Below are 142,060 nucleotides of genomic sequence, written 5' to 3' on the forward strand. Positions count from 1 at the left end.
TGTTACTATATCAGTCATATAAACTCACTCACAGTTACTATATCATAGTCATATAAACTCACATACTGTTACTATGTCATAGTCATATTAACTCACACGCTGTTACTATATCATAGTCATATTAACTCACATGCTGTTACTATATCATAGTCATATTAACTCACATACTGTTACTATATCATAGTCATATTAACTCACATGCTGTTACTATATCATAGTCATATTAACTCACATACTGTTACTATATCATAGTCACAAACTCACATACTGTTACTATATCATAGTCATATTAACTCACATACTGTTACTATATCATAGTCACAAACTCACATACTGTTACTATATCATAGTCATATAAACTCACATACTGTTACTATATCATAGTCATATTAACTCACATACTGTTACTATATCAGTCATATAAACTCACATTCTGTTACTATATCATAGTCATATAAACTCACATACTGTTACTATATCATAGTCATATTAACTCACATACTGTTACTATATCATAGTCATATTAACTCACATACTGTTACTATATCATAGTCATATTAACTCACATACTGTTACTATATCATAGTCATATTAACTCACATACTGTTACGATATCATAGTCATATTAACTCACATACTGTTACTATATCATAGTCACAAACTCACATACTGTTACTATATCATAGTCATATTAACTCACATACTGTTACTATATCATAGTCACAAACTCACATACTGTTACTATATCATAGTCATATTAACTCACATACTGTTACTATATCATAGTCAAAAACTCACATACTGTTACTATATCATAGTCATATAAACTCACATACTGTTACTATATCATAGTCAAAAACTCACATACTGTTACTATATCATAGTCATATTAACTCACATACTGTTACTATATCATAGTCATATAAACTCACATACTGTTACTATATCATAGTCACATAAACTCACATACTGTTACTATATCATAGTCATATAAACTCACTCACTGTTACTATATCAGTCATATAAACTCACTCACTGTTACTATATCAGTCATATAAACTCACTCACAGTTACTATATCATAGTCATATAAACTCACATACTGTTACTATGTCATAGTCATATTAACTCACACGCTGTTACTATATCATAGTCATATTAACTCACATGCTGTTACTATATCATAGTCATATTAACTCACATACTGTTACTATATCATAGTCATATTAACTCACATGCTGTTACTATATCATAGTCATATTAACTCACATACTGTTACTATATCATAGTCACAAACTCACATACTGTTACTATATCATAGTCATATTAACTCACATACTGTTACTATATCATAGTCACAAACTCACATACTGTTACTATATCATAGTCATATTAACTCACATACTGTTACTATATCATAGTCATATAAACTCACATACTGTTACTATATCATAGTCATATAAACTCACATACTGTTACTATATCATAGTCATATAAACTCACATACTGTTACTATATCATAGTCACAAACTCACATACTGTTACTATATCATAGTCATATTAACTCACATACTGTTATTATATCAGTCCTATAAACTCACTCTGTTACTATATCATAGTCATATAAACTCACATACTGTTACTATATCATAGTCATATAAACTCACATACTGTCACTATATCATAGTCATATAAACTCACATACTGTTACTATATCATAGTCATATTAACTCACATACTGTTACTATATCAGTCATATAAACTCACATACTGTTACTATATCATAGTCATATAAACTCACATACTGTTACAATATCATAGTCATATTAACTCACATACTGTTACTATATCATAGTCATATTAACTCACATACTGTTACTATATCATAGTCATTTTAACTCACATGCTGTTTCTATATCATAGTCAAATTAACTCACATTCTGTTACTATATCATATTCATATAAACTCACATACTGTTACTATATCATAGTCATATAAACTCACATACTGTTACTATATCATAGTCAAAAACTCACATACTGTTACTATATCATAGTCATATTAACTCACATACTGTTACTATATCATAGTCATATTAACTCACATACTGTTACTATATCATAGTCACAAACTCACATACTGTTACTATATCATAGTCATATAAACTCACATACTGTTACTATATCATAGTCATATAAACTCACATACTGTTACTATATCATAGTCATATAAACTCACATACTGTTACTATATCATAGTCATATTAACTCACATACTGTTACTATATCAGTCATATAAACTCACATACTGTTACTATATCATAGTCATATAAACTCACATACTGTTACTATATCATAGTCATATTAACTCACATACTGTTACTATATCATAGTCATATTAACTCACATACTGTTACTATATCATAGTCATATTAACTCACATACTGTTACGATATCATAGTCATATTAACTCACATACTGTTACTATATCATAGTCACAAACTCACATACTGTTACTATATCATAGTCATATTAACTCACATACTGTTACTATATCATAGTCACATAACTCACATACTGTTACTATATCATAGTCATATTAACTCACATACTGTTACTATATCATAGTCATATAAACTCACATACTGTTACTATATCATAGTCATATAAACTCACATACTGTTACTATATCATAGTCATATAAACTCACACACTGTTACTATATCATAGTCATATAAACTCACACACTGTTACTATATCATAGTCATATAAACTCACATACTGTTACTATATCATAGTCATATAAACTCACATACTGTTACTATATCATAGTCATATTAACTCACATACTGTTACTATATCATAGTCATATAAACTCACATACTGTTACTATATCATAGTCATATAAACTCACATACTGTTACTATATCATAGTCATATTAACTCACATACTGTTACTATATCATAGTCATATTAACTCACATACTGTTACTATATCATAGTCATATTAAACTCACATACTGTTACTATATCATAGTCATATTAACTCACATACTGTTACTATATCATAGTCATATTAACTCACATACTGTTACTATATCATAGTCATATTAACTCACATACTGTTACTATATCATAGTCATATAAACTCACATACTGTTACTATATCATAGTCATATTAACTCACATACTGTTACTATATCATAGTCATATAAACTCACATACTGTTACTATATCATAGTCATATAAACTCACATACTGTTACTATATCATAGTCATATTAACTCACATACTGTTACTATATCATAGTCATATTAACTCACATACTGTTACTATATCATAGTCATATAAACTCACATACTGTTACTATATCATAGTCATATAAACTCACATTCTGTTACTATATCATAGTCATATAAACTCACATACTGTTACTATATCATAGTCATATAAACTCACATACTGTTACTATATCATAGTCATATTAACTCACATACTGTTACTATATCATAGTCATATAAACTCACATACTGTTACTATATCATAGTCATATAAACTCACATACTGTTACTATATCATAGTCATATAAACTCACATACTGTTACTATATCATAGTCACATAAACTCACATACTGTTACTATATCATAGTCATATTAACTCACATACTGTTACTATATCATAGTCATATAAACTCACATACTGTTACTATATCATAGTCATATAAACTCACATACTGTTACTATATCATAGTCATATAAACTCACATACTGTTACTATATCATAGTCATATTAACTCACATACTGTTACTATATCATAGTCATATTAACTCACATACTGTTACTATATCATAGTCATATAAACTCACATACTGTTACTATATCATAGTCATATAAACTCACATACTGTTACTATATCATAGTCATATAAACTCACATACTGTTACTATATCATAGTAACATAAACTCACATACTGTTACTATATCATAGTCATATAAACTCACTCACTGTTACTATATCAGTCATATAAACTCACTCACTGTTACTATATCATAGTCATATAAACTCACTCAGTGTTACTATATCATGTCATATAAACTCACATACTGTTACTATGTCATAGTCATATAAACTCACTCAGTGTTACTATATCAGTCATATAAACTCACTCAGTGTTACTATATCAGTCATATAAACTCACTCACAGTTACTATATCATAGTCATATAAACTCACATACTGTTACTATGTCATAGTCATATTAACTCACACGCTGTTACTATATCATAGTCATATTAACTCACATGCTGTTACTATATCATAGTCATATTAACTCACATACTGTTACTATATCATAGTCATATTAACTCACACGCTGTTACTATATCATAGTCATATTAACTCACATACTGTTACTATATCATAGTCATATTAACTCACATACTGTTACTATATTATAGTCATATTAACTCACATACTGTTACTATATCATAGTCACAAACTCACATACTGTTACTATATCATAGTCATATAAACTCACATACTGTTACTATATCATAGTCATATAAACTCACATACTGTTACTATATCATAGTCATATAAACTCACATACTGTTACTATATCATAGTCATATTAACTCACATACTGTTACTATATCAGTCATATAAACTCACATACTGTTACTATATCATAGTCATATAAACTCACATACTGTTACTATATCATAGTCATATTAACTCACATACTGTTACTATATCATAGTTATTTTAACTCACATGCTGTTTCTATATCATAGTCAAATTAACTCACATTCTGTTACTATATCATAGTCATATAAATTCACATACTGTTACTATATCATAGTCATATAAACTCACATACTGTTACTATATCATAGTCAAAAACTCACATACTGTTACTATATCATAGTCACAAACTCACATACTGTTACTATATCATAGTCATATTAACTCACATACTGTTATTATATCAGTCCTATAAACTCACTCTGTTAATTTACCATAGTCATATAAACTCACATACTGTTACTATATCATAGTCATATAAACTCACATACTGTTACTATATCATAGTCACAAACTCACATACTGTTACTATATCATAGTCATATTAACTCACATACTGTTATTATATCAGTCCTATAAACTCACTCTGTTACTATATCATAGTCATATAAACTCACATACTGTTACTATATCATAGTCATATAAACTCACATACTGTCACTATATCATAGTCATATAAACTCACATACTGTTACTATATCATAGTCATATTAACTCACATACTGTTACTATATCAGTCATATAAACTCACATACTGTTACTATATCATAGTCATATAAACTCACATACTGTTACTATATCATAGTCATATTTACTCACATACTGTTACTATATCATAGTCATATTAACTCACATACTGTTACTATATCATAGTTATTTTAACTCACATGCTGTTTCTATATCATAGTCAAATTAACTCACATTCTGTTACTATATCATAGTCATATAAACTCACATACTGTTACTATATCATAGTCATATAAACTCACATACTGTTACTATATCATAGTCAAAAACTCACATGCTGTTACTATATCATAGTCATATTAACTCACATACTGTTACTATATCATAGTCATATAAACTCACATACTGTTACTATATCATAGTCACATAAACTCACATACTGTTACTATATCATAGTCATATAAACTCACATACTGTTACTATATCATAGTCATATTAACTCACATACTGTTACTATATCAGTCATATAAACTCACATACTGTTACTATATCATAGTCATATAAACTCACATACTGTTACTATATCATAGTCATATTAACTCACATACTGTTACTATATCATAGTTATTTTAACTCACATGCTGTTTCTATATCATAGTCAAATTAACTCACATTCTGTTACTATATCATAGTCATATAAATTCACATACTGTTACTATATCATAGTCATATAAACTCACATACTGTTACTATATCATAGTCAAAAACTCACATACTGTTACTATATCATAGTCACAAACTCACATACTGTTACTATATCATAGTCATATTAACTCACATACTGTTATTATATCAGTCCTATAAACTCACTCTGTTACTATATCATAGTCATATAAACTCACATACTGTTACTATATCATAGTCATATAAACTCACATACTGTTACTATATCATAGTCACAAACTCACATACTGTTACTATATCATAGTCATATTAACTCACATACTGTTATTATATCAGTCCTATAAACTCACTCTGTTACTATATCATAGTCATATAAACTCACATACTGTTACTATATCATAGTCATATAAACTCACATACTGTCACTATATCATAGTCATATAAACTCACATACTGTTACTATATCATAGTCATATTAACTCACATACTGTTACTATATCAGTCATATAAACTCACATACTGTTACTATATCATAGTCATATAAACTCACATACTGTTACTATATCATAGTCATATTTACTCACATACTGTTACTATATCATAGTCATATTAACTCACATACTGTTACTATATCATAGTTATTTTAACTCACATGCTGTTTCTATATCATAGTCAAATTAACTCACATTCTGTTACTATATCATAGTCATATAAACTCACATACTGTTACTATATCATAGTCATATAAACTCACATACTGTTACTATATCATAGTCAAAAACTCACATGCTGTTACTATATCATAGTCATATTAACTCACATACTGTTACTATATCATAGTCATATAAACTCACATACTGTTACTATATCATAGTCACATAAACTCACATACTGTTACTATATCATAGTCATATAAACTCACTCACTGTTACTATATCAGTCATATAAACTCACTCACTGTTACTATATCAGTCATATAAACTCACTCACAGTTACTATATCATAGTCATATAAACTCACATACTGTTACTATGTCATAGTCATATTAACTCACACGCTGTTACTATATCATAGTCATATTAACTCACATGCTGTTACTATATCATAGTCATATTAACTCACTTACTGTTACTATATCATAGTCATATTAACTCACATGCTGTTACTATATCATAGTCATATTAACTCACATACTGTTACTATATCATAGTCATATTAACTCACATACTGTTACTATATCATAGTCACAAACTCACATACTGTTACTATATCATAGTCATATTAACTCACATACTGTTACTATATCATAGTTATTTTAACTCACATGCTGTTTCTATATCATAGTCAAATTAACTCACATTCTGTTACTATATCATAGTCATATAAATTCACATACTGTTACTATATCATAGTCATATAAACTCACATACTGTTACTATATCATAGTCAAAAACTCACATACTGTTACTATATCATAGTCACAAACTCACATACTGTTACTATATCATAGTCATATTAACTCACATACTGTTATTATATCAGTCCTATAAACTCACTCTGTTACTATATCATAGTCATATAAACTCACATACTGTTACTATATCATAGTCATATAAACTCACATACTGTTACTATATCATAGTCACAAACTCACATACTGTTACTATATCATAGTCATATTAACTCACATACTGTTATTATATCAGTCCTATAAACTCACTCTGTTACTATATCATAGTCATATAAACTCACATACTGTTACTATATCATAGTCATATAAACTCACATACTGTCACTATATCATAGTCATATAAACTCACATACTGTTACTATATCATAGTCATATTAACTCACATACTGTTACTATATCAGTCATATAAACTCACATACTGTTACTATATCATAGTCATATAAACTCACATACTGTTACTATATCATAGTCATATTTACTCACATACTGTTACTATATCATAGTCATATTAACTCACATACTGTTACTATATCATAGTTATTTTAACTCACATGCTGTTTCTATATCATAGTCAAATTAACTCACATTCTGTTACTATATCATAGTCATATAAACTCACATACTGTTACTATATCATAGTCATATAAACTCACATACTGTTACTATATCATAGTCAAAAACTCACATGCTGTTACTATATCATAGTCATATTAACTCACATACTGTTACTATATCATAGTCATATAAACTCACATACTGTTACTATATCATAGTCACATAAACTCACATACTGTTACTATATCATAGTCATATAAACTCACTCACTGTTACTATATCAGTCATATAAACTCACTCACTGTTACTATATCAGTCATATAAACTCACTCACAGTTACTATATCATAGTCATATAAACTCACATACTGTTACTATGTCATAGTCATATTAACTCACACGCTGTTACTATATCATAGTCATATTAACTCACATGCTGTTACTATATCATAGTCATATTAACTCACTTACTGTTACTATATCATAGTCATATTAACTCACATGCTGTTACTATATCATAGTCATATTAACTCACATACTGTTACTATATCATAGTCATATTAACTCACATACTGTTACTATATCATAGTCACAAACTCACATACTGTTACTATATCATAGTCATATTAACTCACATACTGTTACTATATCATAGTCACAAACTCACATACTGTTACTATATCATAGTCATATTAACTCACATACTGTTACTATATCATAGTCATATAAACTCACATACTGTTACTATATCATAGTCATATAAACTCACATACTGTTACTATATCATAGTCATATAAACTCACATACTGTTACTATATCATAGTCACAAACTCACATACTGTTACTATATCATAGTCATATTAACTCACATACTGTTATTATATCAGTCCTATAAACTCACTCTGTTACTATATCATAGTCATATAAACTCACATACTGTTACTATATCATAGTCACATAAACTCACATACTGTTACTATATCATAGTCATATAAACTCACATACTGTTACTATATCATAGTCATATTAACTCACATACTGTTACTATATCAGTCATATAAACTCACATACTGTTACTATATCATAGTCATATAAACTCACATACTGTTACTATATCATAGTCATATTAACTCACATACTGTTACTATATCATAGTCATATTAACTCACATACTGTTACTATATTATAGTCATATTAACTCACATACTGTTACTATATCATAGTCACAAACTCACATACTGTTACTATATCATAGTCATATAAACTCACATACTGTTACTATATCATAGTCATATAAACTCACATACTGTTACTATATCAGTCATATAAACTCACATACTGTTACTATATCATAGTCATATTAACTCACATACTGTTACTATATCAGTCATATAAACTCACATACTGTTACTATATCATAGTCATATAAACTCACATACTGTTACTATATCATAGTCATATTAACTCACATACTGTTACTATATCATAGTCATATTAACTCACATACTGTTACTATATCATAGTTATTTTAACTCACATGCTGTTTCTATATCATAGTCAAATTAACTCACATTCTGTTACTATATCATAGTCATATAAATTCACATACTGTTACTATATCATAGTCATATAAACTCACATACTGTTACTATATCATAGTCAAAAACTCACATACTGTTACTATATCATAGTCATATAAACTCACACGCTGTTACTATATCATAGTCATATTAACTCACATGCTGTTACTATATCATAGTCATATTAACTCACATACTGTTACTATATCATAGTCATATTAACTCACACGCTGTTACTATATCATAGTCATATTAACTCACATACTGTTACTATATCATAGTCATATTAACTCACATACTGTTACTATATTATAGTCATATTAACTCACATACTGTTACTATATCATAGTCACAAACTCACATACTGTTACTATATCATAGTCATATAAACTCACATACTGTTACTATATCATAGTCATATAAACTCACATACTGTTACTATATCATAGTCATATTAACTCACATACTGTTACTATATCATAGTCATATTAACTCACATACTGTTACTATATCAGTCATATAAACTCACATACTGTTACTATATCATAGTCATATAAACTCACATACTGTTACTATATCATAGTCATATTAACTCACATACTGTTACTATATCATAGTCATATAAAGACACATACTGTTACTATATCATAGTCATATTTACTCACATACTGTTACTATATCATAGTCATATTAACTCACATACTGTTACTATATCATAGTTATTTTAACTCACATGCTGTTTCTATATCATAGTCAAATTAACTCACATTCTGTTACTATATCATAGTCATATAAATTCACATACTGTTACTATATCATAGTCATATAAACTCACATACTGTTACTATATCATAGTCAAAAACTCACATGCTGTTACTATATCATAGTCATATAAACTCACATACTGTTACTATATCATAGTCATATTAACTCACATACTGTTACTATATCATAGTCATATAAACTCACATACTGTTACTATGTCATAGTCACATAAACTCACATACTGTTACTATATCATAGTCATATAAACTCACTCACTGTTACTATATCAGTCATATAAACTCACTCACTGTTACTATATCAGTCATATAAACTCACTCACAGTTACTATATCATAGTCATATAAACTCACATACTGTTACTATGTCATAGTCATATTAACTCACACGCTGTTACTATATCATAGTCATATTAACTCACATGCTGTTACTATATCATAGTCATATTAACTCACATACTGTTACTATATCATAGTCATATTAACTCACATGCTGTTACTATATCATAGTCATATTAACTCACATACTGTTACTATATCATAGTCATATTAACTCACATACTGTTACTATATCATAGTCACAAACTCACATACTGTTACTATATCATAGTCATATTAACTCACATACTGTTACTATATCATAGTCACAAACTCACATACTGTTACTATATCATAGTCATATTAACTCACATACTGTTACTATATCATAGTCATATAAACTCACATACTGTTACTATATCATAGTCATATAAACTCACATACTGTTACTATATCATAGTCATATAAACTCACATACTGTTACTATATCATAGTCATATTAACTCACATACTGTTACTATATCATAGTCCTATAAACTCACTCATGGTTACTATATCATAGTCATATTAAATCACATACTGTTACTATATCATAGTCATATAAACTCACATACTGTTACTATATCATAGTCATATTAACTCACATACTGTTACTATATCATAGTCATATAAACTCACATACTGTTACTATATCATAGTGTCACGTCCTGACCAGTATAGAGGATATTGTGTTATTGTAGTTTGGTCAGGACGTGGCAGAGGGTTGTTGATTCATGTATTACGGGGTTTGTTGGTCACTGGTTTATGTTTGTATTTCTATGGGTATGTTCTAGGTTATTTTTTCTATGTGTAGGTTGGGTGCTGGACTCTCAATTGTAGGCAGGTGTTTCTAGTTGCCTCTGATTGGGAGTCCTATAAGTAGGTGTGTGTTTTGTTTGTCACTTGTGGGTAGTTATTTGTTAGCACTGCTTTTGTTGAGCCTGCTACTCTGTTCCTGTTGTTAGTTTGTTTATTGTTTTTTCGTGGTGTTCTCATACTTATAATAAAGATGTTGAGCACGCAACCCGCTGCGCCTTGGTCCCATTCTATCTTCCACGACAGCTGTGACACAGTCATATAAACTCACTCACTGTTACTATATCATAGTCATATAAACTCACGTACTGTTACTATATCATAGTCATATTAACTCACATACTGTTACTATATCATAGTCACAAACTCACATACTGTTACTATATCATTGTCATATAAACTCACATACTGTTACTATATCATAGTCATATAAACTCACATACTGTTACTATATCAGTCATATAAACTCACATACTGTTACTATATCATAGTCATATTAACTCACATACTGTTACTATATCATAGTCATATAAACTCACATACTGTTACTATATCATAGTCATATAAACTCACATACTGTTACTATATCATAGTCACAAACTCACATACTGTTGCTATATCATAGTCATATTAACTCACATACTGTTACTATATCATAGTCATATTAACTCACATACTGTTACGATATCATAGTCATATTAACTCACATACTGTTACTATATCATAGTCACAAACTCACATACTGTTACTATATCATAGTCATATTAACTCACATACTGTTACTATATCATAGTCACAAACTCACATACTGTTACTATATCATAGTCATATTAACTCACATACTGTTATTATATCATAGTCATATAAACTCACATACTGTTACTATATCATAGTCATATTAACTCACATACTGTTACTATATCATAGTCACAAACTCACATACTGTTACTATATCATAGTCATATTAACTCACATACTGTTACTATATCATAGTCACAAACTCACATACTGTTACTATATCATAGTCATATTAACTCACATACTGTTATTATATCATAGTCATATAAACTCACATACTGTTACTATATCATAGTCATATTAACTCACATACTGTTACTATATCATAGTCATATTAACTCACATACTGTTACTATATCAGTCATATACACTCACATACTGTTACTATATCATAGTCATATTAACTCACATACTGTTACTATATCATAGTCATATTAACTCACATACTGTTACTATATCATAGTCATATTAACTCACATACTGTTACTATATCAGTCATATAAACTCACATACTGTTACTATATCATAGTCATATTAACTCACATACTGTTACTATATCATAGTCATATAAACTCACACTGACACACAGTCATCAGGGTGCTAAGAAGAGGAATGGTGAGTGGTAAAGTAATCATGACACACACACACACACACACACACACACACACACACACACACACACACACACACACACACACACACACACACACACACACACACACACACACACACACACACACACACACACACAGAGACACACGACTTTTACACTAACTGTACAGAACATTAAGAACACCTTCCTTATATTGAGTTGCACCCCCTTTTGCCCTCAGAACAGCCTCAATTCGTTGGGGCATGGACTCTACAAGGTGTTGAAAGCGTTCCACAGGGATGCTGGCCCATGTTGACCCCAATGCTTCCCACAGTTGTGTCAAGTTGGTTGGATGTCCTTTGGGGGCTGGGCCATTCTTGATACACACGGGAAACTGTTGAGTGGCAGGTAGCCTAGCGTTTAGGGCGTTGGGCCGGTAACCGAAAGGTCACTGGTTTGAATCCCCAAGACAACTAGGTTAAGAATTTGTCTGTGCCCTTGAGCAAGGCACCTAACCCTAACTGCTCCTGTAAGTCACTCTGGAGAAGAGCATCTACTAAACTAATAAAATGTTCAGCGTGAAAAACCCAGCAGTGTTGCAGTTCTTGACACACTCAAGCCTGGCACCTACTACCATACCCTGTTCCAAGGCACTTCAATATTTTGTCTTGTCCGTTCACCCTCTGAATGGCACACATACACAATGCATGTATCAATTGTCTCAAGGCTTAAAAATCCTTCTTTAACCTGTCTCCTCCCCTTCATCTACACTGATTGAAGTGGGTTTAACAAGTGACATCAATAAGGGATCATAGCTTCCACCTGGATTCACCTGGTCAGTCTGTCATGGAAAGAGCAGGTGTTCTTAATGTTTTGTACACTCAGTGTATATCACAGCATGCATAATCCTTTTATATTATCCATGAAAAGAAGGGCAGGGTGGGCGGTGTAATAATGATGCACATCACATCCTGATGCGTACATCATCCCCTCCCTCACCCCAGAGATGAGACCACGCGTCACTGCAGATCTTAATATAGCCGTCGGCTGGCTGGGAGATAAAACACGTCACTGTCCATGCCTCTCCGTAGTATTACAACTGTACTTCACATCATAGTGTACATCTGAAATGACACCATATTCCCTATATAGTCCAACACGTGTCACACTCGTCGATAAAGACGGACCAAGGCGCAGCGTGTGTTGAGGTCCACATCTTTTATTTTCAATGAAACTTCCAAAAAAAACTATAAACCAACAAGGAACCGTGAAAGCAGTGGTGCAACATGCACAACACAAAAACAATATCCCACAACCCAGGTGGGAACAATGGAGAACTTAAGTATGGTCCCCAATTAGAGACAACGACAATCAGCTGCCTCTAATTGGGAACCATACAACAAAAAACAAACCTAGATATAGGAAAACTAGAACACCCCCCTAGTCACACCCTGACCTACAACACAATAGAGAACCCAGAGGGCTCTCTATGGTCAGGGCGTGACAACATGCTGATGTGGCTATAGTAGGCTTACATATTGTATAAGGATTTCAACCCATCCGTCATGGTAGTAAGGCCTACTGATCTATAGAGATAAATAGGACATAGGCTCTAAAGAGTGCATTTTGTCAATGCACTGCGAGTTAGTTGGTCATGATGAATGATGATTCAGGATTGTTACACAATTTAGAGCCCTTGAGCAAACCAAATGAACGGCTCCAGCTATTTATATATTACATAACTCCCATTAAACCTCATGTAACTGTCAATTAATGTTATGAGAGGAAGTGAATCAGAAATATGTCACAATCAACCGGATATTGGTGTGTGTGTGTGTGTGTGTGTGTGTGTGTGTGTGTGTGTGTGTGTGTGTGTGTGTGTGTGTGTGTGTGTGTGTGTGTGTGTGTGTGTGTGTGTGTGTGTGTGTGTGGCAGCGGCTCTACCTACTCGTATTATAACCATTTGAGCCTGAGGAGTATTGCCTAATGCGGACCTGGACCACATATTGGGAAATATCTGTGTGGTTCTGTGTTATCTATCAGCTAACTCTATTTGCCCTAGATAAATGAGACCTGTCTGTGTGCAAGCTTTTCAATACTATTAGGTGAGAGAGAAATAGAAAACCAGATCAACAACTAAATACATTTTTTGAATGTTTATTACAACTCTGATATAGATTTGAGGTCATAGTAAAAAAAATAAAAGAATCTAGATATAAAAATAGCTTATTTCACAGTTCATACAACATTTAATGTAGGCTACTTCTCTGTAGTTATTATCACATTTGCATTGTCAGTGCAGTATATTGAACAGGGGAGACTGGTGTCACTACTAAACATTGTTTATATGTTACATATGCCATTTGACAATGTGACACTGTATGTTGAGCACCATTTCAGTACAGTCTCTGGCACAATCCCATTCATAGTCATTGATCAAAGTCCAGTGGGTGAATGTGTGTCCTCCCCTTTTGTTTTTATAGTTTTACCCAGCAGAGTGGGTTATTTCCCGGTGTGTCTCTGTGTGTTGACCGTTGACACGTCAACTTTAAACATCTGTTATCAGTGTCGTGCTTTATGAGTCATCCCTCCATGAGCTATGCATCAGGAACTAACTGCCCTGGAACTTTTCCACTGAAACACTTTTTCTGTCTCTGAGTTTCACCACTTCCTCAAACTTTCCAAACACAGTCACTGAGATCTGCTCGAGTCTGGTCTCGTTCTAGTTTGTGAGTTGATCTTGCTCTCTCTCTGTTTCTTCTTTCTCTTGTTCTCGTCGAGCCACGGCTGAGACAGAGTTCTAGGGTGTAGCCTAACCTGGTCGCCGTGAGGCCGGAGACATCGCACCCTGGCCCCGATAATCCCATTGTCCCGCGGGCTCGCCAATGTAGGTCAACTTCCTCCTGACCCGTCACGTCCTTTAAACCTGGATTTAAACCGGCCTCTCCACCGGTTACCGGAGGTTAAGATCAGTTAGATCATAGCCTACCAACAACAAAGCTCCATTCAGAGCCGTTCTCACAGTTCAGAATGCTGCAATGGCCCGGTTTGAGTTTAGGGACAGGGTGGTGAAAGCGTCCCCGGCGCGGCAGCAGGTCCTTCGGCCGATTCTAGGCACCCTCTCCTCCCCCAGCTCCAGTGAAAGTCTCGCCCTCTTGCTGGGGAGGAAATCGGGCGCGACGGACGCCTTCCCCCGGCGTTTCCTGGAATGCCTGTCCGGGCTCACAGGGCTCCGGTTCTCTTTGTCCTCTACCGTCTTCTTCCCAATAAATGTCCTGGTCTTGCATGCGCCCTGAGCGGCCTCGGAGTCACTAGACATGGGCTCCTGGATAGTTGGGGTCAGCGGCGACTCAGGCTCTGGCTCGACCTGTGACACCTCCACCTCGACTTGTTCCTCACCGGCAGTAGTATCCATCACATCGTCCTCTGGTGTGACCGGGACCAGGTGTGCGGTTCCCAGCTCCTCTCTCTCCTTGGCCAGGCAGGCGGAGTGGTACAGGTCCCGGGCGGAGCGCATGACCACAGAGAGCAGCAGGCTCCGGTGTAGCCTCATACCTCCTCGCTGTGCTCGGGAGGCGTACAGTTTACTAATGGACACTGCCATGATGCGTCTGGCTTCAGCGCTCACGTCCATAGTTCCTCTTCTTGGTAGATAACCGTCAATTACGCACTGTTCGGTTAACGCTTGGAACAATAACTTAGAGCGTCAAGCTTTAGAATACTAGTCGATACTATTCATACAATAGTATTCTATCTATAAATGAATCTGTACTTGTGTGTTGAGTTCTTCCTTAGTTTACAACTGTCACCAGCTGGTGTACAACAAGATAATGAGAAGTCCAGAGTAACAGGGCGGTGTTATATTTCCACTCTGACGTCATGAGGCTCGAGCTGCTTCATTCCTCCTTGGTGACAGGATAAACACGCCCTGCCCAGACCTTCCTGCTCAAGCTCAGTTTCCTGCAGTAGATACCATATGGCTGTCTACCTTACAGCATTACATGTATGTAACCTAGGCTACCTCCTATTGTAGCAACCGGTTATAAGTAAGCGTTTCCCGGTATAGTCTACACCTGTTGTATTCGGCGCATGTGACAAATAACATTTGATTCGATGTTGTACCTGTGTTGTTGGAAACGCAGAGATCAATATGCTGTTTGGGATTTCAAGAAACTCAATAAAAATAACAAGATGTTATTCTAGTAAATTCATTGTAATAATAACATAATAGACTACCTGTGTTGTTGGAAACACAGCTCGCCTATGTCATCACCAATATGCTGCGTGAGACTTCAAGCAACTCAAAATCAAAGTAAATAACATATAACCTGTCTATTCATCTAGAATACGATTTTATTATAGTCAATTTATATGAAGCTGACATAGAATTGAATAGACTTCATTAATTGTTGTCAGTGCAGCGACATAAAAACAGATAGTGATCCTACAGTAGAAAACAACACCATGAAATGTCCCTAATAGTCCAAACATTTTGCTCTGTTCCCGTTTAGAGGACTATTGTGGTGTTGTTGTTTTCTATCAAACCCTGCAATATGAATCAAGGTTCAGTTCCACTATAATTAGCAATTCTCAGAAGTCTGTGGGTGGTAAAATATGTAGCTGTCTCCGTGTTTGCAGGGAGTTTCTGTTAGAGTTTTTTTTCTCCCTCTCTATATTTTTTCTATCAACGTCACCCTCAAACATCCATATATGGCCCATCCGCCCTGGCTGTGAGTTCCCCAGGGGCGCGCAGTGGAAAAGCCATGACGTGAACGCGCAGCCACGTAACCGCAGCGCACAGCGGCACTTCCCCCATCTAGCCCCAGCGTTCATCAACGCACAGCGGCAGCATCGCAGCCGTATCGTCATCGCCACAGCTTCCAAATATGGAGTTGTTACCGGTACAACAGCACAGCGCCAGTACCTTGCGCGTCGGGGCTGCAGATGTGCTTGGTTTACTAAGAAGAGGCACGATTGAGGTTAAACAGCAGCTGCCGGTCTAGTTTCTAGAGCTGCGATAAGAGGTCATAACGTCTATAAATAGAACTCGGGGAAATCTGTGACTCAGTAAACTCCAATCTATTATTTGTTCTCTGACTGTTGACTGTCTGTGTGACTGTTCCTTTGTTCTCCTATTGCTTTCATTCTTCTAATTGGATTCAAGTACTAATGTGGGCTGTGTGGGATAGTCTTGTGACCTTCTGAACAGTGATACGACTCACTGTACACTTAATAGAATTACACATCTCTATGGCACACACATTCTATTATACTCCGAGGTGGAAATGGAAAAAAGTAACTCTGGGAACCCACCAATGTAGCCTAGTAAAATCCTTGAATGCACCTGAAAAAGCTCATTTCACATGTTAGAATGGTTTCGCTCCCAGACCTGGTTCGGGTTTCCCCACCCCTGATTGTAGGTAGGCCTGTAGATGTGTAATAATATATTATAGACATAGTCTGTTCCACTAAAGACTTGTTCTAACTTGTCATTCCCCAAAACAAAACATCTTGATCATCCAGTGAGTCAGTCAGTGTTCATGTCAAGTGATTGCCTTCCCTGTAGCTCAGTTGGTAGAGCATGGTGTTTGCAACACCAGGGTTGTGGGTTCGATTCCCACGGGGGGCCAGCACAGAAAAAAAAAAAAAAAAAAAATGTATGAAATGTATGCATTCACTACTGTAAGTCGCTCTGGATAAGAGCGTCTGCTAAATGACTCAAATGTAAATGTAAGTGATGATTTCTCCATTGGACTTGGATCCAGCAAGGTGCCAGCCCAGAAGTGTGTGTGTGTGTCTAGTGGACTTGGATCCAGCAAGGTGCCAGTCCAGAAGACCAAGAATAAACATTTGTCGGAATAACCATTTAACTGTGTCAAGATTTCCATCCCACTGCATGTAAAAATAGTCTGCTATGTGTGCGTTGTGAATGGCACCCTATTCCCTATAGTGCACTACTATAGGTCCTGATCAAAAGTAGTGCACATTATAGGGATTAGGGCGCAATTTGAGACACAGACATTTATCGTTTTCCGGCCTTAGTGCATTCCATCCACTGAGTGAGTGATGGCTTATGTTTGACGTGCAATGTGTGTGCGTGTGTGTGATGTTTGAGATCTGTGAATTTTCACAGTGTAAAAGGGGGAGGAAAGGGGAGGAGGGGGGAGAAAGGGAGGAAACAGGACAGAGACAGAAAGGAAGGGAGGGAACGGGGTGTGGGAGAGGAAGAGAAAATATAATGGACAGGGCAAAGGGGAGGAGTCAGAACAGAGGGCAAAAAGGGGAAGGGGAGGAGACAGAACAAAGGGTATGAGAGACAGACCCTGAGGAAAGGGACGGATAGGTAGAGAGAGAGAGAGAGAGAGAGAGAGAGAGAGAGAGAGAGAGAGAGAGAGAGATGTATGATCATATGTATGACCATATGGCAAATGAATGACCATATTAGAGTAACATATTTTCCTCAGATTACACAGACCCACAAAGAATTTGAAAAAACAAATCCAATTTTGATAAACTCCCACAGCTATTAGGTGAAATACCACAGTGTGTCATCACAACAGCAATATAGAAAAGCGATACCAGTGAAGAACAAACACCATTGTAAATACAACTCATATTTATGTTTATTTATTTTTCTTGTTGTACTCTAACTATTTGTACATCATTACAACACCGTGCATAGCCATATTCCTTTGAGACTCTTGTGAGTGTAATGTTTACTGTTAATTTCTGATTGTTTATTTCTATTTTGTTTTATCTATTTCACTTGCTTTGGCAATGTCAACATATGTTTCCTATGCCAATAAAGCCCTTTGAATTAAATTGAGAAAGAGAGAGCTGGAACGATTTTATGTGGGGGAAGAGGTGTTGGACTCAACACATTTTGGCTCAGTCAGAGATCTTGGTTCTTTCATAGACAAGTCTGTCATTGGCCAATTCTTGCACAATGTCCCTCCTGTCAGCAATACAATTTGCTTTAATTTCAATAAACTTAAAGGTCCAATGCAGCCGTTTTTATCTCAATATCAAATCATCTCTGGTTAACGAGTCAGTACCTTACTGTGAATATTTTCAATTAAAATGGTCAAAAACAAACAAAAATAGCTTCTTAGCAAATATCAATTTCTCAAGCAAGAATTTTGCTAGGACTGTCTGGGAGTGGTCTGAGTGGGGAAGGGGTAACTGAAAATTAGCTGTTATTGGCAGAGAGCTTTGGAACTGTTTGTTATTAGTCTATTAACTCATTTACCGCATGGTGATGTCACCAGGTAGGCCATAACTCCATCCCACCAAAACAGGCTGACATTTCAGGCAGTCTTTTCAAACAGCTCTTACTCTAAAAGGGCATTATCACAATTTTCACAGTATTATTACAACCACATATTGCGAAAATATATATAAAACACAGTAAAATCACGTTTTTGACTGCACTGGGCCTTTAAATGAAATAAAAGTATGTTAGTGTTAGGATACCACTATTCCTGAAAGAATGTGTTTCCTCATAAAGCAATTGTTAATTCTATATGATGAGGTGGACTAGCATAGAGCAGGGCATGCATGAATGACAAGCTAATGTTTCTCTGATCTTGTGATTATTCATTTAATATTGCTGTTTTGTTCAATATGTATAAATACTACAGTACTGTACTACACTTTTTGGAGCAGGTGTATACATGCAACTGTAAAGGGCATGCATCCCTTATTCAGGGGATGCCTGGATTTAGCCTTCCCTGTGGCTCAGTTGGTAGAGCATGGTGTTTGTGTGCAACGCCAGGGTTGTGGGTTCGATTCCCACGGGGGGCCAGTACAAAAAAAAAAGAAAGAAATGTATGCATTCACTACTGTAAATCGCTCTGGATAAGAGCGTCTGCTAAATTACTAAAATGTAAAATGTAAAATTTAGGAGCACTTAACCAATAAGTCATGCTGTTCTATTCTATTCTAAATGAATATATAATATGCATTTACATCTCTGTTATATCATTACAAAAGCAGATATGTACAATCCTGACTGTCTAGCTTTGACACAGTACCAAATGACAGTACGGTCCATGGCCACGTGACAGCGGAGCTACGTAGAGGCGCATTGTACTGGCGTCGTGCTTCGGGCCCTCAGTGCGCATGTGTCAGGTCTTGCGTTGAGGTATCCAATATGTCGCTGGAAGATCCGTTCTTCGTAGTCAAGGGGTAAGGAAGGGTTTCTAAATAAACTGTCAACCAACTTCTCTACCGTTTACTTACAGTACAAGTTGGATGTATATGACGTTTGGGGTAGTTTCGTTTGATAACGTGGCGTTTAGAAGTTATCACCCTGTCTGTGGCAAGCTAATGCTACAAGCTAGATTCGCAATCAACTTGCGGGTTAATGTTGACATTAAGGTAGCGACTTCGCGTTGAGGTGTCGTTGAAATCTAGTCTTCCTGTCAAAAAGGATTCCTTGAAAGTTGGGTTACCAGTTTGGGTCTATTGCAACAGGGCAGTTGACGGGGTGTTGTGAAATTGACAGGGATGTGCGGAGTGTCCACACAGATTTGTTTGGGTCTAGCTAGGGCGTTACTTCTCCGCGTTACCTAGAAATGTAGGCTAACGTTACATGCCGTGTTAGAAGCTTTGATGGCACGTGTATTTCTTTGTGTTTTTGTGTGAGCGAGAGAGAGATTGTGTCTGGAGTAGAGGGCATGCAGCTTCGCCAGCTTGTGACATTTGTATCATCAACCACATAGCTAAAATGGGATCAGTGAATAGATACATTTCAGTATCCAATTGTATTAGTCACATGGGCAGCATACCACCCTGCATCCCACTGCTGGCTTACTTCTGAAGCTAAGCAGGATTGGTCCTGGTCAGTCCCTGTATGGGAGACCAGATGCTGCTGGAAGTGGTGTTGGAGGGCCAGTAGGAGGCACTCTTTCCTCTGGTCTAAAGAATATCCCAATGCCCCAGGGCTGTGATTGGGGACACTGGCCTGTGTAGTGTGCCGTCTTTCGGATGGGATGTTAAATGGTTGTCCTGACTCTCTGAGGTCATTAAAGATCCCGTTGCACTTATCGTAAGAGTAGGGGTGTTAACCCCGGTGTCCTGGCTAAATTCCTAGTCTGGCCCTCATACCATCATTGCCACCTAATCATCCCCAGCTTACATTTGGCTCATTCATCCCCCTCCTCTCCCCTGAAACTATTCCCCAGGTCGTTGCTGTAAATGAGAATGTGTTCTCAGTCAACTTACCTGGTAAAATAACGGTAATAAAATAAATATACAAAAGGTGTAGACCTTACAGTGAATACTTACTTACGAGCCCCTAACCAACAATTCAGTTTAAAAAAAAATACCAGTAAGAAATAAAAGTAGCAAGTAATTAAAGAACAGCAGTAAAATAACAATAGTGAGACTATACACACGGGGGTACTGGTACAATGTGCGGGAGCACCGGTTAGTTGAGGTAATATGTACATGTAGGTAGGGTTTTTAAAGTGACTATGCATAGATGATAACATCAGAGAGTATCAGCGGTGTAAATGGGGGGGGGGGGGTATCCATTTGGTTAGATGTTCAGGAGTCTTATGGCTTGAGGATAGAAGCTGTTTAGAAGCCTCTTGGACCTAGACTTGGCGCTCTGGTATTGCTTGCCGTGCGGTAGCAGAGAGAACCATCTATGACTAGGGAATAGGTTTTGTCGTGCCCTCTCCACTACTGTCTTGGTGTGCTAAGACCATGTTAGTTTGTTGTTTATGTGGACACCAAGGAACTTGAAGCTCTCAACCTGCTCCACTACAGCCCCGTCGATGAGAATGGGGGCGTGCTCTGTCCTCTTTTTCCTGTAGTCCACAATCATCTCCTTAGCCTTGATCACATTGAGGGAGTGGTTGTTGTCCTGGCGCCACACTGCCAGGTCTCTGACCTCTTCCCTATAGGCGGTCTTGTCGGTGATCAGGCCTACCACTGTTGTGTCATCAGAAAACTTAATGATGGTGTTGGAGTCGTGCCTGGCCGTGCAGTCATGAGTGAACAGGGAGTGCAGGAGGGGACTGAGCACGCATCCCTGAGATGCCCCTGTGTTGAGGATCAGCATGGCGGATTTGTTGTTACCTACCCTTACCACCTGGGGGCGGCCCATCAGGATGTCCAGGATCCAGTTTCAGAGGGAGGTGTTTAGTCTCAGGGTCCTTAGCTTAGTGATGAGCTTCGTGGGCACTATGGTGTTGAACGCTAAAGCTGTAGTCAATGAACAGCATTCTCACATAGGTGTTCCTTTTGTCCAGGTGGGAAAGGGCAGTGTGGAGTGCAATAGAGATTGCATAATCTCTGGATCTGTTTGGGCAGTATGCAAATTGGAGTGGTTCTAGGGTTTCTGGGATAATGGTGTTGATGTGAGCCATGACCAGCCTTTCAAAGCATTTCATGGCTACAGACGTGAGTGCTACGGGTCGGTAGTCATTTAGGCAGGTTACCTTAGTGTTCTTGGGCAGAGGGACTATGGTGGTCTGCTTGAAACATGTTGGTATTAAAGACTCGGACAGGGAGCGGTTGCTACATTGTTTTAGCTAACATCGTTAAATATAACATAGCATTTTTCACTGTCTCTTTAACAAGGACTTGTTTAAAGTATGTGTCAAGGAAATGCAGAAAGGTCTTGTTAAAAGTGTGTGATGTGTGTTTTTATGATGTGTATCTAACCCAGGGCTCTCCAACTCTGTTCCTGTAGAGCTACCATCCTGTAAATGATCATTCCAAGCCTAATCTAGCACACCTCATTCTAATAAGTAGCTCGTTTATAAGATGAATCAGGTTAGTTACAACTGGGATTGGAGTGAAAACCTACAGGAGGGTAGCTCTCCAGGAACAGGGTTAGGGTGAAAACCTACAGGAGGGTAGCTCTCCAGGAACAGGGTTGGAGTGAAAACCTACAGGAGGGTAGCTCTCCAGGAACAGGGTTGGAGTGAAAACCTACAGGAGGGTGGCTCTCCAGGAACAGGGTTGGAGTGAAAACCTACAGGAGGGTAGCTCTCCAGGAACAGGGTTGGAGAGCCCTGATCTTTTTATATGTATTTATTTAACCTTTATTTAACTAAGCAAGTCAGTTAAGAACAAATTCTTATTTACAATGATGGCCAAACCCGGATGACGCTGGGCCACTTGTGCGCCACCCTATGGGACTCCAGATCACGGCCGGTTGTGATACAGCCTGATCTAACCGTTGTGTGTTGTCTCAGGGAGGTCCAGAAGGCGTTGTCTCGTGCCAGGAGCCTTTACGAACGCTGGGAGGAGCTTCTGGAGGATGGCACTCAGGTACACACACACACACACTGGACACACACGCCTCTTAACTGCATTTCTACTGTGCAGCCACAGCGTGTAAAACAACAGCTTGGAATGTGTGCAGCCACAGCATGTAAAACAACAGCTTGGAATGTGTGCAGCCACAGCGTGTAAAACAACAGCTTGGAATGTGTGCAGCCACAGCGTGTAAAACAACAGCTTGGAATGTGTGCAGCCACAGCGTGTATAACAACAGCTTGGAATGTGTGCAGCCACAGCGTGTATAACAACAGCTTGGAATGTGTGCAGCCACAGCATGTAAACAACAGCTTGGAATGTGTGCAGCCACAGCATGTAAAACAGCAGCTTGGAATGTGTGCAGCCACAGCATGTATAACAACAGCTTGGAATGTGTGCAGCCACAGCATGTAAAACAACAGCTTGGAATGTGTGCAGCCACAGCGTGTATAACAACAGTTTGGAATGTGTGCAGCCACAGTGTGTATAACAACAGTTTGGAATATGTGCAGCCACAGCGTGTATAACAACAGCTTGGAATGTGTGCAGCCACAGCATGTAAAACAACAGCTTGGAATGTGTGCGGCCACAGCATGTAAAACAACAGCTTGGAATGTGTGCAGCCACAGCGTGTAAAACAACAGCTTGGAATGTGTGCGGCCACAGCGTGTATAACAACAGCTTGGAATGTGTGCGGCCACAGCGTGTATAACAACAGCTTGGAATGTGTGCAGCCACAGCGTGTAAAACAACAGCTTGGAATGTGTGCAGCCACAGCGTGTATAACAACAGCTTGGAATGTGTGCAGCCACAGCATGTATAACAATGGCTTGTCATCATCAATCTCTGACTTACTAGTGTAGCCTGTTCAGTCCCTACCTACCTGATATATACTCTTACTGTTATCTGTAACTGTACTCTAATGTACAGGTGAGCATTGACTTTTCACTGTGTTCGGTCTCATGTTTGACATGCCTAAATGTTTTTTTGTTTGTTGTGCAGGTGAGCAAAGATGAGCTGGACTGGAGCACCAATGAACTGAGGAACTGTCTCAGAGCCATAGACTGGGACCTGGAGGACCTGAGTGAAACCATCAGTATCTTTTTCTGTCTTTATAAACACAATGCTTACACACACAGAGAGAACGAGGGAAATAATGGAAGATGACAGAGTATGCTAGATGAGGGCACTTCCATGTAAAAGGACCAATGAGCACCAACGTCAACTTCATAGGATCACATCGAATGTTATTTGTCACATGTGCTGAGTCCAACAGGTGTAGACCTTACCGTGAAATGCTTACTACAAGCCCTTAACCAACAATGCAGTTCAAGAAATGGAGTTAAGAAAATATTTACTAAATAAACAAACAAAAAATAATACAAATTAACACAATAAAATAACAATAATGAGGCTATATACAGGGGGTACCGGTACCGAGTCAATGTGTGTAGGGTACAGGTTAGTTGTAAGTAATTTATACAAGACTTGATTCTTCGGTACCGCTGCCGTGTGGTAGCAGAGAGAACAGTCTACGACTTCGGTGACAATTATTTGGGCCTTCCTCTGACACCGTATATAGGTCCTGGATGGCAGGGGGCATATCAAATTGGGTGTAAAATTAAAGCTAATAGTCTATATTTTGGGGAAATGAAGGCATCTATACATCTTTTACCCATTTTTCATCTTAGAGCGGAGATCCCGCTAGTGGTGAAATCGGAGCGCGCCAAATTCAAAATACAAAATCGTAATATTAAACATTCATGAAAATACAACTGTCACACATGATTCTTTAGCTTAGAATCTTGGTAATCGAACTCCGTTATCAGATTTCAAAAAGGCTTTACGGCGGTAGCATAGCATTCGATTGTCTGAGTACAGCGTCCCACAACAACATCCTTTTCAAACCAGCACAGGTGACACAAAATCACAAAATGGTGATAAAATAAATCACTTTTGAAGATCTTCCTCTGTTTGCAATCCCAAGGGTCCCAGCTACATAATGAATGGTCGTTTTGTTCGATAAAGTCCTTCTTTATATCCCAAAAACTTGGTTTAGGTGGTGCCATTGAATTCAATAATCCAGTCCTTCAACATACATACAAAGGATTCCAAAAAGTTACCAGCAAAGTTCGTCCAAACGAGTCAAACAATGTTTTTTATTAATCCTCAGGTTGTCTAATAGCTAAATAAACAATAATATTTCAGATCGCTATGTTCAAAGAAAAAGAACTAAGAGCGCATTCACGCACGCAAAAAGACTACTTTTGCCCTGGCGCTCAACTTGGAACGACTACAAATACTTCTTCATATCCTAGCTGAGTAACAGGCAGTTTACTTTGGGCACGTCAGAAAGGCGGATATTCAGGAAACTAGCCTTACTCGCAGAGGTTAAAAATGTTGCATAATTAAAGGCTTTGATTTCTGTATAAACAGATGGAAAAGCGGTCTTTAGAAAACATCTACCTGAAAAAGTCTTAAAGGTATCAGAAATGCATCAAAACACAGTAATGTTAATGTAAAGACCACTGCCAACCCATATCAACACATATATTTAATTTAGGAGAAATTCTTTGCCCTATGTACATTTAAGGTTATTGCCTTGTGCCTTGTAATTCCGTTACCAAAAACCTACATACAGCGCCTTAGGAAAGTATTGAGGCCCCTTGACTTTCTTTACATTTTGTTACAGCCTTATTTTAAAATGGATTAAATAAAACTATTTCCTCAGCAATCTACACACAATACCCCATAATGACAAAGTGAAAACATTTTCTTTTTTTAAAGGTTAGCAAATGTATTAAAAACAAACTGAAATATCTTATTTACATAAGTATTTAGACCTGTTGCTATGAGACTTGAAATTGAGCTCAGGTGCATCCTGTTAACATTGATCATCATTGAGATGTTTCTACAACTTGATTGGAGTCCACCTGTACTAAATTCAATTGATTGGACATGATTTGGAAAGGCACACACCTATCTATATCAGAGCAAAATCCAAGCCATGAGGTCGAAGGAATTGTCTGTAGAGCTCTGAGACAAGATTGTTGGCACAGATCTGGGGAAGGGTACCAAACAATTAATGCAGCATTGAAGGTCCCCAAGAACACAGTGGCCTCCATCATTCTTAAATGGAAGAAGTTTGGAACCACCAAGACTCTTCCTAGAGCTGGCCGCCCGACGGGGGGAGAAGGGCCTTGGAAAATCGGGTGATCAGGCCTTTATGGTAGAGTGGCCAGGCGGAAGCCTCTCCTCAGTAAAACGCACATGACAGCCCGCTATGAGTTTGCTAAAAGGCACCTAAAGGACTCAGACCATGAGAAACAACATTTTTGCGTCTCATGAAACCAAGATTGAACTCTTTGGCCTGAATGCCAAGTGTCACGTCTGGAGGAAACCTGACACCATCCCTACGGTGAAGCATGGTGGTGGCAGCATCATGCTGTGGGGATGATTTTCAGCGGCAGGGACTAGTCAGGATCGAGGCAAAGATGAACGGATCAAAGTACATGGAGATCCTTAATATAAATCTGCTCCAGAGCGCTCAGAACCTCAGACTGGGGCGAAGGTTCACCTTCCAACAGCACAATGAGCCTAAGCACACAGCCAAGCTTTGAGACAAGTCTCTGAATGTCCTTGAGTGGCCCAGCCAGAGCCTGGACTTGAACCCGATCGAACATCTCTGGAGAGACCTGACAATAGCTGTGCAGCGACACTCCCCATCCAACCTGACAGAGCTTGAGGGGATCTGCAGAGAAAAACGGGAGAAACTCCCCAAATACAGGTGTGCCAAGCTTGTAGCGTCATACCCAAGAAGACTTGAGGCTGTAATCACTATCAAAGGTGCTTCAACAAAGTACTGAGTAAAGGGTCTGAATAGTTATGTAAATGTGATATTCCAGTTTATTTTTAATAAATGTGCAAACATAACAAACAAAAAAACGGTTTTTGCTTTGTCATTATGGGGTATTGTTTGTAGATAGATGAGGGGAAACATTTTTTTTCATCCATTTTAGAATAAGGCTGTAACCTAACGAAAATGTGGAAAAAGTCAAGGGGTCTGAATACCATCCGAAGGCACTGTATCTTTTAAGATATTTCCTCACTTCCTCATGAGGAGGGAGGATGATGAAAGTTCACAGAAGTAACAAGTAAAGGTAGACCTACCAATTTAGTTAGTGATTTTACTGATATCAGTTTTGTTTTGGAATTGTTATGTGATTAAAACTCGTTATTCCGTTACCAAATTCGTAACGGAATTGCTGCAACTGAATTGTCTAAAATGGGAAATTATAATAGTCACAAACCACAGTTGGGTCTCCTGTTACTGTCCTCTCTTCCACTGACATACTGTTATGTTCAGCTCATAGTGTCTCCTGTTACTGTCCTCTCTTCCACTGACATACTGTTATGTTCAGCTCATAGTGTCTCCTGTTACTGTCCTCTCTTCCACTGACATACTGTTATGTTCAGCTCATAGTCTCCTGTTACTGTCCTCCTTTCCACTGACATACTGTTATGTTCAGCTGATAGTGTCTCCTGTTACTGTCCTCTCTTCCACTGGCATACTGTTATGTTCAGCTGATAGTCTCCTGTTACTGTCCTCTCTTCCACTGACATACTGTTATGTTCAGCTCATAGTCTCCTGTTACTGTCCTCCTTTCCACTGACATACTGTTATGTTCAGCTGATAGTCTCCTGTTACTGTCCTCCCTTGCCCAGGCGTTGTAGGGAGGTCATACAGGCACGTGGAGGCCACACACACTACTGAGCCTCATTTTGACTTGTTTTAAGGACATTACATCAAAGTTGGATCAGCCTGTAGTGTGGTTTTCCACTTTAATTTTGAGTGTGACTCCAAATCCAGACCTCCATGGGTTGATAAATTGGATTTCCATGGATTATTTTTGTGTGATTTTGTTGTCAGCACATTCAACTATGTAAAGAAAAAAGTATTTAATAAGATTATTTCTTTCATTCAGATCTAGGATGTGTTGTTTAAGTGTTCCCTTTATTTTTTGTTCCCTTTATTTTTTTGAGCATATATATATATATATGGTCAGTCCTTCCTTATAGAAAGGAGAGTTATATAGTTTGTCCTTCCTTATAGAAAGGAGAGTTATATAGTTTGTCCTTCCTTATAGAAAGAGGGGAGATATATAGTTTGTCCTTCCTTATAGAAAGAGGGGGAGATATATAGTCTGTCCTTCCTTATAGAAAGAGGGGGAGATATATAGTCTGTCCTTCCTTATAGAAAGAGGGGGAGATATATAGTCTGTCCTTCCTTATAGAAAGAGGGGGAGATATATAGTCTGTCCTTCCTTATAGAAAGGGGGAGTTATATAGTCTGTCCTTCCTTATAGAAAGAGGAGGAGATATATAGTCTGTCCTTCCTTATAGAAAGAGGGGGAGATATATAGTCTGTCCTTCCTTATAGAAAGAGGGGGAGATATATAGTCTGTCCTTCCTTATAGAAAGAGGGGGAGATATATAGTCAGTCCTTCCTTATAGAAAGGAGAGTTATATAGTCTGTCCTTCCTTATAGAAAGAGGGGGAGATATATAGTCTGTCCTTCCTTATAGAAAGAGGGGGAGATATATAGTCTGTCCTTCCTTATAGAAAGAGGGGGAGATATATAGTCAGTCCTTCCTTATAGAAAGAGGGGGAGATATATAGTCTGTCCTTCCTTATAGAAAGAGGGGGAGATATATAGTCAGTCCTTCCTTATAGAAAGAGGGGGAGATATATAGTCTGTCCTTCCTTATAGAAAGAGGGGGAGATATATAGTCTGTCCTTCCTTATAGAAAGAGGGGGAGATATATAGTCTGTCCTTCCTTATAGAAAGAGGGGGAGATATATAGTCTGTCCTTCCTTATAGAAAGAGGGGGAGATATATAGTCAGTCCTTCCTTATAGAAAGAGGGGGAGATATATAGTCTGTCCTTCCTTATAGAAAGAGGGGGAGATGTATATGTGTGTATAGAGCGTAGGCCTGTGTGTGTATAGAGCGTAGGCCTGTGTGTGTGTGTGTGTGTGTGTGTGTGTGTGTGTGTGTGTGTGTGTGTGTGTGTGTTGTAGTTACAGGTGTTCAAAAACAAATCTCTTGAGTCCAAAGGGGGGGCACTGTTCCCCTCCCCGCCGTACTCGGCAGAACCACATTCCTAACAATTCCTGAGGAGAACCCCGAGATCTGTGTCTGTTGAGCCTTGACCCTCTCCCAGGTATCGTTGAGTCCAACCCGGGGAAGTTCCGCCTGGGGGAGAATGAGCTGCAGGAGAGGAGAGACTTTGTGGAGCGGACACGGCAGGCCGTACAGGTAACACGGTGTAATATCACTACTTGTCTATCACCGCCAGGTAGCCTAGTGGTTAGAGCATTGGGCCAGTAACTGAAAGGTTGCTGGATTGAATCCCCGAGCTGACAAGGTAAAAATCTGTCCTGCCCCTGAGCAAGGCAGTTAACCCATTGTTCCCTGGGCGCGTGGATGTGGATTAAGGCAGCCCCCTGTACCTCTCTGATTCAGAGGGGTTGGGTTAAATGTGGAAGACACATTTCAGTTGAAGTTGTACAACTGACTAGGTATCGCCCTTTCCCTACCTCTATAACTGAAAAGAAAAGGGGATTTCTGCAGCTACATTTGATTGGATTAAATCTACGGTGTTGTAGCTACTGTATCTGACACTGTGTGTTGTTGTCGCTGCTGTAGCTGACACTGTGTTGTTGTCGCTGCTGTAGCTGACACTGTGTGTTGTATCTGCTGTAGCTGACACTGTGTGTTGCTGTATCTGACACTGTGTGTTGTTGTATCTGCTGTAGCTGACACTGTGTGTTGCTGTATCTGACACTGTGTGTTGTATCTGCTGTAGCTGACACTGTGTGTTGTTGTCGCTGCTGTAGCTGACACTGTGTTGTTGTCGCTGCTGTAGCTGACACTGTGTGTTGTTGTCGCTGCTGTAGCTGACACTGTGTGTTGTATCTGCTGTAGCTGACACTGTGTGTTGCTGTATCTGACACTGTGTGTTGTTGTATCTGCTGTAGCTGACACTGTGTGTTGCTGTATCTGACACTGTGTGTTGTATCTGCTGTAGCTGACACTGTGTGTTGTTGTCGCTGCTGTAGCTGACACTGTGTTGTTGTAGCTGCAGTAGCTAACACTGTGTTGTTGTCGCTGCTGTAGCTGACACTGTGTGTTGTTGTCGCTGCTGTAGCTGACACTGTGTGTTGTATCTGCTGTAGCTGACACTGTGTGTTGTATCTGCTGTAGCTGACACTGTGTGTTGCTGTATCTGACACTGTGTGTTGTATCTGCTGTAGCTGACACTGTGTGTTGCTGTATCTGACACTGTGTGTTGTTGTATCTGCTGTAGCTGACACTGTGTTGCTGTATCTGACACTATGTTGCTGTATCTGACACTGTGTGTTGTTGTATCTGCTGTAGCTGACACTGTGTGTTGCTGTAGCTAACACTGTGTGTTGTTGTCGCTGCTGTAGCTGACACTGTGTTGCTGTAGCTGACACTGTGTGTTGTTGTATCTGCTGTAGCTGACACTGTGTGTTGTTGTAGCTGCTGTAGCTGACACTGTGTGTTGTTGTATCTGCTGTAGCTGCTGTAGCTGACACTGTGTGTTGCTGTATCTGACACTGTGTGTTGTTGTATCTGCTGTAGCTGACACTGTGTGTTGTTGTAGCTGCTGTAGCTGACACTGTGTGTTGTTGTAGCTGCTGTAGCTGCTGTAGCTGACACTGTGTGTTGTTGTAGCTGCTGTAGCTGACACTGTGTGTTGTTGTAGCTGCTGTAGCTGACACTGTGTGTTGTTGTAGCTGCTGTAGCTGACACTGTGTGTTGTTGTAGCTGCTGTAGCTGACACTGTGTGTTGTTGTAGCTGCTGTAGCTGACACTGTGTGTTGCTGTAGCTGACACTGTGTTGCTGTAGCTGACACTGTGTGTTGCTGTAGCTGACACTGTGTGTTGCTGTAGCTGACACTGTGTGTTGCTGTAGCTGACACTGTGTGTTGCTGTAGCTGACACTGTGTGTTGCTGTAGCTGACACTGTGTGTTGCTGTAGCTGCTGTATCTGACACTGTGTGTTGTTGTATCTGCTGTAGCTGACACTGTGTGTTGTTGTATCTGCTGTAGCTGACACTGTGTGTTGTTGTATCTGCTGTGCTGACACTGTGTTGTTGTAGCTGCTGTAGCTGACACTGTGTGTTGTTGTATCTGCTGTAGCTGCTGTAGCTGACACTGTGTGTTGCTGTAGCTGACACTGTGTGTTGTTGTATCTGCTGTAGCTGACACTGTGTGTTGTTGTAGCTGCTGTAGCTGACACTGTGTGTTGTATCTGTTGTAGCTGCTGTAGCTAACACTGTGTGTTGTTGTAGCTGCTGTATCTGACACTGTGTTGTTGTATCTGCTGTAGCTGACACTGTGTGTTGTTGTAGCTGCTGTAGCTAACACTGTCAGTTCTGTGTAGGAGATGAAGGATCAACTCTCCAGTCCCTCTGTTGTGGCCCAGGCAGAGAAGAAGAATAGACAGGTTGGTTTGCCTGTCTACACACTATTTCTCTCTCTCTCTCTCTCTCTCTCTCACATTACACACCTTTATTTTGATACACGTTGACTTATGCAGGCATCTCCTCTGTCTCACACGTTGTAACATCAGTTGGTCTCTGTCTATCTCAGGCTCTGATGGGTACGTCTGGGCAGGACAGGTCTGATGGTCTGGAGTCTCACCTGGTGTCAGCCAACTCCAGATACATCCAGGATCAACAGGAACAACAGCAGGTAGGGTGGAGGGAGGGAAGAAGGTTAGCGTGAAGGTTTCTGTGTCTGGTTGATATTTAAGGAACAAGATGATGGTTGATGTGATGATGGGTCAGGGCTGAGCTGCGGTTTGGACGTGAAGCTACGGTTGGTGTTAGGAGGAGGATGATGATGATGATGATGATGATGATGGTGTTCTCCACAGTTGATCATGCAGGACCAGGATGAGCAGTTGGAGCTGGTGACAGGAAGCATCAGAGTACTGAAAGACATGTCAGGACGCATCGGCGATGAACTAGACCAGCAGGCTGTGTGAGTGTACACACACACACACACACACACACACACACACACACACACACACACACACACACACACACACACACACACACACACACACACACACACACACATTTGGCGGTGAGGGTCAAGGGGAGAAATGGGAAGGGAATAGAGTTTGGAACCTCTCTACCTGCTGCCCTTAAATGATCACACCTCCCTCCCTCTTCCACTAGTTATTCTGACTTAAATAGCCGCCTCATATGTGCGTGTGTGTAAGGAAAGGAGATACCTAGTCAGTTGTACAACTGAATACATTCAACTGAAATGTGTCTTCCGCATTTAACCCAACCCCTCTGAAATCAGAGAGATGCTGCCTTTAATCCACGTCATCGGCGCCCGGGCAGCAGTTGTTGTTGAGCGTTAACTGCCTTGCTCAAGTGTGTGTGCGTGGTTTTAAAGGGTTCAAGGAGCCTCTGTGTGTACTGAACGTTTACATGGGAATTCCATTGTTGTCATGTAATCTCCCAGTATACTTCCCATGCTGAGACGTGTGTGTTTGAAGGGTTCAGTGAGTGTGTACTGAACGTGTGTTCATTGTTTGATTCTCCTGTATGTTCCAGTATTTTAGGGGTGTTTTAGACAGTTTACTGTGTGTGTGTGTGTGTGTGTGTGTGTGTGTGTGTGTGTGTGTGTGTGTGTGTGTGTGTGTGTGTGTGTGTGTGTGTGCAAGCAAGCAGCAGGTAGCCTAGTGGTTACGAGCGTTGGGTCAGTGGTTTGAATCCCTGAGCCGACTAGGTGAAACATCTGTTTGTGCCCTTGAGCAAGGCACTCAAATGTGTGTGCCTAACACCTATTTTGTCCGGTATGTTCCAGTATGCTAGGAGAGTTTGGAGAGGAGATGGACCAGACGGGTTCTAGGATGGACTCTGTCCTCAAGAAGATGGAGAAAGTCTCCCACATGACCAGCAGTGAGTTAACACACACACATCTGTCAGTTGTTCTCGCTCACACACATAGATAACAGGTACAACACCAAGTCACCCTCCCTCTCTTTACCTCAATATCTCTCTCTCTCTCTCTCTCTCTCTCTCTCTCTCTCTCTCTCTCTCTCTCTCTCTTCCCCCTCCTGTCTCCCTCTCTTTACCTTAATATCATTCTCTCTCTTCCTCTCCCTTTCTCTCTCTCGCTCCCTCTCTCTCCCCCTCTCTCCCTCTCTTTACCTCAATATCTCTCTCTCGCTCCCTCTCTCTCCCCCTCTCTCCTTCTCTTTACCTCAATATCTCTCTCTCTCTTCCTCTCCCTTTCTCTCTCCCCCTCTCTCTCCCCCCTCTCTCTCTCTCCCCCTCTCTCTCCCTCTCTTTACCTCAATATCTCTCTCTTCCCCTGTCTCCCTCTCTTTACCTCAATATCACTCTTCCCCTGTCTCTCTCTCTTTCTCTCTCTCTCTCTCTCTCTTTACCTGAATATCACTCTCTCTCTCTCTTCCTCTGTCTCCCTCTCTCCCTCTCCCTCTCTTTCTGTCTTCCTCTCTCTCTCTCTCTCTCTCTCTCTCTCTCTCTCTCTCTCTCTCTCTTCTTCCTCTCTCTGTCTCTCTCTCTCTTAGTCAAGTTTCACATTCAAACTCAAGCTGCTTTATTGACATGAAAAACAATGCGTCTATATTGCCGAAGCAACAATGTATACAATATACAGTGTAATAAAATAATGAATAATAATAATAAAATGGTAGTAAATAATACAAATAAAGAAAATAATACCATGGTAACAGTCAATAGTAGAAATCTAATAAATATAAAAGGCTAAACATGGAAAATGAAACGATAACTAACTTATAACTGTCATCCTCACCATTACATCAGTACTACAACTACCACCATCATTACTACTACCACCATCACTAAACTGATATCATTACCATCACCCTACTACCACCATCATTACTACTACCACCATCACTAAACTGCTGTCATTACCATCACCCCTACTACCACCATCATTACTACTACCACCATCACTAAACTGATATCATTACCATCACCCCTACTACCACCATCATTACTACTACCACCATCACTAAACTGATATCATTACCATCACCCCTACTACCACCATCATTACTACTACCACCATCACTAAACTGATATCATTACCATCACCCTACTACCACCATCATTACTACCACCATCACTAAACTGATATCATTACCATCACCCCTACTACCATCATCATTACTACTACCACCATCACTAAACTGATATCATTACCATCACCCTACTACCACCATCATTACTACTACCACCATCACTAAACTGATATCATTACCATCACCCCTACTACCATCATCATTACTACCACCATCACTAAACTGATATCATTACCATCACCCTACTACCACCATCATTACTACTACCACCATCACTAAACTGATATCATTACCATCACCCTACTACCACCATCATTACTACTACCACCATCACTAAACTGATATCATTACCATCACCCTACTACCACCATCATTACTACTACCACCATCACTAAACTGATATCATTACCATCACCCTACTACCACCATCATTACTACTACCACCATCACTAAACTGATATCATTACCATCACCCTACTACCACCATCATTACTACTACCACCATCACTAAACTGATATCATTACCATCACCCTACTACCACCATCATTACTACTACCACCATCACTAAACTGATATCATTACCATCAACCCTACTACCACCATCATTACTACTACCACCATCACTAAACTGATATCATTACCATCACCCTACTACCATCATCATTACTACTACCACCATCACTAAACTGATATCATTACCATCACCCTACTACCACCATCATTACTACTACCACCATCACTAAACTGATATCATTACCATCACCCTACTACCACCATCATTACTACTACCACCATCACTAAACTGATATCATTACCATCACCCTACTACCACCATCATTACTACTACCACCATCACTAAACTGATATCATTACCATCACCCTACTACCATCATCATTACTACTACCACCATCACTAAACTGATATCATTACCATCACCCTACTACCACCATCATTACTACTACCACCATCACTAAACTGATATCATTACCATCACCCTACTACCACCATCATTACTACTACCACCATCACTAAACTGATATCATTACCATCACCCTACTACCACCATCATTACTACTACCACCATCACTAAACTGATATCATTACCATCACCCTACTACCACCATCATTACTACTACCACCATCACTAAACTGATATCATTACCATCACCCTACTACCACCATCATTACTACTACCACCATCACTAAACTGATATCATTACCATCACCCTACTACCACCATCATTACTACTACCACCATCACTAAACTGATATCATTACCATCACCCTACTACCACCATCATTACTACTACCACCATCACTAAACTGATATCATTACCATCACCCCTACTACCACCATCATTACTACTACCACCATCACTAAACTGATATCATTACCATCATCCTACTACCATCAGCATTACTACTACCACCATCATTACTACCACCATCACTAAACTGATATCATTACCATCATCCTACTACCATCAGCATTACTACTACCACCATCATTACTACCACCATCACTAAACTGATATAATTACCATCACCCCCACTACCACCATCATTACTACCACCATCACTAAACTGATATCATTACCATCACCCCTACTACCACCATCATTACTACCACCATCACTAAACTGATATCATTACCATCACCCTACTACCACCATCATTACTACCACCATCACTAAACTGATATCATTGCCATCACCCTACTACCATCATCATTACTACTACCATCACCCCTACTACATCATCATTACTACTACCACCATCACTAAACTGATATCATTACCATCACCCTACTACCATCATCATTACTACTACCACCATCACTAAACTGATATCATTACCATCACCCTACTACCACCATCATTACTACTACCACCATCACTAAACTGATATCATTAACATCACCCCTACTACCACCATCATTACTACCACCATCACTAAACTGATATCGTGACCTTCACCCTACTACTATCATCATTACTACTACCACCATCACTAAAATGATATCATTACCATCACCCCTACTACCATCATCATTACTACTACCACCATCACTAAACTGATATCATTACCATCACCCCTACTACCACCATCATTACTACTACCACCATCACTAAACTGATATCATTACCATCACCCTACTACCACCACCATCACTAAACTGATATCATTACCATCTCCCTACTACCATCATCATTACTACTACCACATCACTAAACTGATATTATTACCATCACCCCTACTACCATCATCATTACTACTACCACCATCACTAAACTGATATCATTACCATCACCCTACTACCACCACCATCACTATCACCATCACTAAAATGATATCATTTCCATCACCCTACTACCATCATCATTACTACTACCACCTTCACTGAACTGATATGATTGCATCATCATTACTAACACCATCATCATTACTACCACCATCACTAAACGGCTATCATTACCATCACCCTACTACCATCATCATTACTACCACCATCACTAAACTGCTATCATTACCATCACCCTACTACCATCATCATTACTACTACCACCATCACTAAACTGATATCATTACCATCACCCTACTACCATCATCATTACTAATACCACCGTCACTAAACTGATATCATTACCATCACCGTACTACCATCATCATTACTACTACCACCGTCACTAAACTGATATCATTACCATCACCCTACTACCACCATCATTACTACTACCACCATCACTAAACTGATATCATTACCATCACCCTACTACCACCATCATTACTACTACCACCATCACTAAACTGATATCATTACCATCACCCCTACTACCACCATGTTTACTACTACCACCATCACTAAACTGATATCATTACCATCACCCTACTACCATCATCATTACTACTACCACCATCACTAAACTGATATCATTACCATCACCCTACTACCATCATCATTACTACTACCACCATCACTAAACTGATATCATTACCATCACCCCTACTACCATCATCATTACTACTACCACCATCACTAAACTGATATCATTACCATCACCCCTACTACCATCATCATTACTACTACCATCACTAAACTGATATCATTACCATCACCCTACTACCACCATCATTACTACTACCACATCACTAAACTGATATCATTACCATCACCCTACTACCATCATCATTACTACTACCACCATCACTAAACTGATATCATTACCATCATTACTACCACCATCACTAAACTGATATCATTACCATCACCCTACTACCATCATCATCATTACTACCACCATCACTAAACTGATATCATTACCAACACCCCTACTACCATCATCATTACTACTACCACCATCACTAAACTGCTATCATTACCATCACCCTACTTCCACCATCATTACTACTACCACCATCACTAAACTGATATCATTACCATCACCCCTACTACCACCATCATTACTACCACCATCATTACTACCACCATCACTAAACTGCTATCATTACCATCACCCTACTACCACCATCACTAAACTGCTATCATTACCATCACCCTACTACCATCATCGTTACTACTACCACCATCACTAAACTGATATCATTACCATCACCCCTACTACAATCATCATTACTACTACCACCATCATTACTACTACCATCACCCCTACTACCACCATCATTACTACTACCACCATCACTAAACTGATATCATTACCATCACCCCTACTACCACCATCATTACTACTACCACCATCACTAAACTGATATCATTACCATCACCCTACTACCACCATCATTACTACTACCACCATCACTAAACTGATATCATTACCATCACCCTACTACCATCATCATTACTACTACCACCATCACTAAACTGATATCATTACCATCACCCTACTACCACCATCATTACTACTACCACCATCACTAAACTGATATTACTACCACCATCACTAAACTGATATCATTACCATCACCCTACTACCACCATCATTACTACTACCACCATCACTAAACTGATATCATTACCATCACCCTACTACCATCATCATTACTACCACCATCACTAAACTGATATCATTACCATCACCCTACTACCACCATCATTACTACTACCACATCACTAAACTGATATCATTACCATCACCCTACTACCATCATCATTACTACTCCACCATCACTAAACTGATATCATTACCATCACCCTACTACCACCATCATTACTACTACCACCATCACTAAACTGATATCATTACCATCACCCTACTACCATCATCATTACTACCACCATCACTAAACTGATATCATTACCATCACCCTACTACCATCATCATTACTACCACCATCACTAAACTGATATCATTACCATCACCCTACTACCATCATCATTACTACTACCATCACTAAACTGATATCATTACCATCACCCTACTACCACCATCATTACTACTACCACCATCACTAAACTGATATCATTACCATCACCCCTACTACCATCATCATTACTACTACCATCACTAAACTGATATCATTACCATCACCCTACTACCACCATCATTACTACTACCACCAACACTAAACTGATATCATTACCATCACCCTACTACCACCATCATTACTACTACCACCATCACTAAACTGATATCATTATCATCACCCTACTACCATCATCATTACTACCACCACCATCACTAAACTGATATCATTACCATCATTACTACCACCATCACTAAACTGCTATCATTACCATCACCCTACTACCACCATCACTAAACTGCTATCATTACCATCACCCTACTACCATCATCGTTACTACTACCACCATCACTAAACTGATATCATTACCATCACCCCTACTACAATCATCATTACTACTACCACCATCATTACTACTACCATCACCCTACTACCACCATCATTACTACCACCATCACTAAACTGATATCATTATCATCACCCTACTACCACCATCATTACTACTACCACCATCACTAAACTGATATCATTACCATCACCCCTACTACCACCATCATTACTACTACCACCATCACTAAACTGATATCATTACCATCACCCCTACTACCACCATCATTACTACTACCACCATCACTAAACTGCTGTCATTACCATCACCCTACTACCATCATCATTACTACTACCATCACTAAACTGATATCATTACCATCACCCCTACTACCATCATCAATACTACTACCACCATCACTAAACTGATATCATTACCATCACCCCTACTACCACCATGTTTACTACTACCACCATCACTAAACTGATATCATTACCATCACCCTACTACCATCATCATTACTACTACCACCATCACTAAACTGATATCATTACCATCACCCTACTACCATCATCATTACTACCACCATCACTAAACTGATATCATTACCATCACCCCTACTACCACCATCATTACTACCACCATCACTAAACTGATATCATTACCATCACCCCTACTACCACCATCATTACTACTACCACCATCACTAAACTGATATCATTACCATCACCCTACTACCACCATCATTACTACTACCACCATCACTAAACTGATATCATTACCATCACCCCTACTACCATCATCATTACTACTACCACCATCACTAAACTGATATCATTACCATCACCCTACTACCCATACCACTACTATTTGGAGGGATATTAAGTAAGTTACTGCTTACTATGCAGATGTTATTATTCAGTGGCCTTCAGGCTATGGCAGGCAAGTACATATTAGCATCTCTAGCCTATACACTGGTGATTTTGACGTGTGTGTGTTCTCTCAGGTAGGAGACAGTGGTGTGCCATCGGAGTACTGGTGATTTTGACGTGTGTGTGTGTGTGTGTGTGTGTGTGTGTGTTCTCTCAGGTAGGAGACAGTGGTGTGCCATCGGAGTACTGGTGATTTTGACGTGTGTGTGTGTGTGTGTGTGTGTGTGTGTGTGTGTGTGTGTGTGTTCTCTCAGGTAGGAGACAGTGGTGTGCCATCGGAGGACTGGTGATTTTGACGTGTGTGTGTGTGTGTGTGTGTGTGTGTGTGTGTGTGTGTGTTCTCTCAGGTAGGAGACAGTGGTGTGCCATCGGAGTACTGGTGGTCATCATGGTAGTTGTTCTCATCCTCTTCTTCACCCTCTGAGTACGGACCTCTCTTCACTACACCACACTACTACTCACCCACTCCTTCCTGGGGATGAACGATGGACGATGAAATGGATGAAGGGATGGATGAAGGCAGCGATTAAGGAAACAGGCAATCCAATCCAACCCTCGTCTTTCCTTTCTCACAGAGGGAAATTCAGTCTCTCTTTCTATTACTCGTCACTTTATCTCTCACTGTGTCTCTCTGTGTTTCTATCTATCCCCGTTTCCCTCCTCTTTCCCACCTCTCACCACCCATATCAGAGGAGTGAACAGCAGTGAGATGACGGTTACATTATATTATATATTCAGGCAAAGCTAAGATGTCTCTTTTATGTGTGTGAATTATGGTACAGACTTGGAATGATGGGGATGAGGGAGATGTCAATGTAGCCTTATCTATTTTTATACGTCTATGAGATGGTCTTCATCCCAAATAGAACCCTATTCCCTACATAGTGCACTACTTAGGATTGGTGAAATCACCTAGATCCTAGATCAGTTGTTAGGTCAACTTCTACCTTGTTCCAAATCATCTGTCCTGTTGGAATAGCTTTATCATAGGAGGTAGAAGTTACCCCTAGACACGTTTTATGTAGTTTCCCCTTATGGATAAAGGATTTGAGGCTAGTGATCTGATCCCAGATCAAGTTCAAGCCTATGGTGATAGCTTTACCACAGTAACAGTTGGAGTTCTGGGTTGCTGGGCAGGAAATTAGCAGAACAACAAGTTAATTTGAAGCTCTTTCGCCCCCTAGCGGACATTTATGGCCATGTCCACATTTCATAATGTGAGATACCACACTGACATGTGATGGCCCGGTTTCAGTGTTTTGGGGGAGTGCTGATATAGGATCAGTTTTTCCTCCTACTCTGAGACGCTTTATGAATATGTCCCTGAGATGCATTTTATAATAATGTGTAAATAAATATAAATGTAATGCAGACTTATTTAGCCTTTCTCAAGACACATCTCTCTATGTGAGAGTTTCCTGCCAGGTGTCTTTTGGTTGGCACTGCCACCTTGGTCCCAATGGTCCCCGTTTGTGTGGGATCGTTGGTTTAATCTGTTCATTTGCGAATTTAGGGCTCTCGAGTGTCACTACAGACCCTGGTTCGATTCCAGGCTGTATCATAACCCGCCCTGATTGCGAGTCCCATAGGGCGGCGCACAATTGGCCCAGCGTCGTCCGGGTTTGGCCGTCATTGTAAATAAGAATTTGTTAACTGACTTGCCTAGTTAAATGTATTTACATTGTACTGATTGAACCACTCAAGTATTTTTTCGTGATCAGTTTGAAAGGTTGTAGCTGTTCTACTGAAAACTGTCTGTACTGGTTTCCCTCTATCACATTCTTCAATGATTTAGATTTATTAGGAACTCTCTCAGGGTGCATTGACTGGTACAATAGGCCCTGTTTTGATACCTTCTTAATGCCTCCACCTATTCCTCGAGGAAATCACCACTGATCTAACAATCTGGTTGGTCAAAGGACGCAGTGGAAAGTAGCCTAAATTCCACCTATCCAACTTTGTCAGATCAGTGATTGTGCACAAACAAGGTTGCATTAGAAGGGTTTGAACAGGGCCTGATTCTTCCAAGCCAAAAAAGTCAAAGTTAGCTAGCGTTTATCCACTTCAATGAAGAACTATTCATTTCACCAGTGCCAATTCTCATGCTATGGAAATGACTTACCATTCAGGAGTTATTGCTAGATGCCTCGTGGGAAGAATGTATTGTGTAAATATCATACAAAATGGCCACCTTCCTGCTTTTGTTTGCTTGCAGTGCACACATTTCCATGTTGTAGAATGGGAGTTTAGAACTGTACTGTTTTGTGAGCACAGTAAACATTAGTGAAAGGTTGGTTTCATTGAATTAGTGACCTCACTCATCTCTTTAGTTCAAGCTCTACTGTTGCAATGTTTTCCAAAGTCTATCAATTCTATTTGCCTCTTAACCCAAATAATATCAAGTAAACACTCCTTTTTTTTTTTGTTTCTTGGTGAAAATCAACACTTGTTCTTAATAAATCATATGCTTTTAAAGTGTTTGACTCTTAGTTCTGAAGGGATAATGTGTTGAGGTAGTTCAGTGAGCAACCTTGGCCGGGATTCAAGCCCATCGGCTCTTTTGAAGGCAATGTTCCCTCATATTACGCTGATCTGATTGAATGGGAGACAGGCTTTGGATTCAAACCTAGGGGTGGTGCATTTCAGTTGAAGACCTTACACGGGAATGAGCTACCCTATATTCCAGAATACTTTCCATGCCATAAAGAGAGCTGTCCTGAGTAGTGTAGCGCTGGAAAAAGCGTGTGTGAAATGTTTGCGTCAAGCATACCAGAAACAAATAGCTATAAACAGTACAGCCACAGCACAACGAGACATACGTGAAGCATCCAACAGGCTGTGGTATATCTTTGGTACAGCCGTTGGAGGTCTGTTCATATCAAAGTAGTGATACATTTTACAAAGACGAGTACAACCAGAGATGGGTGGCTTTGGTACAAGTACATAAGCCACCAAGACGACAGCCCGACTAAAAACCACACGTATTTGTTACAAACCTTTTATTAAGATATTCAGATTGTTTTTCATAATTTGTATTTTTTTACAGTAGTTAATGTGCAATGATCTTTATTACTGGGTCACAGTTAGGATTTCACAAAGTTATTGGCACTTGGAACAGGGAAACAACACTGGCATGTACATGGGTAGGGATCAGGAAGAGGGGGGGTAACATGGGATAGGGTCGTCGGGAGGTGCATCATCAGTAGTATATCTTTGACAACACTACTGCATTAGGTTGTATTTTATATCCAAAACTGCTTTTTCTTTTTAATATTTTAGTCTGGGTTTAAAAAAAATCATAACTCATGCTGCATGTGAACAACTAACAATCAAACTTCAATAGTGCTTCTATGTATTGTAAGAATGTACTGTTTAATATAGTGTGAGAAGAAAGATCTGCAACGGGGACAGACCTCGACGGCACCAGAGACAGTCATTCTCGGTTGCTGTCATATCGCTATGTAACTGAGGTAATAACTTTCACAAAGCATCCCACTTCACAGCCAATACCTTGACTTGAGCTATTTTAATTGTTCTGGTCTGTCTGTACCTGAACTAACTGTATGTAGCCTTAACGTCTCCTGGGTCGTATTCATTAGGGCGCACCGTAGCGAAACGTTTTGCAACGGGGAAAAAAACCCATGAGTGTCTCAGACAAGTTCATGCAGTCCCTCCCGGTTTTCAGTCCGTTCTGTGCCTACTGAACACGACCCCGGTACTTATGAGGTTAGTAACGGTCTGAGGCTATGGCTGACGGCATAGGAGGTAAACTGTATGTGTGGTTGTAAACACATTGAAACGGGACACTTTCAGTGAGCAGCCATGCTGTGTGTGTGTATATCTCTGGTGCGTCAGGGTCCTTATAAGGAGCGGTAATACTAGTAAATGTATCTCTGGAATAGACGTTTAGAAGATTGCTGTCAGTCAGCGGTTGCAGAGAAAAGCACAGATTGGAGCCAGACCTGGGATCAAATACTTCACCTGGGATTGATAGAGCTCACCTGGCTTAATGGACCCAATAGAATTGTCCTAAAACGGCATACCCGGCCCATCGGATTCTCCAGGAGGGCTAGAGCTCCAGAGTATTTTAAAGATTTAAAATACTTGAACCCAGGTCTGATTTTAACTACAAGGATTGGCAGGCCACAATGCAAGCAGAAATGGCCTTGTCCCTTACCACCGGTCTAAGGTCAGATCTTGTTTATCCCCATCATGTTTAAAATTAGCGATGGGTAATCTGGTTCTAGAGCTGTGGTAAAGGGGTTCACTTCTACCTATAGCCTGCCATGCAGAGAGGGGAGGGAGGGGCTACCATAGTAATAGAATGGCTTCCTCCTCCCTCTGCAGAGAAAAGATGTACAGTCTTGGTCACTAGGACCCAGGGTGTGACCTGACCAGGGGGATAACCTCCCTCCGCATTGGTTGGTTGGTCACCACCCCCCAGAACCTGCCGGGAGGGGAGGGGGGGGAGGGGAACAGCAACAACAAATTAACACCAAATGAAAAGGAATAATAGAAAATAAAAAGGAAACTACAAAAAAAATCATCCACAAAGAGTTGATTCCCCCCATTCATTCCCACACCGATTCATTAGTAGACAGCGTAGCAAATCATTTTGCAACAAAAACTAGAGCTTCCTATTGGACAAATTCGGGTAGTCCCTCCACGCTTGTCAGTTTTCCACCGTTTGGTGCCTAATGAACACAACCCTGGATCCTTCGAAATAGAACGGGCTTGGAACCTCTAACCCCCTCAAACTCAACTCTGGACCTGGAAGCCAGTTCCACTGAATGTTTTCATTGTTCCCCTCTAAAACCAGGGACTGATTTAGACCTGGGACACCAGGTGTGTGCAATTAATTATTAGGTAGAACAGAAAACCAGCAGGCTCGGGACCGCGTAGGGTAAGAGTCGAGTACGCCTGCCTAACCCATTATGCCATCATTGACTTGAATGGGGAGGTCCGTTCTATAGATTCTATTTCTATGCCTGGATCACACTTCTGCCACCAAATACCACTCCACAGACCGTTCTAGAGGGACTAAATAGAGAACGTGTTGACAAGGTGCCGAGGCGTTGGCTAGCGGTCTCTACTATACCGGACCGTTAGCGCTCACCCAAAGGTGCTTTATTAAAGATTATTTCACCCTCTCCATTTCCCTTTTATTCGTCTGTGGTGCAGAGTGTAACCAGGTAGCGACAAGAAGCAACCCAGTGAACACAAGACATTGAAATTGCGTATTATAAACATCATTTCAACCTCTTTTGCTAATGGGAAGACAGACGGGTAGATACATGGAGCATGACGAAGAAGAGAAGCATTGTATTCCTGTCAGGATATAGGCTATGAATAAGTATTTACTTGTCGCTGTGTATTGCATACGTTAGCTATGGGGATCAACTGACAAAATATTTGGTCTTGAACACAATGGGGACTCCATCCCCAAAGCAAATACTGACATGTCTTTTTGAATGTAGAATTAAAGAATACAAGACAAGTCGAGACAGAAAGCAACGCTCAACCACTGATGTAACATTATGCTGCCCTCTATCGGTAGGATGGTGGTAATACCAGGCAGCACAAGAAGTCCCCCCCTCTGAGTTGTAGTACCAACACCAGGTGGGCGAGCACTTTATGAGCATCACAATCCAGCTATTCTCTTGTGGACAGACAATTTTCGGCAATAATGTTACTTCTGGGTAACCGAGATTACAATCCAACCACCATTTCCCTGGCTGGCACAGTTGTCATTATAAACCATTTAGCAGATGCTTTTATCCAAAGCGATTTACAGTCATGCGTGCATACACTTTACGTATGGGTGATCCCGGGAATTGAACCCACTATCCTGGCATTGCAAGCGCCATGCTCTAACAACTGAGCTGGACCACAAGAGCCAAGCACGGTCAAGTCAAGGCAGAAGCTAATTTAACTTCCAGGGAAATGTACAAGAACATTAAAAAAAAAATGTCTGATGGATATTATAAATGGTTATTCCTAGTAAGGAATTTACAAGATATAGTCCCTTAGGAGAGACTGGCATACCAGCTAATGGTGCTCCCACAGTCCATCATCCGTCTGTCTGTCTGTAAACCAACCAACCCTGTCTCCCTCCCCTTCATTACAGCACAATGCAGTTTCAGTACGGTATTCACCCCTTCTCGTGTCCAGCATCAAAACTGCCCCCTCCCCTTCCATTACAGCACAATGCAAAAATATGTGGATCTCTTTCCCTAGCTATTTTACACTTTCAGAGTTCGACCTCTTAATGACAGAACACTTGGCAAGTTTCTAAAACGTGTTAGTTAATGTTTGAATTAGTAATCAGGACCTAAAACACTACAGTACATAGCAACACTAGTATTTACACACTAGCGTTGCTAGGAATTTGCTTGCAAAAAAATGGAATAGTCAGCCGGAAGGACTCTGCCGATTGTCTGTAGAGTTGGTCCTTATGCAGGGGGGGAAATTAAGCAAAAAACATTTAGTAGAACATAACTTAAACCCTGTCCAAACATGGGTCTGTCGTCCCACTTCCTCTCTGCTTACCTCACGTCAAAATAAAAGTCTGGCACGTGCGCCATACCTGCACAAAAAAAAAGCAAGCACTTGTGAGGGACTTTTATTTTGACATGAGGTAAACAGAGAGGACCTGAGGAACTGCATGGGGTCTACAAACAGACCTTTAATTATAGGTTCCATTTCCCCCCTGCATAAAGACCAACTCTACAGACAAAGTTGAAATTGACTTGACTTCTGGCTTCCGGTGGACTCTTCCATTTTTTTTGCAAGCTAATTCCTAGCAACGTTAGTATGTAAATACTAGCGTTGGTAAAAGCAGCTATACAGTACACTATTTAAATCTGTAGAAATAAAAACATTGGTAAGTATAAACAGAAAAACAGCAACGTAATAATAACATTTCCTACAAAGCTCTTTTCTAAAATATGGTCTCTAGTATTTTTTAAATGTCATTTCTGGCCCCGTGAAAACAACTTCCAGCCGCATTTAGAAATGGTGTGCTTGGCCAGTGTTTCTACATGATTCCTCACTCACTCGTCCTCCTTTTCCTCGTCCCCCCTCTCAGTAGCATTGGACTTGATAAAAGTCATTTAAAAACAGACAAACATGGTTGCCTCCCAAATGGCATCCTATTCCCTATTTAGTGCACTACTTTTGACTAGGGCCCATATGGTTCATAGGACTCTGGCCAAAAGTAGTGCACTATATTAGGGAATTGGGTGCCATTTTGGGATTTAGACTTGATTTCCGGGCCCGGGGTGTCTGGATCGTCTAAATCCCAAATAGCACCCAATTCCCTAAAGATATTGCACTACTTTTGACCAGAGCCCTATGACCCTGGTCAAAAGTAGCACAGGGAATAGGGGATTGATTTCAGCTCTGCTATAATGAAACAGTCTGGATTTCCAGGCTGTCTGCCTGACGACTCACTACATACCTCAGTCAGACAGCCATCGCTGAAGTCGGTTGTGGTGACATCACAATGAGGGGTGTTGTACAAAACAAAGTCATTACCGATTGGAGCATCTCAAAGCCAATGACACATTTTGAAAACGCAGCTTTACCCACGTGTGTTCTGGCTCTGTCCCAACCCATCGGTTTCTGGGACCAATCAGAACTGTTTGAATGTGTTTGCGTTCTAGAAATCGTCAGATTCATGGCGTAGCGTTTGGCCGGAGCAAGGAGTCTGGGTAGCCAGGAAAAGGCTACGTCACCCCGCCCCTTACATAAAGAAACAAAATATTTATCTTTGTTGCAAAAAGGCCATGGGACAAGGATCTTCTCCCTCTCTTCAGTTGTCCTGACTGCAGTTAAGTACCAGAGGCCTGCCACAATGGCTCCTACGTCCTCAGACTTTAAACAAGCAGGAAGAAAGAAAAGCACCCTTCCCTCCATCCACAAGAGGTAGGGTAACAACCATGTATCTAGAAACGTATAGAACAGCACCCCTCTCTCTCTCCTTCCCTCCCAACTCCCACCCATCTTCCCGCTCAAGTCTAGGGATTTCACATAAAAAATAAAGTCAGTTAACTTGGAATAACAACAATCTTATTAGTATAAACATCTAAAATGGACTGTCTCTCTGTATTAATATTTAGAGAGACTATCGACAGGGAAATGTAGACCATCTTCAACATCATCCTAGTCATCACTGCACTTTTAGAAACAGACACATTGTCAGCCTGCAGTCTCCTAAAGGGAATGGACGCCTGGTTGGTTGGTTAGACACATGCCCGATGCAGAGACATATATACAGTACCAGTCAAAAGTTTGGACACACCTACTCATTCAAGATTGTTGGAAAAACATTCCAGGTGAAGCTGGTTGAGAGAATGCCAAGAGTGTGCAAAGCTGTCATCAAGGCAAAGGGTGGCTATTTGAAGAATCTCAAATATATTTTGATTTGTTTAACACTTTTTTGGTTACTACATGATTCCATGTGTTATTCTGATGTCTTCACTATTATTCTACAAATAAGGAAAAGCCCTGGAATGAGTAGGAGTCCAAACTTTTGACTGGTACTGTACACACACACACACCAGCTAACATGCTTGGTCATCCATACATGACTGTCACGCCATCACACAGGCAAGAAAGGACACACCTGGACCGACACACACACACCAAGTCATCCTATCAGGCAGTCCCATCTGTTGTTTAGACAGTTACCACACCAAAACACCCCCCTCCTCCTGCCAAACAAACATTCACACACACACACACGCGAGTCATTCACATACACAACACGAACACCATTTGCAGACATTTAGCTTACATCCTAAACGGCACCCTATTACCTACATAGTGCACTACTTCCTTTGGGACAGAGCCATAGACCTGGGTCATAAAGTGGAGGCTGAATTGAATCAGAATAAAGTGAAGCAGTGAAGCTGAATGAGATCAGGACTCTGAATGGGATGTAATGGTTTGTTTAGTGAACAGTTGATGCCTCCCTCCCTCCCTCCCTCCCTCCCTCCCGAGCCAGCCAGCCAGCCAGCCAGCCAGCCAGCCAGCCAGTGTTTAATCTATATTCATTTAGCTGCGGTGGCCCACCACTCCTACATTATTGCCACAGAGGCAAAATACGTAATTATTATTTTTATTTTATTTTATTTGATAGATATATATATTCCTGCAAGACACGCTTTTAAATGGACAGTTGTTGGCTCAATGACTGGAAGTCTATGGGAACAGCTAGCATGTCATTGTGCTAACACCAGTAGCAATGCTGTGTGCATGTGTCTATAGGCTTCCTTCCTCTCCAGACTAGTACTGTATGTCTCTCCTACTGAGTCAGACAAACAGTCTCCTCTCATTCTCTACCGCCGCACATACCACACAAACACACACTGCTGGCAGAGCCGCGTACCCAAACCACCCACACACACCAACAGGACATGCGCATTCACCACTCCAAAACCCAGACACACACACACCGTATGCAGCACATAGAACCAGACGCAGACTCACTCACCCTGGCAGACATGCGCATTCCACACACACACACACACACACACACACACACACACACACACACACACACACACAAAGGCGTTAGCGTGAAGAGCTAGAACTTAACACGCATGACTCCATATATGGCAGCAGAGAGAAATGGGGAGAAACTGCACACACACACACACACACACCAGTACGCATGCATGCTTTTATACAGAGCCAACCAAGCGTCCCATCCTCCCTCCCTCTAGAGACAGACTGTCCTCCTCTGTGTCTCTCTGTTCTGTCAGCCACTCACTCTTTTTTCCCGTTAAGGCAGCGCTTGACAAATGCATAAAAATAAAAAAAAGTGCAAATTTCTCATCCTACTCACTTCTCTCTTTCTCTCTGTCAGTGATAGAACTTGAAGTCCCCAAGGATCATACCATGTGGTTAACAAAAGGAGGGGTGGGCTCCAGACCCGCCCAGGCCAAATGGAATAGGTCCACTGGAAGCTCTAGTAGTGCATTCCCATTACACTTTTAAACCCTGGGCTCTTCTTTGACAGTTAGCCTTTTATAGAAACACTCCAAAACCTCTCTATATATATATATATATATATACACACACACACACACACACACACATCTTAAAAAAACTACAAACGTAAACAACAAATGGCCTGTTTTAAAAGCCAGGCCTAAAAGCAGATAGCTCTGATCTAAAATAACAATGGTCGTTTCCAGATATATAAACAACTCCATGGCTTTCTTTTGGTTGGTTGGTTGAAAGGGGGAGTTACAATGACAATGTTAAGCCTATATTTTACCCAGGTTTATTTTATAGTTGTTTGTTCTATACTCTGTTTAGGTTCACAGTCAGAGTGTGGGGGAAGTGTTACGATTGATTAACCCTCAACTCCAAAGCAGTGTGTGTGTGTGTGTGTGTTTTAGTGTGCGTTTCTACCCCAAACACACAGCAGACCACCTCAGTAACACACAACAGACCAAGCCTGACAATCACAACAGAACCCACCGCCGGCGCTGACACCAACTGCATTACAAGGTGCTTCACTAACCCAGCCTGGGTGCCAGTCTGTTTCTACTCCCTCGTCAACTCCTTATGGAATTATCACGCAATGAGTTACAAGGTGGCGGCAAGATCCTACAAAACAGATCTGGGACCAGGCTATCACTAACAACTGTTTCTATAGCAGTAGCATGTCTATCCTCACTTCTGCTCAGAGTACAAACCCCTTGAGCACTGATCTAGGATCAGCTTGCCCTCCCCAAACCCTAACCTTGACAACTAGCGGGAAAACGCAAACATGACCATAGATCAGTGTTTAGGGGCAACGGGTTCTTCCTCCTTGACACACCATGATTCTACTGTATGATGGGATACTGGCGGTGGCGTCATTGGCTCCCTACTGGTACTGTGATAGATGGGAACTGCCACAGTCATCTTTCATCCAATCACTGATGAGCTGTAGCTAGAATGACAGTTGGTCGTTATTCATGGGTTGTCACGGTCCATCTCCTCTCTGTAGTTTCTCACAAGGTGTGTTCAACAGAGCTTTACAGGGATGTTTATAGGCTGGCAGTGTGCTGCTGCTGGATCAGTCTGGGTGCACCGGAGTGTGTGTGTGTGTGTGTGTGTGTGTGTGAGAGAGATGCAGCATCACACACACACACACAGCAGTGATGGATGAATGAGTCAGCCAAGCGTGTGTGAGCACACTCCGTCTGGGTTCTCACTCTCTGCCGCATGTGACAACACACACTTCTGTCACCATCCACACACACTGACACACAGTGTGTGTGTGTGTGTGTGTGTGTGTGTGTGTCGTATTACTTTAATTGGCACCATTGTATCCGCCCAGGATGCATAGGGATTAGTCCTCCAGGGTACTTTAATCCGTGTGTGTGTGTGTCATGAATGCCTCTTAGCAGGATACACCAACCCTCCCTCAGTCCATAACGAAACCAAATACAGAATAGGTCCACCCTGTGTACACTACACACATCTAACATAATGCCTCTACAACCCAGCCCCTACACCCTAGCCCACAGCTTCATGCTTGGTCAAATGGAGACGATTCTAGTATTTGGATAAGACTTGTATTATAGTATTATAGTGCAAGACAAGTACATTATTCAGCTATTACTTGCTTAATAGTGCGAGACAACAAATATCACTTTCCTTCGAAATGTGAATGTGGGCGTGAGCTGACGTGATTTTAACACGGTCCCTTACTCCTCTCTCTCTACACAGAATTCAGTAGACGTATAGGAAGTCATACCGTATCATCGACATGGATACCAGATCAGAGCATCTTCTTCCTCGTCCAGTCACCAACTGTTCAACCATCTTTCAGTAACACGTCTCCTCTGCTTTTCAGGGAGTCTTGGCAACAAGTCAAAGGTCACACACACGGAGAGAAAAACTATGAGACGAGAGTCACAAATTAAAAGTGAAAAAGTAGGAATGAAAACAGCCCTCTAAAATGGGGGGGGGGGGGTCCAAAAGTCCTGCCAATATACAGAATACATATACCTATTTCAACCATTAAGCCTTTACGTAACCCCCCACAAATATCAACCCCCTCCCCATAAAATAGCCTTCAGTAGGACTTCCAGAGTCTCTATAGAAACTGATGAATACAATCTAATCAATCAATCGATCGAATACAATCTACTGTCCACAGACAATACATACAGGTGACTTGACAACGCTTCACGACCGATACATTCATTATCAAAACAGTGTTATTAGACCGTCAAAACCAGCCATTACTACCCCACTCAACCCCGACCGCCATCCACCCCAAAAGGTCCCTCCTCCTAGGGAATGTGTTTCAGCGATATGGAAAGGAGAAAGGACCTTTGCCAACCAAAAAAACAAACATTAAAACAAGAAAAGATTCTACAATGGGGATCAGGGAATATTCCTAGGTTAAGCCCCCCCCTTACATTACAAACCTCCCCCGTCTTTCTTTCTGCACCTCTATCCCTCCATCTTTTCATCTCTCTCCCGCCCAAAAGGGGGCAGACACTATGTACATGGGTCCGGGACGGCGAGAGAGAGAGAGAACAAGGGATGGAACAGATGGATATAATAAATGAAATTCCAAGTATTAAGGGAAGAGATTAAGATATGGAAAAGTGACATTAAAAAACAAACTAAAACTGAGGGAGGAAGTATCGCCGAGAGCAATGATCAAAGACCATCGACCAATAAGATCACAATAAGCCCACTCACTTTAAAACAAAGTGCTGCCGTCTCCGCCCACAACGCCTTGTAACCCCTCCCCCGAAGAAGGTCCCGCATCGCTATTGGCTGCCGCCGCCGCCTCCTCTGCCAGGGAGTTGGGGTCGAACCCATGCTCCGCCCCCAGGGCGTCGGCCTCCATCTTGACGGCGTCTGATTGGAGGAAAGCGGAGTAGGCGTCACCCTCGGCCATGAGGAGCTTGAGCTTCGGGATCCAGGACTTTCTGACGACCCGGCGGGCATTAGTGCACATGTCAGCCGCGATGGCGTTCATCTCGCTCTCCTTGAAGCTTGGCGCAAAGTTCTGGCAGTAAACTGTTGAGGGGAGAGAGAGTTAGGTGCTGCGGACAATATAGATGCACTGGAATGATGTGAAGAAATGCAGGTATATGACTACAACACGGTGTAGCACTGAGTGTGTGAGGCTTGTCCGGTGTGTGTGAAAGCAAAGCTGTGCACTGAGTGTGTGACACTCACACTTGACGGCGTGCAGTACTCTGCTGTCCAGGGGCTTGCGGCTGGGGTCGTTTGTAGAAGAGCGGATCCCCGTCCCACAGCTGTTAGCTAGAGTACTCCTGAGAGGGGATGGAAAAGATACACAGTATCACTTACTGTATGTCAGAACAAACAAATATTATGCTGCCTAAAGCGCATGCACCGATGCACAAACGCAAGCACACAAAATGCACACGCTTCCAACGGTCAAACAAACACACACCCTCCCCTCACCTGTCGAAGAAAGAGGCCAGCAGCCTCCTCAGTAGGACCTTGTGCCGCGTGCCGGCGCTGACGTGACAGTTCATGAGCTGGGCGCGGGAGATGAACACGGAGGTACCAGTCACCAGCTCCAGCCTCTCTGCAGGGTCACCCTCCTCGTACAGCCGCGGGTGGCACCGGTTACCTACACCAACCAATCAATCCATTCAAATGTATTACAGCCTTTTTCACATCAGCTGCAGGCGCTTGCCAATCAAGTGTTTTTACAGTAACAGTAGCCTGGTCTAAACGCAGGTGGCAGCCAGCTATGAATAAATGAATGACTGAACTCAGAATGTCAACGTGTATAGAGTTGCCTCAGACATGCGAGTACAACAGTACATTTCAACTATAGCATTACTTTAGAAAAAGAAAAACGGCCAGTATAATATTACAACCTAAATGAAGTCTGTGTGTGTGTGTACCTATCTGGGTGATGAGTTCGGCAGGTAGCGAAGCCAGGTCCTGGCGTAGCCTCACCCCCCTGCCACCCCGGGTCTCTGCCGTGAGGTGCTCCGGTAGGGACTCCACACGCTCGCCCGCTACTGGGGTGGTACAGAGAGGGCACACGTTACGCATGAATACACACAGCAACATTAAACACGCGGCTACATTAACACACATATACACTGAACAAAAATAGAAAACGCAACATGTAAAAGTGTTGGTCCCATGTTTCATGAGCTGAAATAAAAGATCCCAGAAATGTTCCATACGCACAAAAAAAATAATAATCTCTCTCAAATGTATTTATACCTTGTTAGTGAGCATTTCTCCTTTGCCAAGATAACGGTCAGGTGGATGAATTGTGGCATATCAAGAAGCTGACTAAACAGCATGATCATTACACAGGTGCACCTTGTGCTGGGGACAATAAAAGGTCACTAAAATATGCAGCTGTGTCACACAACACAATTCCATAGATGTCTCATGTTGAGGGAGCGTGCTAATGGGCATGCTGACTGCAGGAAAGTCCACCAGAGCTGTTGCCAGAGACTTTAATGTTCATTTCTCTAAGCCGCTTCCAACATCGTATTAGAGAATTTGCCAGTATGTCCAACCGACCTCACAACCGCAGACTGTAATGTTGTGTGATGGCGAGCGGTTTGCTGATGTCAACAGAGTGCCCCATGGTTCTGGTGGGGTTATGGTATCGGCAGGCATAAGCTACGAACACAATAGCATTTTATTGATTGGTTATTTGAATGCACAAAAATACCGTGACGAGATCCTGAGACCCATTGTGCGGCCCATTTAATTTGAGGTATCTGTGACGAACAGATGCATATCTGTATTCCAAGTCATGTGAAATCCATAGATTAGGAGTTAATTTATTTACTTCAAACTGTCTGATTTTCAAGTGTGTGTGTATATATATATTATATATATATATATATATATATATATATATATATATATATATATATATATATATATATTATAGTGGGAAGTTTACATGCACTTCGGTTGGAGTCATTAAAACTTGTTTTCAATCACTCCACAAATGTCTTGTTAACAAACTATAGTTTTGGCAAGTCGGTTAGGACATCTACTTTGGGCATGACACAAGTCATTTTTCCAACAATTGTTTACAGATGATTTCACTGTATCACAATTCCAGTGGGTCAGAAGTTTATATACACTAAGTTGACTGTGCCTTTAAACAGCTTGGAAAATTCCAGAAAATGATGTCATGGCTTTAGAAGTTTCTGATAGGCTAATTGACATCATTTGGGTCAAGTGGAGGTGTACCTGTGGATGTATTTCAAGGCCTACCTTCAAACTCAGTGCCTCTTTGCTTGACATCATGGGAAAATCATAAGAAATCAGCCAAGACCTCAGAAAATAAATTGTAAACCTCCACGTCTGGTTCATCCTTGGGAGCAATTTCTAAACATCTGAAGGTACCACGTTCATCTGTACAAACAATAGTACACAAGTATAAACACCATGGGACCACGCAGCTGTCATACTGCTCAGGAAGGAGACGCGTTCTGTCTCCTAGAGATGAACGTACTTTGGTGCAAAAAGTGCAAATCAATCCTGGAACAGCAGCAAAGGACCTTGTGAAGATGCTGGAGGAAACAGGTACAAAAGTATCTGTATCCATAGTAAAATGAGTCCTATATCGACAAACTGAAAGGCCACTCAGCAAGGAAGAAGCCGCTGCTCCAAAACCGCCATAAAAAAGCCAGACTATGGTTTGCAACTGCACATGGGGACAAAGATCGTACTTTTTGGTCTGATGACACAAAAATAGAACTGCTTGGCCATAATGACCATCGTTATGTTTGGAGGAAAAAGAGGGAGGCTTGCAAGTCGAAAAACACAATCCCAACCATGAAGCACGGGGGTGGCAGCATCATGTTGTGGGGGTGCTTTGCTGCAGGAGGGACTGGTGCACATCACAAAATAGATGGCATCATGAGGTAAGGAAAATTATGTGGATATATTGAAGCAACATCTCAAGACATCAGTCAGGAAGTTAAAGCTTGGTCGCAAATGGGTCTTCCAAATGGACAATGACCCCAAGCATACTTCCAAAGTTGTTGCAAAATTACTTAAGTACAATAAAGTCAAGGTATTGGAGTGGCCATCACGAAGCTCTGACCTCAATCCTATAGAAAATGTGTGGGCAGAACTGAAAAAAACGTATGTGAGCAAGGAGGCCTACAAACCTGACTCAGTTACACCAGCTCTGTCAGGAGGAATGGGCCAAAATTCACCCAACTTATTGTAGGAAGCTTGTGGAAGGCTACCCGAAACATTTGACCCAAGTTAAACAATTCAAAGGCAATGCTACCAAATACTAATTGAGTGCATGTAAACTTCTGACCCACTGGGAATGTGATGAAAGAAATAAAAGCTGAAATAAATAATTCTCTCCACTTTATTTTAAGAATGTGAAATGTCAGGTATAATAGTAGTGATCCTAACTGACCTAAGACAGTTTTCACTAGGATTAAATGTCAGGAATTGTGAAAAACTGAGTTGAAATGTATTTGGCTAAGGTGTATGTAAATTTCCGACTTCAACTGTGTGTGTGTGTGTGTGTGTGTGTGTATCTTTCTGCTCTTTCAAAGACCTGACGTTCCAATGAAGATCGCATCCCCTCCCAGATAACATATATAATATAGAACTGTTATGTTGCCATTATTTAACCAGAAAAGTCATTGAGAACACATTCTGTATTTAATTTCTCTCATTCCTTCACTATGACAAATAACCTATATCTTATTTTCTTTCCCATTTGAACTGTACCTCAGTAAAATCTTTGAAATTGTTGCGTTTATATTTTTGTTAAGTGTACCAAACATTAGGAACACCTGCTCTTTCCATAACACAGACTGACCAGGTGAATCCAGGTAAAAGCTATGATCCCTTATTGATGTCACTTGTTAAATCCACTTCAATCAGTGTAGATGAAGGGAAGGAGTGTGTGACATTCAGAGGGTGAATGGGCAAGACAAAAGATTGAAGTGCCTTTGAACGGGGTATGGTAGCAGAGGGGGTGCAACTCAATATTATAATGTTTTGTCCACTCAGCGGACAACTGTCTATAATGACATGCAGGTCTAGCTAACACTATCCTACAACGGAGTGGGACAGAGGAGGACAGGGTACATGTAAAGACAGAGTCACACTTAAATATGTATCTATTAATATTGACAAAGCTACAACTAGCATTAATGTACAGACATAAGCAAAGGCACACACACAAACAGAACATACAGTAGATAGCATCAGAAAGTGATGCTAATTCCCCATCTTCTTCCAAATCACGATTACAATCAGCTGCCTACTTGTTCCCTCTAATGTCGTCTCTTCCCTCATCTATCAGTCTATTGTTCTGACCCGAAGCAGTCTTGCTCCCTCCTCCCTCGGGCTGGGAATTGCCAGGGACCTCACCATACGATATTATCACCATACTTAGGTACCAATATGATATGTATTGAGATTTTATACGGAGGTTTTATTGTGAATTAATGTTCTAAATGTATTGCTCACCATATGTCTGCTGCAGAGAGGCAAGAGGAGAGCCATGAGAAAACCACTTTTGATCAGTCATGGAAATAAAAGTGCTGTAAACACATTGGCTCACTATTTAAACAGGAGATGGAGGCCAAGCTATGGAATGAAAAATAACAGTTCTGGTGCAGGTACAGCCAGCTAACGCTGCCTAGCAAATTATTACTATATATATATATATATATATATATATATATATATATAAATAATCACCACCGTTCAAAAGTTTGGGGTCACGTAGAAATGTCCTGGTTTTTGAAAGAATAGCACATTTTTTTGTTGATTAAAATAACATCAAATTGATCAGAAATACAGTGTAGACATTGTTAGTGTTGTAAATGACTATTGTAGCTGGGAACGGCTGATTTTTTATGGAATATCTACATAGGCGTACAGAGGCCTTTTATCAGCAACCATCATTCCTGTGTTCCAATGGCACGTTGTGTTAGCTAATCCAAGTTTATCATTTTAAAAAGGCTAAATGATCATCGCAAAAGGGCTTTCTAATGATGTTGGCACAGCTGAAAACTGTTGTTCTGATTAAATAAGCAATAAATCTGGCCCTTAGACTAGTTGAGTATCTGGAGCATCAGCATTTGTGGGTTCGATTACAGTGGCCAGTTTTATTGATTCTTTAAAATCAGAACAACAGTTTTCAGCTGTGCTAACCCTTGCAAAAGGATTTTCTAATGATCAATTAGCCTTTTAACATGATAAACTTGTCATTTAGTCATTTACAACATTAACAATGTCTACACTGTATTTCTGATCAATTTGATGTTATTATAAATGGACAAAAAAAATTGCTTTTCTTTCAAAAACAAGGACATTTCTAAGTGACCTCAAACTTTTGAACGGTAGTGTATATATATTTTTTTTAATCAATACTTGGGAGTCAAATATTGGTATAATATCGTCCCAAAATAATATTGCAGTATGTAACTTTATCAATTTTCCCCCCCCCATAACTACGCTCCTCCAGATTCCTACCTCACACCAACTCTCGCTCTCACCTGTGGCGCCCACATTGAGCATACTGTACATTGTGTACATGTTACAGATCTGCCTGTACTGCTCTTCGGCGCTGTCGTCGGTCACTTCCTCTTCCTCCTCGTCATCGTGGTAACTAAGGGGCGAGTCGCTGGTGTACATGCTCAGCGTCCCCGGACTCGTTCCGTCCGGCGTCCCCACGCTGCTGCTGTTATGGTTACTGTTGTTGTTATGGTTACTGTGGTTAACAACGTTTCTGCCTGTTGCATCTTGGGAGTTGCAGTTGTTTGATGAGGCGGAGGAGGAAGAGTAGCGGGCGGCTTTCCTGGACCCCCCTCCTCCCGACCCCCCTCCCCCATCACCGCGGTTGCCCCCCTCCCACAGGCGCTTGGCGACAGGGCTGCACACCACCGAGTAGGACGTGGCCTCCTGCTGAGAACGAGAGAGAAGTGATTAGCTACGTAACACCTATTTAGTGTGTTGTCATCCGTTCATCATGTGATAGGGCAACCAAACTCATGTGTATTTATGCTTGAGCATTGAGTGTTTCTGTATTTCCTCGTATGGCACAGGAGACACATACGTTCACAGCTTGCACCTTTGACCAGAGGGGCAGGATTAATGAGTTAGCTAGCTAACTTTTTTTTTCTTTTTTTTAAACAAATAACTATAGAATTTCTGGTAAACTTGTTGAGTCAATTAGACCATGTCCACTTCAAGCTTATCTTTCAAAAAAATACATTTTAGAATATTTAGGCAAGTTAGCCGCCTAACTCATTGATCCTTCTTTGTAGTACACTCCTCTGCTCTATGAAAGACCTGACGTTCCATTGAAGATTGCATCCCCTCCCAGATAAGATATATCATCTCAAACACACTTTATTTTTTGCCTTTCTTTAACCAGGAAAGTAATTGAGAACATTTCATTTCTATTCCATTCCTCCACTATGACTAATAACATATTTTTTGCCAACTCACCTGCTGTGTCTGTGGTGTGGGTTGTGGCGTAGTCCCGCTCTGCTCCGTCTTCACCCTCGACACCAGGGGGAGGGGTGTCAGGCAGGAGGCGGGCCTACATGCTGCCGTGGAAACCACCCCAGCCCCTCCGGTTTGAGTGACAGGGCTCTGGGGCTCGGAGGGCGGAGTCTCTTCTGCGTGAAGACCCTGGGAGTCACAGCTAGGGGAGGAGACCTGGAGGAAGAATATGCAAATGAAGAGGTAAATAAATCTGAGAAAAATATGTTAAATATTTAAGACTATGTAAAGTGGGAACTGGAAAGCTTTGACAAGGAGAACCTTAGCCTAATGCAGGGGTAGGCAACTAGATTCAGCCGCGGGCCGATTTTTGTTGGAGCGAATAGTCGGGGGTCGGAAAATAATTATAATTTGCACATTGACCACAACAAAGCCCCTAAAAGAGATTTAAAAATAACAATAATTTCATACCTTGATTAGACTGAGACATGATCACGTCTTATATTTTGTGAAGGAATACTTGGGAACAGATTTCCTAAAATAAACAATGTTTAGCTGAATTCCTGGTGATTTTACAGTTTCTTTTTTATACCAAAAACTAAAATAATAAATATATATTTAGTATAAACTTTTGGGGGGGGCAAAAGAAAACACCTGTTGCCGAACCCTGTCCTAATGAAACAATCCACTTGTGCTGTCAGTTGCAGTCCAATTATCTCCCAACATCTACCTACGGTGATCATAGGAGTTGGCAAGACAGCACAAACAGGTTGCTATGGTTACACTAGATACCTTAAGGAAGAACTCTGTGCCCTTCTCCATGATCTGCTGAATCTGCAGGAAGCCTGCGGTGTACATGAGGAGGAACTGGTCCCCCACGTTCATGCTGAGGCGACCTGTGTAGCAGAAGGCTAGGATCTGTTGGAAGCTCTGGGGCTGGACGGCCGGGGGGAGCTCCACCACACTGCTCTTCCCTCCAGCGTTGAACAGGTCCCGGAAGTAGGAGCTACTGGCCGCCAAGACCGCCCGGTGCGCCTGGGGAGGGACGGAGAGAGGAAGGGGTGAATACATATACAGCACACAGGCTTCTTTTTAAACAAACTTGAGGTACAACCAGAATATTTCACCAGGTTTCTTAACCCTAATCAAAATATATAACTGTTGATTCAGTCTAGCCTAACAGTTAACTGTGTTTTGGATCAACCGTCGCCCTAACTTGAAGGCTTGTCAATGAGGTAAATAACGGTTAGATTGGTTCAGTTTACTCCAAAAAACAACATTGATGTTTGTCTTTTTTTTTTTACCCCTTTTTTCTACCCAATTTCGTGGTATCCAATTGGGCTCGAACCCAGAATCTCTGGTCTCATCGCTGCAACTCCCACACGGACTTGGGAGAGGCGAAGGTCGAGAGCCATGCGTCCTCCGAAGCACTGCTTCTTGACACAATGCACATCCAAACCGGAAGCCAGCCGCACCAATGTGTCGGAGGAAACACCGTACACCTGGCGACCTGGTCAGCGTGCACTGCGCCCGGCCCGCCACAGGAGTCGCTAGTGCGCGATGAGACGAGGATATCCCTGCCGGCCAAACCCTCCCTAACCCGGACGACGCCGGGCCAATTGTGCGCCGCCCCATAGACCTCCCGGTCGCGGCCGGCTGCGACAGAGCCTAGAATCTCTGGTGGCACAGCTAGCACTGCGGTGCCTTAGACCACTGCGCCACCCGGGAGGCCCACATCCATGTTTATCAACTCCTACCTTGAAGGCGTGTCCCTTGACAACCACGGAGACGTCGCAGTAGAGCCCCTGGAGCCTCTGCTCATTGAGACACTCCAACACGTTGTTGCCAAAGTTAGGGATCGCCATCTGTAGCGTCTGAGCCATAACGCTCTAGCCCAGCACCACCGGGTCTATAACAAGGAGAGAAATGTTATATTAGGTCTGGTCTATGTCATGTAGGCTACAAAGTTAGGGGTCATCATCTGTAGCGTCTGAGCCATAACGCTCTAGCCCAGCACCACAGGGTCCAATAGCAGGGAGAGAAATGGTTATATAGGTCTATGTCATGTACGGAATATGTTATGGATCGCTTCCTGTTTGTTGTTGTTTACTGGAGAGGCGAGAAATGGGGGGGGGGGGGTGAGAGACTGGGATTGAAATAAGGAGAGTGATGGGAGGGAGGGGGATAGAGGGATGACTAATGCACCTTTAATAAAGAGCGCTAGAAAGAGAGATCCTTTTTTTAATTTTTTTTGTCAATTAAGTTTGTCTCATTCATTTCAAATAAACATTTTCCAATTCTGCGGTGGGTAACTAGCTTTTGTCCTACTTTGCTGTTTTGAATGAGACAAGAGAAAAAGGCAGCAGAACTCCATTACATAATTATTCAGTTTTGTTTGGTTTGTTGCCATCCAGCCTTGATGTGTCAGATCACAAGGAGAAAGAATGGCTGTCAAACTTGCCTCTCCACAAAGAACCCTTAAAGGTTCTCCATTCTTTTTGAAGACTTTGCATTGAAGAAGACTGCCACAACTTTAACTGACTGGCGGCACATAAGATACCATGATGCCTTTTAATTTAGATTATTTTTAGAGCACTAACTGTGTAATGAACCACATGTGACTGGGAATCAATGGAAAGGCCACAGCCATGAGCCACTAGGCTAATAAAAAACACTCCGATGAGGATTAGGCCTATTTAATAACAAGGTCAAGCAAAGCTAATTTCATCAACACGCATACGATTAAACAATGAACAGACCTATATGTTGTCCTTAAAGACTGCTACTCAAGTGCCAACTGAAGGAAAATAGCCTATGTAATAGCCTAAAAACAAACGTTTTTTTATTTCCTAGGACCTTGGCTAATTAAGATCTATGGTCTTGCTCTTTGCATACACATTTGTATCTGTGTAAGTTAATATACATGTATTTCTCCATTAAAACTATATAAACAGAGAAAGAACGCATAACAATTTACCTACTGCCATTGCACAAGATAAGAGAGCACGCTTTCAACTTTCCAATAATTATTCTCACAACTAACAATTAAAACAGGTTGAACTTTATATTTAGCCTAGTACATTTCCTTATCATCAAACTGAGAACATATTGCTTAATTTTGATTGGAGGAATGCAGAATAGAAACAATAAAAACGACCACCTAAACCCATCATCGCATTAGGTTCCATTTCCTCTGGGGCCACAACATCCAAGAACATAAAGGCAGTTCATTTAACTGATTTGACCTCTAACCCTCTACCTACCAGTAATATAATCCTGTCTGACTAATCGTTTTGTAGTGTGTTGTTTTATAATGTTACGGCTGGGGGGGGTAGAGGTTGAATAAAGTGTACATATTTTTCTTTCATTAAAGTAAAACTTCAATTCAGGTGGCAAAATATGGAATTTCATTCAGATTATGTAATATTATTGTCCCTCACATAAGCCTGACATAAACATTGTGTGGTGGTGACGTTTTACATTTCCATTTACGTCATTTAGCAGACGCTCTTATCCAGAGCGACTTACAAATTGGTGCATTCACCTTATGATATCCAGAGGAACAAGCACTTTACAATAGTACATCTTTTAATTTTTTTTTGGGGGGGGAGGTTAGAAGGATTACTTTATCCTATCCCAGGTATTCCTTAATCACCACCTTCCAGAGACACCTGAAACCCCACCTCTAAGGAATACCTGGGATAGGATAAAGTAATCCTTCTAACCCCCCCCCAAAAAAAAAGATGTACTATTGTAAAGTGGTTGTTCCACTGGATATCGTAAGGTGAATGCACCAATTTGTAAGTCGCTCTGGATAAGAGCGTCTGCTAAATGACGTAAATGGAAATGTAAAACGTCACCACCACACGATGTTTATGTCAGGGTTATGTGAGGGACAATAATATTACATCATCTGAATGAAATTCCATATTTTGCCACCTGAATTGAAGTTTTACTTTAATGAAAGAAAAATATGTACACTTTATTCAACCTCTACCCCCCCAGCCGTAACATTATAAAACAACACACTACAAAACGATTAGTCAGACAGGATTATATTACGGGTTAAGAAACTAAATGTTATTTTTCGCTGATGCCACCTTATTTTTTATTTTGTACAAGCATATAAGATCAATGAATAAGCTCACATTCAGCAATCACATACACATGTAAAAATATGTTTTATATAAATGATAGGCATGGCTGTAGCCAATAATCAATCAAATACTATAATATTCAATTTCCTGGTTTGGGAGGTGAAAAGGTAGCCACAGTTAGCAAGTAGCAAGCTAAAAGCTAATGCTAATTTGATGTTAACCAAATTAAAAGGTCCAATTCTTGAACGTCCAAGTCATCAATTGAACACTGCCAAGTAAAATCATTTGCTTATTTACTTGAAAACATTTGCTTTAAAGAGTCAAAAATGAAGAAATCTACTTTGCATCAACCGGCATGTGGCTATATTATGTAGCTAGCCTCCCAAGAGCACGAATAATATTAACTTTAAACGGAATATACTGTACATCGATGAATCATTAATAGGTCAATCTCACATCGAAGGATAGCGGGAGAGACTCGTCGGTGCCCGCCAAGGAAAGACTAGAGGCCTGAACAGCGGTAGAACAGCCAGACGGAGTGGGCAGAGAGAGCTGTCCGTGCCCCGTTGTCTGCCAGTATCTTTGCCCCGTGAGATTCGGAGCGCTCGGGCTGGCACGGGCCGGGGGGCGACGGAAAGACTGGACGGTTAACAAAAAAATACTTTATCACCGGTTCTCTCTTTCTGCTTATGTCGATGCAGCCCTTCATTTGCTCTATCAAACTAGCTAAAAGACAACGGCACGAATTATGTCACAAAAATAGTAGAACAAATAAAATATTCAGGAGTTGCTTCACCCGCCGCTGTCGCCCCCACTCTGTGCCAGTGCTGTCGGTTAGAGTTACCTCCTTGGGCCTAGGCTAGCTACTCCGCATACACTGTACTTTTTATTTCGGGTTAGCCCATCGCATGATGTAACCCGGCGCTAGCTGAGTTATCACCCAAATTCTTTATTTGTCGCCCGAAACAATGGATCATCCAATTAAAGTTTCGTTCAGTAAAAATCTGAATTTCTAAATATTTTAGTTATTTTTGGGAGGTAGCTTGGGAGGGTGGTCCCCGGTCAACACTCAACAGGTCAATCCGGGACAAACGTAGGCAAGCAACTGGGGGGGGCGAGTCAGACTGAACCATGCATGCTTGCAGCGAGTGGTGATATAGCTATTAGCCTAAGAGTTCCTGCTAGCCAAGACACCAATTTAACCAGTTAACCTCAACACGCGATGTACATAAACCATTTCTGTTAGGAGTAGACTCATTCTACTGGGAAAATGTCACTCTTCAACGAAACATCCAGGTAAAACCCTGCCGCGTTTCAAAAGTTGAGGAATAAAGAGCGAGAGAGAGCGCGGAATGCTGTGAACTCACCGATGAAAGGCAGGCTAGGCAACCCGCGGTGTTTGCAGGCAGTGTGAGTGTGAAGCATAGACGGTAGCGAAATAGCCACTAAAGTGGTTAAAGTTTTGTTGGTGCTGCTGTTCGGTGTTCCAACTCAGCCCATCCCCCACCACACACCTTCCCCAAAACAATAGCTAACTAACCCGCCCACTCCCCCAAAAAACTCACACGGAACCGCTCTCAATTCCTCCCCGAAGAAAAGCCACTTCACAACAGCTAGCCGCCGCAACCACCTCGCCGACTTCCCGTGTCCTTTCTGACCCCGGTGAACCCTGGTAAAACTCACCCCCCTCACTATATTCCGTTGGAAAGTGTTTCAATGGAGTAGTGCAGAAGCGTTCGGTCCTCTCCCTCTCTACAGGCAGCCATTCAGTGTGTGAACACAGCACAGGTGGAGAAGCAGAGCGCAGAGCTATCGAGGGAGCCCAAAACGGTACCCAGAGGTGGAGGAAAAGATCACAGAGCTAACCGATCTCTCAGACAGAAAGCGTCCCCAAACAACCCGGATGCCCCTGTCTGTCACCACCAACTGCCCAAATCAAATCACACACACACACATTTTCCGTCTCTCTCATACCTGTGGGACTCCCTCTTGTCCAGACAGCCCAGTTGGCTGGTGATTCAGAGTGGAGATCGACGGGAAGCCGCCGGTAACGCTTAAATCTCCTCCCCGGTTGGATTGAGAGCTTGCTGCGGTGCTGAATGTGCTATTTTCGTATGTCTAGACTTCTCAGGTGAGCCCCTAGGCGTCTATAGTACGCGCACAGAGTACAAACTACCATCTGCATTCAAGCAATGGGAAAAGCTATAGAGCTGCCTAGATACAGTTCTTTCTTACTGTCAAAATGCATCTTTCTTCATCATGGCCATAATTGTTGTTAGACGAGCGCCACCTCCCGCTTTAGATGTTAAATAATGGTAATTAATAATTTCATAACAATTCATAATTCTCTTTAATCATACGTATTATAAATGCTTTAGCCCTGACGCGTTCAGGGTATCACTTTAAATAACGATGGCAATGATAATTGTCACGTACATGCTGCTGCATACAGTGCCAGAAATGAAGAAAACGTGTGAAGAAATGAGGCCTGTCAAACTAATAGGGATCTCTCATCGCCAACATTTGATTGCTTATTGCCTCCTAGTCCTATCGTATGCGCCTCATATGACTGCAATGGAAACATATAAAACATTAAAACCCTTCTAATTTTATCAACAGTATCACATTTAGGCCTATTGAATTAAGGCTTTTCATGTAACTTGTTTAAATTTTCTTCTTCGCACATCCAAGGCATGGAAAGTAGGCCAACCGCCGGATGAATGACCGCTCTGTCCTATGTCTTTCTATTACAAAAGACATGTTCATTACAATACACCTTAGCAAAATGTTTTGCAATGGAACACAAACTCAGATAATCTCTCCCCGTTTCAGTCCATTTGGTGCAGAATGAATATGACCCAGTTATGAGAATTCTCTCATAGAATTAGGAGTTAGTAACTCTATATAGAGCTGCACAGTGGTGTCATAATACCCATAAAACCTAGTGGTCAAACAGTGAAAAGGTTCCAATCATTTTTCCACCTTTGATTTTTTCCCCCATAGGGGATTTTAGAAACACAAAAAATAAGGACTGTGTTTCATGTAGGCTTACCCTGGCGTGACGTTTTGATAACCATATAAATCTGTGTCGGACAAGGTGACTTTTATCAATATATTCGTCTCTGATTCGAAAACGCTTATTAGCATCAAAGTAGACATACAAGACTACAAATCCCTGCAAGCTCCTGCACGTCATCTCTAGCTGACACCTTTGCTAACAGGTATTGTGTCAATTTAAAACTTGCACAAGACAGTTCACAGAATTGTCAATTTAAAGACATGTTGCCAATTTATGAATTACTACATTTAGCTAACATTATATAGTTAATCCAAAGATTGTTACATTTGCCTCGATTCGGCAGTCTCGTCCAGATCAATATGGCATTTGTAGTTCTTTATTAGCAGCCAATTAGCAGTTCATTTTTGGGGGGTAAATACAGGTGAAAATACTGATAAAAGTCACCTTGTCCTCGAGAGATTTCCACAGTTATCAAAACATTATGCCAGGGTAAGCCTACACGAAACACAGCCCTTATTTTAAGTGTTTCTAAAAAAACCCACTGGGAAAAATAACTGGTGGAAAAATGATTGGAACCATTTCCCTGTTTGACCGCTAGGTTTTATGGGTATTATGACTCATACTATGGTACTCTATATGCATTCTCTAATCTCATTCGAAACGTGGGTGGCAAGAAATGTGAATTGTTTTGTTCTCAAGAAAAGGGTGCCATTGAAAGCAGTGATTACTGGGGTAGCAGTAAATGTAAAAGTTGACTAAATGAAGGGGAAGATTCCCGGGGTGTTTGTGATGCTCATCATTTGGTGCGACGCAGACAGGGTGGTGTGAGTAGTGAAACAGAAGAGTCAGTGTCTGTTCTTTTGAGTTTTGATGTTGAGTCTTTGCCTGACAAAGTGATGTTAGGATATATAAGTTGTCCTGTACAAGCTTTTGTGCCGAATACATTACATTGTTACAGGTGTCAAGCTTATGGGCATGTGGCAGCTGTGTGTAGGAGGGAGGTTCCTAGGTGTGAGAAGTGTGCAGAAGGGCATGAGACAAAGGAATGTGTAGCATTGGGGAAAGTAGTGGTATGTGTTAATTGTAGGGATGCCCATGGGGCTGGGGATCAGAATTTTTTTAAATTCCATTTTTATTTATTCCACCTTTATTTAACCAATTAGGCTAGTTGAGAACAAGTTCTCATTTACAACTGCGACCTGGCCAAGATGAAGCAAAGCAGTGCGACAAAAACAACAACACAGAGTTACACAAAAACAAATGTATAGTCAATAACACAAAATAAAAATCTATGTACAGTGTGTGCAAATGTAGAAGAGTAGGGAGGTAAGGCAATAAATAGGCAATAGAGGCAAAATAATTATAATTTATCATTAACACTGGAGTGACAGATGTGCTGATGATGATGATGTGGAAGTAGAGATACTGGGGTGCAAAAGAGGAAAAAAAGATAAATAACAATATGGGGATGTGGTAGTTGGGTGTGCTATTTACAGATTGGCTGTGTACAGGTACAGTGATCAGTAAGCTGCTCTGACAGCTGATGCTTAAAGTTAGAGAGGGAGATATGAGTCTAGAGCTTCAGTGATTTTTGCAGTTCGTTCCATTCATTGGCAGCAGAGAACTGGAAGGAAAGGCGGCCAAACAAAGGATATGATGACAGGTCTTTTTGCTGATGCCATGTCACATTTTTGTTTTTTATATGACATTCTTTTTTTGTGTGTGTCAATAAATAGGCCATAGCGGCGAAATAATTACAATATAGCAATTAAACACTGGAGTGATAAATGTGCAGAAGATAAGTGTGCAAGTAGAGATACTGGGGTGCAAAGGAGCAAAATTAATAACAGTTTGGGAATGAGGCAGTTGTTTGGGCTATTTACAGATGGGCTATGTACAGGTGCAGTGATCTGTGAGCTTCTCTGACAGCTGGTGCTTAAACCTAGTGAGGGAGATATGAGTTTACAGCTTCAGAGATTTTTGCAGTTCGTTCCAGTCATTGGCAGCAGAGAACTGTAAGGAAAGGTGGCCAAAGGAGGAATTGGCTTTGGGGGTGACCAGTGAAATATACCTGCTGGAGCGCGTGCTATGGGTGGGTGCTGCTATGGTGACCAGTGAGCTGAGATAAGGCGGGGCTTTACCTAGCAAAGACTTATAGATGACCTGGAATCAGTGGGTTTGGCGACGAATATGAAGCGAGGGCCAACCAACGAGAGCATACAGGTTGCAGTGGTGGGTAGTATTTGGGGCTTTGGTGACAAAACAGATGGCACTGTGATAAACGCATTCAATTTGCTGAGTAGAGTGTTGGAGGCTATTTTGTAAATGACATCGCCAAAGACAAGGATTGGTAGGATAGTCAGTTTTACGAGGGTATGTTTGGCAGCATGAGTGCAGGATGCTTTGTTGCGAAATAGGATGCTGATTCTAGATTTCATTTTGGATTGGAGATGCTTAATGTGAGTCTGGAAGGAGAGTTTACAGTCTAACCAGACACCCTGGTATTTGTAGTTGTCCACATATTCGAAGTCAGAACCGTCCAGAGTAGTGATGCTGGACGGGCGGGCAGGTGTGGGTAGCGATCGGTTGAAGAGCATGCATTTAGTTTTACTTGCATTTAAGAGCAGTTGGAGGCCATGGAAGGAGAGTTGTATGGCATTGAAGCTCGTCTGGAGGTTAGTTAACAAAGTGTCCAAAGAAGGGCCAGAAGTATACAGAGTGGTGTCATCTGCGTAGAGGTGGATCAGAGAATCACCAGCAGCAAGAGCGACCTCATTGATGTATACAGAGAAAAGAGTCGGCCCGAGGATTGAACCCTGTGGCACCCCCATAGAGACTGCCAGAGGTCCGGACAACGCGCCCTCCGATTTGACACACTGAACTTTGTCTGAGAAGTAGTTGGTGAACCAGGCGAGGCAGTCATTTGAGAAACCAAGGCTGTTGAGTCTGTCGATAAGGATGTGGTGATTGACAGAGTCGAAAGGTTTGGCCAGGTTGATGAATACGGCTGCACAGTATTGTCTCTTATCGATGGCGGTTATGATATCGTTTAGGACCTTGAGCATGGCTGAGGTGCACCCATGACCAGCTCGGAAACCAGATTGCATAGCGGAGAAGGTACGGTGGGATTCGAAATGGTCGGTGAGCTGTTTGTTAACTTGGCTTTCGAAGACCTTAGAAAGGCAGGGTAGGATAGATATAGATAGATATAGGCATAGGTCTGTAGCAGTTTGGGTCTAGAGTGCCTTTGAAGAGTGCCTTTGAAGAGGGGGATGACCGCGGCAGCTTTCCAATCTTTGGGGATCTCAGACGATACAAAAGAGAGGTTGAACAGGCTAGTAATAGGGGTTGCGACAATTTTGGCAGATCATTTTAGAAAGAGAGGGTCCCGATTGTCTAGCCCGGCTGATTTGTAGGGGTCCAGATTTTGCAGCTCTTTCAGAACATCAGCTATCTGGAGTTGGGTGAAGGAGAAATGGGGGAGGCTTGGGCAAGTTGCTGTGGGGGGCGCAGGGCTGTTGACCGGGGTAGGGGTAGCCAGGTGGATAGCATGGCCAGCTGTAGAAAAATGCTTATTGAAATTCTCAATTATCGCAGATTTATCGATGGTGACAGTGTTTCCTAGCCTCAGTGGAGGTGGGCAGCTGGGAGGATGTGCTCTTATTCTCCATGGACTTTACAGTGTCCCAGAACCTTTTGGAGTTTGTGCTTGAGGATGCAAATTTCTGTTTGAAAAATGTCCTGTGCGAGAGAGGCAGGTTGAGGTTTCCAGGGTTAGAGTATTGCAGAAGTAGAAGAAGAAAGTAGAAGATGGGTCATGGGGAGGGATCCTGAGAGGAATGGTGTGAGTAGTAGATCTGTACCAGTACAGAGAGAGAGGCCAACAAGTGATATGTGTTTCAGTAAGATTAGATTTTTAGCATTTATAGTCATGGTTATCAACTGTACTGCAGGGATGGAATGTAAGTCACAGAAAATTGAGGTTGTGGTGGCAGCTGCAGAGATGTATTTGGGTGTGCGAGACGTGACATCAGAAGAGTAACAGGGTGTGTTAAGTGGTGGTGTCCCATCCTTTCAGGTTGTTGGCCTGAGATAGGACTAAATAGATTTACATAGTGGAGTAGGGTGGTGATATTTTAAAATAATTTGTATTTTTTAGTGAGTGTAGTGTTACATGGTAGGGTATTTGTATATAGATTTTTTTCAAGCAAAGTATAAGCGAGTTGTAATCCAGTCTAGTAGGTGGCGGTAATGCAACATGTATTGGATACTAACCGCAGTAAAACCTCAGCGAAGAAGAAGAATTCGAAACGCGTTTTTACCTTTTTCTGTTTGGTTCTGCGGTTTTCTGTAGTTGTGGTCCATGCGTGTCTGCATCCATGTGTTAACTTGAGTTTTGCAACAAATAGCTAGTGAGTTATTACCGTTGTCATACAGTAAATATCCAAAATCATCAAATACAGCTACATTTTAAGTTGTCATCTTGGGAAAGTGCGCCACAGATAAGGTAATCGTTTTTATCTTACTTGATAGCTAAGTACCGGTAGCTAGCTAGTTAGCGCTTAGGCTCATTTCAATGCAGTCAGTTAGCTAACATTGTGAACTTAGCCGGTGTCAGCATGTCAAAATTGCAAGTGTTTTATCATAACCTTTATGGTGTGAATGTTCAATGTTAGTTAGATTGCTGGTGTCTTTTTTTCTCTCTGACAAAACAAGCTCTGACTACTTTGAAGGGGGTGCGCCCTGGTTTATGTAGCTAGCTTGCTGCCTTAGCAAGCTGCTCTGACTTCAGCTCAGGCATCAGTAACGTTATAGATCATCTTTGCTTAAAGCCATGGTTTAGCTAACAGTCTTTGTCCAACAGCTCATTTTCTGTGTGTGTTGTCAGTTCATGCTCTAGTCTAAACTGTGGAGGAAGAGCCCTAAGTCTAACCAATATCTGTTTTTCCAACAGCACTGTGTAACCTAGCCCGATATGGTCCTTAAGGAGACCTATGTTATTTTCAGAGGTATAATTTACCGGCTCTGACAGCCAAATACTCCATCTAAACGTGAATCGATTCTCAATTGCAATATGCTTCTAGAAACATAAAACCCATGACTTTCATATGACATCAAAATAATTAAACAAATGCAAAATATACACTTACTGTACACTGCAAGCCGAGCATCTGGTCTCTTAACAAAAGTCCCCCAGACAGTAGATGCCTTCGTCTGATGACTCTTATGTGTAATGGAACTGATAGTCATGACCAATGGCTGTGTGACCACTGTTACCATTATAACACAATGTTGTCATTTCCTCCAGGACTGAGAAGTGCCCTATGCTGATCATCACTGCTCGGCTACTCCCCCTCTTACCTGGACCCTTCACCCACCAGAGGATTCTAAGGACAGTTGGCAGTGTTGCCTACAGGGGACTGAGAACCATGGAGCCCCTCAGGGCCCCTCAGGATCCGCAAGTTAACACCACCCTGTCTGGGGTAGACACCAAGCCTCAGCCCCTTACCTCTGGAGCCCCAATGGAGGGCTTGAACCCAACTCCAGCTGCCTCAACACCTGACCAGGAGATGCCCCCGACAACGGGGTTGTTGCCAGGGGAGACAGTTGTCAGGGAGGGCAAGGCGGCCATATTGTTTCCCAGTGCCAACGAGGTGTTTTACAACCCTGTGCAGGAGTTCAACAGAGATCTGACGTGAGTTTGACTGATGGGGCGTATTCACTAGGAAGTAAACGAAACAGAGGGACCTACCTGAATTTGTCCAATAGAAACTCTCATACAGTTTGCTTTGTTGTGCACTTACGAATACACCCCTAACGGTCCTTTATCCCTTAGCTGGCCCAACGTTCAGCTCAAGGCTGCGTTTTCAACATACACCTTATCCCTGGACATATTATGGGATATATGCATACATTATCCTATGGGTCTGTAAACCTTCAGTTGAAGAAACTGTATTCAACATGGCTTATGTAGAGCTGAATCTGCGAAGAAAGTATATCTATGGTCAGAGCCATGTATTTACACTGAACAAAAATATAAACGCAACATGCAACAATTTCAAAGATTTTACTGAGTTACCGTTCATATAAGGAAATCTGTCAATTGAAATAAATGAATTAGGCACCAGTCTATGGATTCCACATGACTGGGAATACAGATATACATCTGTTGGTCACAGATACCTTAAAAAAAAAAAGGTAGGGGCGTGGATCAGGAAACCAGTCAGTATCTGGTGTAACCATTTGCCTCATGCAGCGCGACACATCTCCTTCACATAGAGTTGATCATGCTGTTGATTGTGGCCTGTGGAATGTTGTCCCACTCCTCTTCAATAGCTGTGTGAAGTTTCTGGATATTGGTGGGAACTGGAACACGTTGTCATATACATCGATCCAGAGTATCCCAAACATGCTTAATGGGTGACATGTCTGGTGAGTATGCAGGCCATGGAAGAACTGGGACATTTTCAGCTTCCAGGAATTGTGTACAGATCCATGCGACATGGGGCCGTGCATTATCATGCTGAAACATGAGGTGATGGCGGGGGATGAATGGCACGACAATCAACCTCAGGATCTCATCACGGTATCTCTGTGCATCCAAACTGCCATCAATAAAATGCAATTGTGTTTGTTTTCTGTACCTTATGCCTGTCCATACCATAACCCCACCACCACCATGGGCCACTCTGTTCAAAACGTTGACATCAGCAAACTGCTCGCCCACACAACACCATACATGCTGTCTGCCATCTGCCCGGTACAGTTGAAACCGGGATTCATCTGTGAAGAGCACACTTCTCCAGCGTGCCAGTGGCCATCGAAGGGGGGCATGTGCCCACTGAAGTTGGTTATAATGCTGAACTGCAGTCAGGTCAAGACCCTGGTGAGGACGACCAGCACGCAGATGAGCTTCCCTGAGACTGTTTCTGACAGTTTGTGCAGAAATTCTTTGGTTGTGCAAATCCACAGTTTCATCAGCTGTCCGGGTGGCTGGTCTCAGACGACCCCGCTGGTGAAGAAGCCAGATGTGGAGGTCCTGGGCTGGTTACACGTGGTCTGCGGTTGTGAGGCCGGTTGGAAGTACTGCCAAATTCTCTAAAATGATGTTGGATACAGCTTCTGGTAGAGAAATGAACAGTCAATTCTCTGGCAACAGCTCTGGTGGACATTCCTGCAGTCAGCATGCCCATTAGCACGCTCCCTCAACATGAGATGTCTGTGGCATTACTGTGTGACAAAACTGCACATTTTAGAGTGGCCTTTTATTGTCCCCAGCACAAGGCCTGTGTAATGATCATGCTGTTTAATCAGCTTCTTGATATGTCACCTGTCTGGTGGAGGGATTATCTTGGAAAAGGATGGTACAGGGATGTAAACAAATTTGTGCTCAATTTGAGAAATAAGCTTTTTGTGCGTATGGAACATTTTTGGGATCTTTTATTTCAGCTCATGAAACATGGGACCAACACTTTTACATATATTTTTGTTCAGTGTAGATAAAATAAATTAGTGGCACAGCGGTCTAAGGCATTGCATCACAGTGCTAGTAGGCGTCACTACAGACCTGGGTTCGATCCCGGGCTGTATCACAACCGTCTGTGATCGGGAGTCCCGTAGGGCGGCGCACAATTGGCCCAGCGTCGTCTGGGTTAGAGGAGGGTTTGACCGGAGGGGCTTTACATGTAGGCCGTCATTAATTAAGAATTAGTTCTTAACTGACTTGCCTAGTTAATTGAAGGTAAAATGTATATGGCTCAGGCTATGGTAGCTAGCTGGTTGTTCATCACAGGTATACCCGTTTCATCTCATGTCTCCGTCTTGGCCCCTTCTCTCCAGGTGTGCGGTGGTTACAGAGTTTGCCCGGGAGCAGATGGCCCGGAGGGGGGTGAAGGTGGTAGTGCCAGGGGAGAAGGAGAGGGTGGTGGTCAATCTAGCTGATGAGAAGAAAGAGGAGACAGAGATGCAGACAGGGGAGAAAGGAGGAGAGGAGCCGGTCGTAACTGCTTCAGTGGGGGAGCGCTGTAAGGTATGAAAAAGCGTGTGTGTGTATGCTTGCATCCATGTTCTAACCCTACCATTCTCCTCTCTCCACAATGATCTGCCAGTGTGTTGGTATTCTAACCCTACCATTCTCCTCTCTCCACAATGATCTGCCAGTGTGTTGGTATTCTAACCCTACCATTCTCCTCTCTCCACAATGGTCTGCCAGTGTGTTTGTGTTGGTATTCTAACCCTACCATTCTCCTCTCTCCACAATGATCTGCCAGTGTGTTGGTATTCTAACCCTACCATTCTCCTCTCTCCACAATGATCTGCCAGTGTGTTGGTATTCTAACCCTACCATTCTCCTCTCTCCACAATGGTCTGCCAGTGTGTTTGTGTTGGTATTCTAACCCTACCATTCTCCTCTCTCCACAATGGTCTGCCAGTGTGTGTGTGTTGGTATTCTAACCCTACCGTTCTCCTCTCCTCCATCCAGAATGGTCTGCGTGTGTTGGAGGGTCTGGCAGCGTCTGGCCTACGCTCTGTGAGGTTTGCTCTGGAGGTGCCTGGTCTACGTAGCATCACGGCTAACGACTTCTCAGCCAAGGCTGCTGCCCTCATCGCCCGCAATGCCCAGCACAACGGGGTCACACACCTACTGCAGGCCAGCCAGAGAGACGCCAGGTTGGTCTCTCTCTCCTTCATTTATCTCATTCTTTTCTTCTCTTATTTTATTTTTTATCTGTGCTTGCTCTCTCACTCACTCAGACAGTTTGACTTTGAGAAGACTATCACTCTCCATTTATCTTTTCTTCTCTCTCCCTCTTTACCTCTTTCGATCCTACCCTCTGTCTCTTCCCCCATCATGTTAATCCCTCCCTGTCTCTTCCCCCCATCGTGTTAATCCCTCCCTGTCTCTTCCCCCCATCGTGTTAATCCCTCCCTGTCTCGTTCCTCCATCGTGTTAATCCCTCCCTGTCTCGTTCCTCCATCGTGTTAATCCCTCCCTGTCTCGTTCCCCCATCGTGTTAATCCCTCCCTGTCTCGTTCCTCCATCGTGTCAATCCCTCCCTGTCTCGTTCCTCCATCGTGTTAATCCCTCCCTGTCTCTTCCCCCCATCGTGTTAATCCCTCCCTGTCTCGTTCCTCCATCGTGTTAATCCCTCCCTGTCTCGTTCCTCCATCGTGTTAATCCCTCCCTGTCTCGTTCCTCCATCGTGTTAATCCCTCCCTGTCTCGTTCCTCCATCGTGTTAATCCCTCCCTGTCTCGTTCCTCCATCGTGTCAATCCCTCCCTGTCTCGTTCCTCCATCGTGTCAATCCCTCCCTGTCTCGTTCCTCCATCGTGTCAATCCCTCCCTGTCTCGTTCCTCCATCGTGTCAATCCCTCCCTGTCTCGTTCCTCCATCGTGTCAATCCCTCCCTGTCTCGTTCCTCCATCGTGTCAATCCCTCCCTGTCTCGTTCCTCCATCGTGTCAATCCCTCCCTGTCTCGTTCCTCCATCGTGTCAATCCCTCCCTGTCTCGTTCCTCCATCGTGTCAATCCCTCCCTGTCTCGTTCCTCCATCGTGTCAATCCCTCCCTGTCTCGTTCCTCCATCGTGTCAATCCCTCCCTGTCTCGTTCCTCCATCGTGTCAATCCCTCCCTGTCTCGTTCCTCCATCGTGTCAATCCCTCCCTGTCTCGTTCCTCCATCGTGTCAATCCCTCCCTGTCTCGTTCCTCCATCGTGTTAATCCCTCCCTGTCTCGTTCCTCCATCGTGTCAATCCCTCCCTGTCTCGTTCCTCCATCGTGTCAATCCCTCCCTGTCTCGTTCCTCCATCGTGTCAATCCCTCCCTGTCTCGTTCCTCCATCGTGTCAATCCCTCCCTGTCTCGTTCCTCCATCGTGTCAATCCCTCCCTGTCTCGTTCCTCCATCGTGTCAATCCCTCCCTGTCTCGTTCCTCCATCGTGTCAATCCCTCCCTGTCTCGTTCCTCCATCGTGTCAATCCCTCCCTGTCTCGTTCCTCCATCGTGTCAATCCCTCCCTGTCTCGTTCCTCCATCGTGTCAATCCCTCCCTGTCTCGTTCCTCCATCGTGTCAATCCCTCCCTGTCTCGTTCCTCCATCGTGTCAATCCCTCCCTGTCTCGTTCCTCCATCGTGTCAATCCCTCCCTGTCTCGTTCCTCCATCGTGTCAATCCCTCCCTGTCTCGTTCCTCCAGCATGCTGATGTATGAGATGCGGGGGAAGAAGGACCGCTATGATGTCATAGACCTGGACCCCTACGGAAGCCCCGCCCCATTCCTGGATGCCGCCGTCCAGGCCGTCGGTGAAGGAGGTCCGTAGATGTCCGTCAGTTATTCCCTCTGCTTAACTTAACATGTTTCTGTGTCAGCGACAGATACATTGAGTGCGTTTTCCAGTGTGGTTTTACTAAAAACGTCTCTGACTCTCCCCCAGGTCTGTTGTGTGTGACGTGTACTGACATGGCTGTGATGGCTGGTAACAGTGGGGAGACCTGCTACAGCAAATACGGCTCTGTCTCCATCAAAGCCAAGTACTGTCATGAGATGGTGAGGAACGCTGGGCTAAACTGTATTCCAGCAGCGTGTATTTTCAACTAAAACTGGATGCAAGGAAAAACCTTGTTGGAACAATACGTGTGTAGTAGAAGGAACATTTAGGGAAATTGTGTGAATATATTTTGAATAGAAGTTTGAGAGTTTAGCCCCTGCTCTGTAGCTTGTCTCATAACTCTCCTTCTCCACCTTCCCTCTCTCCCTCGCCACCCCCCTCTTCTCCCTCCTCCCCCAGGCTCTGCGTATCATCCTGCATAGTCTGGACCAGAGAGCTGGTGTGTACCAGCGCTACATCCATCCCCTGCTCTGTGTCAGTGTGGACTTCTACATACGAGTGTTTGTCAGGGTACACACTGGACAGGCCATGGTCAAAAACTCAGCAAGGTATGGACACACACACACCGTAACACACTACTTTATCTAGACATAAAGTCTTCATAACGGACTTTTAAAGTTGTTATTCTGAAGATATGATGCCATTACACCTGATATTGTGTTGTGTTTCAGTAAACAAGTGTTGGTGTATAACTGTGTAGGCTGTGGCTCGTTCCACTTCCAACGACTGGGCAAGAGGACGACTCAGGGAACACAGTAAGACACTATTTCTCTAAATGGGTTATTCCTGTCGAGTTGGAGAACTTGTGTGTGTTAATGTTTCTCTCTCTGTGTGTGTTTCAGTATAAAGTACTCTGCAGCCACTGGACCGCCGGTCGGAGCAGAGTGTGAACACTGTGGACACAGACACCAGGTGAGGACACACACGCACACACACACTCTCTCAAACACACTTTCTCTTACTTTCTCACGCATTCTCTCCGACACCGTCTCTCCCTCCTCCTCTGTAGCTGGGTGGTCCTATCTGGGGTGAGGCCCTCCATGATGTGAGCTTCGTTCAGAAGGTTCTATCTGCCGTGTCTGGGAACCCGTCCCGCTTTGGAACCGCCCGTCGCATAGAGGGCATGCTCAGCATGGTCACAGAGGTGAGAGGTTAGGGGTCATAGAGGGCATGCTCAGCATGGTCACAGAGGTGAGAGGTTAGGGGTCATAGAGGGCATGCTCAGCATGGTCACAGAGGTGAGAGGTTAGGGGTCATAGAGGGCATGCTCAGCATGGTCACAGAGGTGAGAGGTTAGGGGTCATAGAGGGCATGCTCAGCATGGTCACAGAGGTGAGAGGTTAGGGGTCATAGAGGGCATGCTCAGCATGGTCACAGAGGTGAGAGGTTAGGGGTCATAGAGGGCATGGTCACAGAGGTGAGAGGTTAGGGGTCATAGAGGGAATGCTCAGCATGGTCACAGAGGTGAGCGGTTAGGGGTCAAAGGTCTACAAGAAGCAGTCTGAAATACACTATATTACATGGAATAAGACATGGGGGGGCCTTTTCTCAACTGCATGCTGCTCTCCTCCTCAAAACCCATTGGAGGAGAAGGTCAGAGGTGAGGGACATCTGTCTTTCTCCTCCAATGGGTTTTGAGAAGGAGGTGGTGAGTATGCAGTTGAGATTCTTCCGTTGATGCTGATCTGAGGTTAGTTTGGGGTTCTCACTCTTAATGGTAGGATTGGGAGAAAGGGTCAGCTGATCTGAGGTCTGTCTAAGATGAGCCAGGTGTCCAAACTTTAACTGTTGTCTGTGTGTGTCCAGGAGCTGGAGGATGTGCCTCTGTACTACACAGTGGACAACCTGAGCAGCACTGTACACTGCAGCACCCCCCCTCTGCTCCAATTCAGGTCAGACCTACTCTCCCCCTCATATAAGACTGTCTTGTCTGATTACAGAAAATACAATCTTTCTTTCTTTCTTTCCCCCCAGGTCGGCTCTGCTTCATGCAGGCCACAGGGTGTCTTTGTCTCATGCCTGTAAGAACGCTCTAAAGACGGACGCTCCTCCCAGGGTCCTCTGGGACGTCATGCGATGCTGGGTAAGACGCAATGCACCATGGGAACCATTTCAATACGGGATGAAAGTGAAAGTCCCAGTCCAGGTGTAGATTTGACTGTATGTGGTGGTTATCTTGTATCCTGCAGGAAAAGTCCAATCCAGTGAAGAGAGACAGACTGTCAGAGAGCAGCCCTGCTCACCACATCCTCAGTACTGAACCCATGTAAGTCTGGGACTGAACCAACTGCCTGGGAGATGAAGATCAGTACAGTTTAACATAGAGATGGTATAATATAGTGATGAATATTAGGAAAAGGTAGGTGTATTGAAAACAAACACTGACATGCACAAGCCATCATGTCCTGTCTCTCTCCTCTCTCTCTAGTCTACAGGCGTGTTTTGATGTGAGGGAGGATGCCAATCCCCAGTCCCGCCGTCGCCACCTTACCCGCTTCCAGGAAAACCCTGAGCCTTTCTGGGGGCCCAAGGCCCGCGCCAATGCTGGGTAGGATACACTTATTAGTACTAACCCCGTCCTTGACCCCTAACCCTAACCCTCAGGCCAGCTGGGGGCCCAAGGCCCGCGCCAATGCTGGGTAGGATACACTTATTAGTACTAACCCCGTCCTTGACCCCTAACCCTAAACCTCAGGCCAGCTGGGGGCCCAAGGCCCGCGCCAAGACTGGGTACGGACCCTCAGACACTAATTAATACTAACCCCGTCCCTAACCCTTGACCCTTCAGTGGTCTATGGCACTGCATTGCAGTACTAGAGGCATCACTACAGGCCCGGGTTTGAACCCGGTCACCAGGTGTACGGTGTTTCCTCCGACACATTGGTGCGGCTGGCTTCCGGGTTAAGCAAGCAGTGTGTCAAGAAGCAGTGCGGCTTGGCAGGGTCGTTTCGGGAGGCGCATGGGTCTCGACCTTCGCCTCTCCCGAGTCCGTAGGGGAGTTGCAGCGATGAGACAATTGGGTACCACGAAATTTGGGAGAAAAAGGGGTAAAAAATAAATAATAATAACCTTCAACTCTCCCACCCTGAAACCTAAACCTCAGGCCAGCTGGGGGCCCAAGGCCCGCGTCAAGGCTGGGTACGGACCCTCAGACACTACTTAATGATGATCTCAACATGAAGTTAGCTAAATAAACATTTCTACAGTATTGGTTTAAACCTCTCCCCATTGTTTCTTTCTGTCTCTATCTCTCCACCTGCCTCTTACTGTGTTCTTCCCTATATTCTCTCTCTTCTTTCTGTCTCTATCTCTCCACCTGCCTCTTACTGTGTTCTTCCCTATATTATCTCTCTTCTTTCTGTCTCTATCTCTCCACCTGCCTCTTACTGTGTTCTTCCCTATATTCTCTCTCTTCTTTCTGTCTCTATCTCTCCACCTGCCTCTTACTGTGTTCTTCCCTATATTATCTCTCTTCTTTCTGTCTCTATCTCTCCACCTGCCTCTTACTGTGTTCTTCCCTATATTCTCTCTCTTCTTTCTGTCTCTATCTCTCCACCTGCCTCTTACTGTGTTCTTCCCTATATTATCTCTCTTCTTTCTGTCTTTATCTCTCCACCTGCCTCTTACTGTGTTCTTCCCTATATTCTCTCTCTTCTTTCTGTCTCTATCTCTCCACCTGCCTCTTACTGTGTTCTTCCCTATATTATCTCTCTTCTTTCTGTCTCTATCTCTCCACCTGCCTCTTACTGTGTTCTTCCCTATATTCTCTCTCTTCTTTCTGTCTCTATCTCTCCACCTGCCTCTTACTGTGTTCTTCCCTATATTCTCTCTCTTCTTTCTGTCTCTATCTCTCCACCTGCCTCTTACTGTGTTCTTCCCTATATTATCTCTCTTCTTTCTGTCTCTATCTCTCCACCTGCCTCTTACTGTGTTCTTCCCTATATTCTCTCTCTTCTTTCTGTCTCTATCTCTCCACCTGCCTCTTACTGTGTTCTTCCCTATATTATCTCTCTTCTTTCTGTCTCTATCTCTCCACCTGCCTCTTACTGTGTTCTTCCCTATATTCTCTCTCTGCTTTCTGTCTCTATCTCTCCACCTGCCTCTTACTGTGTTCTTCCCTATATTATCTCTCTTCTTTCTGTCTCTATCTCTCCACCTGCCTCTTACTGTGTTCTTCCCTATATTATCTCTCTTCTTTCTGTCTCTATCTCTCCACCTGCCTCTTACTGTGTTCTTCCCTATATTCTCTCTCTTCTTTCTGTCTCTATCTCTCCACCTGCCTCTTACTGTGTTCTTCCCTATATTCTCTCTCTGCTTTCTGTCTTTCAACATATGTTTACATTGCCAAAGGAAGTGAAATAGATATACAAAAGTGAAATAAACAATAAAAAGTGAACAGTAAACATTACACTCACACAAGTTCCAATATAATAGAGACATTTCAAATGTCATATTATGTCTATATACGGTGTTGTAACGATGTACAAATAGTTAAAGTACCAAAGGGAAAATAAGTAAATATGAGTTGTATTTACAATGGTGTTTGTTCTTCACTGGTTGCCCTTTTCTTGTGGCAACAGGTCACACATCTTGCTACTCTGAGGGCACACTGTGGTATTTCACCCAGTAGATATGGGAGTTTATCAAAATTGGATTTTGTGGATCTGTGTAATCTGAGGGAAATATGTGTCTCTAATATGGTCATACATTTGGCAGGAGGTTAGGAAGTGCAGCTCAGTTTCCACCTCATTTTGTGGGCAGTGTTCACATAGCCTGTCTTCTCTTGAGAGCCAGGTCTGCCTACGGCGGCCTTTCTCAATAGCAAGGCTATGCTCACTGAGTCTGTACATAGTCAAAGCTTTCCTTAAGTTTGTGTCAGTCACAGTGGTAATGAATTCTGCCACTGTGTACTCTCTGTTTAGGGCCAAATAGCATTCTAGTTTGCTCTGTTTTTGTAAATTCTTTCCAATGTGTCAAGTAATTCTCTTTTTGTTTTCTAATGATTTGATTGGGTCTAATTGTGTTGCTGTCCTGGGGCTCTGTGGGGTCTGTTTGTGTTTATGAACAGAGCCCCAGGACCAGCTTGCTTAGGGGACTCTTCTCCAGGTTCATCTCTCTGTAGGTGTTGGCTTTGTTCTGGAAGGTTTGGAAATCGCTTCCTTTTAGGTTGTTGTAGAATTTAACGTCTCTTTTCTGGATTTTAATAATTAGCTGGTATCAGCTTTATTCTGCTCTGCATGCATTATTTGGTGTTTAACGTTGTACACGGAGGATATTTCTGCAGAATTCTGCATGCAGAGTCTCAATTTGGTGTCTCTGTCTCCTAGTGGTGGAGGTATCTCATCAGACCTGGAGGACAGGAGGAAACAGGGTCAAAACAAGAGGAAGAACCAGATCACAGACGCCACCCAGCTTAAGAGCTTCCCCTGCAAGAGGTTCAGGAAGGTATGGGAACACTATATTCCTCACCACACCCTCTAACTCTAGGCATTGCATTACACAAGATTCAGGAAGTCACAAGAGCTTCCCTTGCAAGAGGTTCAGAAAGGTCCCCACAATAACCACATAGACATAGTAGAATTATAAGGCAGCGTTTACACAGGCAGCCAAATGCTGATCTTTTTACACTAATTGGTATTTTGACCAATCAGACCAGCTCAAAAACAAAAAAAAGATCTGATGTGAAAAGATCTGATTTGATTTGTCAAAAAGGCTATTAGTATAGAAAATCTCAGAATTGGGCTGCATGTGTAGAGGCAGCCACAGTAATGTTTCACAGGAGCGTTTCTCTTTGGTGAAATGTTCTGAAGGGTGTGAGCACACTCTGTTCTTTTCATAATAACACTGTCGGCATAGTAACCGTACACTACCAGAGAACAAGGTGTTCTATCTCCCCAGCAACAGACAGTGGCTCATTAATTTTGAATCATCATAACACTTCAGCTATTATTACAGATACATTTTCCACACAATAATAAACTTTCTAAACTGGCATTGTTAAATACTCGTTATTGGCTTGAAGGGCATTCCAGAGCTTGCAATATTTCCCTATAACGCTCGGTAGAATTTAAGGGCTATACATATTTTGTTTGAGCTCCTTTTTAAAGTAAGTCTAATTGGAAAAAGTATTGGTATTGTTTTAATTAGATTTTCATAATAGCTAAGACTGATGGTTGGGTTGGCTACAGTAGTTGCCTTGGTAACCAAGCAATCTAGTTAACTTGCTAGCTACTTCAGTGGATGTTGAACACATTTCTAGCAGCAAATATGTTAAATTCTAGCCTTGGTATGAAAGGGATAATCCACTCTGGGCGTTCTGTGGAAAATGATGCAATGCCAGTTTCACTCCGCTGGTGTGTAGTCGAACATCTTCCATGGCATTCATTATTTTCTATAGGACACACAGCCCCTTATTATGTCTTACATATACGTTTTTCCCGTTCTCTCCCCCTCGTTCCCTCTCTCTCCAGGGGAAATGCACACACGGTGAAAAATGCTGTTACTCCCATGACCTGCAACAGACTGACAAGATGGAGTGATGATGGAGCGATTCCTTCCTCCTCTCTCTTCTTCCCTCCCACTCAGTATCCTCATGTCCAGCTCTGCAGAATATGTCCACTGTAAGGTATACTGGACACAATCATGACTAAGCAACCAGGTGAAACTCCAGGCCCCAGACATAACTAACTTTGAAATCTGGTTATGACTCTGGGGTAAAGTTTCCCCCTTGGTACAAATCTAGGATCAGCTTCCCCTCCCCCAATCCTCTACATTACCATTAGTGGGGAGACTGCAAAACTGACCCCAGATCAGCATCTATGGGCAACTTCACTCCACAACATTATGGGATGTCTAGTTAGCCCTGTATTGGAAATACACATACTGGCTTCATACTGAAGAGAAGCATCAATTATGTTTTATTTATGACTGTTGTGACAGTCTAATAAAAGTCTTTATGGCAAGTGTGGAGAAGTCATTTGTTCTGGTGAAAAATAGCTTTTACTGATAAATTACACAACAGCGGTTATAAAAATTAACCATGTACATATTATAGTACAATCATGGATGAGTGAACACACTGAGAAAGAACCTGGGTTTAATATCAGCTGCACATTCACTCTGATTCTACACAAGCAGTTCAATTCTGATCTTTTGCCACTAATTGGTCTTATGACCAATCAGATTTGATCTTTTGCCTGTGTAAATGCAGCCTAAACCACTCATTTAAGAAAGGGCATTCAATTACAAAAAGGCACATTCGAGAGAAATAAAAATCACTTATTGCACAGAATATTCACTCGGCATGTAGAAAATGTGCACCAAAACATATTGGTAACAGGTGTGTGTGAATAGTTTGTCATTTGTCACTAACATATCAACAATGAAGATTTAGTAATAAGTAGTTACGGAGAATGGCTTTGAAATACCAGAAAGGTTGTGGTATTGACACTGTAAAATTACAATAAAGGAATTGTTCAGCGGCTTCAAACAAGCTCTTTTATAATACCTATTTACAGGAGCTTATTTAAAACCCACTCCTGTCAACTGAGAGTGGAAAATCCTGTTCATTTGATTCATCTTCATGTACTCAGACCCTAAATGATTTACATCCAATCAAGGCAGTGAGTTCATAATTGTTAAGCCACAGGGATTGGTTGATACTGCAGTGCTGATTGGTCATTGGCTAGTCCTGGAACGGAGGTGATTGACTATCTCTTCCTGACACGGAGCAGGAAGGTGCGTATCTCCATGGGCTTGAGGTTCACCTCCCACACAGAGGGGTCTCCCCCTCTCTTCGGCAGGGGCTTCTCACCTGAGGCAAACGGAGACAACAGGCATCAAGTTCTGTGCAATGAACAGAGCAACGAGCCACGTTTCACAATGGACTAACAAAGGAATTGCTACAATAAAGCAGGTGAGCGGTCTTCACTCGTCCTAGAGGGCTGAGTAAGCAGAGTCGAAGGAATTAGTTAGACCTGTGTGATTCAGCCCTGATAAAGCCAAGTGTACCTGACTCCGCCTTCCAGTCCAGGCGCGTCATCTCATCCTTCCACTGATTGGCTGACAGGTTCATCTCGGACACGCCCAGCACGTCCAGAGTGGAGAACAGCTTCTACAGAGAGTAGAGAATGGACCATCTGTTTAGCTTTCATGTTTTCAAAGTGGTTTGAAATGAATTAACTTGTGAATAACAGTTGTTACATCCCGCTGAGACAGGAATGTATAGTATTAGTAAAAGGTTTCACTTTGTTTATGGCTCGTATGTGTGGGACTTCTGAACCTGTAGGTTGACAGTTCATCTTGCTCTCCCTAGCCCGATACTGATGCTGCAGTCTGAGCAGCACTGTGTGTGTGTGTTCACCACTAACCTGACAGTGAGACTGAATGCTCTTTGCTCTCTCCTGGGCTTGCTGCTGGGGCTCCAGCCTTAGAACCACAGTCTCTGTATGGTGTGTGTATATACAGTATTACATATCACTTACCTGCAGATTAACAGTAACAGGCTGGGAATGCGCCTTGCTCTCTGAGGCTTGGTACTGATGCTCCAGTCTGAGCAGCACTGAGTCCTGGTCCCACTGAGACACTGTCAACAGGTGAACAGCAGGGGGCAGCACTGCCTGTAGCCCAGAGAACTGAGGGAGGGGAGGGGGGAGTTAAATGGGGTTCATTTCAATCAGCCTCCTTCACTCCCTCCTTTCCTAGATTCCTCACCTCTTTCTCAAAATCCATTGAAGAAGGCCTGAGGGGCGGGACCTTGAACCTTCTCCAATACGGTTGAGAAAGAAGCAAGGAGATAGAGCCCATCTCTCACCTCCAGCCTGGTACTAGGGGACAGCTCTCCGTCGGTGAACGTGATGAGAGGCTGCAGTACCACTTCCTGTGCTAGGGGGCGGTGTGTGTCAGCGGCCGTGGCAGGGGGGCTGAGGGAGAGGAGGAGGCGACCACGGACCACCAGGCCTTCTGGGTAAATGTCAGACGTCTCGTTGAGGGGCTCACCTACACCCCGGACGTCATCGTACAGCAACCTGCGGTGGAGCTGTCAGACGTGACAGTGATACATGTGAGGAACAAAGATAAGACAGGGTGTGGAGCCGGGGGAAAGAGGAGACATGAAACACACAACAGATGTCTGATGCCAAAAAGCTACCAGGTGAAAAATGAGAGTAGTGAGAGTGTTACCATGATCTCCAGAGATCCATCCTGGATGCTGCCTCCTCCCTGAGAACGGTCCGTCACTACAGTCAGCTGGTCCTGGTCATCCTGCACACACACACACACACACAGTGTAAGTCATAATATCATGTAAAGAAGAGAACAGGAGGGAGAGTCAGAGTTTTGAACCAGAAGGCTACCACAGAAAAAGGAACTAAGTGGGAAGAAAAGTTCATGATCATAAGAGAGAGTGGCAGACGAGGGTGTATGACCAAGGAAGAGAGAGAGTGGCAGACGGGGGTGTATGACCAAGGAAGAGAGAGAGTGGCAGACGGGGGTGTATGACCAAGGAAGAGAGAGCGGCAGACGGGGGTGTATGACCAAGGAAGAGAGAGAGTGGCAGACGGGGTGTATGACCAAGGAAGAGAGAGTGGCAGACGGGGGTGTATGACCAAGGAAGAGAGAGTGGCAGACGGGGGTGTATGACCAAGGAAGAGAGAGAGTGGCAGACGGGGGTGTATGACCAAGGAAGAGAGAGAGTGGCAGACGGGGGTGTATGACCAAGGAAGAGAGAGCGGCAGACGGGGGTGTATGACCAAGGAAGAGAGAGAGTGGCAGACGGGGTGTATGACCAAGGAAGAGAGAGTGGCAGACGGGGGTGTATGACCAAGGAAGAGAGAGTGGCAGACGGGGGTGTATGACCAAGGAAGAGAGAGTGGCAGACGGGGGTGTATGACCAAGGAAGAGAGAGTGGCAGACGGGGGTGTATGACCAAGGAAGAGAGAGTGGCAGACGAGGGTGTATGACCAAGGAAGAGAGAGTGGCAGACGGGGGTGTATGACCAAGGAAGAGAGAGTGGCAGACGAGGGTGTATGACCAAGGAAGAGAGAGAGTGGCAGACGAGGGTGTATGACCAAGGAAGAGAGAGTGGCAGACGGGGGTGTATGACCAAGGAAGAGAGAGTGGCAGACGAGGGGTGTATGACCAAGGAAGAGAGAGTGGCAGACGAGGGTGTATGACCAAGGAAGAGAGAGTGGCAGACGGGGGTGTATGACCAAGGAAGAGAGAGTGGCAGACGGGGGTGTATGACCAAGGAAGAGAGAGTGGCAGACGGGGGTGTATGACCAAGGAAGAGAGAGTGGCAGACGGGGGTGTATGACCAAGGAAGAGAGAGTGGCAGACGGGGGTGTATGACCAAGGAAGAGAGAGAGTGGCAGACGGGGGTGTATGACCAAGGAAGAGAGAGTGGCAGACGGGGGTGTATGACCAAGGAAGAGAGAGTGGCAGACGGGGGTGTATGACCAAGGAAGAGAGAGAGTGGCAGACGGGGTGTATGACCAAGGAAGAGAGAGAGTGGCAGACGGGGGTGTATGACCAAGGAAGAGAGAGAGTGGCAGACGGGGGTGTATGACCAAGGAAGAGAGAGAGTGGCAGACGGGGGTGTATGACCAAGGAAGAGAGAGTGGCAGACGGGGGTGTATGACCAAGGAAGAGAGAGTGGCAGACGGGGGTGTATGACCAAGGAAGAGAGAGTGGCAGACGGGGGTGTATGACCAAGGAAGAGAGAGTGGCAGACGAGGGTGTATGACCAAGGAAGAGAGAGTGGCAGACGGGGGTGTATGACCAAGGAAGAGAGAGCGGCAGACGGGGGTGTATGACCAAGGAAGAGAGAGAGTGGCAGACGGGGTGTATGACCAAGGAAGAGAGAGTGGCAGACGGGGGTGTATGACCAAGGAAGAGAGAGTGGCAGACGGGGGTGTATGACCAAGGAAGAGAGAGAGTGGCAGACGGGGTGTATGACCAAGGAAGAGAGAGAGTGGCAGACGGGGGTGTATGACCAAGGAAGAGAGAGAGTGGCAGACGGGGGTGTATGACCAAGGAAGAGAGAGTGGCAGACGGGGGTGTATGACCAAGGAAGAGAGAGTGGCAGACGAGGGTGTATGACCAAGGAAGAGAGAGTGGCAGACGAGGGTGTATGACCAAGGAAGAGAGAGTGGCAGACGGGGGTGTATGACCAAGGAAGAGAGAGTGGCAGACGGGGGTGTATGACCAAGGAAGAGAGAGTGGCAGACGAGGGGTGTATGACCAAGGAAGAGAGAGTGGCAGACGAGGGTGTATGACCAAGGAAGAGAGAGTGGCAGACGGGGGTGTATGACCAAGGAAGAGAGAGTGGCAGACGGGGGTGTATGACCAAGGAAGAGAGAGTGGCAGACGGGGGTGTATGACCAAGGAAGAGAGAGTGGCAGACGGGGGTGTATGACCAAGGAAGAGAGAGTGGCAGACGGGGGTGTATGACCAAGGAAGAGAGAGTGGCAGACGGGGGTGTATGACCAAGGAAGAGAGAGTGGCAGACGGGGGTGTATGACCAAGGAAGAGAGAGTGGCAGACGGGGGTGTATGACCAAGGAAGAGAGAGTGGCAGACGGGGGTGTATGACCAAGGAAGAGAGAGAGTGGCAGACGGGGGTGTATGACCAAGGAAGAGAGAGAGTGGCAGACGGGGGTGTATGACCAAGGAAGAGAGAGTGGCAGACGAGGGTGTATGACCAAGGAAGAGAGAGTGGCAGACGAGGGTGTATGACCAAGGAAGAGAGAGTGGCAGACGGGGGTGTATGACCAAGGAAGAGAGAGAGTGGCAGACGGGGTGTATGACCAAGGAAGAGAGAGTGGCAGACGGGGGTGTATGACCAAGGAAGAGAGAGAGTGGCAGACGGGGGTGTATGACCAAGGAAGAGAGAGAGTGGCAGACGGGGGTGTATGACCAAGGAAGAGAGAGAGTGGCAGACGGGGGTGTATGACCAAGGAAGAGAGAGAGTGGCAGACGGGGGTGTATGACCAAGGAAGAGAGAGTGGCAGACGAGGGTGTATGACCAAGGAAGAGAGAGTGGCAGACGAGGGTGTATGACCAAGGAAGAGAGAGTGGCAGACGGGGGTGTATGACCAAGGAAGAGAGAGTGGCAGACGAGGGTGTATGACCAAGGAAGAGAGAGTGGCAGACGAGGGGTGTATGACCAAGGAAGAGAGAGTGGCAGACGGGGGTGTATGACCAAGGAAGAGAGAGTGGCAGACGGGGGTGTATGACCAAGGAAGAGAGAGTGGCAGACGGGGGTGTATGACCAAGGAAGAGAGAGTGGCAGACGGGGGTGTATGACCAAGGAAGAGAGAGTGGCAGACGGGGGTGTATGACCAAGGAAGAGAGAGTGGCAGACGGGGGTGTATGACCAAGGAAGAGAGAGAGTGGCAGACGGGGGTGTATGACCAAGGAAGAGAGAGAGTGGCAGACGGGGGTGTATGACCAAGGAAGAGAGAGAGTGGCAGACGGGGGTGTATGACCAAGGAAGAGAGAGAGTGGCAGACGGGGGTGTATGACCAAGGAAGAGAGAGAGTGGCAGACGGGGGTGTATGACCAAGGAAGAGAGAGTGGCAGACGGGGGTGTATGACCAAGGAAGAGAGAGTGGCAGACGGGGGTGTATGACCAAGGAAGAGAGAGTGGCAGACGGGGGTGTATGACCAAGGAAGAGAGAGTGGCAGACGGGGGTGTATGACCAAGGAAGAGAGAGTGGCAGACGGGGGTGTATGACCAAGGAAGAGAGAGTGGCAGACGGGGGTGTATGACCAATGAGACACACCTTAATGTAAGCTCTAGAGTTGATTGGATAGTAGTTGCCAGCAATTGGCTCAGACTGTCTCAGGTTCCATGTGGGGCGGAAGTCTTTCCTGTCAGAGACAGATATACTTGCCATTAGGGTGTATACTGTATGTGTCTGAACACACTACTGGAATACAGTACTCCATGAACACATACTGATGTGGAGATTTGGGAAACAACCACAGGTTCCTCACCGTCTCTGCAGCACCTCTCTGCCATTAGAGTCAGTGTAGAAGACACCAGAGGAGTTGATGCTGCTGTCTAGACGACTTATCACCTCTTTACCCAGGTCATCACTGATGGGGGGGCAGGTAGAGGAGGGGGGGGCAGAGGTGAGAAGGGGGGTGCAGAGAGAGAGAAGGGGGGCAGAGAGAGAGAAGGGGGGGTACAGAGAGAGAGAAGGGGGGGGTACAGAGAGAGAGAAGGGGGGGTACAGAGAGAGAGAAGGGGGGTACAGAGAGAGAAGGGGGGTGCAGAGAGAGAAGGGGGGGTGCAGAGAGGGAGAGAAGGTGGGGTGCAGAGAGAGAGAGAAGGGGGGTGCAGAGAGAGAGAAAGGGGGGTGCAGAGAGAGAAGGGGGGTGCAGAGAGAGAGAGAGAAGGGGGTGCAGAGAGAGAAGGGGGGTGCAGAGAGAGAGAAGGGGGGTGCAGAGAGAGAAGGGGGGGTGCAGAGAGAGAAGGGGGGGTGCAGAGAGAGAGAGAACATGATACACTATAGTCTATGGTACAGGAATACTTTCTAGTCCGTTAAAGACTCACTCCTACTGCCAGACACGCACAGGCTGTCTCAATGACGCCCCATTCTCCTTCCAGTGCATTATCTGTGACCAAGCACCATGTGGCTCTGAGCCCCTTCCTCACCCTATAGGCACCGGGCCTACAGTCCACTCCAGTTCCAGAGCCCTGCTGTCTGTGTAGAGACGGACCACCTGAGAGACCCAGGGACTAAACCACTGTCTCACCTCCTGCACCACAGAGTTCTGATGGAGGGAGGGAGGAGAGAGGGAGGAGGGAGGAGAGAGAGAGAGAGGGAGGAGAGAGGAGAGAGGGAGGAGGGAGGAGAGAGGGAGGAGGGAGGAGAGAGGGAGGAGGGAGGAGGGCGTTAAGGCTGAGAAAATAAATTGTGAGATGACTGGAATTAATCTCTTGAACGTTTAGTGGGTCTTCTGCATATTGAATTATATTGAAACACATGCAAGTAAATACACTACATGAAGTATAATGTAGTGGGAACCTGTAGTAGGTACCTGTAGTGTTTCTATCCTAGCTGTCTTGCTGATGATGAAGGGGGTGGAGGTGTTAGGTCTGAAGATGTAGGCCCCTGACATCTGAATACTCTCTGAGTTGTTACCATCGCTGGCGTTGTACCTGGAGAAACATACACAGAACAAAGATGACAGAACATCCCTCAATGTAACAATGCTAGAACAGTGAGAGTAAAGAAGGAGGATGGTGAGAGAAAGACTATGAGAGGGAGAAATAATTATGGAAGGGTAGAGAAATGGAGAGGTAGAGAGAGGGAAGGGTAGAGGTAGAGAGAGGGTAGAGGTAGAGAGGTAGAGAGAGGGAAGGGTAGAGGTAGAGAGAGGGTAGAGGTAGAGAGGTAGAGAGAGGGAAGGGTAGAGAGAGGGAAGGGTAGAGAGAGAGAGGGAAGGGTAGAGGTAGAGAGAGGGAAGGGTAGAGGTAGAGAGAGGGTAGAGGTAGAGAGGTAGAGAGAGGGAAGGGTAGAGAGAGGGAAGGGTAGAGAGAGAGAGGGAAGGGTAGAGGTAGAGAGAGGGAAGGGTAGAGAGAGGGAAGGGTAGAGGTAGAGAGAGGGAAGGGTAGAGAGGGAAGAGTAGAGAGAGGGAAGGGTAGAGAGAGGGAAGGGTAGAGAGAGGGAAGGGTAGAGAGGTAGAGAGGGAAGAGTAGAGAGAGGGAAGGGTAGAGGTAGAGCGAGGGAAGGGTAGAGAGAGGGAAGGGTAGAGGTAGAGAGAGGGAAGGGTAGAGAGGTAGAGAGGGAAGAGTAGAGAGAGGGAAGGGTAGAGGTAGAGCGAGGGAAGGGTAGAGAGAGGGAAGGGTAGAGAGAGGGAAGGGTAGAGGTAGAGAGAGGGAAGGGTAGAGAGAAATGGAGAGGTAGAGAGAGAGTAAGTAGTACGGACCAGTAGAAGTTCTGTGACAGTTTGACAGTCTGTTGTGTCTCCAGGTTACTGAGGCTGCTGAGGAGACCCGTCTCTGGGTCAAAGGTCACCCTGAGAAACTAAAGGAGTCAAGTCAAAGTGACAGAACAGGTGACCATCCAAACCTAAAAACCTAGATACAATACTTTTATGTTTGGAGAACAACCCTGTTCCAACTAACATTATACATTGATATGTCATCATTAACGGAGACTTTATTCATTTTGGAATATGCGTCTCCATTGATGACATCAATACGTCAAATATTTGCTTTCATAGTAGAAAGTACATTTTTGTACAGGCCTACGACCCAGACCTTGTTCTGTATAGCCTTGGGAGCCCTGGGCAGTGGAGAGGACTGTGGAGATGGAGGGCCGTTCTGGAGCAGGGAGACAGAGGACTGTGGAGATGGAGGGCCGTTCTGGAGCAGGGAGACAGAGGACTGTGGAGATGGAGGGCCGTTCTGGAGCAGGGAGACAGAGGACTGTGGAGATGGAGGGCCGTTCTGGAGCAGGGAGACAGAGTAGGTGCTGTAGCCCAGGGGAGGGGCCTGAACCTGGAACAACAGCTCGTTGACAGCGTACCCCCTGTCCCTCCGCACCGCCGCTGTGGCCTGGGACACGGGGACCACCTGAGGGTACATACATAACTGTCATAAAGGTTATTGAACAACTACATATGACAACCATTATCAGAACAGACAGACCAACCTGACTGTCCACAGCCTTGCCCTTAGCGTCTGAGATACTGTAGGTCGTCCCGTTCACTGGCAGTCTAACTGGCCAACTGACTGGGCGAGCTAGAGGGTTGTACACGTTCACTGAGAACTGACAGAGAAACATGGAAAAAGAGAGGAGGGGAATTTAACTTCACGGAACCAAAGAGGAATTGTGAGTGTGTGTGTGTGTGTGTGTGCCCGTGTTACCTTCTTGCTGGTCTCTGTGAGGGGACACACACTGATGTTGAGGTGTTCACAGTAAACACGAGGAGCAGGTGATCCACTCAGAGAGGATAGAGTGTTACTGACCAACACCTGGGACAGAGGGGATGAGAGAGAGAGGTTACACACACTGTACAGTAATATACCTTACACTAATGTGTCCTATAGTCCTCCACACAGTGGGGAGAGACAGATGGAGAGGCAATCATACACAGTTCATCTAACAAGAGAGACTGTATGAATCAATAGAAAGAACAGACACACATGGTGGGTACCTGGCAGTGTGCCCAGCCGTTGGCCAGTCTCCTAGCGTAGTCGTTGGCAACGTGTTGCTTTTCCGTCCCGGATACGGCGTCGTGATGCTGAGCCACTGCCATGGCCTTCTCTACCAATCACAACACAGAACACTCCCTGTCAACCTCGCCGTCCTCTAATCAGCTTCAAGCATATTAATACGAAGGATGCTAGTATTAATAAGAAGGATGCTAGTATTAATAAGAAGGATGCTAGTATTAATAAGAAGGATGCTAGTATTAATAAGACGGATGCAAGTATTAATAAGACGGATGCTAGTATTAATAAGAAGGATGCTAGTATTAATAAGACGGATGCTAGTATTAATAAGAAGGATGCTAGTATTAATAAGAAGGATGCTAGTATTAATAAGAAGGATGCTAGTATTAATAAGACGGATGCAAGTATTAATAAGACGGATGCAAGTATTAATAAGACGGATGCTAGTATTAATAAGAAGGATGCTAGTATTAATAAGACGGATGCTAGTATTAATAAATCGGATGCTAGTATTAATAAGACGGATGCAAGTATTAATAAGACGGATGCTAGTATTAATAAGACGGATGCTAGTATTAATAAGACGGATGCTAGTATTAATAAGACGGATGCTAGTATTAATAAGAAGGACGCTAGTATTAATAAGAAGGATGCTAGTATTAATAAGAAGGACGCTAGTATTAATAAGAAGGATGCTAGTATTAATAAGAAGGATGCTAGTATTAATAAGAAGGATGCTAGTATTAATAAGAAGGATGCTAGTATTAATAAGAAGGATGCTAGTATTAATAAGAAGGACGCTAGTATTAATAAGACGGATGCTAGTATTAATAAGAAGGATGCTAGTATTAATAAGAAGGACGCTAGTATTAATAAGACGGATGCTAGTATTAATAAGAAGGATGCTAGTATTAATAAGAAGGACGCTAGTATTAATAAGACGGATGCTAGTATTAATAAGAAGGATGCTAGTATTAATAAGAAGGACGCTAGTATTAATAAGACGGATGCTAGTATTAATAAGAAGGACGCTAGTATGGACATTGAAACAGAGTCTGACTGCCACTAGGCTTAATCAACTCATGTAGTGATGATGAAGTAGTGCACTTGAATGTGATGAAAGTGTGTACACTAGACACTTACTCAGGGTCTCACTGTCTCCAGCTCCAAAGGGACCTTTCCTTGAGATGGGACCACCAAGGACCTCCAGCTGATTACACGTCTGAAACCAGAGGGAGGAGAGGAATGATGCATTAACCAAGTCTCCAGACATGGCCTCAGTGTGGGACTACTGAACTGTCATCCCTGAGGGAATGTGTGCTGGCTTTGTATGAAAAATGTACAAGCTGTCAAATCCATGATTCCTCACCTCCCTCTGGAAAGCTCATTGGAGAAGAGGCTCCAAGTCCCTCCCATTCGACCTCCTCCTCCAATGAGGAGGAATCAATGGCCGCGTTCGACATAAAGCCAACTTTAAAGGCAAGTCGAGACTGACTAAACTACAAATCACCTTACATCATTAATAACTGCTCAATATTACTTGTAGATCAGTCAGTCAGTCACAACTTGTCCATGACACATCACGATTTTGAGGCTCTCAAACACAGCGTGGAAGCTTTTCAGACAAAGCCATTGAGGTTTGAGTGGTGTACCTGCAGGTAGCTGTTGCTGAACCTCTCATAGCGTTTCAGGGCTGGACGGCTGGTGAAATATCCTGTCCAGAAGTCATGAGCTGAGTCAGCATAGGGGAAGAAATCATCCCCTTTCAGAGGCCTGACGGCGGGGGGTGAGAGAGAGAAGACAGAGAGAACATTTAAATGACCTGTACATAATTTAAGGTAACAGAACGTTGACTTCAGAGCCGTTACTCTGACTAGCTAGCTAGACATAGTTTAGCATAGCATTCTAACAGAATCATATAGTTCATATAGTACCATGTGAGGTTAGCCCTGTGTAGCTCCTGTAGGTAACAGGAGGGTGTAGAGTAGAGAACATTGACTTCAGAGCCGTTACTCTGCTTCTGGTTGACGTAGCGAATGAGCTTGTCCAGGTTCTTATACCACAGGTTGGCGTTCTCATACTGGAAGTCTGACCCCATAGTCATTATGATGTGGTTGGTTTTATACACCAACGCCTGGTGCAGGGGAGAAGAGAGAGAAACAGTGTGTGTGTTATGACTAACCTGTGTGTGTGTGTGTGTGTGTGTATGTGTGTCTCATCTCTAACCTGTATGTATGTGTCTCATCTCTAACCTGTATGTGTCTCATCTCTAACCTGTATGTGTGTGTCTCATCTCTAACCTGTATGTGTGGGTCTCATCTCTAACCTGTATGTGTGTTTCTCATCTCTAACCTGTATGTGTGGGTCTCATCTCTAACCTGTATGTGTGTTTCTCATCTCTAACCTGTATGTGTGTGTCTCATCTCTAACCTGTATGTGTGTGTCTCATCTCTAACCTGTATGTGTGGGTCTCATCTCTAACCTGTATGTGTGGGTCTCATCTCTAACCTGTATGTGTGTGTCTCATCTCTAACCTGTGTGTGTGTGTCTCATCTCTAACCTGTATGTGTGTGTCTCATCTCTAACCTGTGTGTGTGTGTCTCATCTCTAACCTGTGTGTGTGGGTCTCATCTCTAACCTGTATGTATGTGTCTCATCTCTAACCTGTATGTGTGTGTCTCATCTCTAACCTGTATGTGTGTGTCTCATCTCTAACCTGTATGTGTGGGTCTCATCTCTAACCTGTATGTGTGTGTGTCTCATCTCTAACCTGTGTGTGTGTGTCTCATCTCTAACCTGTATGTGTGTGTCTCATCTCTAACCTGTGTGTGTGTGTCTCATCTCTAACCTGTGTGTGTGTGTCTCATCTCTAACCTGTATGTGTGTGTCTCATCTCTAACCTGTGTGTGTGTGTCTCATCTCTAACCTGTGTGTGTGGGTCTCATCTCTAACCTGTATGTATGTGTCTCATCTCTAACCTGTATGTGTGTGTCTCATCTCTAACCTGTATGTGTGTCTCATCTCTAACCTGTATGTGTGTGTCTCATCTCTAACCTGTATGTGTGTGTCTCATCTCTACCCTGTATGTGTGTTTCTCATCTCTAACCTGTATGTGTGTGTCTCATCTCTAACCTGTATGTGTGTCTCATCTCTAACCTGTGTGTGTGTGTCTCATCTCTAACCTGTGTGTGTGTGTCTCATCTCTAACCTGTGTGTGTGTGTCTCATCTCTAACCTGTATGTGTGTGTCTCATCTCTAACCTGTGTGTGTGTGTCTCATCTCTAACCTGTGTGTGTGTGTCTCATCTCTAACCTGTGTGTGTGTGTCTCATCTCTAACCTGTGTGTGTGTGTCTCGTCTCTAACCTGTGTGTGTGGGTCTCATCTCTAACCTGTATGTGTGTGTCTCATCTCTAACCTGTATGTGTGTGTCTCATCTCTAACCTGTGTGTGTGTGTCTCATCTCTAACCTGTATGTGTGGGTCTCATCTCTAACCTGTATGTGTGGGTCTCATCTCTAACCTGTATGTGTGTGTCTCATTTCTAACCTGTATGTGTGTGTCTCATCTCTAACCTGTATGTGTGGGTCTCATCTCTAACCTGTATGTGTGTGTCTCATCTCTAACCTGTATGTGTGGGTCTCATCTCTAACCTGTGTGTGTGTGTCTCATCTCTAACCTGTATGTGTGTGTTTCTCATCTCTAACCTGTATGTGTGTCTCATCTCTAACCTGTATGTGTGTGTCTCATCTCTAACCTGTGTGTGTGTGTGTCTCATCTCTAACCTGTATGTGTGTGTCTCATCTCTAACCTGTATGTGTGTGTCTCATCTCTAACCTGTATGTGTGTGTCTCATCTCTAACCTGTATGTGTGTGTCTCATCTCTAACCTGTATGTGTGTGTCTCATCTCTAACCTGTATGTGTGTGTCTCATTTCTAACCTGTATGTGTGTGTCTCATCTCTAACCTGTGTGTGTCTCATCTCTAACCTGTATGTGTGTGTCTCATCTCTAACCTGTATGTGTGTCTCATCTCTAACCTGTATGTGTGTCTCATCTCTAACCTGTATGTGTGTGTCTCATCTCTAACCTGTATGTGTGTGTCTCATCTCTAACCTGTATGTGTGTGTCTCATCTCTAACCTGTATGTGTGTGTCTCATCTCTAACCTGTATGTGTGTGTCTCATCTCTAACCTGTATGTGTGTGTCTCATCTCTAACCTGTATGTGTGTGTCTCATCTCTAACCTGTATGTGTGTGTCTCATCTCTAACCTGTATGTGTGGGTCTCATCTCTAACCTGTATGTGTGGGTCTCATCTCTAACCTGTATGTGTGTGTCTCATCTCTAACCTGTATGTGTGGGTCTCATCTCTAACCTGTATGTGTGGGTCTCATCTCTAACCTGTATGTGTGGGTCTCATCTCTAACCTGTATGTGTGGGTCTCATCTCTAACCTGTATGTGTGGGTCTCATCTCTAACCTGTATGTGTGGGTCTCATCTCTAACCTGTGTGTGTGTGTCTCATCTCTAACCTGTATGTGTGGGTCTCATCTCTAACCTGTATGTGTGGGTCTCATCTCTAACCTGTATGTGTGTGTCTCATCTCTAACCTGTATGTGTGTGTCTCATCTCTAACCTGTGTGTGTGTGTGTCTCATCTCTAACCTGTGTGTGTGTGTCTCATCTCTAACCTGTGTGTGTGTGTCTCATCTCTAACCTGTATGTGTGTGTCTCATCTCTAACCTGTATGTGTGTGTCTCATCTCTAACCTGTATGTGTGGGTCTCATCTCTAACCTGTATGTGTGGGTCTCATCTCTAACCTGTATGTGTGTGTCTCATCTCTAACCTGTATGTGTGGGTCTCATCTCTAACCTGTATGTGTGGGTCTCATCTCTAACCTGTATGTGTGGGTCTCATCTCTAACCTGTATGTGTGGGTCTCATCTCTAACCTGTATGTGTGGGTCTCATCTCTAACCTGTATGTGTGGGTCTCATCTCTAACCTGTATGTGTGTCTCATCTCTAACCTGTATGTGTGGGTCTCATCTCTAACCTGTATGTGTGTCTCATCTCTAACCTGTATGTGTGGGTCTCATCTCTAACCTGTATGTGTGGGTCTCATCTCTAACCTGTATGTGTGTGTCTCATCTCTAACCTGTATGTGTGGGTCTCATCTCTAACCTGTATGTGTGGGTCTCATCTCTAACCTGTATGTGTGGGTCTCATCTCTAACCTGTATGTGTGGGTCTCATCTCTAACCTGTATGTGTGGGTCTCATCTCTAACCTGTATGTGTGTCTCATCTCTAACCTGTATGTGTGGGTCTCATCTCTAACCTGTATGTGTGGGTCTCATCTCTAACCTGTATGTGTGTGTCTCATCTCTAACCTGTATGTGTGTCTCATCTCTAACCTGTATGTGTGGGTCTCATCTCTAACCTGTATGTGTGTGTCTCATCTCTAACCTGTATGTGTGGGTCTCATCTCTAACCTGTGTGTGTGTGTCTCATCTCTAACCTGTATGTGTGTGTTTCTCATCTCTAACCTGTATGTGTGTCTCATCTCTAACCTGTATGTGTGTGTCTCATCTCTAACCTGTGTGTGTGTGTGTCTCATCTCTAACCTGTATGTGTGTGTCTCATCTCTAACCTGTATGTGTGTGTCTCATCTCTAACCTGTATGTGTGTGTCTCATCTCTAACCTGTATGTGTGTGTCTCATCTCTAACCTGTATGTGTGTGTCTCATCTCTAACCTGTATGTGTGTGTCTCATTTCTAACCTGTATGTGTGTGTCTCATCTCTAACCTGTGTGTGTCTCATCTCTAACCTGTATGTGTGTGTCTCATCTCTAACCTGTATGTGTGTCTCATCTCTAACCTGTATGTGTGTGTCTCATCTCTAACCTGTATGTGTGTGTCTCATCTCTAACCTGTATGTGTGTGTCTCATCTCTAACCTGTATGTGTGTGTCTCATCTCTAACCTGTATGTGTGTGTCTCATCTCTAACCTGTATGTGTGTGTCTCATCTCTAACCTGTATGTGTGTGTCTCATCTCTAACCTGTATGTGTGTGTCTCATCTCTAACCTGTATGTGTGGGTCTCATCTCTAACCTGTATGTGTGGGTCTCATCTCTAACCTGTATGTGTGTGTCTCATCTCTAACCTGTATGTGTGGGTCTCATCTCTAACCTGTATGTGTGGGTCTCATCTCTAACCTGTATGTGTGGGTCTCATCTCTAACCTGTATGTGTGGGTCTCATCTCTAACCTGTATGTGTGGGTCTCATCTCTAACCTGTATGTGTGGGTCTCATCTCTAACCTGTGTGTGTGTGTCTCATCTCTAACCTGTATGTGTGGGTCTCATCTCTAACCTGTATGTGTGGGTCTCATCTCTAACCTGTATGTGTGTGTCTCATCTCTAACCTGTATGTGTGTGTCTCATCTCTAACCTGTGTGTGTGTGTGTCTCATCTCTAACCTGTGTGTGTGTGTCTCATCTCTAACCTGTGTGTGTGTGTCTCATCTCTAACCTGTATGTGTGTGTCTCATCTCTAACCTGTATGTGTGTGTCTCATCTCTAACCTGTATGTGTGGGTCTCATCTCTAACCTGTATGTGTGGGTCTCATCTCTAACCTGTATGTGTGTGTCTCATCTCTAACCTGTATGTGTGGGTCTCATCTCTAACCTGTATGTGTGGGTCTCATCTCTAACCTGTATGTGTGGGTCTCATCTCTAACCTGTATGTGTGGGTCTCATCTCTAACCTGTATGTGTGGGTCTCATCTCTAACCTGTATGTGTGGGTCTCATCTCTAACCTGTATGTGTGTCTCATCTCTAACCTGTATGTGTGGGTCTCATCTCTAACCTGTATGTGTGGGTCTCATCTCTAACCTGTATGTGTGGGTCTCATCTCTAACCTGTATGTGTGGGTCTCATCTCTAACCTGTATGTGTGTGTCTCATCTCTAACCTGTATGTGTGGGTCTCATCTCTAACCTGTATGTGTGGGTCTCATCTCTAACCTGTATGTGTGGGTCTCATCTCTAACCTGTATGTGTGGGTCTCATCTCTAACCTGTATGTGTGTGTCTCATCTCTAACCTGTATGTGTGGGTCTCATCTCTAACCTGTATGTGTGGGTCTCATCTCTAACCTGTATGTGTGTGTCTCATCTCTAACCTGTATGTGTGTGTCTCATCTCTAACCTGTATGTGTGTGTCTCATCTCTAACCTGTATGTGTGTGTCTCATCTCTAACCTGTATGTGTGTGTCTCATCTCTAACCTGTATGTGTGTGTCTCATCTCTAACCTGTATGTGTGTGTCTCATCTCTAACCTGTATGTGTGTGTCTCATCTCTAACCTGTATGTGTGTGTCTCATCTCTAACCTGTATGTGTGGGTCTCATCTCTAACCTGTATGTGTGGGTCTCATCTCTAACCTGTATGTGTGGGTCTCATCTCTAACCTGTATGTGTGGGTCTCATCTCTAACCTGTATGTGTGGGTCTCATCTCTAACCTGTATGTGTGTGTCTCATCTCTAACCTGTATGTGTGTGTCTCATCTCTAACCTGTATGTGTGTGTCTCATCTCTAACCTGTATGTGTGTCTCATCTCTAACCTGTATGTGTGTGTCTCATCTCTAACCTGTATGTGTGTGTCTCATCTCTAACCTGTATGTGTGTGTCTCATCTCTAACCTGTATGTGTGTGTCTCATCTCTAACCTGTATGTGTGTGTCTCATCTCTAACCTGTATGTGTGTGTCTCATCTCTAACCTGTATGTGTGGGTCTCATCTCTAACCTGTATGTGTGTGTCTCATCTCTAACCTGTATGTGTGGGTCTCATCTCTAACCTGTATGTGTGGGTCTCATCTCTAACCTGTATGTGTGGGTCTCATCTCTAACCTGTATGTGTGGGTCTCATCTCTAACCTGTATGTGTGTGTCTCATCTCTAACCTGTATGTGTGTGTCTCATCTCTAACCTGTATGTGTGGGTCTCATCTCTAACCTGTATGTGTGGGTCTCATCTCTAACCTGTATGTGTGGGTCTCATCTCTAACCTGTATGTGTGGGTCTCATCTCTAACCTGTATGTGTGGGTCTCATCTCTAACCTGTATGTGTGGGTCTCATCTCTAACCTGTATGTGTGGGTCTCATCTCTAACCTGTGTGTGTGTGTCTCATCTCTAACCTGTATGTGTGGGTCTCATCTCTAACCTGTATGTGTGGGTCTCATCTCTAACCTGTATGTGTGTGTCTCATCTCTAACCTGTATGTGTGTGTCTCATCTCTAACCTGTGTGTGTGTGTCTCATCTCTAACCTGTGTGTGTGTGTCTCATCTCTAACCTGTGTGTGTGTGTCTCATCTCTAACCTGTATGTGTGTGTCTCATCTCTAACCTGTATGTGTGTGTCTCATCTCTAACCTGTATGTGTGGGTCTCATCTCTAACCTGTATGTGTGGGTCTCATCTCTAACCTGTATGTGTGGGTCTCATCTCTAACCTGTATGTGTGGGTCTCATCTCTAACCTGTATGTGTGGGTCTCATCTCTAACCTGTATGTGTGGGTCTCATCTCTAACCTGTATGTGTGGGTCTCATCTCTAACCTGTATGTGTGTGTCTCATCTCTAACCTGTATGTGTGGGTCTCATCTCTAACCTGTATGTGTGGGTCTCATCTCTAACCTGTATGTGTGGGTCTCATCTCTAACCTGTATGTGTGGGTCTCATCTCTAACCTGTATGTGTGGGTCTCATCTCTAACCTGTATGTGTGGGTCTCATCTCTAACCTGTATGTGTGGGTCTCATCTCTAACCTGTATGTGTGTGTCTCATCTCTAACCTGTATGTGTGGGTCTCATCTCTAACCTGTATGTGTGGGTCTCATCTCTAACCTGTATGTGTGTCTCATCTCTAACCTGTATGTGTGGGTCTCATCTCTAACCTGTATGTGTGTGTCTCATCTCTAACCTGTATGTGTGTCTCATCTCTAACCTGTATGTGTGTGTGTCTCATCTCTAACCTGTATGTGTGTCTCATCTCTAACCTGTATGTGTGTGTCTCATCTCTAACCTGTATGTGTGTGTCTCATCTCTAACCTGTGTGTGTGTGTGTCTCATCTCTAACCTGTATGTGTGTCTCATCTCTAACCTGTATGTGTGTGTCTCATCTCTAACCTGTATGTGTGTGTCTCATCTCTAACCTGTGTGTGTGTGTCTCATCTCTAACCTGTATGTGTGTGTCTCATCTCTAACCTGTATGTGTGTGTCTCATCTCTAACCTGTATGTGTGTGTCTCATCTCTAACCTGTATGTGTGTGTCTCATCTCTAACCTGTATGTGTGTGTCTCATCTCTAACCTGTATGTGTGTGTCTCATCTCTAACCTGTATGTGTGTGTCTCATCTCTAACCTGTATGTGTGGGTCTCATCTCTAACCTGTATGTGTGGGTCTCATCTCTAACCTGTATGTGTGGGTCTCATCTCTAACCTGTATGTGTGGGTCTCATCTCTAACCTGTATGTGTGGGTCTCATCTCTAACCTGTATGTGTGGGTCTCATCTCTAACCTGTATGTGTGTGTCTCATCTCTAACCTGTATGTGTGTATCATCTCTAACCTGTATGTGTGTCTCATCTCTAACCTGTATGTGTGTGTCTCATCTCTAACCTGTATGTGTGTGTCTCATCTCTAACCTGTATGTGTGTGTCTCATCTCTAACCTGTATGTGTGTGTCTCATCTCTAACCTGTATGTGTGTGTCTCATCTCTAACCTGTATGTGTGTGTCTCATCTCTAACCTGTATGTGTGGGTCTCATCTCTAACCTGTATGTGTGGGTCTCATCTCTAACCTGTATGTGTGGGTCTCATCTCTAACCTGTATGTGTGGGTCTCATCTCTAACCTGTATGTGTGTGTCTCATCTCTAACCTGTATGTGTGGGTCTCATCTCTAACCTGTATGTGTGGGTCTCATCTCTAACCTGTATGTGTGTGTCTCATTTCTAACCTGTATGTGTGTGTCTCATCTCTAACCTGTGTGTGTGTGTCTCATCTCTAACCTGTATGTGTGTGTCTCATCTCTAACCTGTATGTGTGGGTCTCATCTCTAACCTGTATGTGTGGGTCTCATCTCTAACCTGTATGTGTGTGTTTCTCATCTCTAACCTGTATGTGTGTCTCATCTCTAACCTGTATGTGTGTGTTTCTCATCTCTAACCTGTATGTGTGTCTCATCTCTAACCTGTATGTGTGTGTCTCATCTCTAACCTGTGTGTGTGTGTGTGTCTCATCTCTAACCTGTATGTGTGTGTCTCATCTCTAACCTGTATGTGTGTGTCTCATCTCTAACCTGTATGTGTGTGTCTCATCTCTAACCTGTATGTGTGTGTCTCATCTCTAACCTGTATGTGTGTGTCTCATCTCTAACCTGTATGTGTGTGTCTCATTTCTAACCTGTATGTGTGTGTCTCATCTCTAACCTGTGTGTGTCTCATCTCTAACCTGTATGTGTGTGTCTCATCTCTAACCTGTATGTGTGTGTCTCATCTCTAACCTGTATGTGTGGGTCTCATCTCTAACCTGTATGTGTGGGTCTCATCTCTAACCTGTATGTGTGGGTCTCATCTCTAACCTGTATGTGTGGGTCTCATCTCTAACCTGTATGTGTGGGTCTCATCTCTAACCTGTATGTGTGGGTCTCATCTCTAACCTGTATGTGTGGGTCTCATCTCTAACCTGTATGTGTGGGTCTCATCTCTATAACCTGTATGTGTGGGTCTCATCTCTAACCTGTATGTGTGTGTCTCATCTCTAACCTGTGTGTGTGTGTCTCATCTCTAACCTGTGTGTGTGTGTCTCATCTCTAACCTGTGTGTGTGTGTCTCATCTCTAACCTGTATGTGTGTGTCTCATCTCTAACCTGTATGTGTGTGTCTCATCTCTAACCTGTATGTGTGGGTCTCATCTCTAACCTGTATGTGTGTGTCTCATCTCTAACCTGTATGTGTGGGTCTCATCTCTAACCTGTATGTGTGGGTCTCATCTCTAACCTGTATGTGTGTGTCTCATCTCTAACCTGTATGTGTGGGTCTCATCTCTAACCTGTATGTGTGGGTCTCATCTCTAACCTGTATGTGTGGGTCTCATCTCTAACCTGTATGTGTGGGTCTCATCTCTAACCTGTATGTGTGGGTCTCATCTCTAACCTGTATGTGTGGGTCTCATCTCTAACCTGTATGTGTGTCTCATCTCTAACCTGTATGTGTGGGTCTCATCTCTAACCTGTATGTGTGTCTCATCTCTAACCTGTATGTGTGGGTCTCATCTCTAACCTGTATGTGTGGGTCTCATCTCTAACCTGTATGTGTGTGTCTCATCTCTAACCTGTATGTGTGGGTCTCATCTCTAACCTGTATGTGTGGGTCTCATCTCTAACCTGTATGTGTGTGTCTCATCTCTAACCTGTATGTGTGTCTCATCTCTAACCTGTCCGTGTGCGATGTGGAGGAACCTGGTCACCACATCGTCAACATTATAGTCCTCCAGATCAGGGTCATCTCTGATTGGTGGATCGTCACATGACTGGTCCCAACAGAAGCCCTCCGGAGGGTTGTACCCGTTAGGGAGGATACCTGGAGGAGAGGGGGCTGGGTTAGGCTACTGGGGTGCTAGGGGTCAGGGTTCATAGGTGGGAGGTCTGGTCAGGATTGATCACATGACTGGTCCCAACAGAAGCCCCCGGAGGGTTGTACCCGTTAGGGAGGATACCTGGAGGAGAGGGGGCTGGGTTAGGCTATTGGGGTGCTAGGGGTCAGGGTTCATAGGTGGGAGGTCTGGTCAGGATTGATCACATGACTGGTCCCAACAGAAGCCCTCCGGAGGGTTGTACCCGTTAGGGAGGATACCTGGAGGAGAGGGGGCTGGGTTAGGCTATTGGGGTGCTAGGGGTCAGGGTTCATAGGTGGGAGGTCTGGTCAGGATTGATCACATGACTGGTCTCAACAGAAGCCGTCGGGAGGGTCGTACCTGTTAGGGAAGATCCCTATGGGAGAGGGAGCTGGGTTAGGCTACATCGGTGGCTAGGGGTCAGAGGTCAGGGGTTGAAGGTGAGGTCAGTATTGATGAGGGGAGAGGGATTTTGTCTAGAAGGGATACAGCTTTTGTCAAAATCGACTTTTCGTAGCAGGTTAGGAGAACTTACACCTTTGACGTCAATTTGACACAAGCTGTATCCCATCTAAACATTGACCGGGGAGACGGGTGTTAGACTATAGACTACACTTGAGTGGGGAGAGAGGACAGACGTTAGTGCCGAAAGGGAAAGAGTAATATTGATGAAGAAAATGGGATATCCCAGGTCTACTGCAAAAACTGAATAGGTTGTAAGCAATATGACACGACTACGTGAAGCTGTTGCTATATTGCTAGAGGTTGAAGGTCAAAGGTCAGTACCAGTGAAGAGGTCAGCCATAGGGGGGGTGAGGCTCTCGCTGGCCCTCCACAACATCTCCTGTTCCTTGGCTACCATCCTCCTGTTACGATCCTGGTAGTCCAGACGACCAAAGAAGAAGCCGTCATAACCCATCTAGAACAGAGAGAACCATCAGTCAATACAATACACACACAAAAAAACATGGTTTCTTGTCACATACACCGGGTAGGTGCAGTGAAATGTGTTGTTTTACAGGGTCATCCATGGTAGTATGGCGCCATTCTAAATGTTTTACCTTCTCGGCTCGGGTATTAGGTTACTGGACCAACGCTCAACACTAACCGCTAGGCTACCTGCCACCCATTCAATACAATAAACACAGTAAGGATTCTAATCGTCCCTCTGACCTTTGAACTGAACGGAAAGATGAGGGAGACTCATGCCGTCTCGTGTTATTTCTGACGTGGAAAACTTTTCAGTAAATTTGTTTTGCCCCACTTCTATTCCCAACTTGAGAGCTCATAAGAACCTTATGACACTGACCACCTTTCAACAGACGATAGTCTTGGATGGTTGTACTATATCTATTCAGACAATGGATTAAGACATGATGGAAAAGGGAGTGGAAGATCTCTACCTGGGCAAGAATAGACAGAGAAAGGCTGACAGACAGGATATTGTGAGGTAGAAAAAAGACAGGAGATTGTGGGTTGTGTTCAGTAGGAACCAAACTGGCCAAAACAGAGAAGGACCTACCAGTAATAAGAAACATTATTGTGTGCACTAATGAATACAACCCTTACCTGTGCAAACATGGAAGCGTGCTCGCGGGCGTGTCCGAAGGGGTCGATGTGCCAGGCGACGCGAGGGCGACCGCAGTGTCCGAACGTGTCGTTGAGGAACCGCAGGCCCATGGTCATCTGGTCTATGACTGCGCTGTAGTGGGTGGTTGCCTCGTCACTCATACACCAGCCCCCGTTCACAAACTCCAACCGCCCTGAGAGGAGGGAGACAAAAATGATAACAGCAATAAAGAATTTTAACGTAATATGACTTAATCACAGGTTAAAAGGGTTATAACTGTTTATAACCTCTGAATTGCAATTTACATCTGTTCAATAACACCACCAATAGCAGTCACACTCAGGTGAGAGAGATGCTTTATCACACTGCTATAACACCTACATCCCTTCTCTCATTAACACTGCTATAACACCTACATCCCTTCTCTCATTAACACTGCTATAACACCTACATCCCTTCTCTCATTAACACTGCTATAACACCTACATCCCTTCTCTCATTAACACTCCTATAACACCTACATCCCTTCTCTCATTAACACTGTTATAACATCTACATCCCTTCTCTCATTAACACTGTTATAACATCTACATCCCTTCTCTCATTAACACTGCTATAACACCTACATCCCTTCTCTCATTAACACTGCTATAACACCTACATCCCTTCTCTCATTGACACTGCTGTCTGACTGGCTCCTTCACCAGCGGTAGAAGGCGGACTCTACCACTTTATAACTACTTCCTAACATGTTTTATAAAGGCTCTATAACCCCTCTCTGGCCTCACCCTCATTGACTAGCTGTTTGACAGTGTTCTGCATGTCATCAGTCTGTTGTTTCCACCAGCGGTAGAAGAAGGCTGTCTCAACGTAGATGAAGCGTCTGTCAGGGTTCTTCAGCAGCTGGTCCACCACAGAGTCCAGAATGTACTGCACCCCCGCGTGCTGGATTTCATTACGGTCTGGAACGACGACAGGCAGGTTACATACACAGGTTAGACACACACACACACACACACTAACGTGATAACACATATGCACACATGATACAACATCTATCATGTGGTTCACATCCACCCAGTCATGAGGTATGAAATGTAAAACCATGTGATCCTAGGTTATTGTAGGTGTTATGTATGCCTATAATACAATATAATAAAAGCCTCACAACTATGGTTTTAACAATGTGTCCGTTTAACTTTTAACTATACCACCTTGACCTATGACAGTGCTGTTTATGAGTGTGTAGATGTGAGCCACATGGTAGATTGGGGGGGGGGTACAGACCTCCATAAAAGTATTGGTCCACGGTCTTGAGCCAGCCGACGTCGTCGTGGGTGTGGGGGACCAGGTGGACGTTCAACATCCCAGGCTTGGTAGCATGACATGACTAGGATGTGTGGCACACACAATGGGAAAATAATTAGGGATTTTAGCTGGTGGGCTAACGTTATGGGAAGGAGAGAGGCATATCAGAGGCTACTTAGGTTTACAAAATTGGTAAAGTTGTAATTGTAATTTAATTAAACCACCAATGATAACAGTGCAAGACCAGACTTAGTGCAAGACTGGCTAGATCGAATGGGATGTGTAGCTTGCATTTCACGTTTTATGTGGAAGTAAAAATATGTTGTGCCAGGAATATAACTTCTGCTATTGTGTTCGCTACACGAAAATGAAAGTGTTTCAAATCGGCTAAACCTTGAAACTGTGAAGTTCATCAAAGCTGCTATACCAAAACAAGGTTTAAGTGTTTCAGTTGCGTTTTTATTCTCCACAATAGGGATAGGAACTATAGACGTACCTTGTATCCACATGTAGGACTTTCTTGGGGTGTTTGACGGACGGGAAAGCCCCAAACGCCGCTTTGAAATAATAACAGGAGGAACACAAACGGTGCAGACACTGGAGTCGCCATCTTGGAAAACAGCCACGAGTCATGTGACATTTGTTTACGTATCTTTCATATCATGTGACTTCCCCCAGACCACGCCCTCTAGGGGCAGACCTATTCTTTTTTATGCTTTGAAGGGGAAAATTTAGAGTAAAATTGAGATTGAAAATGTATGATTGGTTTATTGAAGACAGTAACAGTTACACAGCCCACATGAATACAAAGCTACGCATTCATTGTAATAGTCACAGAGAAATAAATGATTGAAGGAATGGGGAGGTAGAGAGAGATGGGGCCATAGAAACCATAGGCTACCTAGCATAGCCTATTCCACTATTAGTCTGACTATAACTCATGAAATAATGCACTTTATAGCAAATACATATTTCCATCAATGTCCCTTCATGATGATATAATGGCATTCAAAACCTTTCCAACTAATAGTATTTTGAAATGGCTACATTCGACATTTGGCTACATTGCATTTAGTTGGATTGACGTGAGCTTATTTTTCACATTATGTTATTGTTAAGTAACAGTCACAGTGATCAGTAGAATAGGGGGATTGATCAAGATGGCTTCACGGCTGCTGAAGTGAAGTCCTTGTTTACAATAGGGCCACATTGTGAATGATATTTGAATGGAGAGGCCATGCATACAATATACTGCTCAGTTCAGACTCTCCTTACACAACAACATTGTCTTTTCAGCATCACTAGTTGGGTGACTTGAGATAGGCCTAGGTAAAGCTATCCAAGTAACACAACGCCTCCACGGAGTTGAGCGCAGATTAGAGTTTCTTTGGCATCGATACTTCAAAAATGATTGATTGATGTCAATGTAAATGATTAATCCCTTACAGTGGACATATGCTGAGTTGATACCTTGAGTTGACATTTCAGGGAGGCAGGTAGCCTAGCGGTTAAGAGTGTTGGGCCAGTAACTGAAAGGTTGCTGGTTTGAATCCCCGAGCTGACTAAGTCAAAACATCTGTCGATGTGCCCTTGAGTAAGGCACTTAACCTTAATTTCTCCTGTATGTTGCCCTGGATAAGAGTGTGTGCTAAATGACTGAAATGTAGAGCCACAGCAATGATTAAACAATCAGTTGTTGGTTGTAGCTTTTAGGAGGTTCATTTTAAAACACAGTGGAGGAGTTGAGGTACTCGGTAAAGCTAAAGCAGGGTTCTGACCATAACAAGAGAGGGCAGCAGAGTTAGGTTTGGGGTCTAGGATGGGTTCCTATTGGGTCAAAAGAAGGTGTTCAGAAAGAGAGTGGATAGGGAGCAGTAAAGAGTCAGGTAGGGTTCACGTTGGGTCCTTTCTGGGGCAGAAAAGCACATTTCTGTTTACTTGTAATCAATGGTATTTGTTCGGCAGTACGCAGGAAGAGTTCCCATTGGGTCAAAATAAGAGATTCAGAAACAGATGAGAAGAGGTTAGTTCCCGTTTCCGTTGTGTCTTTCATGTGGACATATCAACAGTGTGGAGTCCAGGTCTAACCGAAACGCTGGGTACAGCGGCTGAGAGAACGGACACCTGAACGTGTGGAGCAGGGAAACGGCGTCCGACGCCACACTATAGAATGACAACGCTCCCTTCTGGTGTTCCAGAAACACGCCGATCCGCGGGCACAGGGGCGCAGCTACGGTCGTCTTCCGGTTATCGTGCCACGCGGCGTACCCGGCGTGCGTGCATCTCAGACGCCATGAGCTCTCGTTCCGTCCCAGCAGACAGGGTTTTCCGCCTCCTTTAGATTAGAAAAACATTACTAGAAAACTTCACTAGGGAATCTTGATAAGAAAACCTTTGGCTGTCCCTATATAGTGCACACATTTTGTCCGGAGCCAAATAGGATACCGTTTCAGACAAAGCCTTGATTAGAAAGTCATTATTACAAACACTTTGTGTGTGAAATGTTGACATTTGCAAATTACAGAAACAACAATCCCTAGAAGCAGCTACCTTTACGTCCGATCCCTTTGTACGTCACCCCAATGTCCACCCACCCTCCTCCCCTCCCCTCCACTCCACCTCCCAGTAGCTGGCCCCTCCAAACTGGCCCTCCCTACAGAGGACCTGGGCCACGGAGTCGAAGCGCAAGGGGTGGAGGGGGTAGCACTGGGGCTCCTCTCCACAGTGAGCCCCCTGGGGACCCTCCAAGAGGAACAGGGTGGGGTGGGCCGTGTCTGGGTCCAGGGACAGACGACAGGAGCCTGGAGAGAGAGAGAGGAGGGGGTTAAAGATAAGCGAGCGAGAGATCCATCGGGACCCTCCAGAAGGACCAGGGTGGGGGCGGGCCGTGTCTGGGTCCAGGGACAGGAGATTGAGGAGATCAATCAACCAACCAATCAATCAATTAGATGCCTCAGTCCAGAGTGATTGATTGAACACTCCATGACAATTATTTACCTGTTAGCTTAGAAGTGTCCTAAACTCTCAATAGCATTATCATGACCACCGGGTCCCATTTCTAACAGAGATTACTGAACTAAATACACAACAGTTCAGCACAGTAAAAAGAACAGTGACCATATAAATGTCTGTCTGGAAATATGACAGTCTTAATCTAATAGAACTGAAATGATGAAATACAAGAAATGAACAACGCACTATTACGCAACAGCGTGGTTGCCTGGACAGAGAGACTGTGTTCTGATTGACGTCTAGCCCAGACAGATACAGTATATGCCTGCCAGAGTCTTAAGGGCCCTACACACCCTATGCAAACAGAGCGATGGAGCGCCATATACGGTCCGTTCCAAAATTTGAGCCGCACAAAAGTACGTAGAACTACGTAGAAAACGACGCTCCGACGCGGCGTTTGCCTAGTTTGCGTAAATTGCGTAGCGGCTTTTACTCTAACCCAGACAGTGTGAATTATTAAACCTAACACCCTTCTCCATGATCTCATCCTGTCCCATGGGCTTGTCTCATCATGTACCTGTTGTAAATGTCACAAATATCATATCCACATACTATTCATGAAGGTAAAGAAAGCACCAGACAGACATGGAATACTTCCCAAATGGCACCCTATTCCCTATGTAGTGCAATGCTTTTGACCAGGGCCCTAGTCTAAAGAAGTGCACTATGTAGGGAATAGGGTGCCATTTGGGACACAAGTGCGTTCTCAGGTTACCCTGTCGCCCTCATTAACTGTGAAGGTGAGGAGGGGGACAGGAGGAGGAGGGAAGGAGGGCATGGGAGAAAGAGAGAGAGGGATCCCCTTTCTGAGTAGCTCTGGGTTTGTGCCAACGATATGTCAACACCTGTGTTTGTGTGTGTGTTTGTGTGCGTGTCAGTGTGTGTTTGTGTGCGTGCCAGTGTGTGTGCGTGTCAGTGTGTGTGTGTTTGTGTGCATGTCAGTGTGTGTTTGTGTGTGTGTGTTTGTATGAGTGTCAGTGTGTGTGTGTGTGTGTGTTTGTGTGTGTGTGTGTGTGGTGAAGGGATGGCGTGGTTGTCATAGGACAGGGCAGGGTGTGAAAACAAGGTCACCTCGGGATACCACGCGACCAGGGCAGCATCGCCACGGTGACAAGGTATACCGGTGGCATCGTCAGGCTGACAAGGTGTACCGTGGGTAGTACTTACACCTCAGGAAGGCTGCTATGTGTGTGTATGTGTGTGTGTGAGTGTGTGTCAGTACTTACACCTGAGGAAGGATACTCTCATCCTCTGGTCCGAAGGCTGGAGAGAGAGAGGGGAGAGAGGAAACGATGCAGGCACTGCTACGGAGAGAGAGAAGAAGAAAGAAGGGAGGGGGGAAAGGAGTAAGGAGGCGAGGGACAGAAATAGAAAGGAAGAGAGAGAGGTGAGAGGGAAAGGGAGGTAGAGAATGAGACAAAGAGGAATCAGTGTTACATTCCATCCAAATGAATCATATCAGAAGCTACAGAAAACGATTCAACTAACATCCCCTGGCCAGACATGTTCACCTGAGTCTTAGATGAGAAACACACACCACAGAGGTGACCATGAGAGAGCTGTGTGTGTGTGTGTGTGTGTGTGTGTGTGTGTGTGTGTGTGTGTGCGCGTCTGTGTGTGTGTGCTGTTTCTCTGGGCTTACCTTTCAAACACTCTCCACCAGACATGTGACAGACAGAGGAGCTCTCGTTCACTACAGAGAAGTACAAAAGCATTGGCTATTTATCCTCTATTCAGTTGTTAGGGATAGTGGCAGTTTGTTAGCCTGCAGGGTACAGACATGCTTTGTGCCAAACATAGACATTTAAACTAGGGTGCCAACTCTTTGACTCTCATTGTCATGCCAACAATGTTCGGCTTGGCAATGTGCAATGGAGTTGGCAAAAGCACAAACACGTCTGGGACCAGGCTAACAGTTTGTACTCCTAGGTGGAAAGATCAACAAGTGTTTTCAGGAAACAACTTTGTTTTTAATCAGTTTTAATTACCAGAGTGATGAGTAGGTGTTGCAAAATTGTAAAGGTCCTTGAAAAGCGTTATATAAGTCCCATGTATTATGATTATTATTACTACCTGCTTCCGCGCCCTTTGCTCGTCGATGCTGTGCAGTTCCTCTTGGTCAGACTCGCACAGCATACAGTCGCCACTCCACTCCACCGCATCGCCCCCGTCGCCGCCGCCGCCCTGCTCCAGGCCCAAACGGTGCTGCGCGCACAGCCTTTCCGCCAAGCTCTCCACCGCGGCAACAAGTTTATGCCGCCGCAACGTCCCCACGTCGCGATGCGGCAAGACGTGGAGCTCGCAGAAAGACGCCAAGCACACCAGACACGACTTGAGCGCTTTCAGTTTGTTCTGAACCGGGCAGAAGTCGCACGGAACGTCCCCTACGCCGCCTAGATACAACTCCGGCGCCGTAGCCAGTTCGTTCAGTTTGAGTTTGTCCACTACCTCTTGTAGCACCGTGTTCCGCCGTAGCACAGGTCGAGATATGAACACTTCCCGACATTGCGGACAACTGTAGTGACCAAGGTCGGTTTGGTCCCAATAACAGTTCATGCATGCCATGCAGTAGGTGTGTCCGCACGGAATGGACACCGGATCCTTCAAGATATCCAGGCAAATAGGGCACCTGAACTGGCTCTCCGTTACCGAGATATGCGCCTCTGCCATATCGGCGAGGAGTTTTCGTATGTTCAGTGTTCTCCCTCTCGAGACTCTGCAGACTATTTCTCCGTAAAAGAAAAGAAACCAAAAAAGGCACTCCCTGATTCCCGGTTGGTTGTTTGTGTATGTGACGGGGAGCGGATAGCCTAGGCTTCCGATATGTCATCCATTCCATACGGGAGCTAGTTACGAGAGTAGACCATCAGAAAGCGTTTTAGGGATCCATGTAAATACAAACCCTGACGTCAACCCGTCTGCCTTTACCGTATGACTTCAACTACCTAATTCACCATAATAAACGCACAATACATCATAATAATAAAGGCGCATACAGATTATTGCTTATAATACAGTAATTCCCCATAATAAACGAATAATAACCAATAGTATACAATAATAACAGACACAAACACAAGTGACTACAATATTCCATTTTAATGTAATGAAGTAAATAATACCGATTATATTTGCATGAGTCTTTTAATTAAATGAATATATTTCATTTTTATTCACATTATTAAAAGAGTAGGATATTTGTGGAACTCAATTTAACAGTTCATGGAAATAATATTTAAGGTGTGAGGGTGTGTTGGAGAGAGAGAGTATATGTGTGTGTGTGTGTGTGTGTGAGAGAGAGAGAGAATGTGTGTGTGTGTGAGAGAGAGAGAGAGTATGTGCATGTGTGTGTGTGCGTGAGAGAGAGAGAGAGACTATGTGTGTGTGTGTGTGAGTGAGAGAGAAAGTATGTGTGTATGCAGTGGTAGATTTAGGCATAGGTGACATGGGCAGCTGCCCATGGTGGTATCTTGCCGGGGGCGGCATGGGGTGCCCACACAAAATAAAAAAATAATAAAATAATAATAATATTCCAAATGGTGACATTTGCGCGATCGGTTTTCTATCACTCATTTGCACGTCATGTCAATAATATCATGTCACCGTGTGGGACTGTGGGTCAATTAACCTTGTCGGAGTGGGCGCCCTGATGCTAGTTTGTGAGCTAGGCAGGCTGAAGGGACGGTTCGCCCAGGGAGCCATACAAGCTACAACCACCACTGTGTGTGTGCGGATGCTTGCATATGTGTCTGTATCAGCCTTGAAGCTCTGTGATGTCCCAGACGAAGTTGAGAGATAGGTCCTTCCTCCTCTCCTGATAGATCTGGTCAAAGCGTTCACTCTGGGCCACCGTCAACGAGTTCTTCCAGTCTCCTACGGTACCTGAGAGAGAGAATTTTTTTAATGTATTTTTTATTTTACCTTTATTTAACTAGGCAAGTCGGTTAAGAACAAATTGTTATTTACAATCACGGCCTAGGAACAGTGGTTTAACTGCCTTGTTCAGGGGCAGAACAACGGAGTTTTACCTTGTCAGCTCGGGGATTCAATCAAGCAACCATTTAGCCCACTGCAGTAAAAGGTTAACAGTGTGTATGGAGGAGACAGGGGTGATATAGAGTTAACAGTGTGTATGGAGAGACAGGGATGATATAGGGTTAACAGTGTGTATGGAGGAGACAGGGGTGATATAGGGTTAACAGTGTGTATGGAGGAGAGAGGGGTGATATAGGGTTAACAGTGTGTAGTGTGTATGGAGAGACAGGGTGATATAGAGTTAACAGTGTGTATGGAGAGACAGGGTGATATAGGGTTAACAGTGTGTATGGAGGAGAAAGGGGTGATATAGAGTTGACAGGGGTGATATAGGGTTAACAGTGTGTAGTGTGTATGGAGAGACGGGGTGATATATGGTTAACAGTGTGTAGTGTGTATGGAGAGACAGGGTGATATAGGGTTAACAGTGTGTATGGAGAGACAGGGTGATATAGGGTTAACAGTGTGTATGGAGGAGAAAGGGGTGATATAGAGTTGACAGGGGTGATATAGGGTTAACAGTGTGTAGTGTGTATGGAGAGACAGGGTGATATAGGGTTAACAGTGTGTATGGAGGAGAAAGGGGTGATATAGGGTTAACAGTGTGTAGTGTGTATGGAGAGACGGGGTGTTTTATGGTTAACAGTGTGTAGTGTGTATGGAGAGACGGGGTGATATATGGTTAACAGTGTGTAGTGTGTATGGAGGAGAAAGGGGTGATATAGGGTTAACAGTGTGTAGTGTGTATGGAGAGACGGGGTGATATATGGTTAACAGTGTGTAGTGTGTATGGAGAGACGGGGTGATATATGGTTAACAGTGTGTAGTGTGTATAGAGAGACGGGGTGATATATGGTTAACAGTGTGTAGTGTGTATGGAGAGACGGGGTGATATATGGTTAACAGTGTGTAGTGTGTATGGAGGAGAAAGGGGTGATATAGGGTTTTAACAGTGTGTATGGAGGAGACAAGGTTGGTATAGGGTTAACAGTGTGCAAGGAGGAGACGGGTGATATAGTGTTAACAGTGTGGATGGAGGAGACGGGTGATATAGGGTTAACAGTGTGTAGTGTGTATGGAGGAGAAAGGGGTGATATAGGGTTAACAGTGTGCATGGAGGAGACGGTCATATAGAGTTAACAGTGTGTAGTGTGTATGGAAGAGAAAGGGGTGATATAGGGTTAACAATGTGCATGGAGGAGACGGGTGATATAGGGTTAACAGTGTGTAGTGTGTATGAAGGAGACGGGTGATATAGACTCAACAGTGTGCATGGAGAAGACAGGAGTGATATAGGGTTAACAGTGTGTAGTGTGTATGGAGGAGACAGGGGTGATATAGAGTTAACAATGTGTAGTGTGTATGGAGAAACAGGGTGATATAGGATTAACAGTTGTGAGAGCAAAATTGCAAGATTATGTTATAATGCTGTAATTGCATCAAATGGTAGTTTTATGAAACAGAATAGAGGGTTCCTATAACTCTATTGTGTCTGTGTGAACTGAAAGTGGGCCTCTGGGAGATTTAACACTGACAGGAGATTTACAATGTCTTTGGGTGATACCGCATTCCAGAGCATGAGTTAATGTTTCTGTACTGGGGTACCAGGGGAGATGGCTCCAGTATGGAGTTGGGGGGCCAGACCCTGGTCTCTACACAGTGAGTACAGTTTTTACAGCAGATACTGTCTGCTGTGAATTATAAGTATCTTTCATACAAATCTTAACCTTGTGACCCATTCCACACATCTTTTGTTTGTCATGTAGACTGAAGGAGGATGGACTTTGCTATAAAATGCTGTGGCTCAAACCAGCTGGTTGAGTTCTCAGTGATCACCTCCAGGGTTGATTACTGACCAGCTCCATTACTGTACTAATTAAATAATAAAGTTTGATTGTTTTGAATAAATCTAAAAGTCTCTCCTTTTGATTACAATGATTCCACCACACAGTGTGTATGGAAAGACAGGGGTGATATAGGGTTAACAGTGTGTATGGAGAGACAGGGTGACATAGGGTTAACAGTGTGTATGGAGAGACAGGGTGATATAGGGTTAACAGTGTGTATGGAGAGACAGGGTGACATAGGGTTAACAGTGTGTATGGAGGAGACTGGTGATATAGGGTTAACAGTGTATATGGAGAGACACGGGTGATATAGTGTTAACAGTGTGTATGGAGAGACAGGGTGATATAGAGTTAACAGTGTGTATGGAGAGACAGGGTGATATAGAGTTAACAGTGTGTATGGAGAGACAGGGTGATATAGAGTTAACAGTGTGTATGGAGAGACAGGGTGACATAGGGTTAACAGTGTGTACGGAGGAGACGGGTGATATAGAGTTAACAGTGTGTAGTGTGTTAAGAGAGTATGTCCCTGCAGGTGTTTGTACATTGTAAGTATGTGTATTTCTCTAGCTCACTACCATCTAACCCCACTCACTACCATCTAACCCCACTCACTACCATCTAATCCCCACTCACTACCATCTAACCCCACTCACTACCATCTAATCCCCACTCACTACCATCTAACCCCACTCACTACCATTTAAACCCACTCACTACCATCTAACCCCACTCACTACCATCTAACCCCACTCACTACCATTTAAACCCACTCACTACCATCAAACCCCACTCACTACCATCTAACCCCACTCACTACCATTTAAACCCACTCACTACCATCTAACCCCACTCACTACCATCTAACCCCACTCACTACCATTTAAACCCACTCACTACCATCTAACCCCACTCACTACCATTTAAACCCACTCACTACCATCTAACCCCACTCACTACCATCTAACCCCACTCACCATCTACCCCACTCACTACCATCTAACCCCACTCACTACCATCTAACCCCCATCTAACCCCACTCACTACCATTTAAACCCACTCACTACCATTAGTGATTAGATGGTAGTGAGTGGGCTTAGATGGTAGTGAGTGGGGTTAGATGGCAGTGAGTGGGGTTAGATGGTAGTGAGTGGGGTTAGATGGTAGTGAGTGGGGTTAGATGGTAGTGAGTGGGGTTAGATGGTAGTGAGTGGGTTAGATGGTAGTGAGTGGGGTTAGATGGTAGTGAGTGGGGTTAGATGTTAGTGAGTGGGTTTAAATGGTAGTGAGTGGGGATTAGATGCTAGTGAGTGGGGATTAGATGGTAGTGAGTGGGGTTAGATGGTAGTGAGTGGGGTTAGATGGTAGTGAGTGGGGATTAGATGGTAGTGAGTGGGGATTAGATGGTAGTGAGTGGGGTTAGATGGTAGTGAGTGGGGTTAGATGGTAGTGAGTGGGTTAGATGGTAGTGAGTGGGGTTAGATGGTAGTGAGTGGGGTTAGATGGTAGTGAGTGGGGTTAGATGGTAGTGAGTGGGGATTAGATGGTAGTGAGTGGGGTTAGATGGTAGTGAGTGGGGTTAGATGGTAGTGAGTGGGGTTAGATGGTAGTGAGTGGGGTTAGATGGTAGTGAGTGGGGATTAGATGGTAGTGAGTGGGGTTAGATGCTAGTGAGTGGGGATTAGATGGTAGTGAGTGGGTTAGATGGTAGTGAGTGGGGTTAGATGGTAGTGAGTGGGGTTAGATGGTAGTGAGTGGGTTTAAATGGTAGTGAGTGGGGATTAGATGCTAGTGAGTGGGGATTAGATGGTAGTGAGTGGGGTTAGATGGTAGTGAGTGGGGTTAGATGGTAGTGAGTGGGGATTAGATGCTAGTGAGTGGGGATTAGATGGTAGTGAGTGGGGTTAGATGGTAGTGAGTGGGGTTAGATGGTAGTGAGTGGGGATTAGATGGTAGTGAGTGGGGTTAGATGGTAGTGAGTGGGGATTAGATGGTAGTGAGTGGGGATTAGATGCTAGTGAGTGGGGATTAGATGGTAGTGAGTGGGGTTAGATGGTAGTGAGTGGGGTTAGATGGTAGTGAGTGGGGTTAGATGGTAGTGAGTGGGGATTAGATGGTAGTGAGTGGGGTTAGATGGTAGTGAGTGGGGTTAGATGGTAGTGAGTGGGGTTAGATGGTAGTGAGTGGGGTTAGATGGTAGTGAGTGGGGATTAGATGGTAGTGAGTGGGGTTAGATGCTAGTGAGTGGGGATTAGATGGTAGTGAGTGGGTTAGATGGTAGTGAGTGGGGTTAGATGGTAGTGAGTGGGGTTAGATGGTAGTGAGTGGGTTTAAATGGTAGTGAGTGGGGACTAGATGCTAGTGAGTGGGGATTAGATGGTAGTGAGTGGGGTTAGATGGTAGTGAGTGGGGTTAGATGGTAGTGAGTGGGGTTAGATGGTAGTGAGTGGGGATTAGATGCTAGTGAGTGGGGATTAGATGGTAGTGAGTGGGGTTAGATGGTAGTGAGTGGGGTTAGATGGTAGTGAGTGGGGATTAGATGGTAGTGAGTGGGGTTAGATGGTAGTGAGTGGGGATTAGATGGTAGTGAGTGGGGATTAGATGCTAGTGAGTGGGGATTAGATGGTAGTGAGTGGGGTTAGATGGTAGTGAGTGGGGTTAGATGGTAGTGAGTGGGGATTAGATGGTAGTGAGTGGGGATTAGATGCTAGTGAGTGGGGATTAGATGGTAGTGAGTGGGGTTAGATGCTAGTGAGTGGGGATTAGATGGTAGTGAGTGGGGATTAGATGCTAGTGAGTGGGGATTAGATGGTAGTGAGTGGGGTTAGATGGTAGTGAGTGGGGATTAGATGGTAGTGAGTGGGGATTAGATGGTAGTGAGTGGGGTTAGATTGTAGTGAGTGGGGTTAGATGGTAGTGAGTGGGGTTAGATGGTAGTGAGTGGGGTTAGATGGTAGTGAGTGGGGTTAGATGGTAGTGAGTGGGGATTAGATGCTAGTGAGTGGGGTTAGATGGTAGTGAGTGGGGTTAGATGGTAGTGAGTGGGGTTAGATGGTAGTGAGTGGGGGTTAGATGGTAGTGAGTGGGGTTAGATGGTAGTGAGTGGGGTTAGATGGTAGTGAGTGGGGTTAGATGGTAGTGAGTGGGGATTAGATGGTAGTGAGTGGGGTTAGATTGTAGTGAGTGGGGATTAGATGGTAGTGAGTGGGGATTAGATGGTAGTGAGTGGGGTTAGATGGTAGTGAGTGGGGTTAGATGGTAGTGAGTGGGGTTAGATGGTAGTGAGTGGGGTTAGATGGTAGTGAGTGGGGTTAGATGGTAGTGAGTGGGGATTAGATGGTAGTGAGTGGGGTTAGATGGTAGTGAGTGGGGATTAGATGGTAGTGAGTGGGGATTAGATGGTAGTGAGTGGGGTTAGATGGTAGTGAGTGGGGGTTAGATGGTAGTGAGTGGGGTTAGATGGTAGTGAGTGGGGATTAGATGGTAGTGAGTGGGGTTAGATGGTAGTGAGTGGGGTTAGATGGTAGTGAGTGGGGATTAGATGGTAGTGAGTGGGGTTAGATGGTAGTGAGTGGGGATTAGATGGTAGTGAGTGGGGTTAGATGGTAGTGAGTGGGGATTAGATGGTAGTGAGTGGGGATTAGATGGTAGTGAGTGGGGTTAGATGGTAGTGAGTGGGGTTAGATGGTAGTGAGTGGGGTTAGATGGTAGTGAGTGGGGTTAGATGGTAGTGAGTGGGGTTAGATGGTAGTGAGTGGGGATTAGATGGTAGTGAGTGGGGTTAGATGGTAGTGAGTGGGGATTAGATGGTAGTGAGTGGGGTTAGATGGTAGTGAGTGGGGTTAGATGGTAGTGAGTGGGGTTAGATGGTAGTGAGTGGGGATTAGATGGTAGTGAGTGGGGATTAGATGGTAGTGAGTGGGGTTAGATGGTAGTGAGTGGGGATTAGATGGTAGTGAGTGGGGATTAGATGGTAGTGAGTGGGGATTAGATGGTAGTGAGTGGGGTTAGATGGTAGTGAGTGGGGATTAGATGGTAGTGAGTGGGGTTAGATGGTAGTGAGTGGGGATTAGATGGTAGTGAGTGGGGTTAGATGGTAGTGAGTGGGATTAGATGGTAGTGAGTGGGGTTAGATGGTAGTGAGTGGGGTTAGATGGTAGTGAGTGGGGATTAGATGGTAGTGAGTGGGGATTAGATGGTAGTGAGTGGGGATTAGATGGTAGTGAGTGGGGTTAGATGGTAGTGAGTGGGGATTAGATGGTAGTGAGTGGGGTTAGATGGTAGTGAGTGGGGATTAGATGGTAGTGAGTGGGGTTAGATGGTAGTGAGTGGGGTTAGATGGTAGTGAGTGGGGTTAGATGGTAGTGAGTGGGGTTAGATGGTAGTGAGTGGGGTTAGATGGTAGTGAGTGGGGTTAGATGCTAGTGAGTGGGGATTAGATGGTAGTGAGTGGGGTTAGATGGTAGTGAGTGGGATTAGATGCTAGTGAGTGGGGATTAGATGGTAGTGAGTGGGGATTAGATGGTAGTGAGTGGGGATTAGATGGTAGTGAGTGGGGGTTAGATGGTAGTGAGTGGGGGTTAGATGGTAGTGAGTGGGGTTAGATGGTAGTGAGTGGGGATTAGATGGTAGTGAGTGGGGATTAGATGGTAGTGAGTGGGGTTAGATGGTAGTGAGTGGGGTTAGATGGTAGTGAGTGGGGATTAGATGGTAGTGAGTGGGGATTAGATGGTAGTGAGTGGGGTTAGATGGTAGTGAGTGGGGTTAGATGGTAGTGAGTGGGGATTAGATGGTAGTGAGTGGGGATTAGATGGTAGTGAGTGGGGATTAGATGGTAGTGAGTGGGGATTAGATGGTAGTGAGTGGGGATTAGATGGTAGTGAGTGGGGATTAGATGGTAGTGAGTGGGGATTAGATGGTAGTGAGTGGGGATTAGATGGTAGTGAGTGGGGATTAGATGGTAGTGAGTGGGGTTAGATGGTAGTGAGTGGGGTTAGATGGTAGTGAGTGGGGGTTAGATGGTAGTGAGTGGGGGTTAGATGGTAGTGAGTGGGGATTAGATGGTAGTGAGTGGGGATTAGATGGTAGTGAGTGGGGATTAGATGGTAGTGAGTGGGGATTAGATGGTAGTGAGTGGGGTTAGATGGTAGTGAGTGGGGTTAGATGGTAGTGAGTGGGGATTAGATGGTAGTGAGTGGGGATTAGATGGTAGTGAGTGGGGATTAGATGGTAGTGAGTGGGGTTAGATGGTAGTGAGTGGGGTTAGATGGTAGTGAGTGGGGATTAGATGGTAGTGCGTGGGGATTAGATGGTAGTGAGTGGGGATTAGATGGTAGTGAGTGGGATTAGATGGTAGTGAGTGGGGATTAGATGGTAGTGAGTGGGGATTAGATGGTAGTGAGTGGGGTTAGATGGTAGTGAGTGGGGTTAGATGGTAGTGAGTGGGGGTTAGATGGTAGTGAGTGGGGTTAGATGGTAGTGAGTGGGGATTAGATGGTAGTGAGTGGGGATTACATGGTAGTGAGTGGGGTTAGATGGTAGTGAGTGGGGTTAGATGGTAGTGAGTGGGGATTAGATGGTAGTGAGTGGGGTTAGATGGTAGTGAGTGGGGGTTAGATGGTAGTGAGTGGGGGTTAGATGGTAGTGAGTGGGGATTAGATGGTAGTGAGTGGGGATTAGATGGTAGTGAGTGGGGGTTAGATGGTAGTGAGTGGGGTTAGATGGTAGTGAGTGGGGATTAGATGGTAGTGAGTGGGGGTTAGATGGTAGTGAGTGGGGTTAGATGGTAGTGAGTGGGGATTAGATGGTAGTGAGTGGGGTTAGATGGTAGTGAGTGGGGATTAGATGCTAGTGAGTGGGGTTAGATGGTAGTGAGTGGGGTTAGATGGTAGTGAGTGGGGTTAGATGGTAGTGAGTGGGGATTAGATGGTAGTGAGTGGGGGTTAGATGGTAGTGAGTGAGTGAGGTTCTGTCAATAAGGCCGCTGTCCAAGGTACCATCCCTTTGTCCAATACTACACTGACCCATACACACTTGAGCACAGGTAACACAGATAGGCTATATATATTGTAGCTCTTGAGAGTAGACATTAAGTTAAGATAATGTGGCCTATTTATTTAACCTTAGTTCAACTAGGCAAGTCAGTTAAGTTCATATTATTATTTACAATGACAGCCTACTGGGGAACAGTGGGTTAACTGAAGAGATATCTGGCCTATATTTATCTGTGCTATAACCTGTTGTGATTAAAATGTACAGCTCTTGCCCTTAGGCCACATAGCTCTTGAGAGTAGTCATGTACCTATCTAGTTATTTGTCTGATAACCTGTTAAGTCTAATTATAAACTGGGTGATTCGAGCCCTGAATGCTGATTGGCTGACAGCCGTGGTATATCAGACAATATACCACGGGTATGACAAAACATGTATTTTTATAATTACATTGGTTCAGGGGCAGAACGACAGATTTGAACCTTGTCAGCTCATGGATTCGATCTAGCAACCTTCCAGTTACTAGTCCAATGCTCTAACCACTAGGCTACCTGCCACCCCATATACCACGGCTAAGGGCTGTTCTTAGGCACAACGCAATACTTAGCCGTGGTATATTGGCCATATATCACAAACCCCTGAGATGCCCTACTGCTATTATAAACTGGTTACCAATGTAATTATAAAAATACATGTTTTGTCATACCCGTGGTATATTGTCTGATATACCCCGGCTGTCAGCCAATCAGCATTCAGGGCTCGAATCACCCAGTTTATAATTAGACTTAGACTTGCCTGTGTGTGTGTCTCTTCACAGTCCAAGTTGTTCCATAAGGTGTAGTTCATGTATTTATGGCTCGATGTAGTACTGTGCCTTTCACAGAGTCTGCTCTGGACTTGGAGACTGTGAAGAGACCCCTGGTGGCATGTCTTGTGGGGAATGCCCGACTCTACCTGGATTATGTTGGAGAGGCTTCCATTAAAGAACACCCTCTGTGTTCTGTTAGACAGGTAACTCTCAAACCACTATAAAGCAGAGGACGTAAAGCCATAACACATGTTTGTCAGCAGCCGACTATGTTTGATAATGTCAAATGCAACACTGAAGTCAATCAAAACAGCTCCCACAATCTCCTTATTGTCAATTTCTTTCAGCCAATCATCATTTGTGTAAGTGACATACATCTTCCCTATAAGAATGCTGAAAGTCAGCTGTTATTGTGTTTACTGCGAACGTTGGCTTATTCATGCTTTAATTACAACCTACTCAATTTGTAATAGATGTTCAAGCACCAGTCATGTTTATTATACCTCTGTAGCTACTGTCAGTGTGAAAGTAATACCTTTCAATCATTTACTCACCTGATTTGGGGAAAGTGACAAGGAAACATCACTGTCCTTGATCTCAAAGTGTTCCAAGCTGTCGATATATTCCGTGGTTAATTCCTGCGCGTCAGCCACAGGAAACACCTGGCCTTTATACGTAAACAACTGCTCACCGAGAAGGTTATACTCTTGTTGAGCCATTAAAAAAAACAGTAACAGAAAATGGTAAATAAGTAAGGGCAAAACACCTGAAACCAATTGTGGTCAATAGGAAAAGGAGAGTGAAGGAAAGTGACTGAGGACGTTTTCTAAGAATGAGTGGATTTTATAAGTGAAGTTAGATAAACCGTGTCGATTTTTAGTTTACGGGTTAATGAGAGTAGGCTTCTTCAGTCAATGTCACGCTCTGACCTAGGAGAGCTGTGTTTTCTCTGTTTAGTTAGGTCAGGGTGTGATAGGTGGGTGGGCATTCTATGTTTTGTTTTTCTATGTTTAGGCCGGGTATGGTTTCCAATCAGAGGCAGCTGTCTATCGTTGTCTCTGATTGGAAGCCATACTTAGGCAGCCTTTTTTTCCCTTTGTTTTTGTGGGTAGTTGCGTTCTGTTTAGTTTCTGTAGCCTGACGGAACTGTTGGCTGTCATTTTGTTATTTTGTCTTGTGTTCGTTTTCATTAAAATATAACGATGAGCACTCTACACGCTGCGCCTTGGTCTCCTCTATACGACGCCTGTTACAGTTAACCTTTGTACAGTTCCAGTGTCCTGTTGTAACTCTACGGTATTGGCCTCACTTTTATTCATATGGAGTTTGTTTACAAAGATAATACATTCACTGATCATCTCTTTTGTAAAACACTTTTTAAATTGTCTGGTCTGCCCTTTTATGTAAGGGGGTTGAATGAAAAAAGAAATAGCAATCTGTTTGCCCAAAAAGGCTAGTCATTTTGTAACTGTTGCTGGTTGAGCAATAGACTACATGTATTATGTCATTGTGGCTATGACCTTTTGAACTTCCAGTGGACATGGGAATTCTAAACCTCGAACAGAGTTGGCCAAGCACTATAAATTATTCAAGTCATTCCACATCTCTCCTCTTTCAATTCACTTCTCATCAGGAATGGAGGGATGGAAGGATGGAAGGATGAAGGGATGATTGTAGATCCATCCATTTATGTGGTTTTAGTCACTGTGGAGTGTTTTTCTAACCAGAGGGTTGATTGGTGATTGGCATGTTATTGGTTATTGATCTAAGAACCATGTCATCAAGTGGACGTGTCAAAGACACCCCAGGGGATAGGCTGTCAACCAGCAGGATCGGTCGATTCGATTGGTTTAGAAACAGACATGCTCACACTACATAAACATGTGTCTTGTATGCAGTAGAATTAATGACTGTATTGAGCCTAAGTGTATCTTGGTTCCAGAGAGTGGCTCGCATAGCATTTTCTCTCTCTCTCTCTCTCTCTCTATCTTGCTCTCTCAAACATGCATGCACACACAGATGCACACACTTTCTCTTTCTAGCTGACTCTCTTTTTCTAAATTATTGTACTATACTGCCATCTTCTGTAAGATCTCGGAAAGACACCAAAGTACAAATGAACGAGTCAATTACCATTAGGCAATTTTACTTGAATTAAATTCACGTGAACCAAGTGCTGTCGATTCAGATTACTGTAAGAGAAGAGACTTATTACTGTGTGTGTGTGTGTGTGTGTGTGTGCATGCGTGCGTGCGTGCGTGTGTGTGTGTTACTGGCTAGATCACATGTCCATAGACAATCCCTTGATGTTCTTAATGATGATATATGATGGGTAGCAGTGAAGAGGATGAAAAACATATAATTGATTTGCAGTCTGACCGTGGGTGAACTCCTGTACTTAATCAACTGAATGCTCCAGTGTCTAGAATAATGTGAACCTATTTTACCCCCAGCTGTCAAGGAGCAGCTACTTTGAACTGAAAATCCACTGGAGTCTAACCCAGTAATATAGGTCACCTGTTCAGGTACCCAGTCATATAGGTCACCTGTTCAGGTACCCAGTCATATAGGTCACCTGTTCAGGTACCCAGTAATATAGGTCACCTGTTCAGGTACCCAGTCATATAGGTCACCTGTTCAGGTACCCAGTCATATAGGTCACCTGTTCAGGTACCCAGTAATATAGGTCACCTGTTCAGGTACCCAGTAATATAGGTCACCTGTTCAGGTATCCAGTAATATAGGTCACCTGTTCAGGTACCCAGTCATATAGGTCACCTGTTCAGGTACCCAGTAATATATGTCACCTGTTCATGTACCCAGTCATATAGGTCACCTGTTCAGGTATCCAGTAATATAGGTCACCTGTTCAGGTACCCAGTAATATAGGTCACCTGTTCAGGTATCCAGTAATATAGGTCACCTGTTCAGGTACCCAGTAATATAGGTCACCTGTTCAGGTACCCAGTAATATAGGTCACCTGTTCATGTACCCAGTCATATAGGTCACCTGTTCAGGTACCCAGTAATATAGGTCACCTGTTCATGTACCCAGTCATATAGGTCACCTGTTCAGGTATCCAGTCATATAGGTCACCTGTTCATGTACCCAGTCATATACAGTAGGTCACCTGTTCAGGTATCCAGTCATATAGGTCACCTGTTCAGGTATCCAGTAATATAGGTCACCTGTTCAGGTACCCAGTAATATAGGTCACCTGTTCAGGTATCCAGTCATATAGGTCACCTGTTCAGGTACCCAGTCATATAGGTCACCTGTTCAGGTACCCAGTCATATAGGTCACCTGTTCAGGTATCCAGTCATATAGGTCACCTGTTCAGGTATCCAGTCATATAGGTCACCTGTTCAGGTATCCAGTCATATAGGTCACCTGTTCAGGTACCCAGTAATATAGGTCACCTGTTCAGGTACCCAGTAATATAGGTCACCTGTTCATGTACCCAGTCATATAGGTCACCTGTTCAGGTATCCAGTCATATAGGTCACCTGTTCAGGTACCCAGTAATATAGGTCACCTGTTCATGTACCCAGTCATATAGGTCACCTGTTCAGGTATCCAGTCATATAGGTCACCTGTTCATGTACCCAGTCATATACAGTAGGTCACCTGTTCAGGTATCCAGTCATATAGGTCACCTGTTCAGGTATCCAGTAATATAGGTCACCTGTTCAGGTACCCAGTAATATAGGTTACCTGTTCAGGTATCCAGTAATATAGGTCACCTGTTCAGGTACCCAGTCATATAGGTCACCTGTTCAGGTACCCAGTCATATAGGTCACCTGTTCAGGTATCCAGTCATATAGGTCACCTGTTCAGGTATCCAGTCATATAGGTCACCTGTTCAGGTATCCAGTCATATAGGTCACCTGTTCAGGTACCCAGTAATATAGGTCACCTGTTCAGGTACCCAGTAATATAGGTCACCTGTTCAGGTACCCAGTAATATAGGTCACCTGTTCAGGTACCCAGTCATATACAGTAGGTCACCTGTTCAGGTACCCAGTCATATAGGTCACCTGTTCAGGTATCCAGTCATATAGGTCACCTGTTCAGGTATCCAGTCATATAGGTCACCTGTTCAGGTACCCAGTAATATAGGTCACCTGTTCAGGTACCCAGTAATATAGGTCACCTGTTCAGGTATCCAGTCATATAGGTCACCTGTTCAGGTATCCAGTCATATAGGTCACCTGTTCAGGTATCCAGTCATATAGGTCACCTGTTCATGTACCCAGTCATATAGGTCACCTGTTCAGGTACCCAGTAATATATGTCACCTGTTCAGGTATCCAGTCATATAGGTCACCTGTTCAGGTATCCAGTCATATAGGTCACCTGTTCAGGTATCCAGTCATATAGGTCACCTGTTCTGGTATCCAGTCATATAGGTCACCTGTTCAGGTACCCAGTAATATAGGTCACCTGTTCAGGTATCCAGTCATATAGGTCACCTGTTCAGGTATCCAGTCATATAGGTCACCTGTTCAGGTACCCAGTAATATAGGTCACCTGTTCGGGTATCCAGTCATATAGGTCACCTGTTCTGGTATCCAGTCATATAAGTCACCTGTTCAGGCATGTAGTCTTACCTTAATGTAATGTGATACACACACCTACATACACACATAACGTTGGAGGATCCTGCGATGGATAAGATAGTGAGTGTGTGAGTGTGTGTGTGTGTGTGTGTGTGCGCGTGCGTGCGTTCAGGTGGAGGGTTGGAGGTGAAGAGGTGTATTGTCAGGTACTTAAAATTTGACCTGACCCTCCCCCCACCCCCCATGGTTTAGCTCGCTCTTTCCCACACAAGGACACTCTATCTACCCTCCTTCTGGAGGTAAGTACCCCCCTGCTGAGTGGTTCCCTCCATTCTACAGGGGATTAGCGCTCGACTTCAGCCCAGCCTCATTGCTCCGTATTCAGGGTCAGATCACCATGTCTCCCTTGAGTGATGGAGATATTTATTGGCCCTACTAGCCCCGAAAGTGCACTGCACTAGAACAAGAAATGAAGCTTTCCGTTATTTGAATGGTTGTGTAAAAGTCACATCAGTTAATTTGTGCAGATCTTTGAATTGCCTGGCTTGACCTAAATGGCTATATAGAATGGGAGCCCATTCATAGCTTAGTCTTATACATTTACATACTACTGTAAATTGGCTTCATGGGTATCAGACCATTTGTAGTGTATGGGATGTGAATGTGACTCTGTAGCCTACAGCGCTGTAAGTACATTGTCTAATTAATATAAATGACACCTTTGCCACATTTTAAAGTGTATAAAGAGTTCTTTATTCATTTCTATGGTAAAGGACTTGTAGGATAATCTCTTTTATGTATCTCCAATAAAAAGCCACACTTGAACACAGTCTAATCCCCTGTCTGGGCTGCGTCCCCAAATGGCACCCTATTCTCTATTTAGTGTACTACTTTTTACCAGGGGGCCTATAGGTAATAGGGTGCCATTTGGGATGCATCCTTGGTCCTCTGTATAGATTGGGGCCGAGATACAAAGCCCTGCTAAAAGACTCCCTTGATTCTCTGGGTCTTTGTTCAAAGTGGAGAGCAATGTACTTGCTGTTTTAAAAGGGCCTTTTCAGCTAGGCCGTAAACCGATCCTGGGCCTTGCCTAGCTGCGGTGTGCCCAGGTCGTCTAGGGTTTACCTGGGGGACCGAGCGGGGAATGTGGGATTGGGTGGAGGGGAGGGGATGGAGGAGAAAGAAAGAGAACAGGGGATGTGGGATGGAGGGAGGGAGGTGGAGAGGTGGAGGAGAAAGGGAGAGAGAGAGAAAGGAAGGCAGCCGGTCAGTAGGAGTGAAGTGAGGGATGGAGGGATGGATGGTAAGAAGAGAAGGCTGAGAAAGGACAAACAAACAAAGGTGCGGATGAGGGTTGCGCGTTTGTCCCCTCTCATTGATTCCCTGGTGAATTAATTGTATCAGCCTCTTTCTCTTCCATTTATTGACCTCTCTTTCTCTCTTTTATCAAACGCTGTCCCTGAAAGGGGAGGATAGCCTATATACTGTATGCAAAGACAAGAACGAGCCTAAAGTAATGTGATGCTTACTGGGATACAGACAGTGTTGTGTGAATACTCTACAAGCAGAAATATTGCATACAAGACTGTAAAACTGAATATTAGCCTAAAGCGGAATCTGATTTGGAGCCAAAGGTCCAGAGTTTTGCCTGGGGCAAGTCACAACTCCCCACCCTATGAACACTTCTGAGAACCCCCGCTTCTCTCCCACCGCAATTAGGACGAGCTTGATCTGTGACAGGTCTTTTCTGATTGACTGTGGCCTATGCAGTGATTAGGCCCTACTGCACGCCATAATTAAGGCTCTAATTGGCAACGCTTGGGGAACATGATGTGGGCAATGGGCATGCATGATGATTGATAATTCATAAAATCCATCTCTGGTGTGATGACATTCATTAACCTCTACTAGCCTATGTGCTTCTCTCTCTCTCTGCATAAATGAACCCCTCTAGCCTCTGCCAAGTCCTTATCAGTCTCGACTATTCATTTAGTCATACTTCAGATCAAGCCCCTGCACGCTATGCAGTTGTCTTGCTGCTTCCTTCCCCCACATCTACAGATGAAGGCTCCATCACAAATATAATCCTTTCCCCTGCATAGTGCACTACATTTGCCCAGAGCCCTATGGTCCTGGCCAAAAATAGCGCACTAGGGAATAGGGTGCCATTTGGGAGGCGGCGGGAGAATTATTTGGGCATTGCCAATAACAGTTAAGCTCCTAGTCATGTCAGAAATGGACAGAACCTGTTGAGGATTAACCCGTAAACAGTCTGGGCTTTTGTGCCACATGCAAGAACTCATCTCTGGTGCAAGATTCTCTCCCTGGAGAGAAAGAGAGTGAGAGAGATAGGGAGAGAGAGGGAAGATTAGATGGGTTTGTACAATGAATGTTCTCATTGAAAAAAATAGCCCACCCTATTGCTTGTCTGACCGGTAGTGTCTCATCAGTTTCAAAATCTGTCAGGAATTTTCTTTCCTATTTTACAATGTAGTTTTCTTTCAAATTCTTTAAAATGGTGAGTCATATCCTATGGATGGAGTCTCTGGCAGATGTGCACTGACAAGTGGAAGTGTCACTAAAACGTTATTATTCATCAAACGTTATGTTACTTTCTGTTACAAATACAATGTTAAAATTGGTAAATGGATTAAAACAATAAAAACTTTAATAAATCCCAACGGGCTTTACATTTTTCTCTCTACTGTTAATTTGTCATTCAAATTACCCACGGTGCCTTTACCGAAGGGAAGAGGCGGACTGATTGCAGTGGTGAGGGAACGAATGACACATATCTCCTCCCTTCCGCTGGCCTGAAACTCCAGGGAGAAGTGACAGGTAGGAAGACCGTTGTGTAGCTACCAGAACAGACAGACTCAGATAGACAAACATGTCAAACTCATGAAAGAAAATGGTTCATACTAAATTCGGCAGTTGGTGAGAGAAACAGTTATAAAAGTTTTGATGGGAAGTTGCCAGAGAAATCCATATTAGTTTGAGAATACACTTTACAACTTCGATGTGGATAATTGAATATTTAAGGTCACAATGAGTGGACAGCAAACTTTTTAAAACTTAAAATTGTCGGAACAAAAAGGAATTGATAGCCCATATAAAATACGTGGGGCAGTGTCAGAATGATTTGTCAACGGAAGGCGCTTGTCATTGGAGGATGATCACTAAATCAGATCAGAATACATTACAGAAGGAAGTTGAGGATGTGTTCAACGGGTCGAGACATAATACTCCCTTGATCACATCCACTTTCTATCCTCTTCAAATGAAATAGCCAACAATCTGAGTTTATCATGCATAGAAGGAGGATGCTTCGGGCACTCCCTGTTTTTATATTAATGTTCTTCATTGTTTTAATCGTGGACTTTCAACTAAGGACGCGGAATCTCCACAAACTCAATTCTATCCACAATCCGTCCGGGGGAGACTTACTGCGCTCGATTCAAGAGGCGCCTCTCTCCCCGGCAAAGGAGCCACCAAAGCCGGCCAAGTTTCCTCGACAACCCGCCGCTGTCTCTACTATGAACCAGACTGTTGGTGGCTTACAAGCGGAGATACAGAGAAGGAGAGACAAGTTGAGGGCTTTGGAACAGAGAAGGGTTGTCGTCACTCCATCCCTGTTGAGGTTAACGGACATCTTCCTCGCGGTGAAGAGCACCGGAAGGTTCCACGGCACGCGCCTCTCTCTCCTCCTCGAGACGTGGATCTCCAAGACCAAGGAGCACGTGAGTGTGATTGATTGGTCCAGCACGTATTCATCAACGTTGTTTAAATGTTACCTAATATTTAAGGGTACTTTGAGGGGGGACCTTTCAATTATCAAGTAACATTGACATTTTTGGGATAAAGTAGCCAACAGAAGTCAAAATACGCATATCACTGTCTTTTTGCTTTACTGTAGGCCTAGTTCAGAGTCATTTTATTTCAATAACCTAGATATCACTGATTAGTGACATGGGATAACCAATAGCCTCAATAGTCCCTTTATTCCCAGTTATTACATGGCAGGTGCACAGTGGTAACATGGGAATAGGTCTACAGTTATTACATGATAGGTGCACAGTGGTAAGATGAGAATAGGTCTACAGTTATTACATGGTAGGAGCACAGTTGTAACATGGGAATAGGTCTACAGTTATTACATGGCAGGTGCACAGTTGTAACATGAGAATAGGTCTACAGTTATTACATGGTAGGTGCACAGTGGTAAGATGAGAATAGGTCTACAGTTATTACATGGTAGGTGCACAGTGGTAACATGGGAATAGGTCTACAGTTATTACATGGTAGGTGCACAGTTGTAACATGAGAATAGGTCTACAGTTATTACATGGTAGGTGCACAGTGGTAAGATGAGAATAGGTCTACAGTTATTACATGGTAGGTGAACAGTGGTAACATGGGAATAGGTCTACAGTTATTACATGGCAGGTGCACAGTGGTAACATGGGAATAGGTCTACAGTTATTACATGGTTGGGGCACAGTGGTAACATCGGAATAGGTCTACAGTTATTACATGGTAGGTGCACAGTGGTAAGATGGGAATAGGTCTACAGTATTTTCATGGTAGATGGACAGTGGTAACATGGGAATAGGTCTACAGTTATTACATGGTAGTTGCACAGTGGTAACATGGGAATAGGTCTACAGTTATTACATGGCAGGTGAACAGTGGTAACATGAGAATAGGTCTACAGTTATTACATGGTAGGTGCACAGTGGTAACATGGGAATAGGTCTACAGTAATTACATGGCAGGTGCACTGTAGTAACATGAGAATAGGTCTACAGTTATTACATGGTAGGAGCACAGTGGTAACATGGGAATAGGTCTACAGTTATTACATGGTAGGAGAACAGTGGTAACATGGGAATAGATCTAAAGTTATTACATGGTAGGTGCACAGTGGTAACATGGGAATAGGTCTACAGTTGTTATATTAGGTGCACAGTGGTAACATGGGAATAGGTCTACAGTTATTACATGGTACGTGCACAGTGGTCACATGGGAATAGGTCTACAGTTATTATATGGTAGGTGCACAGTGGTAGGATGAGAATAGGTCTCCAGTTCTTACATGGTAGGTGCACAGTGGTAACATGGGCATAGGTCTACAGTTATTACATGGCAGGTGCACAGTGGTAACATGAGAATAGGACTACAGTTATTACATGGTAGGTGCACAGTGGTAAGATGTGAATAGGTCTACAGTTATTACATGGCAGGTGCACAGTGGGAACATGGGAATAGGTCTACAGTTATTACATGGTAGGTCCACAGTGGTAACATGGGAATAGGTCTACAGTTATTACCTGGTAGGTGCACAGTGGAAAGATGTGAATAGGTCTACAGTTATTACATGGTAGGTGGACAGCTGTAACATTTGAATAGGTCTACAGTTATTACATGGTACGTGCACAGTGGTAAGATTTGAATAGGTCTACAGTTATTACATGGTACGTGCACAGTGGTAACATGGGAATAGGTCTACAGTTGTTATATTAGGTGCACAGTGGTAACATGGGAATGGGTCTACAGTTATTACATGGTAGGTGCACAGTGGTCACATGGGAATAGGTCTACAGTTATTACATGGTAGGTGCACAGTGGTAACATGGGAATAGGTCTACAGTTATTACATGGTACGTGCACAGTGGCAAGATTTGAATAGGTCTACAGTTATTACATGGTACGTGCACAGTGGTAACATGGGAATAGTTCTACAGTTGTTATATTAGGTGCACAGTGGTAACATGGGAATAGGTCTACAGTTATTACATGGTAGGTGCACAGTGGTAAGATTTGAATAGGTCTACAGTTATTACATGGTAGGTAAACAGTGGTAACATGGGAATAGGTCTACAGTTATTACATGGTACGTGCACAGTGGTCACATGGGAATAGGTCTACAGTTATTACATGGTAGGTGCACAGTGGTAACATGGGAATATGTCTACAGTTATTACATGGTAGGTGCACAGTGGTAAAATGGGAATAGGTCTACAGTTATTACATGGCAGGTGCAGAGTGGTAACATGGGAATAGGTCTACAGTTATTACATGGTAGGTGCACAGTGGTAACATGGGAATAGGTCTACAGTTATTACATGGTAGGTGCACAGTGGTAACATGGGATTATGTCTACAGTTATTACATGGTAGGTGCACAGTGGTAACATGGGAATAGGTCTACAGTTATTACATGGTAGGTGCACAGTGGTAACATGGGAATATGTCTACAGTTATTACATGGTAGGTGCACAGTGGTAACATGGGAATAGGTCTACAGTTATTACATGGCAGGTGCAGAGTGGTAACATGGGAATAGGTCTACAGTTATTACATGGTTGGTGCACAGTGGTAACATGAGAATAGGTCTACAGTTATTACATGGTAGGTGCACAGTGGTAACATGGGAATAGGTCTACAGTTATTACATGGCAGGTCCACAGTGGTAACATGGGAATAGGTCTACAGTTATTGCATGCTAAGTGCACAGAGGTAACATAGGAATAGGACTACAGTTATTCCATGGCAGGTGCACAGTGGTAACATGGGAATAAGTCTAAAGTCATTACATGGTAGTTGCACAGTGGTAAGATGAGAATAGGTCTCCAGTTCTTACATGGCAGGTGCACAGTGGTAACATGGGAATAGGTCTACAGTTATTACATGGTAGGTGCACAGTGGTAACATGGGAATAGGTCTACAGTAATTACATGGCAGGTGCACTGTAGTAACATGAGAATAGGTCTACAGTTATTACATGGTAGGAGCACAGTGGTAACATGGGAATAGGTCTACAGTTATTACATGGTAGGAGAACAGTGGTAACATGGGAATAGATCTAAAGTTATTACATGGTAGGTGCACAGTGGTCACATGGGAATAGGTCTACAGTTATTACATGGTAGGTGCACAGTGGTCACATGGGAATAGGTCTACAGTTATTACATGGTAGGTGCACAGTGGTAACATGGGAATAGGTCTACAGTTATTACATGGTACGTGCACAGTGGTAAGATTTGAATAGGTCTACAGTTATTACATGGTACGTGCACAGTGGTAACATGGGAATAGGTCTACAGTTGTTATATTAGGTGCACAGTGGTAACATGGGAATAGGTCTACAGTTATTACATGGTACGTGCACAGTGGTCACATGGGAATAGGTCTACAGTTATTATATGGTAGGTGCACAGTGGTAGGATGAGAATAGGTCTCCAGTTCTTACATGGTAGGTGCACAGTGGTAACATGGGCATAGGTCTACAGTTATTACATGGCAGGTGCACAGTGGTAACATGAGAATAGGACTACAGTTATTACATGGTAGGTGCACAGTGGTAAGATGTGAATAGGTCTACAGTTATTACATGGCAGGTGCACAGTGGGAACATGGGAATAGGTCTACAGTTATTACATGGTAGGTCCACAGTGGTAACATGGGAATAGGTCTACAGTTATTACCTGGTAGGTGCACAGTGGAAAGATGTGAATAGGTCTACAGTTATTACATGGTAGGTGGACAGCTGTAACATTTGAATAGGTCTACAGTTATTACATGGTAGGTTCACAGTGGTAAGAGTTGAATAGGTCTACAGTTATTACATGGTAGGTGCACAGTGGTAACATGGGAATAGGTCTACAGTTATTACATGGTAAGTGCTCAGAGGTAACATAGGAATAGGACTACAGTTATTCCATGGCAGGTGCACAGTGGTAACATGGGAATAAGTCTAAAGTCATTACATGGTAGTTGCACAGTGGTAAGATGAGAATAGGTCTCCAGTTCTTACATGGCAGGTGCACAGTGGTAACATGGGAATAGGTCTACAGTTATTACATGGTAGGTGCACAGTGGTAACATGGGAATAGGTCTAAAGTTATTACATGGTAGGTGCACAGTGGTAGGATGAGAATAGGTCTACAGTTATTACATGGTAGGTTCACAGTGGTAAGATTTGAATAGGTCTACAGTTATTACATAGTAGGTGCACAGTGGTAACATGGGAATAGGTCTACAGTTATTGCATGCTAAGTGCACAGAGGTAACATAGGAATAGGACTACAGTTATTCCATGGCAGGTGCACAGTGGTAACATGGGAATAAGTCTAAAGTCATTACATGGTAGTTGCACAGTGGTAAGATGAGAATAGGTCTCCAGTTCTTACATGGCAGGTGCACAGTGGTAACATGGGAATAGGTCTACAGTTATTACATGGTAGGTGCACAGTGGTAACATGGGAATAGGTCTACAGTAATTACATGGCAGGTGCACTGTGGTAACATGAGAATAGGTCTAAAGTTATTACGTGGTAGGTGTCCAGTGGTATGATGAGAATAGGTCTACAGTTATTACATGGTAGGAGCACAGTGGTAACATGGGAATAGGTCTACAGTTATTACATGGTAGGAGCACAGTGGTAACATGGGAATAGATCTAAAGTTATTACATGGTAGGTGCACAGTGGTCACATTGGAATAGGTCTACAGTTATTACATGGTAGGTGCACAGTGGTCACATGGGAATAGGTCTACAGTTATTACATGGTAGGTGCACAGTGGTAACATGGGAATAGGTCTACAGTTATTACATGGTACGTGCACAGTGGTAAGATTTGAATAGGTCTACAGTTATTACATGGTACGTGCACAGTGGTAACATGGGAATAGGTCTACAGTTGTTATATTAGGTGCACAGTGGTCACATGGGAATAGGTCTACAGTTATTACATGGTAGGTGCACAGTGGTCACATGGGAATAGGTCTACAGTTATTACATGGTAGGTGCACAGTGGTAACATGGGAATAGGTCTACAGTTATTACATGGTACGTGCACAGTGGTAAGATTTGAATAGGTCTACAGTTATTACATGGTACGTGCACAGTGGTAACATGGGAATAGTTCTACAGTTGTTATATTAGGTGCACAGTGGTAACATGGGAATAGGTCTACAGTTATTACATGGTAGGTGCACAGTGGTAAGATTTGAATAGGTCTACATTTATTACATGGTAGGTGAACAGTGGTAACATGGGAATAGGTCTACAGTTATTACATGGTACGTGCACAGTGGTCACATGGGAATAGGTCTACAGTTATTACATGGTAGGTGTACAGTGGTAACATGGGAATATGTCTACAGTTATTACATGGTAGGTGCACAGTGGTAACATGGGAATAGGTCTACAGTTATTACATGGCAGGTGCAGAGTGGTAACATGGGAATAGGTCTACAGTTATTACATGGTAGGTGCACAGTGGTAACATGGGATTATGTCTACAGTTATTACATGGTAGGTGCACAGTGGTAACATGGGAATAGGTCTACAGTTATTACATGGTAGGTGCACAGTGGTAACATGGGAATATGTCTACAGTTATTACATGGTAGGTGCACAGTGGTAACATGGGAATAGGTCTACAGTTATTACATGGCAGGTGCAGAGTGGTAACATGGGAATAGGTCTACAGTTATTACATGGTTGGTGCACAGTGGTAACATGAGAATAGGTCTACAGTTATTACATGGTAGGTGCACAGTGGTAACATGGGAATAGGTCTACAGTTATTACATGGCAGGTCCACAGTGGTAACATGGGAATAGGTCTACAGTTATTGCATGCTAAGTGCACAGAGGTAACATAGGAATAGGACTACAGTTATTCCATGGCAGGTGCACAGTGGTAACATGGGAATAAGTCTAAAGTCATTACATGGTAGTTGCACAGTGGTAAGATGAGAATAGGTCTCCAGTTCTTACATGGCAGGTGCACAGTGGTAACATGGGAATAGGTCTACAGTTATTACATGGTAGGTTCACAGTGGTAACATGGGAATAGGTCTACAGTAATTACATGGCAGGTGCACTGTGGTAACATGAGAATAGGTCTAAAGTTATTACGTGGTAGGTTTCCAGTGGTATGATGAGAATAGGTCTACAGTTATTACATGGTAGGAGCACAGTGGTAACATGGGAATAGGTCTACAGTTATTACATGGTAGGTGCACAGTGGTCACATGGGAATAGGTCTACAGTTATTACATGGTAGGTGCACAGTGGTCACATGGGAATAGGTCTACAGTTATTACATGGTAGGTGCACAGTGGTAACATGGGAATAGGTCTACAGTTATTACATGGTACGTGCACAGTGGTAAGATTTGAATAGGTCTACAGTTATTACATGGTACGTGCACAGTGGTAAGATTTGAATAGGTCTACAGTTATTACATGGTAGGTGAACAGTGGTAACATGGGAATAGGTCTACAGTTATTACATGGTAGGTGCACAGTGGTAAATTAATATACAGTTATTACATGTAATGTAACATGGGAATAGGTCTACAGTTATTACATGGTAGCTGCACAGTGGTCACATGGGAATATGTCTACAGTTATTACATGGTAGCTGCACAGTGGTAACATGGGAATATGTCTACAGTTATTACATGGTAGCTGCACAGTGGTAACATGGGAATATGTCTACAGTTATTACATGGTAGGTGCACAGTGGTAACATGGGAATAGGTCTACAGTTATTACATGGCAGGTGCAGAGTGCTAACATGGGAATAGGTCTACAGTTATTACATGGTAGGTGCACAGTGGTAACATGGGAATAGGTCTACAGTTATTACATGGTAGGTGCACAGTGGTAACATGGGGATAGGTCTACAGTTATTACATGGCAGGTGCACAGTGGTAACATGGGAATAGGTCTACAGTTATTACATGGCAGGTGCACAGTGGTAACATGGGAATAGGTCGACAGTTATTACATGGTAGGAGAACAGTGGTAACATGGGAATAGATCTACAGTTATTACATGGTAGGTGCACAGTGGTAACATGGGAATAGGTCTACAGTTATTATATTATTATATTTATTCACTATGGCCCAACTCAGCTGGTCCTCTTCCTGTTTTGAACAGTCATGTTCTTTACAAATCAAAGCAGCACTTCCTACTTCCATACCTTCTACGCTGAGTCAACATGACTGAGGCTTTTGACTATCAGACTGTATCAGAGTTCTAGTGAAGCATATGTGAGGAGTAGTCTAGTAGTCCCATTGATGATGTGTTAGGTTTGGCTGTATGGTAGGGGTAGCAAATTACACACAAACACACACACACACACACACACACACACACACACACACACACACACACACACACACACACACACACACAGACCCTATATTCCTAGGTCCTATCTTGAAGTGTCTTGTCAAAGCGAAATCCTAACAAGCATCTAACGGTGTCACACTTCTAGAAGTGTTTGTGATGGCTGTTGGAAGCTGTGTTTGTGTGAAATGACTGCCAAGCAGATATGCATGAGTACTTTGTATTGTAAAAGCTGTAGAACACTACTTCATTGGCAGTTGGCACTTATCATTCCATTTTTGGTTCTCATAGACGATGATAGTGTTCCCAATACATGTTTTCAAACCATTTTTTTGACCCATTTACCTGTTCCTCAAAACATGAGGCACATTTTATACGTGCCTTTTCTCTGAAGAAGTATGCAAATGTCAGCTATTTCTTCAGGTCGTGTAAAAGTCTTTATACTTTCTCGTCAGCCAGTGATTCAGATGGACAGACAGGGTGACTCGTGGTTTGGTCCTCAGCAGATGTTAACTTTAGTCTTAGTTTTAGGGAAGTGAAATCATCAGCTCTCTCTCTCTCCCCCCGTCTCTCTCTTCAGCTGAGAGTCAGAAAGGAAGCTCTGTAGAACTTCAGAGGAAATGTTTTCCCTCCAACAGTGTTGTCATGGCTACTATCTACAGATGATGTGTATATAGTCTAATGTTGCTTATTTTCATTTCTTACAAGTGGAACGTTAACGCAAAGATTCTGGCTATTTGTTTTTCTCGACCCTAACATACATGCACACACACACACACACACACACAGTTCTATGTTCTCTTCATAGACTTCCTGTTCTCAGGTCAGTTTCCATTTCAGCGTTGTTGCTCTGCGGCTGTGGCGTCACCCTGGCACAGACAGCAAACACACAGACACACACAGCATCCTGTAGTAGTGTTGTGTGTGTGTGTGTCAAAACAACACAACACAAAAGATAAACTATGTACTCCTGTCCATACTCCATTAGAAGAGACAGATGATTTAAAGTCACAGTAGTACACTGATACAGGACCCAGCTGCATTACACTCTATAGGAGAGAAATCTATCCAGCTATGTTTTACAGCTCTCTCTCTCTCTCTCTCTCTCTCTCTCTCTCTCTCTCTCTCTCTTCCCATTCAACTCCCACTGTCTAGTTTACGAGCCACTGCCAGCCCCCACTCAGCCATGTTGGCTCTTCAGCCTCTTTAGCCCAGGCAGAATGATAGGGGCCTAGCGGACATTATGGAGCCGTGGTGCTGGTGCAGTTGCCTGAATTATGACTGTCAGGGAGGAAACTAATGACACAGGGCCTCTGGGTCCTGAGTCAAGCAGCGCCTCTTTTGGTTTCATCACCAGGGAATCGATCTGTGAATTACTCCTCCTTTGAACGAGTGATGGGATGGAGGGATGCGGAGGAGAAGAAAGAAAAGTACCCACAGGGGGCTAGGGGGAGGAGAGCTATAAAATGGCTAAAGGGAAGATTTAGAGGTAGCTATACTCAATATGAGAGCTAGAGGGAGGCTGTACTGTTGTTTCAGTGGAGATAGATGGAGTGCAGATCACATGGGTGTGTGTGTTGTAGTGGGAAGACAGGGCTCTATGATAGATACATGCAGTTCATCTAGTGCACTAAAGCTTTTAAGGCAATTACTTCATCCCTACGCTGGACCAATCGCTGCCTTTTATAGAGTACCAGTACACACATTTTACAGTATCTCTGTGCATCACACACACACTTGGTTCAGTTCCTAACATTTTACACTGTAGTCATTTAGCAGACACTCTTATCCAGAGTTACTTACAGTAGTGAGTGGATACATTTTCATACTGGTCCCCCGTGGGAATCAAACC

The 142,060-nt window shown here is 43.3% G+C and overlaps 6 protein-coding genes, 1 long non-coding RNA gene and 1 other non-coding gene across 18 annotated transcripts in view; 4 read left to right on the forward strand and 4 right to left on the reverse strand.

Moving 5' to 3' along the window:
* Positions 1-15,045: 15,045 nt before the first annotated feature.
* Positions 15,046-16,743, reverse strand: LOC106590650 (immediate early response gene 2 protein). Its single transcript, XM_014181789.2, has one exon. It carries the CDS (start codon positions 16,536-16,538, stop codon positions 15,930-15,932), a length of 609 nt encoding a protein of 202 aa, XP_014037264.1. The 5' UTR covers positions 16,539-16,743; the 3' UTR covers positions 15,046-15,929.
* Positions 16,744-20,627: 3,884 nt separating this feature from the next.
* Positions 20,628-20,707, forward strand: trnat-ugu (transfer RNA threonine (anticodon UGU)). Its single transcript is given in 2 exon segments — positions 20,628-20,667; positions 20,672-20,707. It is a non-coding gene; the product is annotated as a tRNA-Thr (tRNA).
* A 301-nt stretch (positions 20,708-21,008) lies between these two features.
* Positions 21,009-43,585, forward strand: LOC106590640 (syntaxin-10). Of its 3 annotated transcripts, none has more exons than XM_045708277.1 (9): positions 21,009-21,091; positions 24,115-24,190; positions 25,181-25,274; positions 30,402-30,496; positions 32,652-32,714; positions 32,861-32,962; positions 33,147-33,253; positions 34,097-34,191; positions 41,365-43,585. In XM_045708277.1, the coding sequence occupies exons 1-9, from the start codon at positions 21,057-21,059 to the stop codon at positions 41,532-41,534; spliced, it is 837 nt and encodes a 278-aa protein (XP_045564233.1). In that variant the 5' UTR covers positions 21,009-21,056; the 3' UTR covers positions 41,535-43,585. The 3 variants fall into 3 exon arrangements, with proteins under 3 accessions (XP_045564233.1, XP_045564238.1, XP_045564235.1); XM_045708282.1 differs by having other exon boundaries at positions 41,458-43,585; XM_045708279.1 differs by lacking the exon at positions 41,365-43,585 and adding an exon at positions 41,185-41,320.
* Positions 43,586-48,407: 4,822 nt separating this feature from the next.
* LOC106590657 (nucleus accumbens-associated protein 1) lies at positions 48,408-66,862 on the reverse strand. 6 transcript variants are annotated; one of them, XM_014181833.2, is made up of 9 exons: positions 66,658-66,862; positions 62,344-62,495; positions 61,379-61,621; positions 60,590-60,802; positions 59,635-60,043; positions 55,018-55,137; positions 54,566-54,737; positions 54,314-54,411; positions 48,408-54,151 (listed from the first exon to the last, which is right to left on the reverse strand). In XM_014181833.2, exons 2-9 carry the CDS (start codon positions 62,467-62,469, stop codon positions 53,829-53,831), a joined length of 1,704 nt encoding a protein of 567 aa, XP_014037308.1. In that variant the 5' UTR covers positions 62,470-62,495; positions 66,658-66,862; the 3' UTR covers positions 48,408-53,828. The 6 variants fall into 6 exon arrangements, with proteins under 6 accessions (XP_014037308.1, XP_014037285.1, XP_045564289.1 ...); XM_014181810.2 differs by lacking the exon at positions 66,658-66,862 and adding an exon at positions 66,367-66,467; XM_045708333.1 differs by lacking the exon at positions 66,658-66,862 and adding an exon at positions 66,249-66,459 and having other exon boundaries at positions 59,635-60,040.
* LOC106590623 (tRNA (guanine(26)-N(2))-dimethyltransferase) lies at positions 66,711-85,051 on the forward strand. 3 transcript variants are annotated; one of them, XM_045708297.1, is made up of 17 exons: positions 72,012-72,209; positions 72,657-72,711; positions 73,011-73,397; positions 75,542-75,731; positions 76,185-76,372; positions 77,897-78,012; positions 78,135-78,247; positions 78,489-78,637; positions 78,761-78,844; positions 78,932-79,001; positions 79,099-79,233; positions 79,896-79,981; positions 80,064-80,172; positions 80,279-80,355; positions 80,518-80,637; positions 83,417-83,534; positions 84,560-85,051. In XM_045708297.1, the coding sequence occupies exons 3-17, from the start codon at positions 73,027-73,029 to the stop codon at positions 84,626-84,628; spliced, it is 1,995 nt and encodes a 664-aa protein (XP_045564253.1). In that variant the 5' UTR covers positions 72,012-72,209; positions 72,657-72,711; positions 73,011-73,026; the 3' UTR covers positions 84,629-85,051. The 3 variants fall into 3 exon arrangements, with proteins under 3 accessions (XP_045564247.1, XP_045564253.1, XP_045564249.1); XM_045708291.1 differs by lacking the exons at positions 72,012-72,209; positions 72,657-72,711 and adding an exon at positions 66,711-66,814; XM_045708293.1 differs by lacking the exon at positions 72,657-72,711.
* A 117-nt stretch (positions 85,052-85,168) lies between these two features.
* LOC106590633 (lysosomal alpha-mannosidase) lies at positions 85,169-109,444 on the reverse strand. Of its 2 annotated transcripts, XM_045708285.1 has the most exons (23): positions 109,304-109,444; positions 108,787-108,889; positions 108,288-108,461; positions 107,499-107,692; positions 106,716-106,848; positions 105,750-105,895; positions 96,212-96,411; positions 95,930-96,050; positions 95,421-95,499; positions 94,259-94,368; positions 93,969-94,076; positions 93,754-93,870; positions 93,360-93,674; positions 93,026-93,123; positions 92,135-92,255; positions 91,749-91,867; positions 91,085-91,186; positions 90,871-90,958; positions 87,270-87,350; positions 86,902-87,126; positions 86,573-86,722; positions 86,100-86,202; positions 85,169-85,902 (listed from the first exon to the last, which is right to left on the reverse strand). In XM_045708285.1, exons 1-23 carry the CDS (start codon positions 109,415-109,417, stop codon positions 85,799-85,801), a joined length of 3,105 nt encoding a protein of 1,034 aa, XP_045564241.1. In that variant the 5' UTR covers positions 109,418-109,444; the 3' UTR covers positions 85,169-85,798. The 2 variants fall into 2 exon arrangements, 1 of the variants encoding a protein (XP_045564241.1); XR_006762176.1 differs by lacking the exon at positions 85,169-85,902 and having other exon boundaries at positions 86,802-87,126.
* Positions 109,445-109,549: 105 nt separating this feature from the next.
* On the reverse strand, positions 109,550-114,715 carry LOC106564471 (uncharacterized). Its single transcript, XR_001319493.2, has 5 exons — positions 113,893-114,715; positions 113,462-113,512; positions 113,046-113,123; positions 111,358-111,608; positions 109,550-111,142 (listed from the first exon to the last, which is right to left on the reverse strand). It is a non-coding gene; the product is annotated as an uncharacterized lncRNA (long non-coding RNA).
* A 17,247-nt stretch (positions 114,716-131,962) lies between these two features.
* Positions 131,963-142,060, forward strand: part of LOC106590596 (beta-1,3-N-acetylglucosaminyltransferase manic fringe) — a 79,076-nt gene continuing 68,978 nt past the window's right edge. The window contains exon 1 of the mRNA XM_045708343.1: positions 131,963-132,802. Within this exon, the coding sequence (XP_045564299.1) occupies positions 132,371-132,802 (432 nt within the window). The 5' untranslated portion in view covers positions 131,963-132,370. The remainder of the gene's footprint in view (positions 132,803-142,060) is intronic.

The sequence above is a fragment of the Salmo salar genome, chromosome ssa02 (assembly GCF_905237065.1).
Source record: "Salmo salar chromosome ssa02, Ssal_v3.1, whole genome shotgun sequence".
In the NCBI taxonomy this organism is placed as follows: domain Eukaryota; kingdom Metazoa; phylum Chordata; class Actinopteri; order Salmoniformes; family Salmonidae; genus Salmo; species Salmo salar.

Bases quoted from the DNA above. Each gene is read 5' to 3' on its own strand.
- LOC106590657 (XM_014181833.2), bottom strand. From the start codon at position 62,469: ATGGCTCAGACGCTACAGATGGCGATCCCTAACTTTGGCAACAACGTG. The intron at 60,044-60,589 runs GTGAGTTGGCAA...TCTCGTTCTCAG, and splicing joins CCACACCACAGACACAGCAG to CAGGAGGCCACGTCCTACTC. The intron at 55,138-59,634 runs GTGAGAGCGAGA...GTACCACCCCAG, and splicing joins GCTCAATGTGGGCGCCACAG to TAGCGGGCGAGCGTGTGGAG.
- LOC106590650 (XM_014181789.2), bottom strand. From the start codon at position 16,538: ATGGACGTGAGCGCTGAAGCCAGACGCATCATGGCAGTGTCCATTAGT.
- LOC106590623 (XM_045708291.1), top strand. From the start codon at position 66,783: ATGTGCTATTTTCGTATGTCTAGACTTCTCAG. The intron at 79,002-79,098 runs GTGAGGACACAC...CCTCCTCTGTAG, and splicing joins ACTGTGGACACAGACACCAG to CTGGGTGGTCCTATCTGGGG. The intron at 79,982-80,063 runs GTCAGACCTACT...CTTTCCCCCCAG, and splicing joins CCCCCTCTGCTCCAATTCAG to GTCGGCTCTGCTTCATGCAG.
- LOC106590640 (XM_045708277.1), top strand. From the start codon at position 21,057: ATGTCGCTGGAAGATCCGTTCTTCGTAGTCAAGGG. The intron at 30,497-32,651 runs GTAACACGGTGT...AGTTCTGTGTAG, and splicing joins GGACACGGCAGGCCGTACAG to GAGATGAAGGATCAACTCTC. The intron at 32,715-32,860 runs GTTGGTTTGCCT...TGTCTATCTCAG, and splicing joins CAGAGAAGAAGAATAGACAG to GCTCTGATGGGTACGTCTGG.
- LOC106590633 (XM_045708285.1), bottom strand. From the start codon at position 109,417: ATGGCGACTCCAGTGTCTGCACCGTTTGTGTTCCTCCTGTTATTATTT. The intron at 90,959-91,084 runs GTGAGGAACCTG...TGTCTCTGACAG, and splicing joins AGAGAGGTGCTGCAGAGACG to GAAAGACTTCCGCCCCACAT. The intron at 87,351-90,870 runs GTGTGTCTCATT...GTGTGTGTGCAG, and splicing joins ACTCTAGAGCTTACATTAAG to GATGACCAGGACCAGCTGAC.